At 44.7% G+C, this 142,773-nt stretch overlaps 4 protein-coding genes and 1 long non-coding RNA gene across 8 annotated transcripts in view; 2 read left to right on the forward strand and 3 right to left on the reverse strand.

The window, feature by feature from the left end:
• The first annotated feature begins 18,707 nt into the window (after nt 1–18,707).
• On the forward strand, nt 18,708–45,075 carry LOC113966465 (sodium/potassium-transporting ATPase subunit alpha-1). The gene is made up of 23 exons (XM_027681225.1): nt 18,708–18,938; nt 26,688–26,792; nt 28,016–28,075; nt 29,075–29,278; nt 29,634–29,747; nt 30,287–30,421; nt 30,627–30,744; nt 31,259–31,527; nt 32,556–32,754; nt 34,161–34,270; nt 35,678–35,812; nt 36,349–36,541; nt 37,035–37,210; nt 37,735–37,871; nt 39,140–39,290; nt 39,816–39,984; nt 40,597–40,751; nt 41,105–41,228; nt 42,017–42,162; nt 42,286–42,416; nt 42,977–43,078; nt 44,196–44,287; nt 44,734–45,075. Exons 1-23 carry the CDS (start codon nt 18,927–18,929, stop codon nt 44,760–44,762), a joined length of 3,066 nt encoding a protein of 1,021 aa, XP_027537026.1. The 5' UTR covers nt 18,708–18,926; the 3' UTR covers nt 44,763–45,075.
• Nucleotides 45,076–46,531: 1,456 nt separating this feature from the next.
• Nucleotides 46,532–71,304, reverse strand: LOC113966466. Of its 2 annotated transcripts, XR_003533837.1 has the most exons (4): nt 70,892–71,304; nt 70,187–70,352; nt 49,608–50,278; nt 46,532–49,500 (listed from the first exon to the last, which is right to left on the reverse strand). It is a non-coding gene; the product is annotated as an uncharacterized LOC113966466 (long non-coding RNA). The 2 variants fall into 2 exon arrangements; XR_003533836.1 differs by having other exon boundaries at nt 46,532–50,278; nt 70,892–71,289.
• Nucleotides 71,305–89,018: 17,714 nt separating this feature from the next.
• Nucleotides 89,019–118,729, reverse strand: LOC113966468 (SLAM family member 5-like). Its single transcript, XM_027681230.1, has 11 exons — nt 118,594–118,729; nt 107,179–107,475; nt 106,297–106,551; nt 104,120–104,224; nt 102,655–102,714; nt 102,410–102,466; nt 99,633–99,680; nt 97,928–97,999; nt 94,927–94,995; nt 94,279–94,341; nt 89,019–90,476 (listed from the first exon to the last, which is right to left on the reverse strand). Exons 1-11 carry the CDS (start codon nt 118,634–118,636, stop codon nt 90,463–90,465), a joined length of 1,083 nt encoding a protein of 360 aa, XP_027537031.1. The 5' UTR covers nt 118,637–118,729; the 3' UTR covers nt 89,019–90,462.
• A 5,183-nt stretch (nt 118,730–123,912) lies between these two features.
• On the forward strand, nt 123,913–140,569 carry PLA1A (phospholipase A1 member A). Of its 3 annotated transcripts, none has more exons than XM_027681227.1 (11): nt 123,914–124,078; nt 125,660–125,861; nt 127,139–127,316; nt 128,223–128,331; nt 131,668–131,769; nt 132,586–132,675; nt 133,476–133,655; nt 134,647–134,736; nt 135,195–135,303; nt 138,670–138,834; nt 140,129–140,564. In XM_027681227.1, the coding sequence occupies exons 1-11, from the start codon at nt 124,006–124,008 to the stop codon at nt 140,211–140,213; spliced, it is 1,383 nt and encodes a 460-aa protein (XP_027537028.1). In that variant the 5' UTR covers nt 123,914–124,005; the 3' UTR covers nt 140,214–140,564. The 3 variants fall into 3 exon arrangements, with proteins under 3 accessions (XP_027537030.1, XP_027537028.1, XP_027537029.1); XM_027681228.1 differs by having other exon boundaries at nt 133,488–133,655; XM_027681229.1 differs by lacking the exon at nt 138,670–138,834 and having other exon boundaries at nt 123,913–124,078; nt 140,129–140,569.
• Nucleotides 140,570–142,714: 2,145 nt separating this feature from the next.
• Nucleotides 142,715–142,773, reverse strand: part of POPDC2 (popeye domain containing 2) — an 11,383-nt gene continuing 11,324 nt past the window's right edge. Inside the window, exon 4 of the mRNA XM_027681231.1 lies at nt 142,715–142,773. This exon is cut by the window's right edge and continues 359 nt beyond it. The gene's annotated coding sequence lies outside the window, so the exon portion shown is untranslated.

Here is a 142,773-nt window from a genome sequence, read left to right on the forward strand (position 1 = left end):
AGAGATCTAGGCTAGTCAATCAGCTAGTCAGTCTAGCTGTTGTAGCCTCTCTGGCTTTGTCCCCTTTTTGTGACTGTACCTGCCCTGGAAATCTGTAGCAGAGAAGTCTCCCAGCAGTTGTGGACATGGCTTTCTCTGCATAGCTACCATAGTTATTCCTCTGTGCTATGAAAAACAACCAGTGAAGACTTAGTCTTCCCCAAAGTGGTTTGTCAGTAGCATGCTATTCCCAAAATTGCATATGGTCTCCTCCCCATTTTCCTTGCACAGCACACATTTTAGAGCTTAGACACACTGTCCAAGTATGGTAACAAACTACTAATAAATAATGATTGTACCTTGTTTGTCTATCTGCAATGCCTCTGCATGTGTTGGGAACTCAGATGTTCCATCCCAGGCAACTTGCAGCTGACGAGCAGGAGTTTGCCATGCCACAGTGATCTGGGTGCATATCCAGTCTCTTGTATACATACTTCTCCATACAAAACAGTTGTTGATGTTGTTTACAGGAACTTCCAAGTGAAATAAGCTTTTCTTGAAAAAGTGAAATAAGCTTTCCTGTTAAAAGCACTCCTTTGCAGTATAACTGTACCCATATTAGGGTTGTTACTGCTCTGACAGAGTGCTGTCTTCCCTCCCCTTCCCGGCCTCCTTCCAAAATGATTACACTGGTAACACTTGTAAGTACAGCCTTGTTTTCCTTGTCCTTATCCTCATGGGAACTCTCCTGTAACTGTTCCGTGTTGTACAACCAAAGCAGCAGAACAAGTTGGGTGACTACGGTGTGACTGATCACCACCCTACAGTGAGGAAGGCAAACAGTTGTGGCTGGAGCTGGGCAAAGTGGGCACTGCTTGCACCAAATGAAGGTGGTGTGGATCCACCTTTGTGGATCTCTGATCTGGTCCCAAAACTCTCCTCCAGCAGTGGCAGGTGAAGACGGTTGCTAACTGTGCACATCAGTGCTACCTCCAAGGTGTCCAAGGCATCTGCCTGGAGATATGAGTTCTGGGAAAGAAGCTCTGTGTGTGACCTGTCATCTTTTCCCACTTGCCAGGAAATGTATGCAACACCAGCTCCTACTGGCATGCCCTCCTCCATACTTCCACCTGTTTTTCTTTTGCAAGCATGTCTGTGTGCTCCTGTCCAGCTCCAGATTTTTCATTCCACCCCTTGCTGCAACCCTTCATTCCCCCTGCCTTCCTTCAACCTTGTCCTACCCCTCCATCACCATTCCTCTTTTTGTTTTCCCAGGTGAGAGGCTGCTCAGGTTGTCCACCTGCTGACCAAGGAGGAGGAACAGGGCCTAAGGAAAGACACGGTCCATGGGCAGCAGGACCTGGTGCAGCATAGCTGCTTTAGCCCCGAGCATTGATGGAGAGGGCTGTCAATGTTATTGTTGTGTTGGCATGGCAAAGGTAGAAGGAAGGAGGCAGGGGATGAGGGGGGAAGGGATTTGAAACTTCAACTGCCCCTTTGTCTTTTCACCTCCTCCAGTTTATCTGGTGCCCTGTGGAATTTATGATCCTCCCCCCTGCAAAGAGCTGTTGCATTTCAAGTCACAGAGTGCCTTCCAGCTGAGTGATAGACTAGCTACCCTGCTCTTTTAACAACTCCAAAGGGCATAATGAGCAAAACCAAACTTTCTCCCAGCAACAGTTTTGGGAAAATTAATTATGTCTCTTTTACAAGAGGGGAAACTGTGTCAATCCAGTTCGAATTTCTGAGGCAGAGCTGAGTGATGGATACAGCATATGATTTCTCATATGTTTTTCTATGGCTGCTGACAATCCCTTGTTCTTTCTCCCTCTCCGTGCTCAGCTGGATATTTGCCTAACTTAGGGAGAATAAGGATATTGACTCTTGTAATTTGAAGAGGCACAGAACAGGTAAAGCAGAGAAGAATGGGACCAAATGTAGAAGTCAGCCAGAAAAATCTCATCTCAGCAGCAGGAGTTGCCATCTAGGTATTGCTTTTCAGGTAACCCCCGTGAGGGACTTAAGGAACCTCAGCCTTATTTGTTTCTCATCTCAGTGCTATGGGGTGTTGCGAAGGGGATAAGAGGCATAGTTTGGAAGGATGCAGTCCGTGTGACATGCAATTGGAAAACCACAGCTCCCAGAGCAGCTCTGCCAGTGGTGGATTTTACAAACAGTGCAGCCCCTCAGTGAGACTCCAGTGCTAGCAAGCATGAGGGTCAGCCCCCCACTCCATCACCTCGTGTAGGTTCAGGGTCCACCTTCCCTTCTCCTCCAGACAAGATCCTATGTGGGATGGGCCCCAGCACAGGGCAGCCCAGCAGCAGAATCTTTCTGACTACTGTGGCCTTTTTGATTAAGGGACGTGCAGATGAGAAGCACAGGGAACCAGAGATACGCCCCAGCACCGGGAGCATATCTTCTGACAGCCCTGGTGGGAGAGACAGATGAGTGCAGAGATGTGGATTTCACAAGCCCTGTAGCAGGTTTGAGGCACACCCAGCTCTGGAGGCTGGAGGTGAGCTCTGAGCAGCTGGGCATACGGTAGGCTGACCAGAAGCCCTCTGAGGACATGGGTAGCGCTGATGCAGTCACCTGCATGCTGGATGAAGCACCAGGTGCCCCAGCTCTTGGAGCAGGTGCAGGGCTGCAAGGTATCACATGTGTCTGGTGGCTCCACACCCTTCCCCAGCTCAGCCAGGGATGGAAGGACAGAGAGACCTCAGAAAAGCAGGATGCCTGACAGATATTGCTTTCTTCAAACACTACCAGCCCAGTCTGCTTTGCCTGGGCACCTGGGGCAGCTTTACTGCAGTGGTACAAAATGCAGCTGCACCAGTGCTGCTGTGTGCTCCCTGAGAGCCCCTCCCAACCACAGAGCACATCAGACACCCTGTAACCCTCCCTTTCTCTACCTACACAGCAGCCTGAGGGACCATCAATCCATCCCTCCTCTCTGCCTAGGCATGTACTGTGCCTTCAGGCTGTAGTAGGTAGCTGCAAGACTGTTAACGCCCTCCTCTCTGTCCTAAGAGATAAATGCACAGATGCATTCAAGCCAGGCAAAGCTTCTGTGCAGCTGAGACCCAGACTGTCTGCCTGACAGGAGTGGCCTCCTCTGTGGAGGCATTCTAGATGTGTCAGTCTTCCTCCTGGATGCTAAACTTCAGAGGTCAAGCTGCTACCTGTGAGATTCAGCTCTTGCTGTTGCTTTGCTACACATGCTCTCTCAGGTTCTCAGTGACTGAGACAGGGACACAGAAGATGGAAACTTGGGTTTGAATTTATTTTTATATTTATATTTATAAAATGTGAAAGGCCTGTTTTCAATAATCTCTGATACAGTGGTACTGATGTCCTCTCAGTGGAATTTGCAACAGGATAGCTGATGGATTGCACATTTATTGGATCGATTTCAGCTTGCCTTCCTTATGGCTCTACCATGGCTTCTCTGGTTACCAAATGTAGATGTGCTGAAACCTAAATCAGTAATGCACACCATGCCTTCTGCTGTCCGTGCTGGTGGGACAGGGAGAAGGAATGCCACCTGCAAAGGCTCCTCCACCTCTGCTGCCACAGAGGTCATGCAAGCCTCAGTGCTGAGAACTGTAACTCAATCTGTGGACATGACCTTTTTGGTAAATCAAGCTGAGTGTCCCAAGTTTCTAATTCTCCTGCATTATTAATGTTTTGCCCAGGAATTAATATGGATTGGGTTCTGCTTATGGGCCCATGTGCGCATTTCAAGTGGAAGCTTAACCAGAGTTCAGAGATGGCTAAAGGTAGGATTTTGGTTCAATCTTTTTTTTTTTTTTACAAAAGACTCTGTGAAGTTATGACCCAGTCACAAGGATCCTGCGAGAGAAGTCCTGCGAAGGAGGATTTGGGGATTCTCATAGATGAAAAGCTGGATATGACCTGGCCATGTGTGCTTGCAACCCAGAAAACCATTTGCATTCTGGTCTGCTTCTGAAGAACCATGGCCAGCAGGTCGAGGGAAGATATTCTGCTCCTTTACTCCAGTCTGCTGACATCCCACCTGGAACTGCCTTCAGCTCTGGGTCCACCAACATAAGAAGGACATAGATCTGTTGAAACAAGTCCAGAGGAGGGCCACAAAGATGATCAAAGGTCTGGAGCACGTCTCCTATGAAGACAGGCTGAGAGAGTTGGGGCTATTTAGCCTTGAGCAGAGAAGGCCTTACAGGAGCCTTCCAGTACCTAAAGGGGCCTACAAAAAACCTAGGGAGGAACTTTTCACAAGGGCACATAATTATAGGACAAGGGAGAATGGCTTTAAACTGAAAGAGGGTAGGTTTAGATTAGATATTCAGAAGAAATTCTTCACTATGAGAGTGGTGAGGCACTGGAAAAGGTTACCTAGAGAAGTTGTGGGTGCCCCATCCCTGAAGGTGTTCAAGGCCAGGCTGGATGGGGGTCTGAGCAACCTGGCCTAGTGGAAGGTGTACCTGCCCATGGCAGAGGGGTTGGAACTGATTCATCTTTAAGGTCCCTTCCAACCCAAACCATTCTATGATAGACAGATAGGAACCCATGTTTGAGTTTTGTTTCTATTCCCTCAACAGGGAAATTATTCACTTAGGGTCACAGGGAATGTTATGTTGGGGTCAGAATTCAGACAAAGTCACCGCTATATCAGGTTAAAGGCTTGGAGAGCAGCTTGGAGAGCTGCTAAGAAAAAGCACCAAGCTGGGCAAAGGGCTCAGAAAACATGAGCTCTGAGGAAGATGTGATAGACTCCAGCGTATTTTCCTCTAGATGCAACAACTGGGAGATACCAAAAAACCTGCCCTTTTGTAACAATTGTGATGCATTTTTCTCCATGTCCACAGAGGCAAGGCAGGCCTGGCTTGATTTACAATCAGGATGATTTATGGTAGGCATAGGGACAATATTTTCTAGATTTTAGTCTTCCAGTAAGTACCCACAGACTGTGCTGCTGGGCTACCACCCATCAGTCCTTAACAGTCTGTCTCCAACAGTTTGGGCAGGGTGAGGTATCTTTGATCCTGTCTCAGAGCATCGAGTGTCTTAGATGACCATGAGCTAATCGGTGAGGCAATTGGGTATGGCCCATGACCTTTTTCCGAGGAAGATGTCTTTTGGAGAATGCATTCAGTCAGCATCCCCTTCATTCAGCTGGGTGGGACTGGGTGACAAGAACCAGAGATCTCCCAGCTAAGCCATAGGAGAACTATAGGAGAAAATGTGGAGGGCACCTTGTATATAAATGCATAGTGCAGTGGGGAAATTCAAGTTTCCATTTAGGATGTAGCTGGAGTTTCCTAAGCTCCATCATGAATCCTCACCAATTAGTACATGGTGTTTTAGACTTAAGTATGGCTAGAAGTGGGGTGATGTCTATGCAGTGAAGCTTACAGCTTTATCTCCTTCTTGGTTCAGCTCTAAACCCTACCCTTTGGATCAAACTTTTCTTTCTCTTTCAGATTTAAGAGTAGAAATCTAGTCTTGCAATCAAACTGGTGTAAAGGTCTAGTAAGAGTGAGTAACAGCTACATAGTGCTAAGCACAAAATTAGGTAGTTGGATTACCTTTTTTATTACACTTCAGTCTTCCTTCAAGGTATTCCTTTTTATAGTGGCAATAACCTAGTTGATACTCATTAACTTAGATGGACTGACAGTAAGGAGCTTGGCTTTCCTGCCCCAACCACATCAAACAAACAAAAACTAATCCTCCATCAACAGAGACACAAACACTACTTGCCAGCAGGAACCAGAGGTGTAACCTGCATCCACTTGCATGGTTTTTTCCACCCCAGCCTTCTCTGATCATTACATTTGCTAATGGCATTGCATCTGCATCTGCACTGTTCCTGAGCAGAGGAAATGAGGCTCCACATGGCACAACAGGAGAGTGGGAATTTAAAAAGTTAACAGCACGAGATGGAGTACCTTTTATGGCCTGGTCCCTCTGCAGGCCTGAAGACCTTCAGGTGAAGAAAGGGAGTGACATCTTTCCACTGTGCTCCAGCTTGCCACACCTGCCTCATGGCACCCTGCCTGGAGTTCCCATATCTGATCACACACCCATCATTGTGCTGTGATTTTTTTTTTTCCTTGCCATAATATAAGCTGATTTGAGGCTTGCTAGATGTCCACGGATCAAGAAGGCACCTGTGTTTTGCTATCAAGGACTCTGGAAGCATTGCTAAAATCTAGCTGACCCCTCCACTGCTGCCTCAGTTGGCAATATTGACAAAAAGGATTTCCAAAACTCAAACACAGAGCAGGCTCCCTCATTGGAAGAGCAAGAAATAAATCTCCCCTCCTCTTTTACCCAAACAACTTTTTTTTCTTTTTTCCCCCCTCCTACTTCTCAAGGGGTTATGCCTTTTTACCACCCTGCCTGTTCTCTTTCTCCTGGAAGAGGCAGAAACCCCAGCATGACAGATCCATCTTTCTTAGGGTGGAAGCTCTCCCAAAAACCTCAGCATACTGACGAAATCCAATACCCCAGAGAATCACCCACCCCCACTTCACTCATGCTAAAACCATTTCGTAAAAGATCACATAAAACAACCTGTTACGCAACTCTCAGAACATCAAATAACCCCCTTATTTATAGTATATACACTTGCAACAATAAACCTCCCTTTTGAACTGCATTGGTCAATATAGATTTAGAAGGCTTTTCCCCTTTCAATCAACATCTCAATTTGTTGTTTAAGCATTCAGTGCTTTGGCTTGAGAGCAGCTGATCTCGTGACTTCCTGTAGGACTAGGTGATCAGGTTTGCAAAAACTTGTTTCCTCCACCGTGGTTCTCTGAAAAAAGGTGGTACCGCTCCAATTTTGTAATGCCAGGTTCTTGCTCAGCTTACATCAGGAAGCCTGTGTTTTGCGTTTGGAAGAATACCTGGGAAATGTTGTCCCAAAAATTAAGGAAGAGGAAAAAGGATATTTCTTCAAGCTGTTAAGCAAGATTTAAAAATATCTGTAAAATTCAAGAGACCTTTTCTGCAATAGCTCAAGCCTGTTAAGCATCAACCACTTGTAAGGAGTCCCCTCCATGCCCACCACAGCTCCCTTGGTCAGTCAGCAGAAATAATGTCTTTCTGCCAGTGCCCTGGGCACTAAGCCAGCCCCCAGAAGTCACATATTTCTCTAGGCTCCCTCCACGATGGTAAAGAGAGCCAGACAAGCCCAAGCTCAGGCACAGCGCTTGAGCCACCCCAGTCCTGCCAGTCAGCAGCTGGTCACCAGCACCCTGAGCCCATCCAAGGGCCACCACAGCTGACCAGCTCGGGGTGCACTGAGCCAGGAGGGGAGCCCTCTACCCCATTCCTTGGTCCTGCTGGCCAGCATGGTGGTTTGGGCTTCTCCATCACTCAGCTTGTTTCAGCCTCCTGTTATTTCAGCTAGGGAAGAGCTGATCCCCTCCAATTCTTCCCCAGTCTTTTCCATCTCTTCTCTTCATTGCCAGTGACTTCCTCAGGGCAAGGAAATACTTTCTTTTACACGTTGGTACAATACTTAGGGAATTATTTGCATACTTTTATGGGCGGTTTGTGCCCTTGCCTGGAGATGCAGGAAAAGAGGATTGCATGGGTGTGACGTGCATTAGCTCTTCAGAACATACCTCAGGAAGGCTGTCTGGTGAGTTAGGCAATGCCCTTGGAGAGGTTTGTGTGCACACTGTAAAGGTAATAAGCTTCAAAGAATGAAGACAAGGCTGCTGGTGTTTGTTACTGTTGTCTTCCTACTCATCGGGGTGTAAGTAGGAGAGAGGAAGCTCCATCTGTTTATGCAGGAACTGGAAGCTTTCTCATCCGTCCATTGGGATAGACTGGAGATGACTCAGACTGTTTTCCTCATCACTTCTTTGCAATATATATATATTTCTATGTATTTACTTCAGTAATGTCTTAGTCTTAAAATTTCCAGGTGTAGATATTCCAAAAGAGCTATCCAAGCAAACCTTCCTTGTGACAGTACTGCTTTTGCTGTCACAAGAGAGTTCTGTTGGTTTAACTGATTTCAGTAAGTGAAAGAAAAATGACTATATATTGGCAAAACGACTTGGATTCAACTGCATTGCACTATGGTTCTTGTCATTATGGAAATTTCAACATCTCTGCCAAAAAAAAAAAGGTGGAAGAAAAAAAAAGATGTTCCTTAATAATATTGCTATTCTGGCACAAAAAAGACTTTCACAGACATGCCTTAAAATTGATTTTCCCAGGTATTCACTTAACTTATGATTAGCCTCTACCCACTAAATACTTTCAATTTAGCTAAAGACCGGGCTTGAAACAACTTAGTGCATCCAGCATCCTTCTGAACATTCGTATATATATATGGGAACAAGATCTGAACTCTGACACTGAGCCCTCAAACAAAAATAAAATCCTCAGACTCTTTAGAACTGAGAAAATTCAGCTTTGGAAATGCTGGCTTTGGGTTTTGGTTTTTTCTCCTCTTTTATCTGCAACAGAGGAATCTTCTGGATTTGAGCATTAGGTCAGAACATCTTGAGGCTTAAGGGTGGATCTCAATTATCCAGCCCAGGTCTATCACTAACCATAATGGGCTCTCTGAATCGTTTCTTGAGGACATGCCCATGCAGACAATAGCTATGTGCTGGCAAGCCAAGGTCTAAATGTATCTAAACACCATATAATTATTAAAAAACCCACACTAGGGGATAGGGAACTGGGCTGCTGTACTGCATGTACTTGGCTGATACCTGGGCACTGTACAGAGCAATGTCATTGCAGGAGAAAAGCATGTTCTCCTGGGACATGCTATTCCTCAGAGCTGCTCTCCTGGTCTGCCACAGTAATTGCCTCTTGGAGTGCTAGATGTAAACGTTATGGCCCCAGGGAATGCTGCTTTTCAGCAGCCTGTGGGAAAGAACAAAGAGGACAACAAGAGAGTGCCTGGAGCAAAGCACAGCACTAGACATCTCATTCTTCATCAGGGGAAAACCCAAGCTACAAGTCAGCAGATTTACCACAATTTTAGGTGCTGTTAACCCAGCCTTTAAAGTCCTGGTGCATGAAAGTAAATCTGCACTTGCCCAAAAGCAGCCTGTGCCAGAAGGACGTTGAAAAGAACCATCAACATTCTGGTGAAGAGCTGATAACCACCTTAAGAGAGGCTGGGCTTTCAGGTTTGCCTGGAACTGTGTGATCCCAAGCAGAATATGGGCAGATCTTTGCCATGAACTTTCCAAGGAGCTGTGGCAAGACTAGTTTTTGTGCAATTCACTGCCCCCAACTTTAGCTCATTGAAAAGTTTAGGTCTTTGAACAGGGCCAAAGTCAGTGGAAAAACATGGGGTCTTCTGACACCGCACTCTAGGATCAGTGGCAGATGTCAGTAGAATGAGTTGATCTTTGAAGAGGTGCTCTCTAGTGAGTGTGGAAACAGCACAAATCCCACCCTGGCTCCTTTGTGCTGATATTTTTGTCCCTCCAGATAATGAAACTATGAGGTTCTTAGTATGGGACTACAACTGGGAGAGTCAGTTTGCCAGCTGGGTAAATCCACAAGTGGCTAATGCATTGCAACAAAGCAGCTATGAGAGCACAAGTGAGCTCTCAAAAGGGTGTACACGTGCACCTCTTCCTACTCATGGCAAATGGACAGCATCCTGTCCTCAGCCCTGAGCAGCCATGGGAACTGTAGCTTTATAATTCACATGATCTTCCGCAGCATGATCTCCTTCCTGTGTGCATCGGATGTGCCTCTATCAGCTGCCAGCTCGTACTTTTGCTAATTTGATTAAACACGGGACCACTTTTTCTTAATCTGGGTGTAATCCCTCTGACAGAGCTATTACTGCCTCTGGTCGATGTGCAACTCTTATCTAGGGCAGCCAGAAGAGTGTGACAGTTGCATGATAGTCTGTCTGCCTAGTACAATGGGTGGTCCCTGATCAGGAAGAAAGGACCTGCCACCTTGTTCCCGTCAGCTGCACGGAGGGACTACTGAGGTGCCTTGGTGGTACAGGGGAGTGCCTGGGGCAGCCTGAAAGTTATAACTCACAGGCACATTTGGATAGATAACTTGGAGTGGCCTCCTGCACATCTTAGTGCAGGGCTGTACATCCCCCTGGCCTGCAAAGCCCCAAGGTCAGAGAGGGTGGAAGAAGAAATGGAGCAGCATCCTCCCCAGAGCTTGCCTTTGGAAGCTGGCTCTGTCCTGCCAGCAGGGACTATGTGACATGCACTCCAAGAGGAGATAATGCAGGTCCTTCCCTGGTTTTAGTCTGAGCCACCATTGCTCTGCACTAACTTTTGGGAAGGTGATGAGCTCCCTGCTGTTCTGCTCAGCACAAGGTCACGATGGGGTGCTAGGCTAGCAGTGTCCAGACATGCTCCTGTGAGTATGTCATACACCAGTGCCCATTGCCCATTCAAGCCCTTTCTTTGCAACACATGCTGAAGCTGATTAAAGTACAAGAACCTCCATGTCCTCTGGTCTTTACGCAGAGTAAGCAGCAATACAGTCAACACTTTGCTAGGACTTTGTTCTAATCTTCACGGATCCAGTGAACTTCATCCACAGTAAAGGTGAAACCGCAAGTTTATGCAGGTTCTTTCTGAAACTATAGGAGAAATACATCTTGTCCTTCCCATCGCAGTAAGCAACCATCCTGGTTTATTTAAAATATAAAGCAAACATATATGCATGCATTTGTGTGAAACTCTGCTGAAAAAACTCTGGGCTAGCACTTGTCCTTGTGGACACCAGAAATTCCAAGTAACACCAGTGACAGATAGGGGGTTAGGCAGAGCTCTTTAGCAAAGGACAGAATGGATTTCTAAGTATTTGCTCTTAAGTAGATACTATACCTCTCCACAACACAGAGGAATCCTTCTCAAGATCTCAGTTACTGCTAGTAGAGGTTGCTTTTTAAGATCTCTCATTTGGGTTCTAAACATACAGGCACAAAATTTTTAAAATTACATTTTTGTAAAAGCCAGCAACCTTGTCAGCCATGCCTGTCATCTGAGTTCTCTCTCATTCAGCAATTCTGTTCCTGTAATTAATTTTCTTACTTTTTCCATGGGATAATATTACAGAGTGTTGATTAAAAGCTCTTTTATTTTGCCCCAGAACAGTGATCAGTGCAAACAGGTAGGTTTTAAAATCCTTGAGGAGAAAGATGTTCTGCAAACAGGACTTGTTACTGAAGTAAAATTGTGTTGCAAGTAAGGAAGACTTGAAGCAAAAATCTATAGCTGGTCAGTACTTTGCTTGCTCGTGCCTATTTGAGTTTCTCTGGGCAGTAAACACTGGGTATATAACACATCCTTGGGCTATAGCCCATCCTCACAGAAAATTCTGCTGCTGAATATGCACTTCTTAATAAGGGTAACTGCTCATCTCAAGACTATAATGATACCGATGCACTCATGCCATGGACTGCAACCCACTGTTCTGGCAGTTCTCTTGTTTTATTTTCCCACCGCAAAAGCTGGAATGAATTGTATTTGTTGGTGAGGCTTATTTTTGCTGGCTTTCCATCTCAGGCAGTGGAAGATTTTATGGAGCTATCTTGTCTGTTTCAAAACCTTTTTTTAATCATCCTTTTTCCCGGTAGTTACATTGTCCTGAAATAGCCCTGTATATAAACATCAATCATGCATATGTGCTTCATGTTTCCCAGGGTACAAAACTCTCTCTGCAAAAACCGTTTAGGAAAACTACCGTGAGATGTACCTTCTGGCCACCAACTTGGCTGGCTTTGGCTAGTGTAGGTGACATTCTTGCTCTTTCCTAGACTTCTTGTGCATCTCAGCTAAGATGACAAGCAATTTATCTGCATGTAAACTCCAGAAGTCAGGAATACTTCTGAGCATCAGGGATTAGGACCATACTCAGACTGTCCCAAATCCAGACTGGGGTGAGGCTTGCATGTTTCATAGCCTCTTCCCCAGCTCTGTCACGTCTGCAGGACCGCAGGGGCATCCTACTTGAGGCCCTACCTCTATGCCTCAGGAATATATTTCCTTACTAATTCCAAGTGCTTTTCCTAACTGCTATGAAGCTCTTGGCCATTATAAGCTATAGAGGAACTACACTTGATTACCAGCAAATCAGGGGGCTCCTGTCTCCCATGGTGGGGTGGCAATGCCGGTTTATGGCAATGCTGCCTTGTGCTGGCACTGCTGTTACTGTGGATCTGGTGTGAGAGCAGATCTCCAAATAAAAGACTCCAAGAAAATAAAATGGGGGATGCTTTCTGCACATTTGTTTCAAGTGGGACCAGTTCTCCAACCTGTTTCACAGTGTTTGTCCATAGCACTTGAGCCCATATAGTTTCTGGGAGAGATGGGAAGTGCCAGGGCAGCTAAAAGAAAGGACAGAGGATTATGGTGGTAAGGCAAAGCTTTTGCCCTCCTAGAGCTGATGGATGTTTCAGGACACCCAGGCACAGTCTCAGCCCCCTGAATGATGAGATTACCCTCTCTTTTTCTTACTGAGATGTACCTGGGGGATATGCCTTTTCTCATTTTGGTTTCCACAGGCTGCTTTTTAAACAATTACATAGAGGCACTAATAAAATGTCTGCTCTGTAGTGTTTGCCTTATCACAATACCTGGCTTTGTAGCTTTTTGCAAAAGCCTTAATTGGGGCTGGATTATTCCAAAAGTGAACCTGCACAATGACTGTCTCCATTTCAGAGCCCACTACTTTTCTCTGTTATCCTCAGGCTGTATAGAAGAATTTTGCTGGTTCAGGTAAAAAAAACCCCACAAAAAATCAATTGTTCAACAACCAGTGCCTTCCCATAGCTCAAGCACTACCATGACAGTTTGATAACCAGCTGAAAAATGTGTCTGGTGGAAGATCCAGAGTGAGAGTCTGGGCCTTGAGAACAGGGTCCTAATCCATAATCTATTACTGTACACAGTACTTGCCAAGAGAGCCCACACAGTGAGGTAACGTTGCACCATGCTCTCTCTTTCCTTGATAAAAAGTGCCTGCTCTAATGAGAAGCAAGTCCCTGATTCAGCAAAGCACTTAAGTGTTTTGATGAACCAGGGCCAAACTGAACATCTTGTGCAGAACTCAGTTGTCTAGTGAACAATATCAAATATTTTATTGATGGATGCAGACTTAAATGAAAATTAAAGATGTGGCTATTTAAGGCCTTAGGTGCCCAAACTCATATTGTTCATTTTTTATTGTATTAAAGTAATCATTTGTACGGGAACAGAAGCAACCACCTCCAGAAAATCCATCCCTGTCATGCTGGGAAGAATATTCTCAGTCCTCCCCCAGAACCCTGTCAATTTGATGGCTTATATAGCTTGCTTAGAAATGGCCGCATTCAAGCTATTTCAGATCCACAAGTTCCAGCTATATCTTCTCTTTTCCTACCAGGAACACCTAAGCTGTAGTACCCCTGTTGGCTGTATTGGGAAGTGAGGCACAGCCTCTTGTAGGCCAGGTCAGATATTAGAAGGTATGATCGACACGGTGGAGCACCACTAGACAGGTCTTAATATTCTGCTGCCACCCTTACTTGGCTGTCAGTCAACAGGAAGGGCACTGAGCTTTTTGCTGACCTTGGTCTCTGAGGCTGCAGCCAGCAAGGGTCCCTGTCAGGCTGCTCTCCTCCCCCCAGCACCTCCGGCCGTCCTGCTAAACGGGTCTCTCCAATTCACAGAATATCAGTCTTGGAAAATGAAGCATTATGGCAAGTGAACACAAACCTCAGTCTGTTAAAGCTGGCTCCCTCTCATTCCTTGTGCAGCGTTTCACCTGAAATGCTGGATGCAGCACTGTGCTGTAACTGAAGGCTACACTGCAGTGTATGCAGACAGGTGGAGAGAGCAGAGGTTGGACTTTGCATATCCTGACTTCCCTCAGGGTGTTTCTCTTTGGAAACGTTGTCTTTTTCCAACGAAAATTTTTAGTGGAAAGTTATTGATGCCTTTTGTATGTTTGAAAATGTATCTGCAGCATAGTAATATGCCAAACAGAGCTATTTCTAATATGGCAACACGTACTTTATTTTTTTCTCCTTGTCCACCCTAGAGCAAAAATCTTCAACTCCCTTTTACTTATCAACAATACACCCACTTGTCCTCTCAGTTAGGTAGAAAACATCAAAGTATGGCTTAAAAAAATCTGTCACTTTTTCACCAGCTTGTATATACTTAGATGCAACCACCTCCCTGCCATGAAATACAGGCAAATGCAAATGGAAGGAAAATTTAGAAAAAAAAAAAAAGGAGTACATGGAGACATTTTTGGCTAAATCTTGTGCCCTCTTAGATTTATTCCCATACACCTACTAGTGCTCAAATGATTTCCAGAGCAAGCACAAGTTACATGGCACTCAGTTTATCTGCTCTGGAATGGCAAAGTGCACACATAGATATACACTGTGGTTCCAGGGAGTCTAGGGATTTCAAAGCTGCTTTATCTCCCAGATAACTCACTGGCAAAGAAGGGTGAATTAAAAACAGTGTTGGTATCTAAAAACGGAATGATAGGTTATTAGTATGGGCTTTAAAAAAGAAGTGTCATTTAAGGACATGTTACAGATTTGTTCAGAGCAAGAGCTTAATCCTCTATTTTTTGATTTGTGGATTCTTAAACATTTTTCCCAAAGAAGCACAAATATTTGAATTGTGTATTTCAATGTATTGGCTGTAGCTTTGCTTTTTGTGCTCTCACAGCATCCCCTCCCTCCAAGTAGTCTTTGGGGATCTGTGAACCAGTAGTAAAACCCCATGTCCTAGCAGTTGGACAGGAACCACGCTCTCCTAAATCCCACACATTGATCTGATTCACTGCATGATTCTAGTAAGCCTCCATCCACCTCCTCTCAGGTAAAACACAAAAAAATCCAGAGTTTGTAAGTTCTCGGGCTGAGGCACTTCAAGCTTACTAGAGAGAAAGGCTGAGCAGCCAAAGTTCCCACTTACGGAAGTGCCAAGTGCCCAGGAATTTTGTACAGGCATTGCACTGAGGCACTTGAAATCAAGGGAATGCTCTGTATTTGTGCCCTTTGCCTTTGCAGCCCGCAATGCCATTGCTCTAAAGGAAGGTGATACTACTTATAAGCAAAGGCAGAGGCCAGAACTCTCATTTACACAGAGCCTTTGAGAAGCCTTTGTCACGTTTGTGCAACAGTATTTTAATGACTTGGAGGGCTTCGGAAAAATGCAAAATACTGTCAAAAATGCAAAATGTTTGTATACCTCAGCCAGGGGGAGTAAAAGAAGCACTGGAAGAAGCTTAGCCAAGCCTGACGGGGTATAGTGGATCTTGATCTTTGCTCACACTGTAGTTAGATATTGTTCCCCATTTAATCGAGTCACTACCTTATCTCTTAAAGCGATCTCATTTAAAGGCTGGAGACAAGACAGAAGAGGGTGTGACATCTGTACTTACAAAATACAGTTTCATACACGTTGTTTTTGTGTTTTCTATCTGAAGGGGGATGGCCTTCAAAAAGCATGAATTCCTTTTGACCAGTTTTCTGAACCACACTGACAGAGACCTCATGGTGGAGCACATCTCGCTTTATCCACACTGCTGCTGCTTTTGTTGCCTGCTGTAGTTTGCTGTGGGTAACCATGTCCTCTGGAGACTCTTAAGATAAGGTACAAGTGGATGAGGGAAAATAGCTTATTTGGGCCCAACTCCCTTTTTTCGCTGAGTAAATAGGAGCTGCAGGAGCTTTTCTTCTCTGCTGGTAAGGGCACTGTAGTATCCATAGGCAAACTGTCCCAACATGTACGTTGCCACTGAAGAAGCTGCTGTGGTTTTCAAGGTGAAGGCTGAAGTGTGGATCTTGTTGCAACACATCCAAAAGGTTGATGAACATAGGAGAGGTCACAGAAAGAAAAAACAGGTGGGACATCACATTCTTTCCTATTCTGGGTTCTATCCACTGCTGGCATCTTAGTTTTCCCAGCCAATGCAACCCTAGGCAGTGGCAGTTGTAAAGGGATAAAGAAGATTTGCTTCTCTGTGTCGAGCTACATGTCGTCTGTTACTGGAAGTAGGAATATGCCTGAGTGGAAGCTGTCATATCTAGCAGCAAGAGCAAAGGGCTTTCAGACCCTTGGACTCTTAAGTGGAACTTGCTAAAGCATTTCTGCATGCGTGCTTCCCTCTCTGTTTTCCTGTTCCTAAAATGGCCATAATAAAACTCCCTGCTGTAAAACAATCCCAGCTTCTTGAAGTAAAAAATGTGGCAGACAGGCCTTGTGATGTCCACACATGCAGGCATTCACATAACACCCTGCACTGTTTTAGCTAAGGCCCAGCCTTCTCATTTCAACACATCCCATGCTACCTACTCCTGGAATTCAAATACCATTCAGCAGCCCACAACCACACCAGTGAGTGGTCTGAAGGGAAAAACAATGTATTGATGCAGATCTGCAAAATAACAATTCATGATTATTCCTGGGATGAAGTGAGAGGGACAAACAGCCAAAGAGGAGTTTTCAGGTATTAAAACCTGATTTGGATCTCACCCACTGGTGGGAGGTGAAGTTCCCTGTAGGTTATCTCTGTTTCTCTCAGTCACCCTGCCAAGGTATCAAAAAGAGTTCGTAATTGCTTGTAGATACTGAAAACAGAGCTCTCCTGATTTTTCTTAAGCTAATCTCAGTGATACCTATTACAGAGGGAAAACACAAGCATTTCTAATATGGAATATTACTCTATCCTCTGTGCCTGGTTTGATGGAACAAAATTTCCTTTGATCCGTATGGATTTGCTCTCTGTTAAAATCACTGCCAGTAACAGAACTGAGACATATTTGTCTCCTGAAAGAGACACTAATCTGAGTTTACAGCACCACAGTGGCATGCTACAGTTTCATATGATGAAGAAATGGCAACACATAGCTATCCCAAGGCAAAAGATGGATCAAACTGATAGTGTGCCAAATCAACTACACTGGTTAGGTGGAACTTCAAGGGGCAATATGATGCAGAAGTCATCTGAAGGTCTTCTTTCAGTGTCCTATTGGTGATACTTCATTGCCACACAGAAAGAGACCCAAGTTTGGTATGGTGAATTGAATGAATTCACTCTTAGGGAGTGAAATGCTTTTAAGGAGTGAAAATGGAATAAATAGGTGATTTAAGGTTCTGAAATTTCTACTCAGTTCCTAATGCCTATCCCCTTCTCCCCACCTGCTGGCAAGAGCCAAGCCTTTCCTGGGAAGTCTTAAAAGAAAATCTCAAGGTAATCAAGGAGAGCTATCTGAAAGCATTGCCTTGGAGTTAAATCAGTGCAGCTTGGTAGGGAGATGGCTGCCCAGGTGCCATGTTTTTGTAGGTGAACCAAAAGCTTCAGTCTCTCAGTCTGCCAGCACAGTGCCAGATCCCATAAAGACCATCAGAGGCACAAAATGGTGCTTATGCAGAAAACCAAAAAAGTGTCTGTGAAATGCTGGCCTGCTGTCTAAAATTGCATCTGATCTCACTGCTGGTTTTTATTTTCAAGTTCAGTGTGTTCTGTTGCAGAAGCACCTCAGAACTAAGCAGTCAAGCTGTTTGTAAGTCCAGCTGGAGTCACAAAGATGGAGCATCCTGCAAGTGGCAGATCCATCAGAAGCTAAAAGCCGGTCTAGGATGCAGTGATAGGATGAAGCTCCTCTGCCACTATGGTGCCTCCACACACAACTTTCTAAAAAAACATGATGGTTGTAGTGGCAAACATTCCCTTTACATACACAGGTCAAACACGTTGATGAGCAAGCTCTTGTGCAGCATGTTTAAGGCTTGAATTCAGTTCTCCTGTGGAGGGGAGTTTCAAGCCATGCTTAGCAGGGAAGTGCTCTAACCATGTTCCTTCTCTGCAAGAAAGTTCACAGCTAATTTTTTCAGCAGGCAAAGCCTCCTGAAACACTTGTTGATTTCCAAGTTCATACAAGGTTACTAAGCCATCAAAAGTGAAAATGAGCATCAGCTGATTTTCTTTGCCAGAGAAATCTACACAGAAGTAAAAGCTAAAGTGAACAAACTTTTGCAGGGAAAAAAAAAAAGCAAAACGAGCAAACACACATACAGAACTTCTGCATTCCTCTTTCCCAGAATGGAAGGATAGCCCTAACCAGGCTAGGTTCCCTGGCTAAGCTCCCTGAGCAGCGGAGGACACAGAAAGCTGCCCTGTAACTCCTCAATCACCAAGATCAGTTTCTGGCAAGTACACACACATTTCCCAGCGCACGGAGCGGGCTGTGGCTCCGGCAGGTTTGCAGCTTGGCAGGCGCCATGCCCCCCACAGCTCACCAGCGGGAAGCGTTTGGGTGGAAAGGGACCCCCGGGGGACTTGTGCCTGTCCATGCGGGGCGGCAGCGCCGGCAAGACCCGCGGGAAACGGACAGGCCGGGCCCTGGGGCGGCCACGGGGGACACAGGGCCGAGGCCCCGCAGGGGCAGCGGGGCGGGTGGCGGGCAGGGCGCCCGGCGCGCCCCGGCATGGCGGCGCCGAGGCCCGGGAGGAGCTCTCCCTGGCCGCCGCGGAAGGAGCCCTCGCTCCGGCGATGGACGGCCGGGGCAGCCGGGGTGAGCCCCAAGGTGAACCCCAAGATGCACCCGGGGCATTACTCCCGCCCACAGCCCCTCCCTCCTCCTCCCCCCGCTGCCCCGGCCCCTCCGCGCCCCCCCCTGCCGGGATGGGCGGGCGCGGCTCGGCGGGCTGGGGCGGGGCTGTTGGAGCGAGGCTTCTTTATGCGGCGGGAATCCGGCGGCGCTCGGAGCTTCGGGCGGTTGCGGCGACTGAGAGGAGCGACCCCGGCGGGGGTAGAGCGGGGCGAGGCGAAGGAGAGGAGCCGCGAAGGAGGAGGAAGAGGAAGGCGAGCGGCGGCCGGGGCGCTGCTATTGTTCCGCACCTGCCGCCGGCAGGGACACGTGGCGCCGCTGAGCCCCGCTCCTCGCCCCCCGCCGCTTGACCCGCACGCAGTCGCCCGGCACCATGGGCAAGGGGGTGAGCGGCGGGGACCGGGACGGGGCGGGAGGTGGGAAATCCAGGGAGGAACCGTGGTCGGTGCCCCTTTCCCTTCGACGGGGCTGTGCTTTGTCTGTGCCGGGCTGGGGCGGCCACGTCGGGTGCGAGGGCGGCAGCGGCCGTTCGAGGGCGGCGCCGGTGCCGCCTGTCCCGAGCAACGTGCCCTGGCGGCCGCCGCGGTCCCGCCGCCGCCCGAGGGAGGAAGAACCGGGTCGAGGGCGGGGCGGAGCCCGGGGCAAGAGGGGGGTGGCTCAAACCCCCTGGCTCCCCCTTAAGGCCGTGTCCCCCCGGCAAGGGGCCTCCCGCCTGCCCGCCCGCAGCCCCCGGGCTGGTGTTATCTGGTGGCCTTGTGGAGCTGGGGAGGGAGCGTGGCTGCTGCCTTGGCTCCTCAGAGTACTTTAGACTTCTTGAGACACGAGGGCCCCGGTGGGAGGGAAGACGGGGGAAGGGGAACCGTCAGGATTATTAGGCTAATTTGCCTGTTGGTAGCAGTAAGGATGTGATGGGAGATGGTAGCAGGAGGAAGGTGGGCGCCCCTGACGTTATCCTGTTCATTGGAGTGATAAATCGTCGCAGAAGGCTGTGCGGCAGTTTCTGCCCTGTATCAGCCCTTTATCTACCTTACAGCCCACGAGGAGAAGTCGTTAATTTAGTTTGTATGTTTTAACTAAATAAAGCATATGTGGAGGCTGTTGGAAACGGACAGTAGTGGAAGGCTGTTGGAAACGAACAGTAGTGGCTGTTGAAAGTGGACGGTAGTGGAAGGCTGTTGGAAACGAACACCACTTAAAGCTGGATGTCGTGATCAAGCACATACGTGTGTGAAGAAGAAACAACTCTTGACTTGCTCCTATTTCATTTTATGTTTAAAAACTAGAGGTTTAAAAACTAGTTTCTAGGTTGTATTGTTTGGATGTTTGTTTTTTCCTCTTTAAATACTTCCCTGTGTATCTTGTATAGTTGGAGGTGTGTGGACTTACGTTTACAGAATATTTCACAGAATATTCTGAGTTGGAAGGGACCTACAAGGATCAAGTCCAGCTCTTAAGTGAATGGCCCATACAGGGATCGAACCCACAACCTTGGTGTTCTGAGCACCATGCTCTAACCATCTGAGCTAATCTCAGGCTTTACTGAGGTTTAGACACATTCCTGTAAAATTCCCTAATTTCTCTGCTCCTCGAGGAGAGGGTGACCGTGTGGGGCCATAAGACAAAGCAGTGTTAGTGTGTTCCCTGCCTACAGGTGTTCTGTGCTTCCTAAGCGCTGTTCAAACATTGACTTGACTTTGTATTGTCCTCATCTGTGCAGTACAACAGTGGCAATGTTGACATAACCTCATGAATAGGAGGGGAGCTGCAAGAAAGAACACGACTGTTACTCGGAAAAGGGGGTTGAGGACAGTGTGGGGTGGGTTTTCAGCATGTGTGTGTGCATGTTTTTGTTGGGGTTTTTTTTAGTGATAATCTTTTGATGCTTAGCAGCCCAGCCTGATGTATGTCAGTCCAGTAGACAACAGGCAATGTGCACAATAAGAGTTCACTCAGGAGATAAAACACTGAGGGGGGATTTGGGGGTGTTGGCAGTATTATGAATCTTCTTTAAAGCATCAGAGAAGCCTTAGAGTGTTGTGTGTGTGTGTTTAGGACTGTAGTGCAAAAGGCTTCAGGGACTTAGTCTGCCTTGGCAGGACTAATAGGAGGTACAAATGCTTTCTCATGTAGAAAGTTGTTAGCTGTCTTGCTTCCATTTCAGATTTCGTAGGTTGCATGGATAATAAAGCAATTAGCCCAGAACTGAAGTACCAACACAAGGGATAATTCAGTAGGGATAATACGGCTGCCTCATGCTTTCTGGTAGCAAGTCACAAGATTTGTTCATTTAGCAGTGAGAATACATGCAGATAATTAGGGATCCCCTGAAAAATGGGGTTGTGAGAGAGCAAGGCTATGAAAAAGGTGGTGTGTGGATACAACACTGAACAGTATGTGCCTGCCCTGAGTTAAGGTGGCTTAAAAGGAAACTTCTTTCCCATGGGAGCATGGGATGGAAGAGAAAATAAGAGCATAAGTGTGACAGAACAACTTTCTTCTCTCTGTGGCTATGAGGAGAAACTGAGCAGAGCGTCTGTTTTACTTTAAATGGTAATGGGACAAGGGGAGGGCCGTCAGTTGCCTGGGTATGCTGTTCAGCCCAAAAAGCAGATTATCCAAGGGGGTGTGTGTAGTGAAGGAAAGCACTCAGGATTTAATTTCTGTTCAGAGCTGCCTGGAAGCTACATGTCTGTAGACAGCAGCATGTTTCACTCCATCTCTCTCACTGCACAGACAATAGCTCACAGTCATTGGTATATGCATTGGGTTAGTTCTGGAGATCCGTCCTACCTTATAGCCTACAAAGAGAAGTCCTTAATTCAGATCGTATCTTTTAACTAAAGAAAAGCGTATGTGAAGGCTTTTGGAAACAGTAGTGAAGACTTTTTGAAGCTGAATGTTGTGATCAAGCAGCCTATGTGGAGCAGAAACACCTCTTGGCTTGCTCTGATTTCCCTGAATCCCAGTTAAGGGTTTTTTCCCTGTCAGAAACTAGGAAGGCTTGTTGTATAATGGACCAACTGAGTGGCAATTATGGAAATCAAAGCAATCCTTATCTGGTGCAATTAAAAAATTTTAATATATTATTCTCCCCTCCCCTCATTTTTTCATTCCTTTATTACTATGGCTATTTTATTACATTGACTTTTTATTACAGTGGTTAGAGGATAGTCCTTTTGCCAAAGAAAACCCTGGGCCTAGTCAACGCACGTTTTTGCAAAAGCAGTGTAATAGGATGAGGGGTCTCTGGCAAGTGCTCTGTACAACCCACAACAATCCTGACCTGCTGAAAACTGCAGGTCATGCTTCACCCAGGCCTTTCCAAGGGGTAGCCTGTCACCGTGTCATCTAGGGTAAACTCAGTCCAGTCCACTCATCTTCATGTATTTGTCAACTACTAGAGATGTCTGGATTTACAGTAAAGATGCACTAATATTACAGGCAAAGAAGTGAGGGAGGTGACTTTCCATAACTGGCACAGCATGAAAAAACCAGGATGGGCTGCTCAGCTGCACAGCAGTGGCATTTGGAAAGCCCGCTCTGCACTTGGTTCAGCTCCCTGACAAGTAAAGATGTTTGTCATAATACCCAGAGAACACTTAAGATGTGTGGGTGGTCCTGTTTTTATCCTGGTGATGGAAACCCTCATAGGGTTTAGATCCTTTCTCGGGGAGGAGAACTTGTCCATCTGTGATTTGGGAAGCAGCAATCTTGCACAATAAGCAATTACTAGCTATGGAGTAAAAACTGCCTTGTACTGTCCTTGATGTTGAGAGTCTGTTCAATTGATGCAGTTGATTAAATTTTTGATTCAGGATAGGAAATTGAACACAGCTCTTGGGAGGGAGTAAGAAGGATCCAAAGAAGCCATTCGCATCCCTTGCTAAGATTACATAGGGTCATGGAGTGGAGTTTTCAGTCAATAGGCATAGTCCATTTTATGACACATCTGGTTAATATATTTACTGAAAACTGTCTCATGAGGCAGCAGGAGAGTAACTTTTCTGTTTTCTCTGCGCAATTGATTATAATGACATAAGTAGTAGAACAGACCAGGCCTCCAGGGATGGCATAATTTATTTTGGCTCTTACTTGACGTTTCTTGTTGGATTAAGTGATCATAGAATAGGGTACTTCTAAGCTTGTCTGCTGATTTGTACCCTTCCCGTTTCCTGGTCAATCATGGCTTGTGTTGAGAACATCAGGTATGAATGGCTCAATTAGTCCAGAGCGGAAAAGCATAAGCTGTATCTGAAAGACAATAGGATTTTCTGGAGGCTGTATAAAACTTCTTACACTGGTGTGTACAAATGTTTTGCTTAAGCCAGTGGAAAAAAAAATAAATCTTGCATGGAAAAAAAAAGAAGCTGCGCTGTTTTATTTCTCTGGCAGTTTTGATGAGTCACATGGGTTAAGTCAAGTAACAGGGGTGACATTTCTGATGAGACAGACCTTCCTTTGTGTTCAGGCTCTGTGATTAAGTAACGGTAAGATGTGATTCTGGAGTACCATAGGCCTTCTTCTCATTGTACAGCAGGAAAAGGAGGGGAAAGCAGGGAAATCCTACAGCGCTGAGGTGGGATGAAACTCTCTTTCTGGCAACCCAGCCAGCACAAGCCTTTGTTGAACAGATTGGGCTCATCTTGCTGGAAGAGAGGCAATGGCCCTGGAGGCACAGAACAGGGGCAGGACTTTTGACTCTGATTCGTGTGTCAAGTTCAGATTTGAATGATGGAGCAGGAAGTTCAGACTCTGCATGAAATGATCCAGTAGCAAGAGCTGAAACTGATTCTCCTTACTTTTCTGTAAAGCTGAGATGTGGTACTAAAGAAACAGAAGGGAAGATACTATGCTTTTCTCTCTCTCTTTTTTTTTTTTTTTTTTTTTAAGCTGAGGAATGCTGAGCTCCTCGGTAAGATGGACTCCATTAAGACCCAAATACTTGGGTGCTTAAAGAAACAAGTAATTCTGTCAGCTCTTTGTTCTGACTGCAGCTGATTGCTGGGTTTTTTTGTTCTTTTTTTTTTTTTTAAAGCAAATCATGCTTGAACAAGGGCAGTGAGCCTTCTCATGTTTACCCACTTGTAGATTGTTTCAGCTGCAACTGAAAAAGCTTAAACATTCCTGTATTCTTGGTTGTTCACCATTGTCCCAGATAAGCTGAGTGACTCCTTCTCACAGAAGTTTCAAAGAACCAGGAGGTTTTTATATTCACCTGCAAGAGCTTACCAAGCTTTTCTGGGGAGAAGGGTGAAGCTGAAGGTGACAGAACCCTAGTCAAGCAAGAAGGCACTAGCTCCTTTGCCTTCATTAAAAATCATTTCTCATCTCAAGCAGTAATCAGGAAGCATGTGTTTTGTGCAGGACTGTGTTTGGACTTGTCTGCCATAGCTCTAGAAGATGTCAAAAGTCATTTCCTTCAGAGACTGAAGGAGAGAGATGCTTCGTGGTGACTTTTTGTGAATTGCCCTGTGGCAAATTCTTGTGATGCTGGAATGTGAGGACCGTGCTCGTTTAAGTATGCTTTTTAAAGAAGGGAAATGGGAGTTTAGGTGCAGGGAAAAAAATGCAAGGAATGCTGTAGCTCTGTCCTTTTCCTATACCAGTGGAGGCAAATAGCTCGGCTCTGCTCCACTTATTAAAATCTGTTTCCATTGTGCAGTTCTGTAGTTGCATGCAAGGATATGGGACATGCAAAGCCTGCCTTTACTGAATAGGGTGAAAGAGAACTTCTGTGCATGACAAACGTGTGACTGGCTGCAGAGTGTTGCACACAGAGGTTTCTCAGAACAGTAAAAACCCGTGTCTAGATGTGACTGACAGGTTCTTTTAGACAAGTAACAATTTTTTTTTTCTTTTTTGTGTAGTTTCACTTTTGGTTTTGGTTTCTACTTCTCTCGGAGTTGATAATAAAAATTTCCTGTGCTTGCTGCTGAACAGGACAGTTCTTGGATCCTAACAATAGTTCCTGTGTCCAGATAGCTCTTAGGAATCCAGTTTGCGGTTTGAGATGCTCATGCAAATATGGAGCAAGGCAATGCCTTTGAAACCTTTTCTTAATCTTGTTAAAGGTTTGACTCTGGTGCCACTAACTGCTGTTTCATCTCAGAGTTCTTCTCGGGGATCTTATTTGGGTGAAAATCTCATCACTTAAAACTTGACAGGGTGTAGGGAAGTAGTAGGCTCTACACAGAAGGGAAGAGAGAGTTATCTTTTTAAGTGATGTTTATGTGCACTAAGTCATGATTTGTTTGTCCTTAGATGCTTGTTTACTCCATTATGACAAGATCTAAATCTTTACATCATTTCATGTAGAATTAACCATAATAAAAGTGAATGAAAGTCCTACTGAATAAAGGGGTTGTGAGCAAATCATTTGCTCTGTGAAGTGTGAGCGGGACTGAGCACAGATTGAATCTGCAAAAGTGTACTGCTGCTTTGTATACCATTCTTGCTGGTCAAACTGCCATAAATTGAAAGCAGATTTGTTGCATAACCAGCCAGCTAGTGTGCCAAACTGAGAATGAAAGTGTTGGAACTTAGCCCCCAGATTCGACCAGCCAGAGATACCACCTCGTACTTATCTTCAGTTGATTGGCTGCTCCTCCTCACCAGGGGATGTGGAGGACTCAGAGGGGGGAGGAGAAGTTAATGCCTTGGAGAAAACATACCTATGCACTCAGGAATTGGTTTCTTCTGCTCTTCATCACTTTTTCAGCTTGAGCTGGGGCTTGAGTGTCAAGACGGCCTGAATAGCTTGCTTTCCTCCTAGCTAGACTTGCACAATGTCTGGCTATAATCTGTGTATTGGGGATGATGTTGAACAGACTTGTCTGCTCACTAGCTCATTTTTTTAATTTACTGAAGTGGCATAACATTCATAGAATCATTTAGGCTGGAAAAGACCATTAGAATAATTGAGTCCAAGTGTTAACTCATCACTGCCAGGTCTACCACTAAACCATGTCTCTGAGTGCCACACCTACACATCTTTTAAATACTGCCAGGGGTGGTGACTCAACCACTTCCCTGGGCATAGTGTTCCAGGGTTTGACAGCCCTTTCTGTGAAGAAATTTTTCCCAATGTTCAGTCTAAACCTCTCCTGGCACAACTTGAGGCCATTTCCTCTTGGCCTGCCACTTCTTACTTGGGAGAAGAGACCAACCCTCAGCTGGCTACAACCTCCTTTCAGGTAGTTGTAGAGAGCAATAAGATCCACCCTGAGTCTCTCTTTCTCCAGACACCCCCAGCTCCCTCAGCTGCTCCTCATAGGACTTGTGCTCTGGAACCTTCACCAGCTTCATTGCCCTTCTCTGGACAGTCTCCAGCACCTCAATGTCTGTCTTGAAGTGAAGGGTCCAAAACTGAACACAGGATTGGAGGTGCAACCTCACCAGTGCCCAGTACAGAGGGACAATCACTTCCCTGGTCCTACTGGCCATACTTTTTCTGATACAGGCCAGGATGCCATTGGCCTTCTTGGCCACCTGGGCACACTGCTGGCTCATGTTCAGCCACTGTTGACCAGCACCCCCAGGTCCTTTTCCACTGGGCAGCTTTCCAACCACTTTCCCCTAAGCTTGTAGTGCTGCATGGGGTTGTTGTGACCCAAGTGCAGGACCCAGCACTTGGCCTTATTGAACCTAATACTGTTGGCCTTGGCCCATCAATCCAGCCTGTTCAGCCCTCTGCAGAGCTTCCTACTCTCCAGCAGATCAACACTCCTGCCCAACTTGGTGTGCCTGAATACTGGCTGAGGGTACACTCACTCCCCTTGTCCAGATCATAAATCAAGATATTTAACAGGACCAGCACCAATACTGAGCCTTGGGGAACACCACTTATGGCTGGCCAACAGCTGGATGTAACTCTCTTCACCATTGCTCTCTGGGTCCAACCATCCAGCTGGTTTTGTACCCAGAAAAGAATGCACCTATCCAAGCCACAAGCAGCCTGTTTTCCCAAGAGAATATTGTAGGAAACAGCTCAAAGGCTTTACTAAAGTTTAGGTAGGCAACTTTTATAAACTATAATAATTTTGTCTGTCTGGCAGTCTTGTGTGCATACTTCATGTCTACTGCTGTAGAATTTGACAGTGAGATGTTTCTAATGATGCTGTGTCTTCTCTTGCAGGCTGGAAGAGACAAGTATGAGCCCACTGCTACATCAGAGCATGGCGGAAAGAAGAAGGGGAAGAAGGAGAGGGACATGGATGAGCTTAAAAAGGAAGTTCAAATGGTAAGAGTGTAGGGCACAGAAAGAGCAGCCTAAAGAACATTTGCTTTGCCCAAAGCCTTGTGCCTTATGTGACTAAAAGAAAAGAGTTAGTGTGCTGACAGCATGGTGTAACTGAAGGCACTGATCCCCCTTTTCCTCCCCAAGCCCGACATGCTGCAAATGTTTGAGCATTAGGATGACCACACAGTAGACCCTGGAAACATCACTTCTCAAAAGGCACTTCACATAGAACCTACGTTTCTGCTTGCCTGTATTGACCGTAGCACAGTATAGTTGTATTTCCTCACCAGGCAAGCGCGCTCTGGGTAGCAGCATTACAAGCTTTATTGTGCTGTCATGTGAGTGGCACTGCTGTTTTCATTCCAACTGAGGAGTTGAGGCTGTACAGCTCCATTTACTGCTGGCCTCTGCTCAGAGTGACCTCAGTATTATTCCTTCTAATCATGTTTGAGGCTGTAAGGGGTGTCTCCCATCCTTATCTCTGAATGCTGGATGATGCTATACATCTGTCTGTGAGCATCTGGCTTAGATCTGCTCTCCTTGAAGGCGATGCGGGTTTTGTTTCTGTTCTGTGGATTTGAGACTGTGCTTTCACATTTTTGGCCCCTCAGGGAGAGGGGATACTAAAGATTGCTCCAAGATGAGATTTTGTGTTCAGTAGCCATATGAACTTAAAGCATCTGCTCCTCCAGTAAAACCTTCTGAGTGAGGCACTGCTCTGCACCAAGTCGATCCAACTGAAAAATAGCCTTTCTGTGAAAAGCAACCTCTCAGGGGGACAACACACTTCTCCCGAAGTAGTGCTTATCTGGCAGCACTACTTAAAAATGTGTGAAATTGCAGGCTTCATCTTCTGTACATTCCTACCTTCCTTCCCAACTCCTTTTCTTTCCCCTCCTCTCTCACCCCCCAAAAAAAACCCCACCCGCTGAGGCTTCACACAATCTGCTGGGGGTGTAAAGACTGCACTGAGATATACTAAGACATTTTTTAAAAAGCTGTCACTTTGTACGCAAATAGTCACAAGAACACTAAAGGTGAGACTGTGCTGAATTGTGGAATGCGCTTGAGATTCTCTTCACAGGGAAGATGAGCTGGAGTCTTGCTATCTCACCAAGTTGTTACAGATGGGAAACCTGGGGTGTGGGATGGAATTGCTGAGCTCTTGCTGATGAGCCTACAGGTACCGATCATTTCTCTCCCAACTATTTTTTGTCTTTCAGGATGACCACAAGCTGAGCCTTGATGAACTTCATCGTAAATATGGAACAGACTTGAGTCGGGTAAGTAGACATTGTTTTCCTGCCCCCCTTGCCCTCCTCTGAAAAGAAACATTCTTGACTCAGAGCATTTCACAAAAGGAGGTCTGAGTGGTCTGGTTTCAGTGTGGTGGTGTGGTTTTTTGGTTTTTTTTTTTCTGTTTAATCTCCCCTCCTCCAGTTAAGTTTCCCAGGCTTCCCAGAACTGTTGAATTCACAAATACTTCTCTTCATACTCCCACTGTACAACCTGACTGCAATACTGTTGTGACTTTGCTTCTAACAAAGTCACTGTTATCTGCCTCTGAATTGTTCAAGGTCAAGTTGATTCTTGAATTTATTTTTTTTTCCTGAGGAGCACGTAATGAAGACAAATGCTTGTTCTGTTGCAAATAGAGCCTAGTGAGCTAGCACATGCCCAGAGACTTAATGATGGCTAATAGCAGTTAAAATTTTGCCTTCCTGTAGTTAGAGGTATGCAAATGTCCAAGGCTACCTCCAAGCCCGGTGCAGAAGCACTGCAGTGGTTTTACACCTTTTGCTTTGCTTAATGCATTTTTTGCATGAGTGCTTATAGCATCAAGTTTGCTCTTTACAACAGCACAGAGATTTGCATTTTTGTGTCAAAGACCTTGGCTTCTGAAAGCCGAACTTCCTGGAAGATTGTTCCAAAGTGTCATCATGGTTATGACCCTCAGCTTTCACACTTGTTCCGTAATTTGATAGGATGGATTGCACTGTGCTGTTCCTCAGAGCTCAAAGTCTACTGCTGTAGCTTTCTTGTCCTGACCTTCTTCAGTGTTGTAGCCCCATGGCCTGCAGGCTCCTCAAATAGCATTCAGCATCCTGTAGCTCCTCTTTTGGCATTCAGGTTTCACACCCTGCGCTTGTGTTGTGGAACCCTGGCAGCTGTGGACATCTGTTAGCAGCTCCTTGTGACTGTGGTACACCTTGAGCAAATTCAGAGCTACCTTCTGTGGTCAGTCTTGCCACAATGCCTAAAAAAAGAAACCTCTCTTGTAGGGTTTGACTTCTGCACGTGCAGCTGAGATTTTGGCTCGTGATGGCCCAAATGCCCTCACCCCCCCACCCACCACTCCTGAATGGGTAAAGTTCTGTCGGCAGCTCTTTGGAGGATTCTCACTCCTGTTGTGGATTGGTGCTATTCTATGTTTTCTGGCTTACGGCATACAAAGTTTGATGGAGGAGGAGGCCAACAAAGATAATGTAAGTAAAAATGTTGTTTTTTACCTCAAAGGCAGGCTGAGCAGCCTGTTTAGCTCAAAGCAGATTAACTTCCTCTAAGCATTCCGTCCAGAAGCTTTTCCCATAAGCACGGGAAATTCAGTGTGAGAGCTTAACATGTCTTGGAGTGCTTCCACATAATGAAATGAACAGCCAACTTCCTTTGTGTTGTGTTAACAACACTAGCTTGTGGATGGCCTTTGTGTACAAAATGTACAGAGACTGCAAGTACCTTCGTGCTTGTAATGGGGCACTTAAATGCCAAGCAATTTATCTGGACAAGCTGGAAGCCTTTCAGGCAGATCGTCCTCTGACTCACTTTCTCTGCTCTTTGTAGCTGTACCTGGGTATTGTGTTGGCAGCTGTGGTTATCATTACTGGCTGTTTCTCTTATTACCAAGAAGCAAAAAGTTCCAAGATCATGGAGTCCTTCAAGAACTTGGTGCCTCAGGTATGGAATAACTCATTTCCCTGAGGTCTGCCAAGCCATAGTTTTCTCGAGGTTATTAACAGTTTTAAATATTGGCTTCAGATGCAAAAGGCCTGGCTGTTAGTGTGGGTTACTAGCTCTTAATTTCTATGGGTCTATGAGACTCCTTCCGCTTTATGCTCCAAGTAATTATGCTGATAGGCCAAAGTAGTTCCTGAAACCCTGTGAGTTCCACCAGCTTATTAATGATCATAGGACACTTTCTTAATAGTCTGGGGAGCTCAGTAACTGGTGTGATAAGCATTATAATTTGGATTCCTTCGTGGGCAGTCTATAACATACCTAACTATCAAACTGTCACCTGGGGAGCAAGGAGCTTTAATATCAAGAAAACAAAAAATAGCTATTTTTCTTAAATAACATACGTATCAGATAAAAACATCTTAGTCCAAGTAGAAACCTTGCGGAACCATATCACAACTATTTTAAGGTACTCAGATCTTCTGAACTCTTTCTTTTGACTTGCTTTTGACATAGATTGTTTCTTCACTGTCTTTCAGCAAGCACTTGTAATCAGAAATGGTGAGAAGATGAGCATAAATGCTGAAGGTGTTGTAGTTGGAGATCTAGTGGAGGTGAAAGGAGGAGACAGAATTCCAGCTGACCTTCGGATCATATCTGCACATGGTTGCAAGGTACAGCAATGACAGGGTGTCTGGAAACTTCATTCTGAAGGAGAATGAATTAGTCTGGCTTTGAAATGTCATAGAATGTCTTCTATGCAGTGAATGGGTGGGGGAGTGGAAGAGAAGGGTGGGGGATGTGCCTAGTGTTTCATCTACTTTTGTTGCTGAAAGCATCTGCCTGCTTGTATATGACAAAGTACTCTCTTTTATGTAGGTGGATAACTCCTCACTTACTGGTGAATCAGAGCCTCAAACCAGGTCTCCTGACTTCTCCCATGAGAACCCACTGGAGACCAGGAACATTGCCTTCTTTTCCACCAACTGTGTGGAAGGTATGTGACTCTCCTACTTCCCTGATGTATTAGCAGTGATTGAGATTGAACTGTATAGGTAAACAATGCGAATACACCATGAGTTCAGTGTATTAGTTGGTAGCCTACTCCTACCGTGCAAAAGCAGGCTTGAAGTTCCTAGCAAAGTCTGTGCCCGTTCCAACTGCACTACTGTAGAATGGGCAAAGACTCCACCGCACTACTGGGTTTTTTTTAAGTTTCTTGCTTCTCCTAGAGGGGCAGCTATGTGGTGTGTCTTTGAGCCTGCCTGCCTTATTACAGCTGTGTTAAAGTGCAGATAACGTAATGTAAACCAAAATGGTTAGGTAAAGCTATAAGAAATACTAAGCTACTGCAGAAAGCAGGAACATCAGTCATATCTGGCAGAACTTTGCAGCTCTGAGAATGGTGGTAGGCAGTCTTTGCACTGAAGCCCACCCAGCGCATCTCTTCACCACCCTCAGGGTGGTGAGCTGTGACTGGTTTTGTTTTCTAAAATCTGTCTCTCTTCCAGGCACTGCCCGTGGCATTGTCATTAGCACTGGGGATCGCACTGTGATGGGCCGTATTGCCAGTCTGGCTTCTGGACTGGAAGGGGGGAAAACTCCAATTGCCATGGAGATTGAGCACTTTATCCACCTCATCACTGGTGTGGCTGTGTTCCTGGGTGTTTCCTTCTTCATCCTTTCACTCATCCTTGAGTACACGTGGCTGGAAGCTGTCATCTTCCTCATTGGGATCATTGTTGCCAATGTTCCTGAAGGGCTGCTTGCAACGGTTACGGTGAGTGAAGTTGGAAAAAAAGATTGTATTTGTTACATATGTGGTTCTTAAAGAAGTGGAGTGCTTCATGCTCAGTGTGCATTCACAGAGGTAAACACTGTGAGTGTGTAGGGCTCAGCTTTGAGTTCAGCGTACTCAGACTAGTTGCTGAAATAAGTGTCGAGTTCTGCAGCAATTTACCCAATAAAGATGCTTCCCTAAGTCAGACCTGCACAGAGGCTTGGCAACGTAAAGCTGAAGTGAGCAAGACCAGAAGTTCTGGACTTGTCTTGCCTTTTTCTGTGGCAAGAAAGGGCCCTCCTGTTACAATTGTCAGGGTTTCTACACCCACATGCACACGAGCCCTTCCAACACTTAAGGCATGGCAAAGCATCCAGCAAGCTTCATTCTAGTCCCAGCTTTTGATCTGGGACCTGTCAGAGGTTCTTTACAAGTTTGCTTTCCTAAGGAGATGGTGAAAGTATCTAGGTGTGCTTAGGTGTACAGAGAGTGGTGGTGGACAAGGCTAGAGGCTTCCATGCAGCTTTAGGAAGCAGAGCAGCAACCGAGCCAGGCAATGGACGATTGGAAGCTGGAACTAGATAAGAGCTTCTGGCAAGAAAGGGGTAGCTGGAGCTGCTCACTTCCTACACCAGTAAGTTGCAGCCCTATCTCGAGAGCTATTTTGGGTCATCTCATATGTGGCCTGCCTTCACCTATTTTGAGAGTTCCTCTGATTAGGAGGTGGCAGCTTGAACTGAAATGTTAGTCTGGGGCTTGTAATTTCCTTCCTAATGCACTGAGAAGCAGGAGACTGAAGCCTTATGAGTCCTTTTCTGAAGGTTTTGTGATGAGGAAAGTGTGTTATTTAAACATACCACCTGAGCCCAAGTGTTGCTGTTTATTTTGCAGTGGCAGGGTGAGCAAGAGGTTAGGGAATCGCTGCAGGGCGTGTAAGCTGGTTGTAATTCCATGTGCACGCTAAATTGGATAGCAGTGTTATTACTGCACAAGTACATATAACCTGTCATCTTCTTTCTTGTCTCCAGGTGTGTCTGACACTAACAGCCAAGCGTATGGCTCGTAAGAACTGCTTGGTGAAGAACCTCGAAGCTGTGGAAACCCTGGGTTCCACATCCACCATCTGCTCTGACAAAACGGGCACTCTGACGCAGAATCGCATGACAGTTGCGCACATGTGGTTTGACAATCAGATTCATGAGGCTGATACTACAGAGAACCAGAGTGGTAAGACCATCTCTTTGCACTTAAAGCATTTCATTAAAAAATGGCTTCTTCTGGAGCTGCCTGCGCGCTGGTACTTCTAAGAACCTGCATTTATAACTCTCCAGCCCAAGTGAAGTTCACAGTGCAAGGACTTGTAACATATGATCTACAGTGAGCATAAAAACTCTTGAAATGACACATAGAAAGCTTTTCACAGTGCCACATTTCTGTTTAATCCTTTAATTCCATATAACCTGCTTTTTGCTCAAAACTACTCCATTGGAATTTGAACCTCTTGAATGTTCAACCCTATATGTTTGTTCTGTACGTAGAAATAATTGCAACGTACTTAACTATCTTTGCCAAAATGTATCTGATTAAATTGCTCAATCTGAAGTCTGCTGAAAGTGTGGACAGCAGAGGTGTTGACCCTGATAATAATTACGTGAGGCTGGACATAGATGAAAAGTTCCATGTGGAACTAGATGGCTGCCTTTGGACAAGGGTTTTCCTGAAACATCCAGGTGGTGTTTGCAGAGCAGTAGCATGAATGTGAGACTTTAACAGGAAGTGTCTCCTTGATATTGATAAAATTCTGAAATCTCAGTATGCTATGCAACTGGGAGAGTTACTTACCTCTCCAGAATTCGTCAACCAAACTCAGGAGTTTCCTAGCTGTCATCTACCTTGTGAAATGTTGTTCTTGCAACACATTGTTAGCATAAACATTTTTTCAGTGGTGCTGCTGCACCCTGTCCCAGACACTCCAAAACACTGTGCTTGTCTGAACTGCTTTAAAAAGCTGCTTTACTTAACACTAGTGCAAAGCAACAAGCTATAAATAGCTCTTCAGAAGCCCTCAGACTGGCAATGATTGAATAAACCTAGATTTCTCTTCATGGAAAGTACGTTAGCTTATCAGTTAACAGTCGGTTCAATTCATCTCCCTTGAAGCCAACTTAAGAGCTGGCATGGGAGAAGTAGTATCTTTATTGAGAAGTACTATCTTTATTTTAGCTTTGTTCCTTTGGGAACTATTTCATCCAGTTCCTGGGTTGGTGGATAAAGTGAGGCAAGCTGGAGGTAGAACCCAGCATTCCTTACTCAACCCTCTCTGGGTGAATGTTAACCTGTCCAAGATTCTGTAGCTTTATCAGCAAGTCTTCTGCTACTGCTGGATGCAGCCATTACTGGAATCTTGAAAGGAGAGTGTTCTCTTGCACTGTTGCTATTTCACCCTCTGGTCTTAAAATAATCAGCTGTTCATCAAGTACCTGGGAAGGGAGAAGGAATGAAAGAGATGTTTCCTGTTTCTGAAGTAAAGGCTTCTTGCCCATAAGTGTGTGAGATTTTGCACTTATGTGTTTGGTTGTTTGTTTTTTTTTTTTCAAGGGGGAGGCTTTTTGACGTTTTCCCTCTGCTTTCAGGTGCTTCCTTTGACAAGAGCTCAGCCACTTGGAGTGCTTTGTCCAGAATTGCAGGTCTCTGTAACCGTGCTGTGTTTCAGGCCAACCAGGAAAATGTACCAATTCTTAAGGTGAGTTTCTAAAAGAGGTTTTTGTCCTGTTCCTCACCACTGCTCTCTCATAATCATAGTGAGATTACATCCTGCGGGTCACAGGAACCTGCAAAGTAGAGGTATCTGCCACTTTTCATCTTTTCTGCAGTCTAGCACTCTTAGAGAAGGTATACTCCGAGCAGCGGAGATGAGACTGGGAAGACATTTCTCCTACAGCAGACTCCCTGCCATCCACTGGCATCTACACTCTCTTTGGGAGGTCAGATACTTCAGACAGTGCTAGGAAAGACCAGAAGGCTTTCCTAGGCGTTTCCCAATATCTGGCTGTTCCAAGAATTGCTATCTCTGCACTTAAAAGCTACAAGCACCTGGTCCTGGGATAAGTAGACATCAGAGCTGGGAGAGCAGCAGTTGTGGGAGAGTGTCTCTAGCTAGTCTGTTCTCACTGGCAAGTCTTTTTAAGCTTTTGCTGGTTCAGTACTGGTGCAAATACTGGCATAAGACCAGTTCACATTCCTGATTCTGAACTGTGACCCAGCCAGGGCTGAAATTAATTGTACAGTGCTTATAATCTGTCAAATATTAGTCATGTTGCTTAGTAAACTTCTTCCCGAGGGTGTTCTGATGCTGTGGTAATAGAGATGATGGAAGAAGCTATTTTTTCCCAGCACTCCTCTGATTGTATCTTAGGTCTACAAAACAGGACCTGAAGTTAGAGACCTGAAGTTCTTCCTGTCTGAGGAAGGCCTGGGGAGAGGAGGAGTTTTGAGAAGTCTTTAGATGCCAAAAAGCAGCACAGAAATGAAAAAAAAATTAAAATTCTCATATTCAAAGAGACCAGAAGGGCAAGAAATATTTGGTTTTAGTTGTGGCAAAGGAAACTCCAACAGGACATTGAGCACACACAGATCTCCCGGAGTGAGAACCCCCATCTCCAGTCTCTATTAGTGCTAACCTTATGGGGAAGGGAAGTACGGACAAATCAAATCCCTGCCAAAGGCTCAATAAGCTGATCTTTTACTGTAGCGGGAGAGCACGTACAAGTGTTTCTGCATTCATGTCATAAGTCTTCATCTTATATTTGCTGTTCTTCATAGCAAGCAACTTACATTAGTCCTTCTGAAAGTTTCCCTCTAGCCTCACTTAGGCTGACTGTACCTGATTATGTCACTTTCTCTGCCCTTTGAAAGGGCTTCTTGTGTTTGGCACCAGAAGACCACTGCTCTCTCAGGCTGGGAGGCCTCGTGTTCTGAAATGCAGTGTTTGCAGTACTTGATAATACAATTATTTATTATTTGCAGCCATATCATGTCATGTAGAAGCTGGGACTGGGCTGAGATGAATACACTTTTTTTTCTTTCAATGTCTGATCTTCTGTGGTGAGTCCACTGGGATGCGTGTTTTGATAGTTGTCTCTTTCCTTAGAGAGCAGTGGCAGGAGATGCCTCTGAGTCTGCACTTCTGAAATGCATTGAATTGTGCTGTGGTTCTGTCAAGGAGATGAGAGAAAGGAATCCCAAAGTGGTGGAAATACCATTTAACTCTACCAACAAGTACCAGGTAAGCATGTATCCTCTTGAAGGAGAGCTGCTGTGTGAAGCACTTGTGTAAATTTGCACACAGTGTAACTGAAAACTTGTTTTGGCACCAAAATCTTGTCTAGCTATTACTTGTTTGAACTATGCTCAAGACTATAAATTTAAGTTAACAGACCATGCTTTGTTATACTATGTAAGAGCTTCTGGAGCTGCACTGACACTGAGGTGTCAGCTGCTAACAAAAGACCAGACGTGCGTCTGACCTGTATACCAGTAGTGCATGGAGAGTGGAATAACTTAAATCTTGGAATAGGAAAGAACTGCTGGGAAATTACCTTAACAGGTGCAACTCGGATACGAAAAAGACCACTGTGGTTATACATTAGTGTTACAGAATACATGGATTCCTTAGTTTGTGAACCTCTTTAAGGTGTGGGTAAATGAAAACTAGAGCAGAATATCACAAAATGTCCTGAGCTACTGTAGTCACAAAACACTGAGTGCTTGTGACCTTCACAGCAGATGTCTATAGTACAGTTCCATTTCTTCCATCCATAGCTGTCTATCCACAAAAACGCAAATCCATCAGAATCCCGTTACTTGCTGGTGATGAAGGGAGCTCCAGAAAGGATCTTGGATCGCTGCAGCACCATTCTCATTCATGGCAAAGAACAACCACTGGATGAGGAAATGAAAGATGCTTTTCAGAATGCCTACCTTGAATTGGGAGGCCTCGGGGAGAGAGTGTTAGGTAAGGAAAAGCAGCCTTAATACATTGAAAAAGGTTTGTCCCTCATGTTCCTAAGCAGTCCCCACAGACAAAGTGCAGGGTTACTCTGTTCCTGCACTGTAACCATGGTGTTGAGTCAAGGTCACTTCAGCAAGTCATATAGGAACAGTCCTGCCTTTAATCTTTAATCCAAAAGGGAGCCTGCAGGGTCTTGTCATGCCCAGCATCTGGGTCACCAAGATGAAAATGCATCAAAGCATTTGGGACCTTCAGTCTCTGTGGACCACATGGTATTAGATTTGCTCCACTGCATGTGAACCAAGCTGTGTCTGGGCTCCTAGCAACAGCTATTAGTTATCAGAATACAAGCGTAACTCCTGCCTCGATAGCGCTGGCTAAACCTCTGATGCTGCCCTGTTATTCTTGTGTAGTTGTTTGCAGAAGCAGTAAGTGTTCACTCTCTCTGCCTCCTGATATGTAGGAACAGACTAAATGTGAGTTTTGTGTGTTACAGGATTCTGTCACTTGGCTCTGCCTGATGATCAGTTCCCTGAAGGCTTCCAGTTTGATACTGATGACCTGAACTTTCCTGTAGATAAACTCTGCTTTGTAGGACTCATGTCTATGATTGACCCTCCTCGTGCTGCTGTGCCAGATGCTGTTGGCAAATGCAGAAGTGCTGGGATCAAGGTAGTTTACTTCTGGATTGAAAATTGCCTCACTCTATTCCCAGGCATATAAAGGATTTCCCTTTACTCTCTGTATTGCTGTAATGTGGGTGGATGAAGCATCAATCAGGATTTAAGTAGTACTACTCCAGGCTTAATTTCTAACCTAAATAAAAATTATTGTATGTTAATGGACTGAAAAATGAGTTAAACTCCAAACTGCTAGGGCACTGACAGGTGCAGACAGCATGGTGTCCCAAAGCAAGTGATTTGGCTCAGGGTGTGTTCTGCATGTCCCACAGTACTAAGATAAGAATGAAGCACAGGCTGGAAAGGGAGCTGGCTCCGTTAACTCAGGATTAACAATTTTCCTTGTCTTCTATCCACCTTAATCCATTGCATACTGGTGGTAGGTTACTGCCAGTACCTCAGACTTGTTCTGTGCCAGTGCTCACATGGCCTTTTCAGTCTAAGAGACCCTACCTTTTGGGCAGTGTTGCTCTGCAGTACAGGCAAGGCTTTCATAGCAGTCTGTTTGCATTTCAGGTTATCATGGTTACTGGAGACCATCCGATCACAGCCAAAGCCATTGCCAAGGGTGTCGGCATCATCTCTGAGGGCAATGAAACAGTAGAAGATATTGCTGCTCGACTCAACATTCCTGTCAGCCAGGTCAACCCTAGGTAATGACTGGTGGGAAAAGCCAGAGCTGTTCAAAGAATTAAGCATTTGCCTCTCTCCTTGCCTTGGATAATCTCTCATCATCTTTCCCTGGACATGAAAAGCTTGGCATTTACTTAGCTCAGCATATTGTGGCTCTTTAATGATCATGAATTATGTGAAGAATGCGCTAGGCTGTCTTAAATGTGCATCTCCTGTGTGTGGGAAGTAGTCAAGAGTAAGATTGTAGGTGGGCAAAGGGAGCAGCACTTAGGCTACGTAGAGGAGTTGACGCTAATCCATAGCTACAAGCAGAATAAATGTAAAAATAGAACTCCTTCCTCTTAAGGGTTAATGTTTGCCTTCATAGCCTAGTGCAGAACTGAGGCATCCTCAGAAAATGTGCTTTGGCATAAGCAGGCTGTTTGCAGAATGGCTGGGCTGTCTACATTGCTTAGCTTGACCCAGCCTGTGTTTGGGCTGGAGGGTAGCCATGTAGCTTATGAACTGTGAATAGAGACACCCTGTGAAATGAAATTGCTTGGGGAAGACAAGTACTGTGACTGAATTCCTTTTTTTTTTTTTTTTGTAATTTTTTATTTGAGGATAACTTCACAACCCAGCAATGTAGGCTGGGAATTGCTGGGCTGTGTGACTGAGCAGCTCAGCAGCTGGCTCTAAGGGTGGGGAAGGAATTTCCCTGTCTAAACTGGATGATGTCAAGGGCTGTGTGGATAGCCTCCTAGACCTATAAGGGATGGTATGCTGGGTTAGAGAGATGGTATTTTGTTTTAGCATGCAGGGTACCAAACCAGTCTAAATATAACATTGCGTGCTTTTGTTGCCAAAGAGTGTAAATTAGTCTGAACTGGCATAGTGTGAGCACTCTCTGTGAAGGGCCACATGTAGATCATCAGTCTGTTACAGAAAGGATTGCCTGCAGAAGACTGCAGCACCTCTTGCAATGTTGGAAGCTAACCGCAGAGAGGCCAAGAGCTGTGGAAACAACTAGTCTTTGCCTTAATGCACTTTGGAAAGCTATAGAAAGAATTGGTTTGCTCATGAGGCATTTTGTCTGTTACTTGGCTCTGTTTGTCTTTTCTTTGTGTTCCCCATTTACCTTTTAAATTTTGAGCATCAAACTTCTGTGGAGAGGCTGGCTGGATTAGTATTTAGTCACATCAGGAGTTGGTCTTTCCCAAGAGCATGAAGAGCCATAGTTTTATAAGGCAAATACAGCTAATGAGAAACTTGTTGTGAAGTAAAACATATTATTGTATCTTGTTTGCAGGGATGCCAAAGCTTGTGTTGTTCATGGCTCAGATTTGAAGGACATGACTAGTGAGCAACTGGATGACATCCTGATTCATCATACAGAAATTGTCTTTGCCAGGACATCTCCTCAGCAGAAGCTTATAATTGTGGAAGGCTGTCAGCGACAGGTAAAGAGAGGGATGTAATATTGGAAAAATCCCCAGACATATATATAAACTATCAGCCAGTTCTGCTTCTGAAGAGGCAAGGCTCAAAACTAAGTGCCCTCATATAAAGGGCCAGACTAGATCTCAATCTGTGAACAGCCTTCAGGTGCTGATGTCAGGCTGCTTTACAGTACATAAATATAAGGGTTTGGCAGGAAAACAAGTTCAGTTTGTACTGAGGCTTTTTTATCCTAGGAAGTGTGTTAGCACACTTAATTCTTAAATGCTCTGGATGTGCTTGGGAGAGGAGGTTCAACATGTTTACATGTTGTCCAGCATCTCCTTTGGAGAGAGCAGCATGATTCTCTGATGAGCCTGATCAGAACAGGAAAAGGGTGAGGGGAGAACAAGGAGGAACTGAGGTCTCTTTATAGCAAAGTGAGATAGTTTTTTGTGCTTCATCTCCTGAAAGATAGGAGGAAGCTTTTCTGCTCAAAACCTCTTACATGATGATTTCAGTCTTGCTGTTCCTCTCTTTGTGACTAGGGTGCCATTGTAGCAGTCACAGGTGATGGTGTGAATGATTCCCCAGCCCTGAAGAAGGCTGACATTGGTGTCGCTATGGGTATTGCTGGCTCAGATGTCTCCAAGCAGGCAGCTGACATGATTCTGCTGGATGACAACTTTGCCTCCATTGTCACTGGGGTTGAAGAAGGTGAGTTTATAACTTGGGTGCAATGGTGATGAAATAACATGCTTCAGCAATATTACTTACTGATTCCCTCTGAAATAGTGGCATCTGGAGGACTCTCTTCTATTTGAGCTTGTCTCCGTGACAAGTGTTTTCAAGGAGAGCAGCACTTTCCTCCTCCCTTCAGAGTCTTGTTCCTTTCCATGGGTTCAGCATGACCCTTTGGGATGGATAACAGTAGGAAGCCACTGAGTAACAAAAGCTACTTTGTCCTTTTGCCTAACACGTGACCCTACAGTCATCTTTGCCAGCTGAGTCTGACACACTTTCTTCCCTGATGAAGCAATAACTCTCAAAGAGGAGCAGAACAGAGGGTGTCTCCAGGGGCTCTTGATCTCCAGGAACCAGGGCTTAATATCCTACTGCTGTATGCAGTGAACTCTGCTGTGACCAAAAATGTTGCTCTCTTTAGGTGGTGCTGTGCACGGAGCACACACTCTCACCCTTACATGCAAGAGAACTTCATTTGCTGCACTAGCATTTTGCTTTCCAGTGTTACCACTGAAGCTGTCTATGAGCTGCTTTGCTGCCTTGTGGTGATAAGTGAGTTACCTTGTTCTCTCTCCCTTGCCCCAGGGCGTCTGATCTTTGATAACCTGAAGAAGTCTATTGCTTACACCTTGACCAGTAACATTCCTGAAATCACACCGTTCCTGATCTTCATCATTGCAAACATACCCCTTCCACTGGGAACAGTAACCATCCTCTGCATTGACTTGGGCACTGATATGGTGAATGTCTTTTTTTTTTTTTGTCTCAAGAAGAAATGTGGGTGTTCTTAGGTACCCTAAAGAAAGGACAGATGGAAGGAAAATGCTTAATTACAGTTTTTTCTAGTGTTTGCATTTAAGCAACCATTTAATATTCCTTTAATCTACACTCTCCATCTCACGGCTCTCTTGAGTCTGAGGATCCTTGAGTTCCATATAAGGACAAACTGGGGATGGGGAGGGAGAGGTCCTTTCTGAATACTACAGTTAGGGCTTTTGGGCAGTGCTGTTTCTCAAGCTGAAAACGGGGCAGGGAAGACTCTATACAGTGGAAAATTGAAACGGTTCTAACAGCAGTCCTGCCACCTCCAAAGGTCCCTGCAATCTCCCTGGCCTATGAGCAAGCAGAGAGTGACATCATGAAGAGACAGCCCAGAAATCCCAAAACAGACAAGCTGGTGAATGAGCGGCTGATCAGCATGGCCTATGGGCAGATTGGTAAGCTGCTGTTTTCTCTGGCACCAATTTGAATTCAGTGGTAGCGGGGTTGTACACCATCCTGAGTCAGTGACTGCTCTGCTTATTTTGGTAGGGTTGAGGTTTGGGGTGTGTAAACCAGAACCTCAGGCTGTTAAGAACTTACCATGATTCTTCCCCTATGGCTTATAGTGGTGGCTTATGCAGCTTGGTCCATTGAATCGCTTTCACAGTAATTTTGTTTAATTACACAGTGCTGTAAAGGAACTGGCTGACAACCAGCTCTCCTCTGGTTCAGACTTGTTCAGCAAGAACATAGATCCCATTGTTAGTTTAATTAGAAGTAAAGGATTCTCTCCAGCATATCCCTAAACACACAGTATTAGGAGCCGTGATTAAAGGCAGCTACAGAGACGTGCCCAGTTCACAGGATGGGAACCCATGCTTAATTGCAGCAGACCTTGGGAACCTTCTTGACTGTATTTTGCAAAGGTTGGGGGTGGGCAAGGCTAATGATAATACAAAGGGAGTTTTATCTTGTGTCCTTGAGTACAGTGCCATCACAGCACAGGGCAGAACAGAAGTAACTCTGTACAAAGTTGGGAGCAGAAGCTGCTTAACAAAAAGGTTGCAGCTGAGTTTGATGTTAGTGTGAACTATTTCTATAACTGCTGCTTGGGACACTGAGCCCCATGAGGACTAATTTTTAAGGTGGTTGGGGTTTCCTGCAAACTGCTCTCTGTTATAATTGCTCTCTGCGGTAGCTTCAGTAGCTTCATTAGTTTTATCATTCTTCCTTGTCTGTTCAGGTATGATCCAGGCCCTTGGAGGTTTCTTCACCTACTTTGTAATCATGGCAGAGAATGGGTGGTGGCCTTCTGGCTTGTTAGGGATCAGAATTCAGTGGGATGACCGATGGGTTAACGATGTGGAAGACAGCTATGGGCAGCAGTGGGTAAGTTTTGAGGCACAGCTTAGAGGCTGGCAGTCAGAATACTAACGCCTGCTGAACTGGGTGTGAGCACCAGAGAGCCAAAGGCAATGTGTCTGAATGAATGCTCTCTGCTTTCCTTCCTAGACCTACGAACAGAGGAAAATAGTGGAGTTCACTTGCCATACAGCCTTCTTTGTCAGCATTGTGGTTGTGCAGTGGGCAGACTTGATTATTTGTAAGACCCGAAGAAACTCCGTCTTCCAGCAGGGGATGAAGTAAGTCAGGCTGTCCATGGAAGATGTAGAATTGGACTCTGTGTGTTCTCCAGCACCTAGCATTCTAGTTCTTCATCCCAGCAGTGTCTGAGCATCATAAGTCCTGAACAGACTGGTGCCTTAGTAATGGATAAAAAAGGTCTGGGCGCTCTTTTTCTTGTAGTACTTGCTACAGTCATAGGCCTGAGACAAAGAGAAATGCTGGCTTCTGTTGGCAATGTCTGTGGGAGCTAGCCCACCTCAAAGGACACTGACATACTCCAGCATACAGCCTTGATTTCCTGATCTCATACATCAAGAGATCTGGTGCCATGAACCCCAGCCTCCCTCTGAATTTGTGATGAAAGCAAGTGCTGGTTGACTTAGTCATGAACTGGTGTATCTCCATCTAGAGACATAAAAGACCCTCATGGCAACTGTGCCTGATAGTCCCCACCTGACAAACTTCTGGGCTAGACTGGAATGCCTGTTTCCATTCACTCCCATGTGGCAACTAGGTGTTTTTTAGGATCTCATCTCTGAAGGTACTTTGTCCCTGACTGCGTTCCTGTTTCTTCTAGGAACAAGATCTTGATATTTGGTCTCTTTGAGGAGACTGCTCTGGCTGCCTTCCTGTCCTACTGCCCTGGGATGGATGTTGCTCTAAGGATGTATCCTCTGAAGTAGGTTGCATTATGCTTTTTGTGCAGCAGACTGTACCACAGAACAATAGTGCTTAGGCGGGGAGATGGTTAAAAGTAGTTGGTGAGCTTGTGGAACATGAGACCTAGTCTTAACCCAGAAGAGTTCAGACTGGAGGGTGTGAATGATCCTTTGCTGAAGTGTGGCATACCAGGGTTTTCTTCACTGTATAGAGAATGTTTATGGGGAGCCTGCAGGTCAGTGCCCCACTAAAAATTATCAATACAACTTCAGTACCAGTGTGCTCTAGTACAGCTACCTCTTGTACTTACTTTCATGGAGTATTTTTATGGGTGGGGGGGACTGCACCTGCAAAGAAAGCCAGTTGAAATGCTCTAAATCATAGACCAGATCATTCTTCTGTACTAAAGAACTGCTGATGACATCTTGTGCCTTTTCCTGCCTTTCTCAGAAACAGCCCAAGTAGTAGTCTTTTGAAAGATGCTGTGTAGATGTAGATGACCAGTCAATGCATAATAACTTTCCTAACAGTTGGGGGGGTGCCAACATCTCAAGCTTGCTCAACAGCATTGCAACATTTCATGGCAGCGTTTAGTCTTAAACTTTGAACAGTTTGGAGTGTCATGAAATTTTCATGGCAAAAAAATCCTGGTACATCTTGTGTTCCATTCAGAAATGCTGTCTGGAGTTTGGTGCTGAAATGTGAGCATTTTCTAACAAGAAGGCTGGCCTCTGCCCAGTGCCTGGAGCAGCTGGATGTTAGCATGTGTAAATCATAAGGGTAACAATGCAGTTCCAGTGGGCAAGGCTGTGGGCACAAAGGTTATGTGTACTTAGAGGAAATACTGCTAGATTAATAGGTGGGGAGGGGTTGGTACAGAGGTGAGCAAAGGTGGTATGACACACCTTGTTTTGGAATTAATATACAAAAGTGGATTGACCTATTGCAGCAGAAAACCTGGTGGTAACTCTTGGCTTGGAGGGTTTTTGACTGAACTGCAGCCATGTGGGAGGTGTCACACTGGCAAGCTGAGACGTGCCAGCCTTCCTGCACTTGTATGTGCCATCAAGTCAGAGCTCTGCTAAGCAAAGAGCATCTCTTCAGCTTGTGTCTTCACTGTCTCCTCTCCCAAACAGGCCGACTTGGTGGTTCTGTGCTTTCCCATACTCCCTCCTCATATTCGTGTATGATGAAGTCAGGAAGCTCATTATCAGACACAACCCTGGTGGTAAGAATATGCTGCTCATCTGTGTTTCCTTCCCCACCTCTTCATGCTGCCGAGTTCTCTAGAAGCCTTGACAAAGCTTGAGGACCTCCAAGTACTGTGCAGGGGTGTATTTTGCTGTGTTTTCCCTTCCTCAACATTAATAGTGCAGTTAGTTCAAATTAAGGACTTCTTGCTGTTCCTGCATTCTCTCCCAGTATATGAAAGTACCAATGCACTGAAGTAGGTGGAAAAGACTGAGTAATGCCTGGGCAGTTCTAGAAAGCTGGAAGAGGTTCTATACTGGAAGCTGTAGAACATCAACAGTTTGTCAGGATTTTTTCATTGTGAAAGGTCACTCATTAGCTCAGGTGCTACAGTGCAAGTTTTCAGAGCCTGAAGACAACTGTCGTGAACATCATACTTGGTCTGCCTTAGGACTAACTGTTTTCTCCCTCCTTTTCCTTTAGGCTGGGTGGAAAGAGAGACCTACTACTAAAAAGCGCCTGTAAAACATTCCACGCACAGCCCATGCCACCTCTCCACCATCTCCCCTGTGTGCATACTTCCATCTTTGCAAGAGCAGAACTGTGCCTGGGCAGGAGTGAGCTGAAACTAAAGGAAACATGAAGAAACATGGACTGGAGGAGAAAGCAAGGGGGAGGTTGGGGTGGGGGGGAGTGTCCGACCGTCAGTCCAGGGGGATGAGCGTTTGAGTAGTTTTATGTGCCTTTATGTTTTTGTAAAAGGAAACCGAAGATTTTATATGTGGATTTTTACAAATAAAGATGGATTATAAGAGGATGCCCCCACATGGTCTTAGGTGGATGTTTTTCTCAAGGCAAAAACTGGTTCAGGGCAGCCTCCCCCCTGGCTTAGGGTGTGGTGGTAAGTGCAAGGATTAGTCCCTGGCTTCCCATTTTCGTAGTAGGGAAGCAGAGTTGCTTGATCTGCAGACAACAGCATGTGTGAAAGTGCATCTTACTCTATAGCTCAGTGCTTAATGTGACAAACTACTTGCAAAGACTTGCATTTCAAAGCCTAAAGCTCAGGAATGCTTCCTGGCTTCCACTGACTGGCACTGGGATCCAAGCAGACTTTTCTCAAAATTCTGAAACTGATTTTCCTGCTTGCTTTCCCAAGTGAGGGATAGTGTTTCCTAGTGTCCTCTGTGCATGCACATACTTGTTCCAACATGGCACTTGAATCCTGATATTGGCTTGTGCCTCCTGTGGAGTGAGGTTATAGGCTCATCATGGATTCTACATCCTCCACTTTTGAGAAAGGCAGTGCTGTTGTCTGGGGTCCAAGCTGTCTCTGGGCTGAAGTGAGTCATGCTGCTTCCCTCTGAATATCTAACCATTTTCTGTATGTTGTAATTTACTGTTAATGCCTGTATGGCTTGCTTCTGTGAGGACTTGGTGAGAGAGCTGGCCCTTTGCATGTGGACAGTCACCATGAAGTCCTAACTATTCATTGCTCCTAGTGCTGTTGTGCTAAAGGTATCTGGAGATGCTTGTTCAAGCCCTTGGTCCTATTCCTGAACTAATGGTCTGTGTCGCTCTTAGATATGTGTCTACCTCTGCAAAGGAACACTCTAAACCACAGCACTGAAAGGCTCTGCAATTAAAACTCCATCTTGTCATCCCTCCTTCCTCATTACCTTTTGTTTTTTTAAGGTGTTTGAAAGCCGGGTCACCTCATTCATGTACCTCATGTACTGAACAATATAAGCTCAAATAGCAAAGAGAGCACAAGGAAGGGAAAAAATGAGAGGCTGAAGCTGGCAACTGTTTTAATTTGTCTTGGATACTCTAATGTGGAACCCTCAGTTGGAGATAATTAAAAAATAAAGTCTTCCAAGTGTTGGAGTCTGCCCATGCTAACAGTTGACTTGATACAACTGGACTTGAGGTGATCCTAGTTGGGAAAGGGAGATGAGGAATTGTACTGAGGGAGGAAGGAAAATAGAAGTGGGATGCATTTTACTGCATCTGATGATGACTGAGGAGGAGTGATGCAGAAATGGCAGTCAGTCCACCCAGGCATGACCCTTAGTTGAACTTTTTGATTAGTGCCTGAGTCCCGCTGCAATGAAGTTGCAAAATCAGTATTGCTTTTCTGATACAGGAAGTAAAAAAAAAAAAAAAAAGGGTCCTGTCATTTCCCTGTCATTTCAGCTTTAAACAGCCTTAGCAGTGGGCTTCTTGCTAGGATAAAAGATGTAGGTGAGGAGAGAAGATCCTGGAGATCCAGCTACCTGCTCAGAATGCAGCCATTTTCAAAGCTTGGTCAGGTTGCTGATGGCCTGGTTGAGCTTAGATCTGAATATTGGCAGGGAGGACTGGGGTTCCATACCTCTGAGCATCTATGCCAGAGCTGAACCCATGCCCTGTGAGTTCACAGTGCTCCTCCCTGGGCTGTCCCTCTGCTGTAGTGTAGCTGAGGCTCCTTTGCAGCCAGGTCCAACCACATCTTGCAGGAATGCTTTTTGGCTGCAGTTGCTGCTCAGGAGTAACACCTCACCTGGACATCTCACACCAGACCAGGAGCATTTCTTGCATTTCATGCTGTGACTCATTAGTCCATCTTCCAAAAGAAAATACTCTGAAGCCATGACTGGAGCAAGCACTGACTAATGTTAAAGGAAAGTTTCACCCCACTGTGACAGCTTTAAGACCCTTGTCTGGATAAGGGACTGAGGGAGCTGTGACTGGGATCAATGAGGCTCTGATACTTGGGGAAGGGAGCAGGTAACCAGGGTGGTGAAAGCAACACAAGATGTTTTATATTGGCCCTAGATGTTTGATATTCACAGGCTAGGTAATATGCAGTAATTAGAGACAGCATTTACAGCAGCTTCTCCTTAGCGCAATGAGCTCTTGTCACATGGTTGAGCTCATCCTGACTTTTTTTCCACCCTCAAAGGGCAGGATGTGCTGGTGGCAACAGTGTCTCCTTTAACCTAAAATTACAAGGAAGTTTTTGCATGAGGGGCCCATGACTCACCTCCACGTGGCCAGCAAAGGGACCTGAAATAGCATCAGTCCCTGAGCAGATGGGCACAGAAGGGCTCCCAGAAGAGAAAGTTCACAGGGGATGGATGGACACCAGGCATGTGTGCCCAACTCATGCATATCCTTTGCTGGAGGTGGGGGCCTGAGTTAGAAGGATAAGGTCAGGACATAGGACCAGCTGGGGACGGTACCCACCAGGATTTGGGAGCCTCAGCAGACTTCTACAGAGCAGTTACCTCACTTAGTGCTAGGCTCTTGCAGAGGTGTTTTTTTTCCCCGGTAATCCTTCATTTTCATGAGACCCACCAATTAGCAAGAAGAAAGGCACTAGTCTCTCCTGGAGACCTGCTCTCCAGCACCATTCCTCAAGGGATAAAGTACTTTTACGCCAGATTTGACAGCAGGCAACTCTGAGCCCCTCCACAGTGCTCTCTTGCCCCTGACTTCATGGCCTGAAAACAGGAGGAGGGCAAAACATCCCCCTCCAACCTATTAGGCCTCTGAACCAGCTGATTAGCCAAAGCAGAAAGCAGATTAACCCCAATTAGGTGGAAATGTATAAACAAATATATTCAGTAAAGCCTTTTGGATAGGTTCCCCAGGAGACTGGCTTTGAACATACCTCCCAGGGACCTTCCATAGCTTACACTCACAGCTTCATACTCCATCAGCTCCTAAATTGTGCCAGTGCTTGGGGCCCCTTCTGTGCTCTCACACAGCTCCTGCTGCACTTGCTTCAGATATTGCTGTGCTCCTCTCCCTCATCCTCTGCCTCACCTCCAGCCTCTGCAGCCCTTCTCTCTCCCTGTCACTCCATGCACCATCCCAAGAGTCTCTGGACTCCTGGGCTTTGCTGATGAAAAGTATGGCAGAAGGTCTGTATCCACGGAAAGTTTTACTTCCTATATGGAATGACAGAAACCCCTCTCATCACACTCATCTTTGCTCCCATGAAGTCATTCATCTTCCTGCTTCTTTCATCTGGCTTCCCAAGCACAATAACATCTTCACTTATGTTAACCTTTGAGCTCTCTTGCTCTGCAGAAGTCTGGAAAATGGCTGGATTGCTCAGCTCTGGTAACAGCAGCCATAGGATCTTGCATTTCTATGCTCTCTTTCACTTCAGAAGGCCCCAAATTTCCCACATGGTACACAAAAAATTCTCTCTGCCTCTGGGAGGCCTGTGCTGCTGTCAGGCAAACAGCCAGTTCAAACAGCCCAGAGGGGAGATCTGATCAGGAAGGAGATACCGAAAACCTCTCCAGTGAAATGCCACTAGAACTTTCCTACTATAGCTTGAAAACAGCTGTGCTTCCTAAGCATGCCTGGGAAGGTTGGTGTCACCTCCCAGAGGTTTGCCCAGCCAGCACCCCTATGTCCTGTGCACTTGCTGAAATGGATCCCTGATGCACAGAAACAGCCAGAAAGTGAAGGATGGTTAGAAAATCTTCAGCCATGAGGAATGGCAAACCTCTCCACAGGCAGAGCAGCTCAGCTTCTCCCCTTACTGCTTCAGAGAGGAGGTTGAACAGCCAGCAGAAAAAAAACCTCACAGTAGTTTTTTTAAATGTTAAAGAAAAAAAAAAGGGATCCTTGACAGCATGTCACATGCATGGACTGGGACCCGCAGCTGACAGGAATGAGAGCTAAAAATAGATATCAGTGCTAATGGGCTCAGAACTGCCTTCGGTGAATGAGTCCCAAGGTGAATTATGAAATCTAACACGCGTTCTCTCCCTAACAAGTGTGTTTTCTATCAAGGCTTATTTACTTTGGTCTTCATTCCTGCCAGGCATAGGATACTACTCTCGGGTTTCACAACGAAGCAGATCTGGGCCTGATGGGGACACAGCCAAGAAGTCAACAGGAGCACTGTTATGGAGGATGCAGCTCCACACATCTCAGCAACAGCACTGGCCAAAGGAGCTTCTGGTTGTGACCCTTACCTAGACAAACTGACCCAGCTAAATTGTGATGCCCCTCGGTGACTTGGCTTTCAAATAACCTCCTGAAATCCTGCATTTGAACAACACCTGCCAGTCTACCCATGCTTATCTTGGTGATACATATTCGGGGGTGAGGATCTGATTGCTTTCATCCAACCGATGCCCATCTGCATCCCTATAAATCTGGTCTGGCTGAGGCATGGCAACAGAGCTCATTTCTGTTGAATGGTGCTTGTGATGGCTTTGTCCCATCTGTTGGGAGGATGGACAGCACCTGATCCAGAAGAAAAGACAGAGCAGCACAGGCATGAAGCCTGACTGTGCATGAATTGTTGTCTCAAAAATTCACTAAATATTTTGAAAGAACAAGTTTATACTTACTTACTCTGTGCATGGCATGGCCAGGGTGTGTTTGATCTGATGGCAGGAGCCCTACTGTGAGGTTTACCACATTATCCAGCTACAACCTGAAATGTCTGGGAATAGTCTCCCCATAGCTCAGTGCTGCCCCAGCAGACGAAGTTGGGCCTATGGGTAAAGGAGTGGGGGAAGGGGGTGCTTAATAGGCAGTTGGAGTTTTTTCTCTCCAGTTAGGATATTTTCTCCTGTTGTTTTCAGCTGTAACTACAGCTTGTTATCCAGGAACATTTTTTCTGTTCCTCCCCTCCCCGCCTCTTAAAAAATGCTTTCAAAAAGCAAATCTGTGCAACAGCCAGTCTGAAACACAGTTGTCCCCAGCCTACTCCTTATCACACGTGCTTGCCTGCATGCTGTTACTTCTCTGCTGTTCCAGGGTTTTTTTAGGAGGCAATTAATCCCCAGAGGGATTAAAATAGAAATGAAGAGTGTTTTTCCTTGGAGAGAACATTTCCGAATGACCTTCCTTCTCCTCTGCAGTGAAAATTGACCATCTTGGATGAATCGCTCCCAAAGCAACAGATTCCACTTGAAGGCTTCCGGCAAAGTCTTCTCATTACCATAGACCGGGGGTCAAGAACAGCTCAGCTGCACTGTTGGCATCCAGCATAAGTTAATGGAAACAGTGTGATCACCTGGAAATAATGAAGGTATGATAGGAAAGAAAACTTAATACTGGGATGAGCACCCTCAGGATCTGCTGGGGAAGGTCTATTTTTGTCACATACAGAGCAGTCAGGGTAGGATCCTCACTACCTCCTCTGGAAGCAATAAGATAGCTACAGTTTGCTCAATCCTTCCTCTTTTTTATTCTGGATTTCAATGTATTTTTGTAACCAGCTGTCTGAAGTCATCAACATCCGTAAACCCCTATGTACCATTACTGAAATCACGGAACTTGCACTGGTGTCAGCAGAGTCCCTTCTCATGCCTGCATGTGAAATTCCCAAATTACTACCAAATTTGGAAGAAGCACTAAGAACCTCTTCTTCCTCTCTATGCCTTATCTTTGAGTTACCCCCTTGTGTGAAGCTCTCCACTCACTGCTGTATGCACATGGTTGCTGGATCCTCAGCCAACATACGTGAATCCGTCTCCCCAACACACACACATGTGGTATGTAACAACCACATTAGGGCTCTTCTACCCATATTATCCTTAAGGATTATCCTGTCTTCACTCATATCAGTGAAATATTAACATCCGGACAATCAGGCAAGATCTAGTTGTTTAAATATATGACCACAGATATCTTACAGCTACAGCTGTATAAATACAGCTACATAAATACTCTCTTGCCTGACCACCTTTCAGGCTTGAATAGGCTTGTCCTGCTGTCTAAGGAGAGCTCAGCAATGCTATTGTTCCCAGGGTGTCTCTGGGGCTTGAGGCCTGATACCTCAACATCTCAGCTGTGCCCTAAAGAAGAGTAGGGAGCTGGCTCTGGATGCTCTCCAGCAGCAGACTGGGAAGGGTGCAGCAGCCCCCAGGGACAGGGCTTGGATGCTATGCTCAACAACACAGGGAGAGGCATGTATTTTGCCCAAGGTTTAATGGAAATTAACTGAATCGCCAGCAGATCTGGGGAGCAGTTTAGGACACGCCTTGTGGTGCCATAAGTATGTGATGGTTCAAAACGGATGAGAGAAGCAAAGCCTCCCAACCCAGCTTTGAGAAAGGCACCCTGCTAGAGTCAAACTTGAGGAAGGAGTGAGTAAAGAAAAGTCTTTTTTTCTTCACAGTTTCACTCCTAGAGCCTTGAGCAGGAAAAGGGAGGTCAGTCCCTCTCTGAATTTCGAGCTAACATCTGTGATCTCACTTTAACAAGGCCTACCCCACCTTACTGAGGAATAAAAGTGTCCTCAGATGCCATGTTTTGTGTTGCTGTTAAATAAACAGCTCTTCACAAGTCCGTGGGATGAATTTCTGCACCCACTGAGTACGGTGGTAACACAACTCTCCAGTCCCACAGAGGTGGGGTGGGAGTTGTACACTCCCAGGAGGGCACGGTCAGAGAGGTAGGTTTGATGGAACGAGATACGGCATGGGCAGGAGAAGAAAAGCCCTTGAGCCCTGTATGGCTGTGTCTCACCTCAGTCCATTGGTTTCCCTTGAAGCTGTTCCTCTTCCTGGTGCCTGTCCCTGACAGCTGGTGGGACATCGCCAGTGTATCTTGGACAGTTGCGGCATAGACTGAGACTGTTCAGCAACCCATAGCTCGCATCCCCTTTCTTGCCAGAATAAATGAAAGCACTTGGAGGCAGATAGATTTTGCTATAAATGGGAACTCTTTGATGCTCTGTGGTGCAAACTATGTCACCCTTGGAACAGGAGTGCAGAACTAGCCAAATCAGAGGTATTCCTCTGTACTCACATCATTCCCAGCTCCCTAAACTTCCTATCACCAGTCAAGGCCATGAGTTAGGGAACATAGGACGGGGGGTGAGAGGCAGGAGGAGAAGGGGTTCTTAGGAGAAGATCAAATCTCAAAACATCATATTTGCACTCGTTGGGAGGCAGTAAAGAAGCTAGGCAAGCAGGACAATTAGAGATAAGGGCAAGCAACACAGTGTTCCCAGCCTGATGTCCTGCCTTCTGGTAAAAGTGGGGGTGCAGCCCAATGCATTCTTGACATTTTGTTCTCCCAACTGATGCCAGCTCAGTTCTTATCAGATATCTCCACGGCCAATGATTTTTCACAGTGGATAACACCACTGCATAGGAAACAGTCATAAACCTCTGTCCAGGCAGCTGAGCAGAATGTTCCCTTCCTGGCCTTCATATGGGGATATTTGTGGCTTTACCTTTTCCCCTCTTCCTCACTTAGCCTCTGCCTTGCACATTCACAGCTCTGACCCACCCTGAGTTACACAAAGGCGGTGAACCTCAGACCAGATCTTTCCTCCACTCTTTGGATCCAGTATGACCTCCTCTTCCCCAAATAATGCAGACTTACCTTTAAGATTGAACATACTCTTTGGCTATTCCCTGTTGGCCAAACCGATCTTAAATTGCAGGGACAGTATGGCCAGGATGCAGACTCGGAGCTGGGGCACATCTGGAGCAAGGCTGCCATCAGGAACCAGCACGGCAGCAGGAGAGGCCATGCTTTGCTCCAGATTCCTCAACTCTCCACAGCAAGAGAATGCCCCTGTCCACCCTCCCCACTGAGGAAAGTAATTTCCATGTTCAAGGATGCTCTCAGCTTTATAGCTTCCATGAGGAAAAATTCCACAGTCTTTGCAGTGCCGGACAAGGTGGAGGTGCATCAGCTGACCGATACCACTTCAGGCTTAACATGGGAATCACCTTGCAGTCAACAGAGCCACCTCTGACAGAAATCTGACCTTGAGCATGCTGGCCTGACTTTGCAGCTGAAGTGGCACCTGAATTTCCGTCTCAAGCAGATTTTTGGCCAAATCTCAAGGATGCTTTTGCTGTTGTTCTTCTTTATGCTGAACTGTGTGCAACCAGGCTTGGTGCCACAGCACTGTGCAAGAGAGACACCCTCCTTGTTCTGTTCTATGTCCAACCCTCTGCTAAAGCAATATTTGGAGAGCTCAGTTATGTGTGCCAAAGCCAGGGGAGCTGAGGATGCAATCCAGCTGCTTCCCTTTAGATTTTGTAATCCAGGATAAGAAAGCTTTCCAGTAAGCACTCACACCATGGTGATAATGGTGACAAAAGCTCGCCCTTGCCTAGGTTAACACATGATGATACTGTTAACATGCGCACCACAGCTTGAGACTTTTTCAGGACTCTCTGGGATGAGTCCTCACAGATTAGGCAACAAGGAGTATGTTAATTTTGGCCGGCCGGCGTTAACTTTGATTTACCTTGGGCTGCTCTGCCCTTGGCTACGTGTGCCAAGGGGCTCCCCCTTTGCAGCACCCTCACTCTCAGGGCACAGAGCGTGTCCCTCTGGGGCTATCAGTAATCCTGGGGCTGTTCAGAGCCTCAGGCTCTTTGCAAGAGATTTCTGCAAGGCATACATACATATACAAATATACATATGTTAACACATATCTCTGTGCTATATGTCTGGTTTTACACACATGACACTATACTTGCACATCACTAGTGATTCTGCAGTGCTTTGCAATGGAAGGGTTCTTGAAACTGCGAGAGCAGGGTTTCTGGGAGATGAGCTCTGTGGCTAGTTCCTGAGCCAGTTTAGGCCCTTTTTGAGGTCTTTTTCAGAATAAGCAGGATAATTTTCCATTTTTTTCATTCCTCCATTTTACTGGCCATGATAGCCATCAGCAGCCATCAGTCTGAATCTCTTTTGTGCAGACTGCTCTACCACAGACCCACAGAACTGTAGTCAGTCTCATGCACTATCATATTATGGCATCAGCTGTATCCAGCCATGTTCAGATTTTCGTGGCTTGCGTGGCTTGTCTAGAGCCCACAGGTCTGCGTGCAGTAATCCTTTACCCACACACCTTGCTCTGACAGATCCTAGCTCCTTTTCTTCCAGTATTGTGAATTCCCAGCTCTGCAAACCATTTCAGGACACTATTCACCCAGCCATAGCCATGGTTTTGGAGGGGATGTGCTGTGTTGCTTGGCACAGGCAGAGTTAGTTCTGGCTCTCCAGCAGTCCTTGTTTTCAGTTCCAGCCATGGGCAGGTCTCCTCTAAGGGAGTTGGCTATGCTCCTCTTTTCCTTTCTCCTCTCCTAAAACTACCAAACCTATCAAGCACGTCAGAGCCAGCTGGTGTAAAAAGTAGGACTGTTTTTTAAGGTCTTCTTATTTGCTTACACCTTGTGGAGGCACTGAGTGAAACAGTCTTTGACTTTCCTCTGCTGCTTCCCATGGCCCCAGAGTTCCAGTGGAGCTTTAAGTGTTCCATCCTTCTGCTCTGAAGTCTTCTTGGTATGTCTGGCACTGCGTGACCATTAGAGATTACTCAACAATTCAGGTATTAATTTGCAGGACAGAGGCCTGCCTGTGGTCAATAAGGCGGTGCCCTTCTGTTTATTATATGAAAACTGTGCCCCTTCTCTGTCCCAGAAAATGCTTACCACCACCTATAACTGATGGGAACCTTTCCAAACAAAAGCCTGTTAGCACAGAACTGCCAGTTTCCAGCTCCTTGCAATAGCAAGACTATAATTGCCAGATGACATCCTGGAGGACCAAATCAGATGCCCACAATTCTTGCCTACCAGACCAGAAGAAAGATTTTTTTCCTAGCTTTGATCTGGACACTGGCTTACTTTTGAATTCATGAACAGGACACACCACAGAGATCCTTGAGAGGTTTCCCAGGTCAACCTGTACACATTCCAGCTGGTGCCTCTATCTGTGGCCAGTCTCTAGCACTTCAGAGAGTCAGCTAGAACTGTCCTAATGTTACAGGAATATGTAGGAATGGGGGGCAGTTAAGCAAGTAACTTGCAGACAGAGACAAAATCTGGCCAAACAGTATGCCTTCCTCCTGACCATGCAGACAGTAAGCACATCTGCGATGGGAAAGGAAACTTTAGAGAGTGCTCTTTGCACCTGGATCACAGCTCAAGAGAAAAGTGAAGCTGTAGCTCAGCACCTGCTTCGGGGCACCAAGCATGCACTGCTATAGGTGCCACAAGGTGTGAGGACACCAGCAGTCAGATGGTTCTGCAACCTGGCCCCTCTCCCTCACTCCGCCAGCTGCATGGGGCCCTGCGAGTGTAAGCCACGTGGTCAGGACTTCCTTTTTCAGCAGATAGGGGAAGGCAGCCTATTGCCAAGAATGGGTGGGTGGTGAGGGCAGGGACAGCTCACCTAGGCTAGCTGCTGCACACAGAGCTCCCAGCTGGCTCTTGTTCCAGGGGTTATCTAGTGACAACACAAGGTCATCAGCCAGCAGCCAAGCTACGTTGCTCCACAACCTTGCTTCCTTGTCTGTGTTCTCTGCTGAGACCAACCTCCAGCAGGGACTGGCTGTGGCCTCTCTCTCAATCTCAGATGAAACTTTCTGGAAGACCCTGATCCAGACCCAAGATCCTGGCAAAGGCAGCTTGAAAGAGTAAGGGGCACCGTCGCACTCTTTTGGATGGACGTGACACTGCTGGTGCACACCGATGCTGATTTCAGTGGTTAACACTGTTTGCTTCTCTGAGGGCTGTTTTGGCAAAAACATTTGATCTCCCTAGCGATATAAATACACAGCTGTTTCCTCCAAAATAGGAGGTAAATGGAAGTGTGAAGAGTGAAAGTGTATGCGGTGTTTGTGGTGCTTGTGCTACAGAGAAAAAAGGGAGAGGAAATGAGGCTTAGTGCAAAATACAGGAAGTGGGAGAAAAACAGCACAAAGCAAATGCTACATCCATTGAATGGGAATTGAATTGGTATCTTGGCTGCTGTTTGACTAACTTATGGTATCACTAAATCCCATTCTCCTCACAGGGAAAGAAACCCTGCAACTGTGCATTGTCAGTGTGACGGAAGAAACAACGGCAGCTGATGCTGGTTGGGTCGGTATTACTGTCGGTCTCACAGACCAGTCTTTGTTCTCAGAGTGGTGACAAAGGGCTCCCTTCTTTCCTTCACCTCCCTCATCTTGTTCATAGGCGTGTTGGAACAGTGCATGTTTTAAGACTATATCAGCTATGGGTGACATGCCTTGGCGAGCTCCCATCAGGACCTCTGCCACCCCTGCCCCCTGGGAGGTGTCCCTCTCGTGCACCGGTGCCCTCCATGGAGTGCACAGGAAAAGGCTCATTCCCTTATCGCCTGGTGGAGCTTGGAGCTGCATGCTGCTGGAGTCTGTTGGTAGTAAACATGACCACAAGCTCTGAGCCAGCAGGTCCACAGGATATCAGGAGCATGCACAGTGCTCCTATCACTTTCTTGTTCACCTCTGTAGTTACCCTCAGTGCCTCCTAAACTTGTCACTTGGGCACTCTGCTTCCTGTCTCTCTTGGAAGATGAGTGCAGGGGAAAGGGAGCTGGTGTCGGTGAGTCTTAGCTGGCATCATCAGGGTGACCTCTGTCTCCCTTTGCATGGAAAAAGAGACTTCAGAAGGTTTGACCAGTTCCTGAGAAGGGGCCAGTTACTGCTGCTGGTGTAATCCCAGCCTGTAGTGCATGCTTTTCCAAGATGAGGTAGCCTCTCAGCCAGTGACTTTTGACAAGTGGCTGTGCCCAATATCTGGCAGAAGGAGAGAGTTTGCAGGGCATTGTGGTGGGTGGCAGAGCTCTTCCAGACAAGGGACTCGATTGGAAGACACACTTCCCACATTCAGCCATCCTCTGACTGATGCTCTCTGCCACCCCACTGCCAGGCAGTGAAAGGCTCCTCTCCCAGCATCTGCATGTTGCGAGTGGAGACGGCGCATAGTGGGGCAATATCTGAAGACCTAAGAGTGCACCTTCAAGGCCCTTTGATATCATCCCAGTGTTCCCAGTCTGCGCACTCTGAACAGTTCTTGTCTGAGCTATCAGAGTGGCACAATTATTCCAGCCACTTTTCTAGTGCTCTTTATCTTGGCAGCCTAAGGACTTCATTACATTTCTCATGTTCTTGGTACAGAGGGTTGAACATGCACAGAGATATACAGAGTTACAAAATAGGGCCCATGCCTTGATGCACACAGGTCCTAACATAAAAAAGACACATTCAGAGGCATATACACAGACACCCACTTGCCAAATGAGCCTGTGACCTTGCACGGACAAGCAGAACAGTACATCGAGATCATGACAGTGCTCTACAAGAAATCCTAAGTGTTATTGTCCCCTATGGGAACCTGGAAAAAGCAGCATAGTACGCTAGGTTAGAATTGATGTTTCAGTGTTTCCCTTTCAGAAAACAGGGAAATAATTTTCAACCTCTGAGAGCATCAGATAGCAGTGTGTGGAAGAGTCAACATAGGAGCCACTGCCTCTGCCGTAGTTTTGATGCATGAAAGGACCTCAGCAGGAACATCACATGCTGGCCACCGTGTCTGCACACAGGTCATACCACTGGGAGATGCCTGCAGTCAAGCAATCCTAAGTCTGTCTTTGAAGCTGTGTCTCCAGGTCCAATTTTTACAGGCCAGCACAACTACAGGGAGTGATCTTCTTTGAACAAAAGACGAACATTTCTGAGTGGAAGTCAAACAGGTGGAGTTGACCAATCAGTCACAACAAAGGGTTCATGGCCAATGTTCTCCTCCTCTCTTCTTATGCTTCCTTGGAGCTAATTTTTCCCCTTAGGCCTGTTTCGGATGCCAGGCAACACAACTCTGTCATGAGGCCTCCACAGGCAGCCCAGGAACACAAGTGGAGTTTGGGTCCTGGATCGTTGTTTTTTTACAGTATTTTTTATAAGCCAGATGACTCCTTATATAGGTAGAGTAAGTTCAGGAGAAAACTTTGAAGGGAAGATAAAGATGCTTTGGGATGCAAGACATCTTATGCTGTGTTTATTTCCCTCACACCCCCCCACCTGTGTAATACAGTCCAGAGCAACATGAGGAGCTGTGGTAACATGGATGTGGTAACTTATATCAGAGGGTGCCCAACAGCAAAAACTGTGCAAATATGCACATTTTTGGGGAGGTCAGCATCAAAGCTTCTTTATGTTAATATCAGCCAACCATGCATCCAGATCTCAGGAGCAATGAGACCAGGGACTGTACTTCACAGCTCAAGTGAAGCTGGGCAAAAATCCATGACCTTGAGTCTATTGCGTTTGAGGAGAAGGGGGGATTGACCTGCAGCAGGAATTATGAGTTGCCTACGGCATGGCTTAGCTAACATTTCCCACAGCAGAGCAGGGGGAAGAGCATAAGCTTGTTTGAGATTGTTTGAGGAAGAGACAGAGTTTGTCTCCGGAGTTGTTTTTTATGGCATACATCTGAAAACAGTTTACATGTGGCTAGAAGGAAGCCTCTTTGTTATTGTGGTTAAAATGACCTCTCAGTACCTAGCCTCTATTTTAAGCAGGTGATGCATACATGTTCTCATGCCAGTACTCTTCAGTCTTTTAGCTGAAATAGCAGTTCTCTTTCACTGGGATTTACCCATCTGATGTATTAATAGGCAGCAATCATATGCCCTCTTAACATTCCTTTTGCTAGGCTAAAAAAAGCAAAGACCGTCTAGACTTCTACAATCACCTCTCTCTTTTTGTCCCGATCACTCTAGTGCCATTCTTTCCACTTGTTAGAATTTTCTCTTTTTCAACTCTTCTGGAAGGTTCTTTTCTCCTCTGTACTGGCAGTGCTTCCTTGTTTTGTCTCTTCAGTTAACATTTACATTTTTCCTCCAAGGTCATCAGTGAAGATATGAAATTAGTTGGTGCCAAAACCAGTCCCTAAAGAATTTCATTAGCAATTGCCTACTACTTTATGTTTCAGGGTCTTTTCATTAAGCAATTTGTTACCCACTTTTCAATTCAAGTGTGAATCCCTGCACTCCCCTGCTTTCACAACTTCTCAACCATCCTCTGTGAAAACCAAATATCTTTCATATACCACATAATCAATGTTTTAAAAAAAATTTATTCTCCTCCCCAAGCATAAAAATAATAAGAAATACTCTACCTTTCATACAGTCACACTGAATTTTGTCTAATTTTCTATGCACTTCCATATCTCTAATTATTTCCATTTTGTTCTAGGACAAAAAGAAAAGCTGTTCGAAACTCTTGGGCTGTAAATAACTACATCCCTTTTTTTGTTCCTTAATTAAATTTAGGTAAAATTGTTGATACTAGGCAACTCTCTGGTCCCCATCCCACCTCCATTTGCACAGGTTGATTGTATATCAATGCTATTGGATTTACCACTTGATCTGTCTCCAGGCACTTTCTGATCTAAATACCTTGTGAATTTTGCCTTGACCTCTGATGGGATTGTCTCAATTTCCAGACACTTTTAGCCATCAACTTGTAATCCCCTTCTTCTACACCATCTTTCCTGCAAAATGAGGCAAAACTTCTGGTTTATGGAGCATGCCTTGATCTTAGCTGCACTGTGCAGAGGTCTGATGTCTTGCCTTGTTCTTTTTACCTTTACAAAGAACTTTATTCAGCACCTCTGCCAGATCTATCTTACCTTGATTTCTGGTGACTGACATGTCTATTTTTCTAAACTTTGTGACCTCTGCCATGTAGACTTCTTTGCTGACCACTCCCATCTTTCCAGGAGGACTTTTTTTCACCAATAAGTCAATTTTCTATGTGTCCTCTGTTGCCATGCTGAGTCTGAATGCCTTCCACATACAAATACTTAAGACTTTTAAATCAAGTTGTTCATCATTTCAGTTCCATAACTTCTCTGACCATTAATGTTTTGAGGCTGAAAAATCTTAGCTGTGGCCCCATGGTATTTACTCTTCCATCTAATTTAAACAGAATCAGCCTGTGTACAGTCAAGGTTAAAAGTTCAGCCACATTACTCTGCAATGTCTCACTGGTTAACAAGACCAGGTCAAACACAATGGCACCTGTGGTTAGTTTGCTGCCTCTTTAGTGAAGAAATGTAAGCCAGTGCATCCCAGAATACCTGGGCCCAGCCTATGGTAGAAGCACTTTATTCTCCATGTAAGAAGTTAAAAGCTGTAGTAATGACAATCCCTGGTTCTGCATATCATTCTAAAACCATGAAAGAAAGTCATCAACATCCAGGCACAACCTTGGATAACCGCAGCAGAACTACAGCTGTCTTTCCTCAAGGTGATTTGAACAGAGACAGAATCTGCTTATCGCCTCTGTTCCTGCTTGTTTCTTCACACTCAACGATATCATGAACAGACAATACTACCACAGGCCCCACTTGTCTTTGCTCTTCTGAGTAGCATAAATCTTTCAGTCTCAGTGGTCCAGCCATGCCAGCTGTCCATCCTGACTCTGAAAGTCCTGGCATACACAGCCTGCATATTGCTCATGAGGTCCTTGCCTTAGCAATCAGGCTCTTCCATTGTTTTTCCCAGTTTCCCATATATACTGGCTATATAATCCTGGATGGAGTTTCAATTTTCTGCTCTAATAACTATTACGCTCCTGCTCTCTTATGTTCCTTTAGTCGTTGCTGTATTTTAATATCTATGCTATTCCTTCAACGACACATCAAAAGCCAGCATGGAAACCACACAAGTCCCTACTAAAAATTCCACACAAAATACCAAGTCCTCCACCCTATATCTTAGTCTAAAGCCTGTCTCAGGTGTCTCATTCCCAGCAGGCTGTGTTCTTCCACACCCATACTCAAGCTGCCAAGGAGAGTCCTCTTTCTTTGGATGCCTTCAAAGAGACAACACACTGCTGGCAGGAGTTCCCAAGGAATCTGTAATGTCTGGACCATGGATTTGCCCTTCTCTTAGGACATGTTTCACGGAGGTATGTTAAGTGCCTTGTGCAGTATCTGTAGTCATCCTTCCATTTCGGTGGGAATCTAGCTCCCTCATTTGTCTCAACATGAAGGGAATCAGTGGATTATTCTCTTTTCCTGTCAGACACATTTTCAATTCAGATCCCCTTTTGTAACAGGAATTGTCTTAAGTGTTTCCATTCACACAGACCTATCTTTCCTGGTACTTCTGGTAGTCTCTTCCCCTTGCCCTTTGCAGTACTTCCTGCAGCCTCTTCTCCTTTCCAGGTTCCTGGACTCATGTTTCCATGGCCTCTGACCTCAAGCCATCCCCATCTCTTCTTTTCATTCTCTACTGGGTTCACTTTTTCCTTTTTTGTTCTTGTTGCTTTTCCTTCCCATTCCCAGTCCACAAGCTTTTTCTCAAACTTCAAATGAAGGGAAGAACTTGCACATGCCTGATAAACTCTGCTCTGATGCTTGCTCAGAAGTTATGGTAGGGATGACCGGAGTGCATTCCTCTCTATGCTGAAAACCTGAACTCACAAAAAGAGCTGAGAGATTTCAGCAGCACAGAAACTGTAATCCTAATTTAAGTTTACCCAGATCCCACCTCTGAAGTGGTCTGATGATTCAAAGCAGCAAAGCAGACTGCAGCAGCATGAGGCCAGAACACACAACAGCCTTACCTCAAGACAGCAATTCCCATTACAAGTGTGAGTTGAGAATCTCATTTTCCCAGGAGGTAGGCAGCTACTACTCCTCGCATCATACATCATGGTGACAGACAGAGGTTAAGTAACCTGTTTGTTGCTATTGACTGTTAGAAGACAGCTCTAGACACTGCTGTTGCCTGCCCCTTGGCACTGGGTGAGAGCTGCCAGGGAGGTGGGGGACTCAGGCAATGTGCCTCTATGGTAGATATCTCCATCTGACTGTGTTGCCTAGAATCCATTAAACAGCACAGGTGGAGGCAGAAATTATGGACATATCTTCAGCACCCTACTCCAAGTGCCATTACCTCCTGCTACATTCTGTTAACATCTGAACCACAGTTTGAGTACTGCACTGTTCAGCACAGCACCACTGGGTAGCATTGCTTAGGTGGAAGATGTGTGTTTCCTCCATTAACTTTTCATCCCGGATAGAGAGAGTGGCGTTGTCTAAGGTGACTGACATGATGCTCCCTCTTGCTGGTTTGAGAAGCAAACTGTCACAGCACAGCAAAGGATGTTGTTGTCACAGAACCATCTCACCTCCCATTGGCCTTGCTCAAGGTCATTCTGTATGGCAGCAACAGGAATAGAGCGTGTGAATTCCACCTCCTTATCCCACTTGACCCAGGGCTAGGACCAGCTGGGAAAAAGCAATATCTGTCCAAGCACGGTAGCAGTGCTTGGGTGTTGTTGTGCAGCTTGAGAACAGGTTAACACTCGTGTTGAAACCCCTGCCACACACACAATAGGCATCAAGAGGTGCCAGCTCTGGAAGCTGGACGCCTGGGGACACGTTGTGCTGGAAACACTGGGGCCCCATCCAGCTGCACCAGCACTCCCTCGCCCGTGGGACTGCGAGTTCCTCCCTGGGAAAGCAGCAACGCCCAACTGACTGCACTCCAGCCCCGGCAGGAAAAGGCTAACTACAGACAATGCCCAGATAGGGTGATTAAGCCCCAGTGAGTGAAGCATGGTCCCACGCATGATCTGTGTGTGCCCCACAGAGCACACCTCCACTCCAGGCTGTATTTTGGGCTTCTTTTTTGGAACATTCTGCACGTTAGGGATGCTTTCTCCTACAAAGACAGGGGAGTAGCAAGATGTTTCGCCCTGCCTGCCAGGCAGTTTTAGCTCTGTCCCAGAGGCATCCTGAAAGAGGATGTGAGGTTGTTTACCCTCAATGAGGCAGCTATCAAATCTGATAGCATGGACCCTAGAGGTTAAAGGATTTGGGCACCCAGTCACTAGGGAGTAAAATGTGCTGCTCTGACTTTGTAAAATGTGCTGCTTTGACTTCGGTGGAAAAGGTCACACATCACAGGCTACTGCCAGCTAATGAGAAATGAGTCTGGACAATTAATCAATACATAATCTCCTCCGCTAATCATATTGATGGAAGATGAGCTCCATCCCCCAGGAAGGGCAAAGGCCATTGAGCTAAGCCATTTAGAGGCATTTATTTATATCCTTGGTGGCTCAATAATTTGAGTCTTTCCCCTGAGGGCGAGGCAATATTGTCCAGGTGAAAAAAAAATCCAACACAACAGGGTATTACTTAGCAGAAAAACAGCCTTTTAATAGAAATTAACACTTTCAAAGGAAAATGCATTCCTTTTCTCTGCATTTTCAACCACACACATGTGAGGACAAAAAACCTTCTGAAATATTCTATGTAAATGGTCATAAAAATGTCATTTTCTAAGGGAAATACTCAAAGAAATTGTCAAGGTCTCAGGGCGCATGCTACTCTCAGTTGCATCAGAATGCCTTTCTTCAGAAGCTTACCATGAAGCATTAAAAGAGAATTTGTCCTTCACTCACTCATCCTAAAACCATGCCTTTCCTCTGGCAGGCACAAACTGTTTTTTAAAAAATCTGGCCCTGTAGGTAAGGTGAGTTCATGCTTGTGTAATTAAAGCCTATGTTGAAACACATACACACCAAGGGACAAATATGATGTCATGGCACAGCTGTTTCTGCAACACAGCTGGTTTCCTGGCTCCCTGATACAAATCCTGCTCTTGCTGAGCTGCAGTAAAGCAGGTGGTAAAACTGTCAATTGGAAGTTGCAGGTCATCCCTGCCAGCTGTGTGTGGTGCTCAGACTGCCCCTGCAAAAGCTAACAGAGCCCTTCCGTTGCGCTACGTAAACTGTGGAGAAAGGCACTGGTGCTCACAAAGAAGCTGTTTACTTACACAGTTGCCTGCTGGGACTTATTTACAGAGTACTACTGACAGCCACCAAATCTGCTTGTATAGCTCTGGAGACAGTTCAAATCCTCTGTTCCCAGACAAGTGATTAATGCTGTATGGAGAGAAGTTAGGACTGAGGATAAAACTGAGCTTTCAAAACAAGAGCCTCTGATCTCAAACTGAACAAACATTTCCCCTTGCCTGTGTCAGCTAGTTTGATTTCCAACAAAAGAGCAGATTGCTTGGGAAACCACAGTCACACTGGTGAATTACTTTCCTACTAGCCAGAGAGAGCTCCCTCAAGCATCCTGTCCTGCTCTCTCAAATCAGGTTGAAGGCAGAACTTCCTCTACAAGCAGCTAGTGAAAATGAAGCTCAGAGGTGAGTCTCCCAGCTCAGACCTTGTAAGGAACAAGACTACACTCCTTAGAGCCCCAGCTCCTTATTAACCCTCATTTACAAGTAGCCATAGGGCCCATGTGTGCTCAGAAGATGTACCTGATCCTGCCAGCAGCAGATCCAAACACAAAGGCATCAGTGGAACAGCTAACCCACCCTTTGAAAGAACTGCGGAAGTGAGAGCAGGATTTTCTCTCAGTTTGAAAACATCTCTGAACAGGAAAGACTTAATGGCATTGACAAAGGTGTGCTCCATGCAAACAGATCTCTGGCAGCAACACACTGAGCGCTCTGATATCGACAGCTCAAGCCACAGTGTCTGGATAGTATGGTCCTCCATAAGACGAGACCAGCCCTCCCCCGTGCCCCATCCACAGGACACATAAAAAGTAGTGAATGATTGTTAACAGCTATTAGGGTCTATGGCTTTTAACCTACACATAACAGAATTTGCGTGCAATTATATATATGCATGCACACACCATCATGCATATATTTGTGCTGTGGAAAGGCCATTCAACGTGCAGTCATTGCCTCGGGCATTGCCAATAACTGATGAGTTCTTGCTGAAAAGTGCTCTAAGCCTGCCTGCACTCAGGTTTAACTTTGTGCAAGCCTCTCCCAGCTGCGCCCATGGAGAACGCTGCTATTGTGAGGGCCAGAGCCTTTCTGCCATGCCAGCACACGCAAAGGCTGACGTTTCATAAGCTGCCTGCCATCAGGAGGACAAAGTCCCGTTGAGTGGGCATTGGCTCTGCCTTCCCTTGCAGATAGCAAGGGATCAGCTGAACTCAAGTTTGGCAGCCTCCCAGGGTATGGCACAAGGCTAGCCAATCATGTGAGGCAGAGCCATTATCGGTGCCCTGTTCCTAACAAAGTGAAGACATTCTCTTTCATCTCAAACTAATATTTGTCCCTGCTCTTTCCAAGCAGAGGAAGACAGACATACACTGTGCCAGATCCCCTGCTGTGATATGTATCTACTAATCTCTAGCTTGTATGGTTACAGGGAGGCTGCAAGCATGGGAAAACACTTAAACATCCAAAGTCAGGATAACATCCTGAAGTCATGGTGTAAAGTAAAAACAATAAATAAAGGTTCTTTGGGAAGGAGGGAATACAAAATTACTTAATTTTATGTGTTTTCCCATCACAGTGGCTAAAGAAGCCAAGGTTTACAGAGGGCAAGTGAAAAAGGCCTGTCCAGTCCCCTTTAGAAGGAAGAAGGTGCTGGGTGCCCAGAGCCAGTATCCAGAGCCCTGCTATCTCCTCAATCACCTTTAACACCAGAGGCAGGGAAGATGAAGTTCTCAGACTTTTCTCGCCACTTTAGTCCTGATTTAGGGCACAGACAAGTCAGACTCATGAGTTAGCCAAGGTCCTGAGCACCTGAAAGCACTTCTTTCTGCAAAGAGTTATCCTAATTCAGAATGACATCTGTGTATTTTCTTTATAACTTACCCTATCCATGAACTACATTCACTTGCATTTCTAATTAAAAATTATCCATCTGTTAACAGTGACTTCTGGCTAAGCTTAACCTAAGTGATATGACATGTGATGTGACACCCTGCTCCTGCTGGGATGCTGAATATTTTACGCAGAGCTGCCCTGAGAAGCTGCTTGGCCATGACATAGTGGAGACGCTGAGAGTCCACAATGCATTGAGTTGTGAGATCCTGGTTCCAGGTAGTCAAGACAGGCTGTCTGGCTACAAAGGGGTGTCTGTCCCTCTGCAAGAGTTAGACCGAGACTCTGACAAGCAGGGAGGCAGGGGAGAGGCACAGCTCAGAGGGTCATTGGGAACCAGTCCAGAATGACCTGAGAGCAACCAGCTTGCTCTACTCAGCCGGCTAAACTTCCAAGAAATCCCAATGGGGAAGGCACTAGAGGGGATTTTCCTGTGTGTACTTGCACCTTTCTGGGTCAGCCGATTTTGGAAATAGAGGACTAACATTCATTTAACATATTTTGCAGTTAGGTCTTGTCCAGAACTGGTTGGTGACACACGACCTCTGTGTTGTTCAGAGGGAGACAGAGAGGAAAAAGAGACGAAAGCTCCTTTATGGCTCATGCTAACAGTAAACATAGGGAATCAGAAAGCAAGTGGACTACAGAAACCAAGAGGCAGGGTTCAGCTCAGTCACAGGTCTTTTGTACCTATGTCTCCCCTGAACTGGAACTATTTCACATCCAGCCAACTCAGAGCACAGGCAAGGAAGTGGGCTTTGCCCCTGCTTCCTGTGAAGGGATATGCCCTCGCTTGCTTCAGGGAGGAATGAAAGAGTGCAGTGACCCTGAAGTAGGCCAGACTTTCAGCTGTGCCTTTTATTCACGTCCAGGCTTTTCCCGGTCTTTGCAGATATGGGCCTCTTCATGCCATCTCCCTGTGATGCTGTCTGGAGAAGGAGGAGGGAGAGCAGAGTGAAGGAAAGTCAGTGATAAAATGGACCACACAGCCCTGGAGTTCCAGGTGTCAATTCCTTTTCTCACTAGCTTTCCTTTTCTCAGCAGCCCGCTGAACATTCTTTTCAGGTTACTACAGAGCTCTCACACAGCATCTGCATCCCTGAAGCAAAGGCAGTGTACGGCTGGGTGGCTCTGGAGGTGTGAGCTGTCAGTGAAGCAGGTGCCTCATCAGGCAGGCAGCAACAGCCAGCACCACACAGGGGATGAAGCCCAACATCACAGCTGAGAGGTTACTGAGCAAGCTGGGCCACCATGTGCAGCCCGTGGATCACAGATGAGGGAGTTGGACGCAGCACAGCACTGCTAAAGTGTGTGAGATGTGCAAGGAGTGGGACAGGACCTCACTGCATGCCTCACATCCAGTCATGGCTGGGCATCAGCAGGCCTGTGAGCACAGCTAGCCAGCTCTGGAGCATGCACATTTCTTGACTCCTCAGTCTACTCCAGGCACTCCTGCATCCAGGGGACAAGGGTCACTGCAGTCCTTTCACAGGGTGCCAGTGAAGCAGTAGGGAAAGAGCCAAGGTAAACTCTTGAAGAAAAGCAAGAGCCACCACAAACACAGCTGACTGAGCCCAGCAGGAGCAAGCGTGTGCTCTGTGTTGTCCCTTTAAACAACATTCAGAGAAGTAATATTGTAAGCCAGTGGCTGTTTCCCAAGAGGCAGGAGTCCTGGCTGCCATGGTCAGCCTTGCCAGTCCCTTTGCTTTTTGGCTTTGCCTAGGCCACAGGACCTCTATGTTTCTGTTTCCCTGCTATTACAGCATGTGGCAAAGGGGAGGGACTCCTTCCAAAGCATCTGCTGTTTTTGACTAGAGCAGCAAAGGACCAACTCATCTTGGCACTGGCCAGTGAAGAGAGGGACAGCATAATGCCTTGAGTCAAGTACAGAGACTGCCTGCAAAAGTGCTTGGAGCACAGATCCTCAGGAATTAAATTCCCAGGGAAACGGGCAGTGTTGCCTATGTGTTTCCTCCTAGCCACCCTGCCCAGCTCTGCCTCCACAGGGCCATTATGCCGAGTGGTGAAAGGCGGACACTCGGGCCTCTGTCTCCACACAGTACCCAAACACCACGTTATGGACACAAGCCAAACATCTGAGATAGACCTGTGTCCCTTGGCCTGACCCACCCCACTGTCAGCATCTCCACTCCTAACCCTCAGCCAGGGCCTTCCTGCAGCCTGTGGACACATCGGAGGTCTGCTGGAGACTCAGACCTTACACTCTTTTTACCACAGCACATGCCCTTCCTAGGTCTCCCAAGCCTGCCAGGCTTAGCAGCCACAGAGGAGAGACCCTTTCCCCACTGTGTAAGAGAAGAAGCTTCAGAGAGGCTTCACAGCAGAGAAACCAGAATGGCTCTCTACTATCCCCTTACAGAGCTGAGGTGACCAGCTATTTCAGATAAGAGGACTCCTTCCCTGGCTGTTGGCATCTGTGGATCTTACCTCTAAGTCTTCATTTTTTCTTTTGTGTCAGTCAAGTGAAACTAATCACAGATGGGTTTTAAAGTATTGGATGTTATCTCACCATCTGTGTCCCAGAGTCTGTCTCCTTAACTGTGCTACTGTTTGACAGCCTGCAGGGCCTCTGTACCTCGTCCAGGAGTTAATATTTTATCTAGACATTCAAGGGAAGCTTGGTGGAAATTGTGCTAGCCTTGAAATGCCAAAGGTAACTTTAAAATATTTCCTTCCAGACTCTGAAATGTTGCTAGTAGAAATGTATTCTCTAAAAGGAAATAGCTCCAAACCTAGGCTAACAGCTGGGGAGATCATTCATGGAAATCAGTGCCCTGAGGCTCTGTATCACTTTCATTTGTCTTTCCCAAACCCCCCACCTTTATGGAGGCCAAGTACATCACTCTTCTAGTTCCAGGGAGGTGAAGTGGGAGCAGCTCTCCTGCATAGGAAAATGTGTTCATCCTGAAAAGGTTTCTTTGTTCTCATTGCACAGGATCATTTGTCTACCATGCAGCAGATTTATGTGAGGAACAGCAGTGACACAGGGCATAATGACTCCATTTTGTTTAATAATTAACTCACATGTTCTCCTGGTGCCACACGTTCCAGCAGACACTGTAAGGCAGTCAGGATGTGCTGGTCGGAGAGCTAAGCAGCAGGTGGGCAGTAAGGAAAAACTGATTTCTCCTTCCGCTCACTGATGTTGTGCCCTAACTAGTGCTGGGGTCCTCTTACCTGAGGTGTGTTGTCCCAACAGCTCTTCAAACACTGCAGACTCTGCATGCTCTGAATATTTTACCAAAACAACAGGCACTGTGGTGTATTATTTCAACAGGGGTCATATAGGAACTATTTCAAAGAGCAAACCTGAACTATGTAGCAAGAATAAGAATGGAAGCCAAAATTCATCTGAGTTCTCCCGCTACCAACAAGAAGCTCCATCTTGCAACCCATCACTGTTTGGTTTGCAAATGGCCAGGAATTGTTTTATAGGTTTTAGGAGAATTTGCTGGAAACTTTTTGCCAAATTTTTCTCAAATTTTAATGCCTGTTCCTCACAATCAAATAATTTCTGGGGAAGAGGTGCTTTCAAAGAACTTGTCACCTTGAAATACTGCTGAGGGCATCCCTTTTCTAAGTATTTAGACTTTTTTTTTAAGAAAAAAATTTCACCACAGATTTACAATACTTAGTTGTTCAAATACAGAAGGCTAGATATATTGAAAAGGTTCTAAATAGATCATTTTAAAGTTACTGAAATAAAATATTTCAAAAATATTTCAGAAAGGGCTTTTTTTTCCACCAGCAAGATATCAATTCTTTGAAAAGTTAGAGACTAGCTTTTTCTCCAAATTCAAGATACATCTCTTTCCACAATATCTCAAACCTTTGGGAAAGGGGGAATCTATTACTCCCTTAGCTTGGTTTTTAGAGAAGTAGAAAACAATAAAGCAGAAAGAAATTTATCAGGAAAAAAATCTCAACTAGAATACTTTGCTTAAGTGAAAACAACCCTAGGTTTATCAGGGACACTTGTAGCCAAGGCTGACGCAGTTGCAGTTTTAGCAGCACTTCCCTTCCTGAACAAACGCCTGAGATGCCATCAAGTTCTCTCTGCCTAGGACCTGAACTCTGTTTCTATATCTCTGTCTATTTTAAGGCATATCCCATACACAGTCCTTTCAGTTCCTCACAGTCAGGAATGTGGCTCTTCCTGGAAACCATCTGCTCAGGGAGACAGCTGAGCTTTTACTGAGGACTGAATCTGTTCCCTGCACTGCAGCACCACCCGAATGGGTTAGGGTGTCCTCCTGGCAGCATGTTTCCGTGGTTTCAGGTGGGTTAGGGTGTCCTCTCCACAGCAGGTTTCCAGGGTTTCACAATTTCAGCACTCGGGGCAGACCAGCAAATGTGGGAGGGACTTTGGTTTGCGGGGATTACACCTTATTACCAGGTGTAATGCCCTCAGGCATCGAACTGTGATTTGGGTACAACCTGACAGCCACATTCTCCTTACTTGCCCCACATGAGTTTCCTTTCCAGCCCTCTTCCGCACTCATCAGGCCATGAGTCCTACTGATAGCTTGTGCCAGGTGACTGCTGCTCCATGTCCCGTGGAGGCTGCCAGGCAAGCCTTGCTGCCCTGCTAGTCCAATGGTCTCAAATGACCTTCAAGAGATTGGCTGCAAGGTGAAAGTACACAAGCAGGTTGAAGCTGGTTATTCAGCATCCAGGGATTAGAGCAAATGAGAGGGAACAAAGCTGATTTAATTGTCTTCTGCAAGACATCATTGTCTAAATCAGATCTGCAAGCCCCAAAGCAGAAGCTGAGAAGAGCCAAGGGGTCAAGGTAACCCAAATTCAGGGGACTGGAGGACTCCTGACTGGGCTACAGGGGGAGAGGATGAGAGCCAGTGAGAAGTGGGAGAATATTATTCCAGACCACATCTAACTGAGTACTGAAGTGTGGATCCCAATCAGTGCCCTATCTTCTCTCCTACAGTCAGTCCCAGTGAAATTCTGTATCATGGCATCATCTTTGATTCAAAGTGGGAGAGACAACAATCCAAACCACTTTGGTAATGGGCAAGTTCCAGAAGGGATCCTTGAAAATCTTCCCCCAGCTGAATGTCCTAGTAATGTTCTAGTAGTTCCTGAGAGCCCTAATACAGATTTTTATCTTCCCTGTCACTGCCAAATTGTATTATGTTCTTTTACTTACCCTCCGAGTGCTTCCAGAGCAGATGAGCTGGGGGGGATGCACAACAGCACATTTGCACCCTAAAATCATCAGGTGGTTGCTTAATTCCTTCAGAGGAGGGTTGAGTGATTTGGGAAGAGGAAGGTGGGGAGGATCTCAACAAACTTCAACTCCCTATTTTCTGGTTAACACCACCAGATGCCTCCTGCAATGCCTAGTCTGTAAAGGGGAGGCCTAAGCTCAGGGGGTAGTGAGGAATTATGGCTGAAGTTCTCCCTCTGCAGTCCTTGAACACACAAAGAGTGGCTCCACATTTCCTCCCAGGGCCATCCAGCTCAATGATGTGTGACTAACTCTTTCATTGACCAAAGACCAACCACTTTCCTCACATGACCTTACATAACTGCTCATCTATTTTGTTAATGAATGGAGCTTGAGAAAATTTCCATTGCCTAAGGCCCTTGGGGGAAAATGCATGAGCACCATCTCCACCTTTTGTGTGCTGATTTGGGATTTTCCTATGGATTAACTGAGTACAGTAGTATTATTTTTTGGTTGCTGTCATTGGTGACCGAAATGGTAAGCTAATAGCAGGGTGCCATGAGGGTGAAAAAAAAAAAGAAAAGGAGCCCCTGCCTGAGCCAGAGGAAGCAGGAGACTCCTTCTACCAGGAGGAGCAACAGGGACATCACTGCCATCAATACCCTAGTCAGGGACTACACCTATTCCCAGGAAAAAGCTGCTGTGTTTACTCAGCCTGGAATGGAGCCAAAACACCTCCTGGCTTCTCTTCACTCCCTGCCACAGATCCAGCAGTGCCAACCTGCTGGTGTCCCAGGGGCCAGACCCAGTGCTGGGGCTGGCAAACAGTTCTCTCTGGCCTGCCATGGTCAGGATGGAGCAGTCTGACACTGAGCAGCAGTGGAGAGGGGTGATATGTATCTGTTGGGTATATTAGCATGTCAGAGGTAGACACCCCAGCATTTACAGCAGGTAGGAACTGGTGGGAAGATAGGGATATCCCAGTATTTCTAAAAGCTCCTATCAGTGTTTCAGATTTTCTCATTTCAACCACTTCACTGTGGTGCTACCTAAGATAGAAATTACTTTTACCATAAAACTCCTTCTGCCAGTGGAAGACTGGGGAGGGAGGAGCTCGACTTCTCCCAAAGCAATGCCATGCAAAGGCATTTGTAAGTGCTAGAGACACATGATTTTCAGAAATGGGATTTATGCCATATCCTTTGGAACCGAGGAATCTGTTGGATGTGCAACGTGGGCTCCCCATGGTGTGGGCTACAAATCTCATGGTTTAGGAATGTTGCTGAAGTTAACAGGATAGCTAAGTTGAACAGGGCATGACTGGACTACCACCAAGGATGGAAGTGGCAGCACTAAAATACTAGAGGATGATCCTTTTAATTTCAATTGATGGGGAGAAAATGCAAATGCTGCCCAGGCTTCTGTAATTCCTGGTCTATGCACAGTGATGAGTAAATATTTAACTGCAGAAAGAACATTCCCTTCCAGAGATTGAAGGAACCAAGTTAATCAGTTCCAGACTATATTCAAGTCATGGGTGTCAAGAGGACAACACAAGTTCAAAACCTTGAGGATGTTCAAAGTCTGCTACTACACCTGGGCAGTTGCCATGTCTTCCCTGGGATGCTAAAAATGAGGATCTTTTCATCTGCTGAGAAAGCAGGATAGTTAACTGACTCGAAGACATGCTTCACAGGGAGGGGGAAGGGTTGGAGATGTGGCAAACAGAGTTTGAAAATCTTCCTGTTGCGTCCAGATGGTGCTTCAGAAACTCAGGAGATGAGGCTGCTGCAGCAACTAGGCTGGGCAAGTCCTCAGGCGGGTCTGGAGATGTTCCCTGCCCTGGCAGCCCACTGGGCATTCACTGGCAGGGCTGATGACAGAAGTCACCACTGATAGTAGCTCCCAGGCTTTAGAAAGTGCTCAATTTCTGTCAGATCCTCCTCTTACACAACAACATATTTCCAGTTGTTCTTTTACTCCAGTACAGTTAATTTGCTCTCAGTATGGTTAATTTGCCTTCATCTATCTCTCCCTTACAAAGCCAGTCTGTTCTCTTCAGAGATTATGGAGTGATGTTGTTAGAACTCATGTCTACAATAAAGCAAGTTTCTCCAGGCATGATATAGTTCATATTTTCATATAATGTCTGTAGGGCTTGCACTGCACTCCCTGAGCATTGGAAAGAGACTCAGGTATCAGCATAGTTTCCACCACGAGTAGAAGTGGCTGACCAGCTGATGAGCTGAGGTCTTGGCTGGTCGTGGCTGCTCATTCATCTCTGACTTTTCCTGGTGCTTTGGAGTAGAAATGTCTCTCTGTGGAGAAAAAAACACTCCAAGAATACACGTCTCTTTAGATCCAACTTCCTCTGATATCTCCCCCACAAAACCCCCAGAGGTTCAAGACAAATGTTTCCAGTCTCCTGCACTAGACACTATTCTTTCCTCTACAGTCCATTTTGCTTGAAAGGACCTCATTTAGAGCTCAGAGGAGAAAGGAGGGAAGTGATTCAGCATCCAAGTCCATTTGGATGACTGAGCATCTCTTACTATCTAGGGTGTTTTTTTGTTGAGTCAAAAGAGTCAAATATTTTACCATGCAATTGAAACTTTTGCCTGTTATTCAAAGCTCAACTCCTCCTAGAGAAATGACAAATCAGAATAATGGTAAACTGAGTTCTGACTACAAAATAAAAAAGCAAAAGTCTGTGTCGCTATTTCTCACTTTGGATTTAAATCCTCTGGACTGAACAGCCCTTACCAGGCACTGTGTAAAGTTTTCTCCTAAAATAAGATGACAGGGGTCAGGGGCCCAAGCTAAGCTGATTAGCACAACTAAAGCTGTATCACATTGCTACAGTAGGGTCATATGATTGATCACTGGGATAAATATTTAGGAAGCTTCCCAAGGGAAGTGGAATAGATGGGACTGACCATGGAAGTCAGGGAAAATGGACAACTGGGATGTGGCTAACAAAGGGTCTGATACCATTCACCTGTCATAATACAGATCAAAAAAGCAGGAGTTGTTTTGCAATGGAAGTTACATCTCTCATCAGCTTCCCCTCTGAGTATGTGTTCTGCTCCACAGGACTCTGGATCACCTTCACTGAAAGGCAGCATTTTTAGCAGGCAGACCATGTCACTCTGCAACCACATGCCACCATTCTGCCAGGCTTTGCTGGCACAGGTCAGTCCCGCTCCCCTCTCCCAGCAGCTAGGGACAACACAGTGCCCACTGCAGAAGGGCAGCATGCTCATCAGTGAATCAAATGGGCTTTCCATGGGCTTTGGCTTTCCCAGAGGCAGCATGGGATCCTCCCTTGAAGGGGCTCTGAGCAGCCAACAAACCCTGACAGTATGTGAGTGGTGTGTGTGGGAGTAGTACTCCGCTTGACTCAGACCCTGAGTTCTCCTCTATGGCCAGACCCCTCGTTCTGCTGGGGCTCTGTTAGCAGGGTGCTGACTGGCCTCAGGAGCTTTGTCCCCGTTCAGCAGGGATAGAGAGTCCTCTGGACCTCCTCTTCCTGCCACAAATGATGGGCGATATCCTGGGCTGGAGCCCAGCCTTCATAAGCAGGGCCAGAATGTGGCTCAGCCACCAACCCACTCACACTGAGGCACCCAGACCCATGACGTGAAGAGTTTCCTGAGCTCCCTCCAAAACTCACGGCAACCAAAGTGGTCACTGGGAGGGCTGAGGGGCAGGCAGGAGGGAGGCACTGCCCCAGTGACCACCCTGGGGTCCCACTGCAGCACCCAGGGAGGCTTCTTTGTCCTGCTGAGACCTGGGTGCCCGGGGAGCAAAGGCGAGGCCCAAGGATTTAAAAGGATAAGCATGAAGGCAAGGAGGCTGTGAGCGATGGAAAATGAGCGCACAGCCATTCTGGAGAACCTGTATTATTAAACAGGTTGCGAATGCCAGCTGCCACCTACCCTCGAGGGGGTGGAGGGAGTGTGCTTTCCACACATGCAGTGCCTATACAAAACCTTTCTCCCATCAAACTCAGTGGTGAAAAAAGAAGCCACCAGAAGTTAACCTTCTCCTCTAACCCTAGCTTTACCAGCTCTTGTTTCTTCACTGTTTGCCTTTCCTGCCTTGTTGCAGACTGAGGTTGTTTGCCAGAAAATAAGACAAAGGCTTGTTGGTGCCAGAATCTGCCCTTCCAACAACAAGGAATAGCAGTAAGTGAGCAAGTAGGGGCACACAGAGCTGTACAGAGAGCAGAAGAGAATAGCTCCTATTATTTTGGTAAGTTGCTGTTGACTTTGAGGCAGGACTATCAGGGAAAGGTAACAGCTGGTGTTAGACAAATGATACAGCTAGAAAAAAAAACAGAAGAGCTTTTAGACACACAAATCCTTTTGAGCTGAAGCAAAGGGCTATAAACGTCAGCCTAAGCACATATTGGAAAAGTTTCCTCTAAATCTCTCTCTTTGGTGAAAAATAAGGCTTCATGGGGAAAGAACTTGCCCCTCCTCAGGGAAAAAAATAGAGGCATGACTGGACCCCTATCCCAGCTCTTCTACAATGAGATGTTGTTTCCCTACCTGTAGAAGCCGTTGGTGTTGCTGAATCCACCCAACAAAGCCTGTTATGCTACTGCAATAGTACCCCAGTACTTGTGGGCACTGGCAGATGCTCTGCCCCACTACATTGCTGCACATGAGCAGTTTGCAAGTGCCACTCAGACACAACCTTGTGATGTTGAGCTCTGGTTTGTGATTTACACTGACCTCAGAGATTTCAGGTCAGTTTATGCAACTGCTCAACTCAGTCTTTGCTGCAAACATTCATTGTATTTTGGAAAAAAAAAAAGACCAGTGTGCAGGCCCTAGGGAGAGGCAGAGAGGCAGCAGGGTTGAGCAGAGCTCAGAAACTGCATTAGCACTAAAAGAAGTGGGTAAATTAGAAGAGACACAGCATGAAAACGCTGTTGAGCTGAGACACGGTGATCGTCAGCGAAGCAAACTACGCTCTGCTAAGTTGCAGAATCAAGCAGAAGTAGTATATTATTTCGTGATTTCAAAGACCAATCTCAGATACAGCAGACAGTTCACATGGCATTGCAGGTACTGTATGTCTACTTGATTTGAACAGCAGTGCCACTTGTCCTTGTACAGATGCCTTGGCTTTGGTATAGCACAACGAGGTTTGCACAAGAGACTGCATTCAAGTATAATCGCAGTAAGTGTCACAGGAAAACACAGCCTACGGGTGGCAAAGTCTGTTCCTGTGACTGGTTCTCAGCCACGCAATTTCCTATTGCATGGTGTGGAAGTTTTCCTACTTGCTGTCTCAGACCAGCCTCACCCTCTGCTTTCCCCCTGTTATGAAACTCTAGAGATGCTTCCTCAGCAACAACACTATTTTGTTCAGGAGGGAAAAACCTAGGCCTGATCTACCCTGCTATCAACAAGCAGGTGTCTCAGATAGCAACAAAAGAACCAGCATCAATAATGGAGAGGGGAGAGAGAGACAGAGATGCAATGAAGTGGAGAGAGGGAAGCCAATCAACTTAATGAAATAAGGCGCAAGGTTAGCAAAGGGCTATTTATAGACTCCAACTGGTTCAGCCCTGTGCACTTAGAGGCTGGTTCAAACTGGCTCCTTAACAGCAGTAATAATCATTACCGAAAAGAAAGAGAAAAAAAAGTGAAAGCTTGGAAAATTCACTGCCGGAGGTAAAGCTTTAGAGCTGGGTCTGGCTGGAGTCAGAAGTAACTGCATTACTGAGAGATTGAAAGGTTAATAGGAAACCAGCTGACACTGAAAGAGAACAATTAGAGAGGTTAAGGGGCTTAATATTAGATTAATGGTTGCCTGGAGGAGCAAAAGCAGAGATTTCAGGAAAATGGGAGAATGGTGAGCAGGAGGCTGGGTTTTTTCCTGGATGGAGAGCCCCAGGTCTGCTCCTGCCACTCCCTGGATAAACTGGAAGACGGCTCTGCCATTCCTTGCCTGTCTTGCTCAGTCTCCTGTTTCCATCTTTCTTCTTCTTCTCCCATCTGTTTGTCTCTTTGGGTTTGTACTCTCCACCTTAAGCACTGTCCATGTGGTTTTATCTGTAAAGGTCATAATAAAATGATGCTTAGTATTCCCGATGGCCCTTCATTCCTCTTCAGTGTGCTGCTCTCCAGAGACAGGGATGGTGGGAATGGACACTTTTATCTGCGTTAACCACAGCCAAGACTCAAAGCTTCAAAAAAAAGGGTTGTCAAAGATCAGATGACAGGTCTGTTTCCCAATGTATTCTCCCCAGCTAGATGGACAATATTGACACTGAGGTCCCTGACTATCAGCAGCCATTTAAAGGACTTTTTAGCAGGAAAATATTGGACATACTGCAAAGAGGACTGATTCAGCAATATACGAACTAGCATGGATCAGTGTCATCTCCTAACCTTAAAGGGGGGTTGAAAATACTAAAGAGGGGGCATTCAGCACCAGGAATGCATTCCTATCAGATGAAGAGCCTTCTATGTGGCTGAGAACTGAGCAGACAGAAGATTAGGTCATGCCTTTTACATGAAGACTACAAAACACTGGAGGATGTTCTGTAGAGGTGCTGGATGTTCTGAAACCTTGTACAGCAGAGAGGAGATATGCTACGCTCCCTTCCCCCACAGTAGCAAAGTATTTGGTATGAGTAGCAAAGGATTTGGGATGGACTCGCTGTATCTGTTCAGTTAAGACCCCTCAGCATAACATGTCCTCCATTTTCCTATGGCCACTGCAGTTGCTAACATAGTCAGTACCCTGACAGTCCCTGTACCTCAGTGCCGGGAGAGCCTTGTCACACAGCACCACCAGCTGCTGCTCTGGACAATGCTGGGAGCCTTGAACTGCTCCCTGCACCACTCCAAGGGCCTCCTGTGACCCAGAGAGAGATTCTTCCCTCCTGCACCATTTGTGGCTGGTGCACTCAAGGATCATTACAAATGCACGTGCTTCTTCCACGGGACAGGGAGAACTTTCCCCAAGTGCCTGGCCCTTGACGGCTGCTTGTGTAGTCAGACAAGTAAAAGCTGGCTGGATCCTTCTGTATCTTCACTGCTTCCCAGAGCACAGCCTCCGCTCTAAAAATCTCTGCAGCAAGATTAGAAAACAATACATTCAGCACTTCCTTCTAGAGCTGTAAAAGCCAGGCTGGGACTCCAACACTTTGCAGGCACCCGACAGAAAAGTTTCCTCACTCATGATAATGATAGCAAATGTCCCAGCCCAGAGAAGTTGAGGTCATTCGTGGCATATTAGCCCCAAAACACCTGAAATGCAGTGCTCTGGCTTAATGCAAATGGGGTCCTCAGGAGAAAAGTCTGAGGAAACTCTGGCTGGCATCAGAAGGCAGCTCAAACTGTTTTCTTCTTACATTTGTGACAGCTGAGCACTGACTTCTTACCAGCTGGGACACTGCTGATCAACAGAAAGACCAGAAAGATGGCTAGAGAAACATTCACGGGATGTATTATTCCTTGGGTCTCTCTTTCAAACATCCACATCTGCTTAAAAGCAGCGAGCCTGAAGGGACAGGCTCTCCACATCACCTTCCCATTCTACATAGGAGCATTTCTGAGGTCTAAACTAAGCCTCCCCCATGAGTCTGGACATCCACATTCCTGGAGCTGCATGTCTGCTTCAAAAGATCTGATATCCTCTGAGTGTTGACCTCTACCAGACCCTGGGGGTACCCATCACCTGCAGCCTGAAATGCCCCAGAGTTCAAAGCACATTTCAGCTAAGCATCTTGAAGTGCTGTACAAACAGCCATTAATCCTCAAACCTAGGAGCCAGGCTGTAATTATTTGGCTCACCATTTATCTCTGGAACTCACTGTACCCGTTCCCCGGCCTGGGGATGAAGGAAGGTAAAACAATACCTACCATTTCATAACAAATTGCAAATTAAATCGACTTCAGCTCAGCCGTTAAGGGAAATGTTACCTTTTCCATAATCACCTCCTGCAGGCAAGTGCAACAGCTATACTTTAACAGTTAGGTAAACTTTGACAAAAATATGTAAGTGACAAGCTCCGAGTGAGACAACCAACAAGTGGCAGAAGATTTTCAAGAGCAGAAATCAAGAATCCTACCTCTTGGTTTCTTGATTTATCAACTGAATTGTCTCTGCTCCCCCTCTCGCCACCCTTAAAGATGACCGTCAAAGGAAAAGAAATGCCATTTATGCCCTCTATGTGCCTTTGTAATAGATTAAGGAACCTGTAGGATTTCAATGGAAAAAGATTAAGCATTTTTCCACTTGTTTTCTTACATTAGAAATGCAGGTCTTCAGGAGCCTAAAAGTCTCCAGTCTGTCTAGATCATGACAAAACCAGGACCAAACAAAGACAAGAGGGCAAGAACGGGGCAGAGGAGAGGAGAGGGGAGGTGAAATAGAGCCAAACTCACAACGTGCTGTTTGCAAGCAACAACTGCATAAACACAGTAACAAAATGACGCACAAAATATCAGTAAGAAATTATGTGCTATTCAAGAGCTGATTTTCCCCCAGCTCCAGCCAGGGTGTGAGAATCCACAGAGGTCAAACTCTGAGTACCCCAGGAGATATGCACAGGAAGAAGAAAAGAAAAAAAAGATCCTCATACCTTTTTTTTCTTCTTCTCAAACAGAAGCCATAAGTGGCATGAGACTTGAAATAAGACAGACCCAACCTACAGGAATGGGGAGGACAAGGCAACAAAAGCAGAGGAATGGCTGTCCTTTCTGTGCCTCCTGAGTTGGCCAGATTCATGCAGAGGAATCCCTGGAGAGGAGATGCTGAAGGGAAGGAGCACGGGGAGGGGTGGAGTAAACCAACAAAACAAAAGGCAGTTACAAAGTGAAGCAGAGGTGAAGAAAGCAGCAGAAGGACAGGGCTGTAGCAAATGTCAGCACACAGAGGAAATGGTCCCACTTCAGTCCAAAAAGCAGAAAGGTCACTCAGTCAGTTTCTAGCTGACAAAGTTGTCCCTTCTCTGCCCTCTTCCTACAGCTCCCTCTCCTACCTGCTCCAGGGAGGCAGCAGGACCCCTGCTCTGGTCTGAGACCAGAAGGCAGTAAAGAAAAATTTCAGTAATTTCCAGCTGTACCTGTTTAAACTAATTCTGTGACTGAGAGGTTTAATTACAGCTAGACTGCAAAATGCAGGCTTTGCACTGCCTTAATAGCCTGGGATCAAAACCTGTATGATGAGAAGGTGGAGGGAAGGGTGAAGGGGAGTGGGAGGGGGGGACAGGGGCTCAGGGTGTTGTTGCAGCTGTATTGAAAGACATGTAATTGAACAGGTCATGTCTAGATGTGGCTGAGGGGTACACAAACCGTTTGCACAAGGGTTGCAAGTCGCTGGATACTTCAAGGGCTAAATCCAATTCACTAAGCAAAAGCCTTTCCTCAGGAAATCTGTTTTCCTAATTCTTAGGAGGTAGCTCCTCCAGAAATCTCCGAACACCAAGCTTGGAGATTAACTAATAATCTGTTAAGATTAAATTTTTTAAAGATTAAATAGTAATCTATTAAAACTACCTCCCTCCTGTCAAACTGTCTGCCAGCAATGCTTCATTGCCATATCTGGGTGTCCTGAAAACCAGCAGAAGTCCAAGAACTGCTTGCAGTAACCAAGCTTAAATCTTGTGGCAACCTCTTCCCTGTATCAGGAAGCAGGTAAATACACACACTGCCCAGCTCACAGCCCCCTGAGGCCTTGCCTGAACTTTCCAGCCCAAACTCGTGCCTTGAGGTTGCCTTGAGCTATCACACCATTCCCCTGTAAAAGGGAGTGGGAAGGGACTGCAAGGAGCTTTGTCAGATTCCACAGCAGCCAAGCAATTGCTGATCCTAGAGCGGTGCCTGCTGGCTGGTCATATCATAAGCACTTGGAAATATTTCCACAGGCATCAAAGTTCCAGTCAAGTTCAGGAAAACATTTCTAGGGAAGAGCTGCGTGTCCAGCTCTGCCATGTTTCTGCCAGGGAGCTGTCATCCAAGTTCCCTCCCACTGCGAACAAGCTGTCCTAATTTTGTGAATCAGTCTGCTATTTATTTCTATGAAATCTCCAGCCCCCTGCTGTTTCTCATCTTTCTTTACTCTTTGAGGTTTTATGATTTTTAAGCCAATCTCAAGGTAATTGATGACTTTATTACTTTGGTATAACTGATGCTGTCTTGATAATGCAATTCCCTGTGAAAGTTAAGCTTCTTTACAGTGTATTCCTATCAAGATCCTTAACATGTCTAATGTTGGATGCTGAGAACATAAGGCACCTCTAATCACTTAGACCTTTTGAAAAGTATGACATTTTACATACTTTTGACATACAGAATCATGCTTGAAATTCTAACAATGCCACTGTTGTGCAGGCTGGGGGAAATGACTGCTAAAACCACTGTTCTTTTACTTATGATGTGCTGGAGAAAGAAATGATGCTATGGATGAAACAGTTCTCATCACAGAGGCAGTGTCTTGCATGCTCACAAGCTGATGAATACAAAAAAGATGAAATCGCAAAGAAATTCTCTTCAGAGATATAATGTAGCACTCTTAGGCCATCGCTGCAGATGTATAACAAAGTATTATACTGGAATTCATCATCATCCTGAGGGTCTGGAGACAATTTAGATATGAACAATAGAAAATAGGTAGTGTATCTTGTATGCCTGAATTTCCAGAGTGAAAGAAAATAGAATTCTATCAGAAGATAGGAATTATGTCCCCTCAAGCCCACAGCTCTTCAAAGTAACAACACGCACTTATCTATATACAAACACATACACACAGCCCTGCTTCTAAGGCAGGAGTTTAAAATGACTAAGACTGGTAATGGCAAAGGGTTGCATCCATTGTCATGGGTCTTCCAGAGGCTGAAACAGTATAGCAAACTCTCTTTTGGACCCATATTTTCTCACTAGTGGAAGGTGGTGCCATGTTAGGCAGCCTCAGATAGAGATTTCCCATTATTCCCATTTTTTTGATATTTTGCCACACTTGAATTGTCAGGCTGACATTTTACTTCCTCAGCATAAACAAGGCAGATGTAGGTGGGAGGTGGGCAGGCAGACAGAAACAATGGTAAAGTTGTTAAATGCCTTTCTGAAAAACTGAATGTTATCTGTAAAGCTGTTTGAGCTCCCCCATGCTGTACATAAACCAAAACATTCAGTTGAATATGTATTTAAGGTAGACACCAGCCAAATGTCTGTGTTGAACCAGCAGCCACACAGATTTTAACCATCCTACAGTTTCAGCAGGTGAGAGGATCCCTCTCCCCACATCCACTCCAGCACAACTCAGTGGAGACTGCTACATCCAGGGAAAATAGACCCCAAGCAGTTCACAGCCCAGCACAAGGACAATTCTCCTGGCAAATATTGTAGTAACTTAAGCCATTTCTACTCTAAAAGCTCCTGCACACAAAGAGGCTAACAATCCCTTTCTTCAGTGTGCTTCCCTCCCCTGTATGAGCAGTGCATGATACAGAGATGCGCACACATATTCATGCACATACACAGAACATAAACATTGGCACACACACAAAGAACACGATTTCCAGACATCATTTGCCTTCATCTAACAAGTCAAAGCACCATCTTGTACTGCTCTTTTATAAGTTGCTTTTCTCCTGAATGCACTGTTTTTAGCAGAAGGGGAGAACAAGAGCACAGGGAACCTCATCTTCTGTGCTGTCTAAACACATGGAGTTTTCCCCAGACAGAATTCATACATGGAATGTCATACTGAAGCAGTTTGTGCATTCCCTGTTTCTCCATGTGTGCAATGAAAGATCTTGCTAGTAGCTTGTAGCTGCAACTGAAGGTGAACAAAGCTCTACCTCAGCCGTTTGAAGGCCCCGGGACTACACAAACATGCAGGAAAGCCAAGGCTCGGTCATGAATACTCCCTAATCAGTGAATACATCTGACAGACTTGGCCATAACCTCACTGTGCACCAGTCTGCCCATCTGTGAGAAGGGGATAGTACCACTGCCTGCCTTAGACCACAGAAAATTTGTTTGGGAAATGGTCAGATGCTATGGTGTGGACATTATAACATCTGAAAGAAAGTGAATTATTTAAAAGTGCATCTCGGGTTATACTCAAAAAAGAACGCCAGGGGGCTACACAAAGTTAATGTAAAAAAATAAAAAAAATGTTGAAGCAGGAACTATTTACTACCAGTTACAGGATCTGCTGGAAAGTCTTATTTTGAGACTGGGGAAATAAGGGAAGACTGTGCAGAAAGTATTGAATTCAGCACTCTCTAGTCTTTCATTGTTTGATTTTGCTGCTACAAAGAACTTCTGCCATAATTTATTTGGCTTCAGAAAGAAGGAATTGAAAAACAACCAGATAATAACCATAGTTACCACTGTGATACTATACTGATTAGAAGAAGCATATTAAATGAGTTCTGGTTAATATATGGCAGAGTTGACCAGAGAACTTTCTTATTTAACCAGTGCTGTTGAGCAAAACTTGTGATTCAGAGTCATGACGGAGCCTAAGAAGAGTAGTCAGGCTGCATTCCATGCACTGATTTATCTGGGGATCATATAACAGTGGTCCCAAATTAGGTATTATTTTCCATGACCTTCTTGCCTGCCAGGTTGGCCACAGGAACCAAACAGGTCCACACCACTGGAAGCCAGCAAAACTTTTCTCAGGATGCTAGCATGCTTCAGAGTAGATGTAATTTATCAACTGTGAAAGGACATTGAGCAATAAAGCGCTGCATGGAACCTGCTCAACTCCTCAGTGGCAAAATTGTGGTGCCCTGGTAAAGATTTTCTCTTCCTGCTCTTGGGGAGGAAAAGAAAAGCAGTAGAGATGGGTAATAGAAGAGTCCTCAGAGCGCAGCACACAAGCACAGGACACCATCAGTCCATGTGTAAAGGGAAATGTGATCCACAGCATCCCTGAGTCACAACATCTTTTTACAGGTAATGTACCCAACCCCACAGGCTGGCCCTCAGCCATGAAGGCCTTCAACCTCAAAGTCCCACTGCCACTTACTTATAGTTTTCTTATTAAATCCAAATTTTGGCCCATCCTGCCTGCTGGCTTTGCATTACCCTAATTCATAATGATTGCTGAGATCTTTTCCCCCAAGGGTCCAGGCTCCTGTTTATGATGTCCTAAAGATATGATAAAATGTTGCATGTCTTAGCCAATTTCTAATTTCTCTAGAAAAAAAAAATATTGGCCCTTGAAAGCATCTACAACAAACCATTCCACAGTGCAAGCCACCCCCACACTCCCCAAATGCCCTTTGTCTGAGTAAGTGGGCAGCAACCTGCCTCCGACAGCTCTTAATGCAAAAAATGCAAAACAGCTAATCCATAGGTGATTCATCTTCAGGAGCCTTTTTCTCTCCCTCCCCTTCCTTGGAAAACTTCCCACTCCACACAGCAGAAACAACCTGGGAGTAATTCCCTGCACTGCTGGATCTAAGTCCTGCCCCAGCAGAGCAATGACACCCGGACACACAGAGTTTCAGGCTGCCATTCGGACATCTAAAGCTCCTTGCCTATTTTAAGTATTGTCTCCCTGAGACAGTCCTCCAGCTTAAATGGCAGGTACCATCATCACCAAGGACTTCTTTTTTATTAGTTTAGTTAAATTAGTTATTTAGTTTAGCTTAACACTCACTTAAAACTAAGAACTTTCAACTGGAAGTGAAACCTCTGAAAATGTATTTCTCAACCAGACCTAGCAGGGAAATGCTGATATCAATGGAATGGCATGGCTCCTCTGTTGCCAGGACTGCAAGACACAACCTACTGCATAAGGCAAGCATTTCAAAAGATTGTTCTGGCATTAATTTATCCTTGTAGCCCTAAAATAGTCTGTTTTGCAGTACTCTGCACAGAATTTCTGCACCTTCTTTGCACTTATCCACCTACCATTCATCACTCAGTTCCCCTACATTCTGTCTTCGTGATCCAACTCTACAGTCTCTTTCCCCCACTTCCCCAGGAACCAAACAAGTATCCAAAATGCATATTCAAAGCATCCCGCTTCTCCCCATTGAAGAGGAATGGTAAACAAACACAACTGGACATGATAGAAGAGGAAAACACATTCAAAATGGGAAAGAAACTTACAATTTATAAGGCTAGGAATTATTTTTTCTAGGTAGCAAGGCACAGCTGCTAGAAAAAATTGACATGTTTTGGGATCACAGGCATATCCTCAGATACCCAAAAGGAATGAAGAAGAAGCTGCATTATACTCGAGTTTTCACCCAAGTTTTATACTTGACTGAGTAGAAACCTGGATGAATCCTTGGGCACAGGATGCACTGATTTCTCCCAAGGCTGCACTAGTTAAGCCACAGTGGTCAACACGGTGCCCCACAGTCAAGTCCACCCACCATCTTTTGAGGAGGAAAGTTCTCTTGAGGTCAACTCTATAGCCAAGTTCCTCCAAATTTTGTTCATATTCTCATTAGGGTGCAGAAATGTTTCATGTCCTTGTAACTACACCACAGTTCAAACTGCACCCAGAGGTAGTCGAGCAAACAAGTTCAAGTCCCCCATGCTGCTTTGGGTGTCAGCAAATTAACCTGCTACTGCTTGAAGAGCATTGCAAACTTAGGTTTCAGCAGCAGCATGACACATAGGGTGTGTGTCAGCTTCCTGCAGACTGCTAGGCGTAATCAATACCTTGTTTTAAGGCACAGCTAAGTCTGCTCAAAAGACAACATATTGCCTGCTGGTGTTCCTGCTGTCCCTAGCTTTCTGCTCCTGGAAGCCAGTCTTCACAACTCTGCCTGTGTAGCTCCATATGAAGTTAGCTCTTGGGTGCTGATGAAGGCTCTTTCAACTCACAGTACTGCTTTCACACTGTAATCTGTTAGAGATCATTCCCAACAATTGCACAGCCAATGATTAAGTGTGGAAAGTGCAACTTTTCAACCATCACTGCTAAATCCAGCGCAGGGTGCTTGCAAACAACTGAAAGCTAGCCTGAGCATGTCAGCACAACACAAAGCTGCCTGAACAACTGTGGTTTGAGTTTGACGCCCCAAATCCATACAATCAGTTCTACAGTATAATCGAGCTCTGATCTCACTTATCCTGGGATTAATGAAGAGCAACATCTCCTGCAGGCACTGCTTTCGTAGGTTAAATCTAGTATAGAGAAAAGAGATTCAGGACCAAGAAATTAATCAGGATGTGTCTTGTGAGCACAAGCACTTGTAATGGTCTAATAAAGCTATCACGATCCCAGCTATTGGGGTAAAAAATTGAATGATTTATTGAACACACGAATGCTATTTAAGGGTCTTGGGGGCTTAACGTGCTAATGAGAAGGCAGGGTTATTCCAAACAGGGGTTTCCACAATCTATTAGCATTTCCATTAATGGGGGTGACACAAGGGGAAACATGGATTTACATTTCTCGGATCCAGTATTTACATTTGGGGAAAAAGTAAGATTATACTGGGGAAGGGTGGTCAGCTTTTCCTGAAATAAGGATTTACACATGGAGGAAGAAAACAATGAGATATCTGATAGCATCATGCAAAGTCTCTCTACTTCCTGCTGGAGGAGATCAGGACAACCCACATGAAATGAATGTCAACGGATCTTGTCTGGTCTTCCAGATTACGGGTTTTTTTCCCAGCCCCTGGGGCCCAAGGTTTCCTGTTTAATCCTAGCAGTTCCTTTTCTGTTGGTATTCAAATTTTTGACTGCAACCAGCACTTAGCAACAGCTTCTACTCCCTGTGAGTTTCTCTTACTGGCAAAAATGTGGTCTCAACATCAGCATGTGCTGGGACTCAGGGATGTCAGGGGGCAGGCTCACTTAGAATCATAGAAGCAGCTGGGTTGGAAGGGACCTCTGAGATCATCAAGTCCAACCCTTACTTCCTGGAGTACAGTCAGCATTTCCTGGATTCAAGTTGAACACAGGCAGAAATAACTCTTTGCATCTTGAGTGAGCTTCTGCTATTGAAAATGGCCTATTTTTGCATTCACTGCAAGATAAGATTGGACACAAGCTTTTCACAGGAAAAAAAATGTTTATTCTGCTTCAGTTATTTATTGTTCAGGAGACATTTGGAGAGAGTAACACGGGGAATGGCACTGCAAATGCTATCACCAAAACCAACAGGAAGTCAGGTCAATTTACTCTCCCAAATGTCTGACTTCACATCCCTATAGAAAAAAACCCCAAATCTACCCCTAATAAAAACCAAAGGAACAACAATAACAGTAAAAAACCCCTTCACTGTTGCTTTGAAACCTGCAAAGTCTACACTTCTACGAGAAATTTCTCACGTACAGAAGACACTGCAAAGTGAATGGGTGCAAGCAGGCAGTGAGAGACTTGTAGAGCCTGTAGTCCTTGGCCTTATGTCAGCCTGATATAAAAGTGGGGTTTTCTACTTCTGATGAAGCTCCAAAATTCTGTGAACTATGCTGAAGACTTCCAGCAGCTGTGGTTAATTAACCACAACTGCTTACTATTTTTGAGGCCATTGTTTTTTGCTTTGGAAACAATGTCAATTGTATCAAGTGTCAAGGAATTTTTTAAACCACACTCTATGTGAGACTTTTGCTTGCTGTTTAACATTAAATTGCACAGGATGAATGGAGAGACCATTAAGTGAACCAGTATAGTTTCTGGGAGCAATTTCAGACTGTTCCTCCAGACAACCATTTTTTTACCATTATTTCTCACATTAATAACAGAAAAGAAGCCTTTGTCCAAACAGGAAAACAAGCTACAGGTTTACTCTTACCACAATACACATGACAAAGGACATCTTTCTCTGGAGACTTGTTAAAAAGTTACTAAGAAGCAGACAGCATTATCCTGATAAATTCATTGATAGAGCAATGGAGGACAGTTGGCTTAGGAACAGTGACTTCAAAATAATCTTAATCTGAATTGGTTTATATATATATATATATATATGTGGGATCAGATGTTGACTTCTAAGGTAAATAAAAAGTGCATGTATATATCACAAAAAGACAAGACAAAGTTTTTTACATCTTAAGTATTTTTTTAATAAATTACAAACAAATATTTACAGACAACAGTAGAGGTAAGGTATCTAGCCCGACCAAAAGATCATTTGAAACGCAGTGCAGTTCCTGTAAAATGCCTAAATGGTATGCGTACTAATAAGCAAAGAGTTCATTTTCTGTACAACCTTCCTACAATAGGACATGGTAAGGGCACAAGTTACATGTGATCCTTCTCATACTGTTAGTTAAGAAGTAGAGGATAGAGGTCCAAAGGGTACAGGGTCACAGAAACAACACAGACTTCAGAAAGAAAAAAATTGGCCGAAGGGGCCAGAAGATACATGCACAAATGCATGCAGTGTAGAAAGCAAGGAGGCAGAATTTTAGCCCTCCACGAGTTCACAGAACTACAACATTGTTGTAGTGACTGGCACACGGTGAGGCAGCTTGTGTGACTGGAGCACTGCAGTAGATGCATAGCAGTTCTACAGGAAAGGTATGGAGGAAGGAAAAGAAGCTGCCCTCTCTGTGAAAGAGTGGCTCAAATGTACAGAGCTCTGATACAGAACAAGTGACAGGCTGAGTGCTTGTGGATCCCCATCCCAGGAAAGCCCAGTAGCGATGACTGGTTGGAGCATGCTACAGCCCACCAGATCAGGGTAAGGAAGGAGGTAAAGGTTTCTCTAAACAGCTCAAGGAAGTCTCTGACTCGCAGACTCGGGCCTGTATGGGGGTACTTCAGGTATCTGCTGGAAAGGTAACATGACAATTTAAACAGTCAAGAAGATTTCTGGGCAGCATCAGGAACAACTTCTTCACACAGGATACTGCATGTGCCAGCAAGGGGGGGTACAGCTGTATCTGCTGCTCACTGACAGAGAAGGATTGGATGGGGATGTGGTCACAAAAGGCTGCCTTGGCTGTAGTGACCAAGAAAAAGCTCCAGATACTGAGAGGAGTGGAGAAAGTGAACATCAGAGTACAGCCCCTATGGTTACAGAGAGCAGATTTCCACTTATTCAGGAAGAGAGTAGGTAGGATCTTGTGGGAGACAGTTCTGAAGAGCAAAGGAGCTCAAGAAAGCCATCAAGCCTTTAAGGAGGACTTTCTCCAAGCATGAGCACAGGCCATGCTGATAGTCAGGAAAATACGCAGGCAAATCAGAAGATTCAGCTTGGCTAAGCAGTTGTGGATGCCCCATCACTGGCAGCGTTCACGGTGAAGTTGGGTGGGGTTTTCAGCAACCTGGTCTACTGAATGACATCCTTGTCCATGGCACTAGATAATATTTAAGTCAAGTTTGCAGATGACACCAAATTGTGGACAAACAGTCAACATACTAAAGGACTGCCCGACAGAGAGACCTAGACAAGTTAAAATTAAAAAAGGACAAACGTAAAGCTCTTGGAAAGAGGAACCACTTGCAATAATACAAGCCAGGATGTGGCTGGCATGGGAGCAGTTCTTTTGAAAAGAAGCAGAGAGACATCAATAAGCAGCAAGTAGAACATGAGCCAGCAGTGTTCCCTGGCAGCAAAGGCGGACAACAGCACCCTGGTCTGTATTAACAGGAGCTTAGCCAGTAGATTGAGAGTAGTGATTATCCCCCTCTACTCAGCACACATTGATTAGACTGCATTTAGAATACTGCATACAGTTTTAGACCCCTTCAAGAAGGCAGAGATCAATTAAATTGGAGCAAGTTCAGTGAAGGGCTACCAAGATGGTCAGAGCACTTGTCCTGCAAAGAAGGAGAAGCTGAAGTACAGCTTGAACAAGCTGTACTTGTTCAAGCCTGGAGAAGAGTAGGCTTTGGGAGGGTGCCTAGCAGCATCCTTCCCATACTTACTGATCATTAAACTGATCATCAAGAAGACGGAGACAGTAGTTCCAGTTGGGAGAATGGAAGATAATGGGCATAAGCTGAAACGAGGAGAAAAATGAAAGGTAACATCGTGCAAAAATTATAAAAAACTTTAGATAAAAAATAAACCACTGCTAATAGTAGTGCAACTTTTTTCCAGTGCAACATCAAACTGAAATGTAGTTTAATCACAAAGTGAACCACTGTCAGGAGATGATCAGTTTGCCAGGCTTCTGCCAACTCCAGGAGACAGCTTTGTCTGGAGCACTGAGTTCCTGTTGCATAACCAAGACCAGAAAATGCAATTTCCATCCATCTGGGTCTGCTGAAGGATGAGCTGTCTTTCTTATGACTATAAAACAGTACTGATCAAAAATTGCATAAAAAGCTGAGCAGTTAGGCCTTAGCTCTTTCATTCTGTGTTAGTAGAGTACTAAAAACTGCATACAAAACAATCCAAAAGACTTTTTCCATGATTCAGCCTATTTATCTTCACACATTTAACACTAGAAAAGGAGACTGTCCCTTCTGAGAAAAGAAAAATAGGCACTGGAAACTGCTCAACTAGTCTTCAAAGTGGTTCTTTATGAAGCTCTGATAACTTCATTGCATGTGGAAGACCTTCAAGGGAAGAGGTAGCAGCTTCTTCACCACTGAATTTTACAGCTTCTCTTCCATCTTTGTTTGGTCCAAAAAGCAATTATTTGCTTATGATTTAAGATCTGAAACAAAAGAATAAGAAAAGCACACAGGTAAATTACTGTCTTTTCTTCTAGAAATTTAAGGAATTATATGAGAATACTGCAAGCTTTAAATACTACTAAAGTGTGAAGATGAATTAAGACACTGTCACATGACTTACAATAATCCAGTTAGAGCAGCCACGTGACCCATGGTATCTGATAGCCACTACATGTTTTACCCAAATTATCTGTTTATGATTAGACGTGTTCCTCTGCAACGGGAACATGTTAAGAACATTTATTACTTACTGCCAGCCACCTGCTAAGATGGTAATCTGTGAAGCTGTTCTGATTCGGTGACTTTGGATCACACAACCAGGCAATTAAGACCACTTCTATGCAAAGGTTTTATGCCTGTAATCTCAGTATCAGTTATGCATCACACATGCAAGTGATGCTGCTGCTATTTCTTCCACACAGTATATGCCAAGTGCTTTTGGAGTTTTCTCTTTTGACAATTGCAAATACAGTTCTTATTTGACAAGGAGGAAACTGAAGGCAAAGGGAAGTTACAGTACAGGAAGTTAGCATCCAGCAAGTCCAATATTATGTGCCCAACCTAACTCACCACATGCAACATGCATCAACCTCTAACCAGGCTGATTTCCAAGGAAGCATACACAAGCCCGCTTACATCGGTGTTTCCACCTTGGTGCACACACAGCAATCACCTGGATGTGCAGTATAAGAGCAACCACCTGGATGTGCCAAGGCACTATGCCCTTCAGTCTTTGCTTCTATTTTGATAGCACTATCCGCCCCTTTCACTAATCTCTAGCTCAGCACCACTCCAACCTAGGATAAGATAATGGTAACATATGATACTCATCTCTGTAGACAATGAGGAAAAAAAAGACGTCCCTAATCTGCTCCTCACAATGTTCCTAGATCAGCCTGAAGTATTTTTGTGATTTCTGTGCTTAAAATCCAAGCAGGTTTACTGCTTTACCTTCAGCTGACTTATGCCAGCTTGATGACAAGACTAAAGAACACGATCAAAATGCCAGATGGGGCAGATGTGGGTGTGTGCGAAATACTTCCTTGTGTCTATGCAGTGATAGGGTCTAAACACGAAAAAGGGTTCTCTCATTTTATAGCTGTGGTCATAAGCATCAGGTTTCATACTCCCCACAAACCATGCAAAATGTTCTGTTCTCACATGGCTTGCGAACAGCACTAAAGCAGGCACAGCTACATCTGACATCTCGGCACGATGTAACAACAGAACCATTTCAGATGTTAAAGGTTTAAGCGTGACGTAGGAGCACAGTTCAGCCAAATACACAGACTGTGCAAAGCAGCACATCACATAGGCCAGGAATAATACACTGACTTACTTCATTTGGTCTTCAGTATAACTCCTTGGTAACTAACAGGATATGACTCAGTTATTAGGAGATGTCACAGCTTCCTCTACAGTTGTACAGCCCTGTTTCAAGTCTGCTTCCTTGTTTCAAGACAGTTTCATCAGCAGCTTTATCCGCATCACAGAGTCAGGTTTCTTATACTTAGTCCTAACTCCCACCCTTCCACTTATCCATGTTTCTTCACATTCAGAGATTTTTTTTTCCCTTTTCAGCATTGTTTTCAGCAAATATCAGAATGTGATTGCTCGGCTGGTAATTCAAGAGAAGTATGAAACCTGGCAGAACAAAAAACTCTGCAGCAGTAAGGTGCCACTTGCTTCCACAACACTGCACATTTTGAGAATCTTTAAATGGATTATCTCCATCAGCAGGCTCCAAAGTGGGTGTGTATACAAGGCAATCCCATTGTGGTGCAGAGAAAAATATTTTTGCACCATTAATAAAATTTAAAAATTAAAAACACTGCTTACTTCATCCCTATAATTTTTAATTTTTTTTGGTGCATGTTTTAGAATGCGTATAATAATTATGGTAGTAATCATATATCATTTATAAATAAATATGTATAAATTGTGTGTGTATATTCAAAGTATTTTACTGATGTGGTGCACCATCAAAAAACTTTGGGGATGCTGATCTACAACACAAAAAGCAGAAACCAGTATGAGATACTCGTAGTTACACCATTCAAATAACGACTATATGACAGACAAAACAACATCTTTCCTTTTCTTTCCAGGAAAGAAAAATCATTCACAGTCAATCTGCAAACTTAATTTCTTAACAAATAAAAATGCTTTGATACACACTAGCTTATAGTACACATTTTTTAAAAACTTCTTAAATTTTTTTTTTCAACATTTAAGTCAGATAAAAAAAATTCAAAAGAAGAAGTTTCTGGTGTCTCAGTTAATCAGTTTGGAGACAAAACCAATCTCAAGCTGGAAGGCATCCGTAAGGATTATGAAGTCCAACTCCCTGCTTCTCTTGGGACTACCTAAAACTAAACCATATGACTAAAAGAGCAATTACTACACTCTAATTTTGGCTTCCAAAGTACCTGGTAGTGTAGCAGAAAATCACACTGAAGACTTATCTGTAGAAAATCCAAAATTCCTATCTGTGAAACAGGAAGTTTCCAGACAGATTAGCTGAAGCTATAGCATGGTGCTAGATCTCAGTCTTTGATCCTTGTGACAGCCAGGTGGTAAACATAGAAGTAATTTCCCCAACCTGGCAGATTCAATGGTAGCATGGAGAAGTGAAATCATCTGCCATCAATAACTGTCAATGTCTCAATTTCCCAAGGGTATAGTTGAAGTGCATGATCTGCTTAGAATTAATTTCACTGGAGTTGTGTAAGATTTTTTCAGAAGTCCAAACCAAACCATTCTGTGATTCTAAGCAAAACTGTGCATAAATATGTAATAGAACTTTCTCATTGCTGGTGTGTCTGCAAAGCTTACATGGACTAAGATGGTACTAAGAATCATTGCTGGACTTTGAATCCATCTATTGAGGGCAATACACATACTGCCTTACTGACTCCTCAGACTATAAGCCTTTATCACTTGTTAAGGCATGGAATAAAGTCAAAGTGCAAGCATGAGCAAGAGGTGATTTATTAATGAATATCAGTAACAGTCAATCCTGCAGTTTTAAACTGTGTCCTGCTCTGGGCCCCCCAACACAAGAAAGAACCTGGACCTGTTGGAACAAGTCTAGAGGAGGGCCACAAAGACGATCAAAGGGCTCGAACACCTCTTCTATGAAGACAGGCTGAGGGAGTTGGGGTTGTTCCGCCTGGAGAAGGGAAGACTCTGGGGAGACCTTGCAGAAGCATTCCAGTACCTTCCAGCTTACAAGAAGGCTGGAGAATGACTTTTCACAAAGGTATGGAGTGATAGGACAAGGGGGAATGGCCTTAAGCTCAAAGAGGATAGGTTTAGATTCGATATTAGGAAGAAATTCTTTACTATGAGGGTGATGAGGCACTGGAACAGGTTGCCCAGAGAGGCTGTGGATGCCCCATTCCTGAAGGTGTCCAAGGTCAGGTTGGATGGGGCTCTGAGTAACCCATCTAGTGGAATGTTCCCTGCTCATGGCAGGGGGACTGGCACTAGATGATCTTAAAGGTCCCTTCCAAACCAAACCATTCTGTGATTCTAAACTGGCTAAATTGGCCAGTCTTCTGTACACTTCCATCACAAACATCTGATTCCCTATCACATATCACACAGGGACACGCCCACCACACACACACCACTTCCCTCCTACTAATTCTCACTCTTGTTTTCTACCTGAGTGTAAAGGGGTCAGAGAGTCATACACAACCTGGCCCAGCATTGCCACTCCCAACCTCTGTGCCAGTCAGAACACTCTTCCAAGACACAGGGAGCTTCACTGTCACATACCTTCTTCACTGAGAGAGTTGTTCAGGTGCTCCTCATTTCCACCTTCTGCAACCTGTGTCAGTTCTGCAAGCACAAAGGCAATACTCAGACAATCCTGGCCCTCACAACACTGTGCCTCTCTGGCCCAGATGGATCAAGGATAATCTGATTGATATCTGGGACATTCATTTGGCATGAATAATAACCCTGGTCAACATGCCCCATCCCCATGGGACCACTATTCAACACCTCCCCTCTCACCTCCATACTTGACTCTGCACTGTCTTCATGATCCTTTATGGATCCTGCGAAGGCCAAGCATGGGAGGCACTCAGCACCCATGATGCCACCCATAACTGCACATCAGGAAGCATTAGGCAAAAGTCACAATGAACAAAGACTGTTCCACAGTACAGAGACTTACCGTCTTCATTTATGCTATAGTCATCTGCATGGTAGGCCAGCATGCTAATGTTTTCATTAAAGATGTATGCACAGAGATCAGAAGACAACTACAGTCCCCTGCCTTGCTCAGCTTCAAGCTATGGCTCTATTGCCTAAGACTGAGTTGCTAGTTACAACTCAACATGTTGCCAACATCGTCAGCTAACACCAAAAACCAACACTTTTCCCCCCAGGACAGCTTCCCATCTTGGAACAGGCACTCACCTTCCTCAGTTACACCATCATCAACTGCACAGTTGGATCTCAGGGTGCTGCTCTGCATGGCAGACAGTTCTGAAAAAGAGATCACAGTAGAGCTACAGTTCTCAGGAGTATCTCACAGCTTAACTTCACAGTGGTGTCAGTCATTGCTTAGAGATGAGTCACCAGCTACAACTCATAAGATAAACAACTCATAGGACAAACAGGTCATCATTCAGTTCTAGACAGGCTGCTCAAGACCTTCTCCAATCAGGTCTTAAAAACCTTCAATGGTAGAAACTCCATGATGACCCTGTGTAGACTGTCCTAGTGATTAGTTATACTTAGAAGCAGAAATCTTTTTCATCATATTCACACAGAATCTCTACTGCTTCAATTTTGGACCATCACCTTGATACCCTGCTAATACACCTTAGTAAACACGGTGGCTCAGCCTTCTTATCAACATCCCCATAGGTATTGGCAGTGCTGTTAAGTAGCTGAAAGCCTGCTCTTCTCTGGGGTTGAACAAGCTCAATTTCTTCAGCCTCCCCTTAGAAGAGGAATTGTGCTCCAGCCTGGTGGCACTCTTCCAGCACTGGGTGGGCCACAAACTGGATGCAATACTTCACATGCCATCTAACAAGTGTCAAGTAAAAATAACCACTTTCTTCAATCCACTGGCACTCCTTAGAACAGCCTAGGATGCTCTCAGCCTTCTCTGCTTCCAGAGAGCACTGTCGACTCATGGTGTACTGTCCATTAGGACTCACAGGTACCTTTCAGCAGAGCTGCTCCTCAGCCTGCACAAGTGTAGGGTGTTGGTCCATCCAGGTGCAGGACTTTGCATGGCTCCTGCAGAATTTTGTAAGGTTTACACAGCCCTCTACTCTGCCCTTATACTGACTGACTGCACTGCACATTTTGCTGTCATCGACAAACTCCATGACACTGTTTTCTCTCCCTTGTCCAGATCACCAAAATATACAGACCTCTGCAGTATTCCACTTGCCACTGGCATCCATGTAGAGTACAAACCATTAACCATGACCTGCAGGCTTGAGAAGCTGGCAATTTTTCTACCCACGTAGATAGACATCACTTCAGACTAGGATATCCCAGCTTAGGACTCCAACAATGCTGGGTACACTGCATAAAAAGCCTTGCTGAAGTCAAGGTATATGACACCCATTGTTCTTCCCTCATCTGCAAATCTAGTAATTTCATCCATGAAAGGCTGACAACTTGGACATCTGCAATTTGCACTTACTCCCCAGTCTCCAGCTTTCTTCTCTGACCAGAAACACACTGCAAGAAGATTTGTCCCAGGATTCTGCCAGGGACGAAAGTGAGCCTGACTGACCTTCATCATTAATGAAGATGTTAAAGAGGACTGGACCCAGTATGGACCCCTGAAGTACACTACTATATACTGGCCTCCAACTAGACTTCATACCAGTGATCACATCCCTCTGAACTCAGCAACCCAGCCAGTTTTCAGTCCAACTCACTGTCTGCTCACCTAGCCTATACTTTGTCAGCATTAGAGAGCTCTAAATGAATCTCTTGTTCAGCAAAGGCTCACATTTTTGTTGTTTATTCTTTTAAAGACAACTTAGCAGCAGATGTTCTCATTATAATGGCCATTCCATAGTGGTTTCAAGCCTCCCTGAGCTTTGGTTTTCCTAATATCCTGCTTACCTACCTAGGTAGTGTTCCTAAATTCCTCCACTGTAGTCTGTCCCTGCCTTCACATCTAGCATAAGCAATTTTTGCACTGGAACCCTGTCAGGAGCTCCCTGATTAGCCAACATGATTTTCTGATTTTCCTGTTTTCCTGACCATCAGCATGGTCTGTGCTCATGCTTGGAGAAAGTCCTCCTTAAAGGCTTGATAGCTCTCTTGAGTTCCTTTGCTCTTCAGAACTGTCTCCCACAAGATCCTACCTACTCTCTTCCTGAATAAGTGGAAATCTGCTCTCCGTAAGCACAGGGCCTGTACTCTGATGTTCACCTTCCCCACTCCTCTCAGTATCTGGAGCTTTTTCTTGGTCACTACAGCCAAGGCAGCCATTTGTGACCAATCCCCATCCAATCCTTCTCTGTCAGTGAGCAGCAGATACAGCTGTACCCCACCCCTTGCTGGCACATGCAGTATCCTGTGTGAAGAAGTTGTTCCTGATGCTGCTCAGAAATCTTCCTGACAGCTTGAATTGTCGTGTTGCCTTTCCAGCAGATGTCAGGGAAGTTGAAGACAGACAGACACAGAGAGTACTGTCTTCCACCACAGACAGTGAAGGACAGCCTGACTACATTTCACAAAGCAATCTCTCCAAACCAAGCTTCCCCTTGGCAAACCTTCCTCTTGGTTACATCAATTCTTGTTCCTCACTTAAGTGCTTCATGTGCACACACTGGAGAAATGAGGGCCTCCTTGCAGAGAACTCCCAACAGGCAGCATTAAACAGAAGCCAGCCCTTAGCAGGGACTGTCACTTGATCTGTATTCTCATCTCACTCTGACTGAGACTATTTTTTTTAATTTCTTTTTTTAAATCTCAATCATCTCCCAAATATACATCCTTCAAGTCCTTATGCTCTGCTGGGGTTATTTCTAAAAGTGATAAAAATACAGGAGTCACTTTGCCCTTAACTACAGCCTGAAAGCTGGTTAACTCTTCTCCTGAAACTGCACAGTGTTCATGGCACAATCCCACCCAATACTTCCACTAGGAAGCATTATATAGAAGTCACTCTGAGCCTTCAACTCCAAGCTGACAACAAACACCAAACTGGGAGGAGTGGCCAACCCCCTCAAGGGCAGGGAGGGTTAGGGCTAGGGTTAAGGACAATGCTCTCAGGCACTTGGTGCGAGTCTTGGGGTGTCCTGTGCACGGCCAGGAGTTGAACTTGATGATCCTGATGGGTCCCTTCCAAATCAGCATACTCTGCGATTCTGTGATGGGATCCTGGCCTCTTTGCCTACTGGGTCAGTATCACTGACTGCTCCATGGAACAGGCACTTACCTTCCTTATTTACACCATTGTTAACTCTCTGCTCGTCTTTCAGGGCACTGTTCTCCTTGTTCAATTCTCCGTCTGAAAAGAGATCAGAGTATAGCTTCAGTCCCTCAGGAGCACACTCCATTGCTTTTCCCCCTCACCAGCACAGGTCACTGCTCTGTGCTGCCCAGGGCTCAGCAGCACACCTCCCCTGCAGTTGTTAAGTAATGCTGTGCTATCAGCAGAAGTCCTGTTTAAAATTTCTTTGTACACACACTTCAGAGAACATCGTAGCCTTGCCTACTATTTCCCATCAGTGGAGCAGTGACTGCCTGTTACTTAAGTGCTGCAGGGTGTACTGTGCAGACGCGCACTAACTCCCCTTCGTGATGTTCCCACTATATATTGCTACAAAATTAAGTATTTCATTTTCTTTAGTTCCTCTATTGTCCAAACTGACAACCTTTATCTATGGATCTGATTCTCTTTTGCCTGAACTGTATGTTTCCCTCCTTTCTACTTTAAGACAGGCATAAAATAAACCTCCTTCTCCTATATCCACATCTATGTATGCAGACATAGTCACACAAGTGATAAGACAATCCCACAGTGCACCACACCTTCACCATCAGCTACACAATCCCTGTTTCTTCATATGAAGAAAGGTGTTCTACACCCATTACAACTCATGCAGGGAGAATAAGGGTTCTGGGTTTCCTTTTCCTTACTGTCAGCATTAGGGATTTTTTCCTTAATAGGAAAAAGTTCTGCCTTCTCCAACCCCTTTCTTATCAGCTACTTGTGGAAAATGGTGGAAGAGTTAGTGAATGAATGAATCAGTAGTGCAACAGACTGTGAAAAAAAAAACCACTTTTTTTTTCTGACTTGAACAATAAGGATCGATTTCCCTAACCCTTTCGAGTAAAAAGAACTTCTAGAAAAAATACAGGTCCCCAGATTTCCTTGGAATTTACACTGACTGTATTAAGAAAATAAAACTGGAGCTTTGCTTAACTGCCAGATGAATGAAGTCAAAAGACTGTCCTAGAGCATAAAAAAGCAAGTGGAAGATACTGCATCTAAAAATGGTGCTTCTCTAAGGAAAGAAGCCTGCTGTATCTCCCAAATAAGAATTTTGCAAGTTTGTAAGCATCCCATCTCTAAATTGGTGTGCTGATCTATTTGCCATCAACACAAAGCTTCGAAGCCAGAGCATTTTATTGTCTCAGGTCCTGTTTGAGGGTTTCTTTCCATCAGAAAGCAAAGCCCATCTACTCATGATGATATCCTATGAAAATACCCTTGCACTCTTTTGCCTGTAAATAAAATGTGACATTAGACAAAAGGGTAATTTGCTTATTTACTATAAAAAGAGGTTCCTTCATATACGCTTAGTTCTTCCCACAGTGAAAGTGGTGAAGTGGTTTCCAAACACAGCATGCAGCATCAGTCTCATCATATCAAAAGGGAAGGTGAAGCCCCTTTTTTGTGGTAAACAGCTTTGTGCTGTTTACCAAACACAAGGTTCCAGGTCTTTTTGACTTCTCATCTAGTGACCTACCCATCTACATTTACTGTTCCTAAGACAACAGGTCCTTCTAGGCCAACAGGGGAATGGTAAACTCTATACTGAGAACATGCCAATATGTTTAGGACTGCAAAAGGCCATGTGCAAAATTATTTCCTCCCTCCAAGTTCTCCTGTTTTAGGGCATCATCTCACTTGTTACCTGCTTCAGGCCTTTCGTTCTCACAATGAACAGGTTGTGAAAATGTAGCTGCAAGGAAACAGAAGTCCTTTTTACAAATATGTATGGAGACAGCAGAGTAGTCTGCAAAATGTGCAACTCAGTCTTAAAGTGACAACTTCATTATAACACTTCTAGCAGATACTTCTGAGAACCAGTATGTTATGCCACTTAAAGGACTCACAATTAATTTCAACTTTCCTCCAGCAACCACTTAAGGTCCCAGACCATGACCAACATTGTCTATACTTATGCCTACAGCTTTACAAAATCTTTCTGAAGTAAGTTTACTTAAGGTGATAAAGCTGGAGATTTGCCATAAAAAGCCAAAGAGAAGAGAATACACATTTGCTTTTTTTACTTCATTTATGTGTTGCACTAACGCTGTGACTTTAAACTCTTTCTCTCTGTAGAACTTAAAGAATCTCTAATAGGAACATTCTAAAGCAAATTTAGGCGCAGTACCAAAATGAGGGGTTTTGGGAGGCTTGGTTTTTTTTTTCTACCCATCCTTCTTTTTTAACTTTCAGATTCACCCATAGTCTCTAGACTTTAGTGATCTCTGAACCATGGGCTAGAACCACAGCTTTAGCAAATGTTTGAGAATATCAAATGAAGTTTTTTACTTAAAATCCTGCTAAACAGCTCATAAGGGAGGTAGAAAGGGAGGAAAAAAAATCCCAAACAAACCCAACGACAAAAAAAATCCAAGCCCTTGCTTTCATAGTGCTACCTCTCTACCTCTCTACCTGTAGCAGGCTCATCACCATCACATTTTTTTTAAATCCCCAAACTATAAAAACATTAAGAAACTTTGGAAATTAAATTAAAGACCAACTCAAGAAATTAAATCAAATATAAAGAAAACCTCTACAAAGCGACACAGTAGTTTGCAGTTCAAGAAACATCCTGCTCCAGGATGCTGACTGCAGCAGCTCATGTGAGATACCAGACCGAGTATCCCACATGAAGACACTGTTAATTCAACACCAGAACACTCCAATAGGGCACTTGATCCTGTACCTGATGGTGGGAGCTTTGGCCATTCCCCACTGAAACAGTGTTTGGTCTCGTAATAAAGTGTTTTTCAATAGTCTTCCCCTATTCTCCCTAATCTGCTTAACTGTTTTGGGGTTTAATTTAGTTTAGTTTCTAAAAACAGACCACAGTGGTCCTGGCAACAAGAATCATACATGTTAAAGCTGGAACACGTTAGCCAAATTCACCCTTGTGAAAGGAGCACAGACTAAAGGAGTTGTCCCCTTCCTTCTCTGCTCACCATATGGAGCAATTTCCATACTCCAACACATAGACCCAGAAGCCAGAGAACAGAATAATACTGCAGCAAATAAAAAGAGAAATAAAAAACAAACAAGCAAACAAACAAACAAACAACAACCAAAACCACCCAAACAAAACACTAAGGAAAAAAACCAAAAAACCCCAATGCAGATGAGAATGGACAGCAGAAGCTCAAGTGAAGATCTGGGCAGGAAGACAGGAATGCAGACCACCCTGAGACTCTGTACTGCCTGCAGAAAAACATCACAGAAATAAACCATGGGTGGGGAACAGACTGGCAACTAACAGAGGTGAGAAATTCCTCCACTGTCTCCTTCCCTCATCCTGGCTGTTACAAGAAGAAGGCAGGCCTGCAAAATGGAGTAAGAGTCAATCAAACATACTGCTAACATTTTTTTTTCTGAAACAACTGCAAGGGGTTAGAGAAGGCAAAGGAGACAAATGCAGCTTGACCCAATGGGTGCAAGCACGCTCTAGAATCACACACCAAAAGCAAAGACCATAGTTCTGCACACCAGACTAACAACGTGCTGAGCTAAATTAACAGTAAACTCCTGCCAGTCTTATTTGATAAGAAATTTCCATGGGGAACACTGGGAATAAGCAATGTATTACATTCATATTCAGCCCTAAACACTTGATACGAACACTTAGAAAAGTTTAGAAAAATAATTAACCAAGTTTCTCAAAGAATTTTGTATCACAGAATATGCTGAGTTGGAAGGGACCCACAAAGCTCATTGAGTCCAACCCTTAGCCCTGCACAGGACCATCCCCAAAAGTCTGGGAGTATCATCCAAACACTTCTTGAACTCTGTCAGGCTTGGTGCTGTGACCACTTCCCCGGGGAACCTGTTCCAGTGCCCAAACACCCCCTGGGTGAAGAATCCTTTTTTAATATCCAACCTAAACCTCCCCTGACACAACCTCAGGCCATTCCCTCAGGCCCTGTCACTGGTCACCACAGAGAAGAGATCAGTGCTTGTCCCTCCTCTTCCCCTCACGGGGAACTTGTAGACTGCACAAGCATGTAAGAATAAAAGAGACAGATAATATTAACCTCATTTCAGCATGTAAATCAGTCCTAACCCAAGAGTAAGTTCTCCAAAAGGCAGATTGCTCTATAGAGTGCACTTTTCCAGTCCTCATCCTGAGGCCAGCCCCAGTTCTTCATTGTTTGAGAGGGAATTCATCTCCAAAGACAGCTGTTGACCAGTGAAATCTGAGGTGATTCACTGTCTGTAACTCTGCCAGCCCCACTAACACATTCACTAAGTGCAGGTCCCTATAATTAACCCATATTGGACCTCAGCTGACACTTTGAGTCTGCATATGCCCACACTGAAAATCAATTCAAAAGCTTAGATCCTGCAAAAAAGTAAAGAGCAAATCAGAGTCCCTGCTCCAACCAACAGCAGATGTCTAAAAACATTAATACAGCAATACAGGTTTCTTACCTCTGTCTGAGTCATGCTGTTCCTGGCTGTCCACAGAGAAAAGTTGGTCATGTTCTCCTATAATGAAATTTATTTATTTTAGAAAGTATGTACTAGTCACTTGAAAAAAATAAGTACACTCTAAGAATAAACTTACTCCTTTACCTCTCCAATGAAAGACTATACTGACACAGAATAAAAACTGACAAGCCTAGATCAAATGAAAGCAACCATCTGATTTTCAGACATTTGTGACACTGTCTTACCTGAGCCATGCACTGGACTGTTCTTCTGAGCAACTCTTCCTCTTTCAAATTTAGCTCTACCTGCACCCAAACAAACAGAACACCTGGAGAAATGACTCAGAAATAAAAGTTTCTTTGGAAACTCCTTGACAGCCTCCATTCATTCCATCCCCTCCCCTATCCCCAAAACAACAAAAAAAAATTCACTGAGAGCATGCAACTGAATACTTGACTTGGAGAAAGAACAAAGAATGAAATATTGTTTTGGGGCAAAGACAATTAGTGAAAGATAAAAAGAATGGGCCTCTTGCAACAAGTCAGAACACATCTAATCAAATCTAAGGTTGAGCTTAATTTATGATTCTGAGTCTTGTACTTAAATCAGCAAATCTCTTTTGCTGTTTGATTATACCTGTGCACTGCTTATCCTACCAAGGTATAACAAGTTTATTTTCTTGCATATTCAAGCCTTCATTGTTTCAAGGGAAGTAACGGAATTGTTTTGATTCTATCTGATGGTCAGTTACAAGCACTTAAACACATGCTGAAAGAGGCTGGGGAATTTCCATCCTTGGAACTATTCAAAGTTTGCCTGGACAAGGTAACCTGATCTAGCTTTGAAGTTAGTCGTGCTTTGAGCAGCAAGTTGGATGAAATTTCCAGATATATTTTCCAACCTAGTTTATGATTCCATGCCAACTAAATGGAGAATGAGCAGGAAAGCATAAGGTCCACATGCAATATATATATCTGTTTAAGTTCTGATCAGAGCCTTCCTCAAGAATATGATCAATTAGTCCTTCCCCATACTCTTCACCCTACAGCCACCCCATCTGGAAGCCAACAGGAATTTTCCATGCAGAGCACACATAGGATGAAGAAATGTATTCCTGTTTGGAACCCTCTCAAACACAAAGAGGTGTGCACCTCTTTTTCAAACCAGAAGACAATCTGACACATTAACCCAAAAAGGTGGCAGCAGGAGATATAGAACTCCAAGATGATGGCAACACAGGCTGACAGGAGGCACAGAAGTCCCCATTTATCAGTTGATCACACTGAGTTGTCAGATTAGACTCAGCATTCAACAGGCCGTGGTACAATCCTGTCCTAACAATAAATCTGATCTTGAGGGCAGCTTTATCATGCGCTCAAAAAGGGCTGTCAAAAGACACTCAGGTAGGAACAGGAGAGGCTACAAATACTTGGTAAGTAGAAACAAACAGTAAATGAAACACCCAGAATGAAGGAGAAATGTGCAAATGCAAACTGCAGTGTTTCCCAGCACTCAGAGCCCAGTGCCCAAATGCAAGAAAGTTCAGTACATCATTTCCTTCAAATCCACTAGCCTTTGCCTAAATTGTACTTGTTTCTATTACTGTTTTTGCAAAATATCCCATGGTTAGAAACTTTCATACATTCCACAGTTCCTTAGATGAGCATAATCTTGAAGCACATAAACTCAATTAGGAAATGCTCTACATACCTCTTGTGCGCAGGAATACTAGGAATACTAGGATTCCTAGAAGTAGTATAAAGAGGAAAAAAAGCACAATAAGAATATTTCTGTTTCTTTTGTGAGAGCCGTATCCTTTAAAAAAAAAAAAAAGATTGGTTAGTTATAAAGCAACAGTTCAGTAGAAACACAACCCTGAGTACATTTTATAGCCTATTTGTTTTTTAAAAAGTAGTCTCAATAAATTAATGCACAAGAGTCAGTTAGTAGCAAAACCCTAAGCCAACTCCAGCACAGTTATGTGTTAAGTACCTCAGTTCAGTGAAGGCACATCACTCCTTGAAAGGCAATGGCTATTCCATTTTTTGGCATATGAAAGTCAGAGCCAGATTTCAGTCAAATGAAATTTCAGCAAATATCTTGTATTTGGTTTGTGTGGCAAGGTTTTGACGGCTTCTGTGATTAGATGCCAGAAGCTGCCCCCACGCTGGATGGAGCCCATGCCAGTTGGCTCCAAGACGGATCTGTTGCTGGTCAAGGCAGAGCCCACCAGTGACCGTGGTAGCGTCTCTGGGATAACACATCTAAGCAAGGGGGAAAACTGCTAGACAATAGCAGCAGGGAAAGAGGACTCAGAATATGTGATAGAAACAGCCCTGCAGACATCAAGGTCAGTGGAGTAGGAGGGGTAGGAGGTGCTCCAGTCACCGGAGTAGAGATTCCCCTGTAGCCCATGATACCCCACAGTGAGGCAGGTTGTCCCCCTTTAGTCCTTGGAGGTCCACAGGGGAGCAGAGATCCACCTGCAGCCTGTGGAGGACCCCACACTGGAATGGGTGAATGCCTGAAGGATGCTGTGACCCCAGGGGAAGCCCACACTGGAGCAGGCTCCTGGCAGGACCTGTGGCCCCATGGAGAGAGGAGCCCACACTGGAGCATTTTTGCTGGCCGGACCTGTGACACTGTGGGAGATCCACAACAGGAGCAATTTGGGAAGAACTCTAGCCCTTGGGAAGAACTCACATTGGAAAAGTTCAGAGAGGACTGTCTCCTGTGAGAGGGATGCCATGCTGGAGCAGGGGAAGAGTGTGAGGAGTTCTTCCCCTGAGGAGGAAGGAGCAGCAGAGACAATGTGTGATGAGCTGACTGCAACTCCCACTCCCCATCCCCCTGCACTGCTCAGGGTGGGAAAGTAGAAATATCAGGAGCGAAAATGAGTCTGGGAATAAGGGAGGGGTTTGGGGGAAGTGTTTTAGACTTGTTCTTGTTTTTCATTATCCTACTCTGATTTTGATTGGCAATAAATAAAATTAATTTTCCCGAAGTTGAGTCTGTTTTGCCTGTGACAGTAATGGCTGAATGATCTCTCCCTGCCATGAGGCTTTTGTCCTACTTTTTCCCCCTGTCCCGCAGAGGAGGGGGAGTGACAGAGCAGCCTGAAGGGCACCTGGCAGCCAACCAAGGTCAACCCACCACATGCCTCATTTCTAACAAGTTTCTAACACATAACTCCAGTGAAGGAAGAAGAATTCTACACCAGTAAACCATGAAAATTACTTTTGCACAGAAATGAGAAACTTTGTCAGTTAGGGACTGCTTTACACACCCTACAAAAGAGATGGTTCCAAACATGTTCTAACTCTGTTTAAAAAAGAAAAAAAACGCAAGCCTCAAGCTGAAGGCTTTTCCAAAGCAATAAGCAACAGGAGGAAAACTCCTCCTTCTAATTTTGATATCTCTCTGTGAAGGGGGAAAGAAGTATGTTCATTGATTCATGCAGATGATGCTAGATGAGAAATTTATTTTATCTAATGCTGCTAGATAACTCACTTGAAATGACTGAACAGTTTCACTCCAATTCATGGAGAGTAGTACATAGAGCACAAGTCATTAGCATTAATTACGGGAGACCAGAAGGTTCAAAAGAGATCTTCTAAGTTGGTCTCCTTCTGTTATTACTCAGTCAAGTCATGGCTGAAGGATTTATTCTCTTGAGATCCTTGCAAAAAGTATCCATTGGTGGGGATCAAACTGTCAATCTCATACCTTCCATCAACCTTATACACACTTTTAGCAGACAAATCACTTCTGATGCCTTTTACTCTTTAAATCCAACTCCCCTAGAAGTCAGGAGAAATCTCACAAAGTTCATCTGCTTCCCAGCCAAGCCTCTCAGACCTGTGTTTGCAACCTGACACATTCATTACCTTTTTTATCTGAAATGCATTGAATCAAAGAGATTTCAGAGCTTCTTTTCGTTTGTGAGAATGTAATGAAACATGTAGCGTTCTTGGTAGCATCAATATTCTTTAAAGGGATGGAAAATTCCTGGCTCTGAGGACCGCCTTGATCATTACCAAGCTTCCAAGTGTAATTCACAGGCCTCTGGAAATCTGATGTACAGTATAACACAAGGTTATCACCCTTGGTGGTCCAATTTATTTTAGGTTCTGAAGGGGGATCTAAAAGGAGAGAAAACATTGAGTTTAGTTATAAACTGCCTTGAATTTTAGCACAGTACAAGGGCTGGAGCAAAAAAAGCAGAAGGAGAGTGCAGAGACAAAAGTGTTCATGTAAGGTTTGTGTGTGCACATGCACACATGAGCAAGAGAGAAATGTGTTTCTAAAAGTAACCTGTAAACCACCTCTTTGGGGTTCTTCCATGCCTAGTTCAAGCCTTCTCATGGCTCACTGTCAATGGGACTAATATACCCACTGGTCAAACATATTTGCCAAAGAGTGCTAGTGAAGATGAGTAGATGTGCACAGGATGATGCCACAGATATTCAAGCACATAATGCCTGGGATAACACGGTCAGCCTGCTCAAAGGGTTTGGTTGTCTACTTGGAAGTACAGTGTGCCATCTACGCACACTAAAAGTCATTCCATGGTGAGTAATGATGGGCACACAAATTAGATGTCACCTCTGGAAATATGTTCAAAGTGCCTAAGCAACTTAACAACAGAGCCAAAGAACAGCCCCCCATTGTTTCTATTTGCTTTGTTGAGAAATAAACAATCCCCTTTCTAGATTTTTTAAAGTGAATAAAGTGGTGCACATTCTTTATGCAGTTCTTCCTCTACTTACCTAATACCTCAAGAATGAATTCTAAATAACCATCTTTCCCAGAAGTCCGGAAGACTAACTCATATGTGCCAGCATCACTCTTCTCCAAGTTAAATATAGTCAAAATCCCATTCTCCTTAAGCACACTCCTGCCTTTGAGAAGAGTTAAATATGTTGGTGGGTTTTGCCCATCCCATTCAGCCACTATATCCTTGTTTTTCTTCCAAGTAATATCCTCTATTCTTTGCTTTATTTCTACTGGAAAAGTAAAATTTTCTCCCACGATGCCAGACAACACATCCTTAGAGTAGATGAGCGCTACAAGAGAAAAAAAAACAAGTTACTTTAACAATTGTTTTATAAAATACTGCTTGACTAACACTGTATGCAGTATAAGACACATTCAAATTTAGGTTAAAATCACATCACAATGTTGCAAACTAAGGCATGTGTTAGTTTAGAATTACCCAAACACAGGTTGTCAGCACAATCATGACAGGCAATACAAAGGGATCCAATTTCCACATTCTGGTCCCAGGTAGAATCATTGTCCTGATCTTCTTCCCTATCCTAAGACCCTCTATCCTCAGTACTTTCCCTCTGTTCACTTGAATTAGGTCTCCTGCCCATGGTCTGGTGAAAAGGATGAAACTGTCGCCAGCAATATCTGTTTTAGCATCTTGTTGCAGAACACCCAGACTGAAGTTCCCTATGAGTAAATAAACAAATTTTTCCAGCATGAATATTCACAGTTATCAAAAAGCACACTTCTGACATAAAATTGCTACTTAGTTCAATGCACCTGCTCTGAAATCATGGAGGTATTAGGGATTTCCCCTGAAAAATGTCACTCAAACAAGTTTATTTCACAGACAACATATGTGAAATAACATCCAAACCTCTGAGATCTAGCAGAGCTGTCAGTAAGAAACGGAGCTGTCCAGAAACCTGAACTGCTAAAAAGGCCCAGATATTCAATGTAATTAAACACATAAGAAAAGAAGAGGAATAAGAGATTTTCCCTAATTTTTATTAAAAACAGGTACATTTATAAGAAAAAAAAAATCTACTGATGTAACAGATAAAATTTTGCTGTGGGGAGGGGATACTGTAAACCATTAGCATCTCTGTGTCTCTGCTTCTGTCTTCAGGAATCAACTTTCAAATAGCTCTAAAACAATCACAAGATTACTGCCACGGCAGACATTTATGTGGACATAGACAAAAACATGTTGATACCGAGTTCAAGTTACACTTGCATTAAAGACTCTATTCCAGAGACTACAGCTGGTAGCTCGTAACTTTTTACTACTAAGTTGAAGGAAGGGCATGATTAAGTTATAAATGAGGTCTCATATTAAGGCAAGATTCCCAATACGCACCATGTAAAACTTCCCTTTAAACAGTAACTGTGCATGATGAAACAGAAATACTTCTACTCCTCAAGCCAACTGTTTGCAAGTGACAGCTACTATTTTGAGTTTGTTTTGGTTTTGATTTTTTTATTTATTTGTTCGTCAAAGGCATCAAGTTAAGAACCCACCAATTCCTGTATCATTCCGGGCTTCCCTTGCTTCTGGTGTCATCATTGTTACATCAATGTTACATCATTACTACTGTTCACAAATCAGTGTGGATACTACAGCTTTATCACACCAAGTCACTTCCTCTCATTGTATACAAGTCCAGAAAACAAACTATAACCCATTTTGCTCCACGTCCTATCTCCTTTCCATATGAAAGCAGACAGAAGGTCCTTTCCCATCGGCAAAGAACAGTGCTAGCCAGTGTACAGTGTCAGCAGCTCTTCTGCTTGCTGCCAGACCATGGAACCAAGGACTTTCTCAGACAGGATACTGAAGCAATGAGAAACACACTTCTGTGTGCTTGGGCAGAGAACTGCACACACAGGTCTTCTCCATGCCCTACTTTTTATGGAACATCCAATTTGTTTGCAGTTTACCCACAAAAGTACTCTTCTTGTGCCATTATAGTTGCTACTTCTTGATGTCTGCACTTACATGGAGGCCTTTTCCAGGCACAGGAAATGTAAAAGCAAACAGGGTAAGCTCTCACTCCCACATCTTTTCAACACAACCTATGTGCTTTCTTTGTCTTCTATCCTGTTCAGGCAGATTTAAACATCTCACTTGCTCCCACTGCCGCAGTATGAGCATCTCTTTCTACCCATTCTCAATTAACAATTTCCAGAAAAGAAAAGAACACAGGGGAGCTCCAATACTTGTGTGAAGACCACAGGAAAACAAGATGCTGGGCAGGGTGGAACACTGTTTTGATCTGATGAAACTTGGAGTCTTGTTAGAGACTTGTTTCATAAAGACAATTTCTAGGAGCGTATATTTCTCAACACGTCATCTCTCACTGCCTAAGAACCTATAGTATTCCTGGCATGGAGGAAAACTCCCTGCTCTATGCACTGTGAAATTCTACCTCTCGGTATCTTTGGCTCACAGACACAAACAAGCTGTGGTGGCTTAATATCAGCATGCATAAGCCAAGCCGTGGTGGCTGCTGACAAGAGCAAGGTGACATGACTTCCTGAAGGAAAGGAAGCAGCCATTTGCTGGGGACTAAGAACACAAGCAAGGACAGCCACCACTGCTCAGCCAACTGCTAATAACTTCCTAAGCTTGGGGGTCAATCCAGGTAAACTCTCCACGTCTTTACTCCCTTTAAGTTAGTCATAAGAGCTAGGTTGAAGCTATAAGTGAAAATCTGTTGCTCCTTCAAGCCCAGAAATGAGACAGAAGGAAAGCAGAGTTGAAAAGAAAACACATTTTCTCTCCACAGGTTCTGCTTGGCACGTAGGAGCGCTGCTCTCTTCAGTGCACTCTCCTCTTGCTTGCTAATGAAACAAAGGTTTCACAGCAAGGAGTTGAAGAGTTCCTGCCTAAGGAAACTCGAGGCTTCCAGCAGCAGAACAACGAAAAGTTTACTCTTCGGATAACCGTCATCTCCTGCCATCTAAAAATGCCCAAATTTTATTGGACATTTTGGTTTTATTTATATTGGTTTTATTTCCCTGCTTCATTGGTCTAGTGAAAATGTGAAGAAATCTCCCACTCAATCTGTCAGCTTCCTTTTTTTTCAAGGAAATCATACAGAAATGTTGCATAAGGTCACAACCACGTATGTTTGAGCTTCTGAAGAAAGCATGTGTCATGACATTTTTCTAAATTTCCAAGGAACCCTTCCCCCTCTTTTCTACGTAATTTTATATGGAAATAGATTTCACAGCAGTTTGCTTCTCTGGTGTGAGCAAAGAGGGAGAAATGACAGCCAAACACTCTCACACAATCTTTTTGGAAGGCTAGAAATAAGAATGATGTTTCTCTGCTTTCTCCCTCTCTCCTTATCGTAGCCTATTATTCCAAGATAAAGTTTACACAACAAAGTAGTAGGGTGCTAAGGCCTTCAGTCATCATCATGGCTAGGCTTCACGAACAAAGATTTGGGAAAGGCCTTCAGTAGCCTCTACAGAAACCATCAGATCACCTGCTCCTGTATCTCCTAAAACCCACTCCAAATTCCTTATGCCAAGCCTTTTTGTTATTCCCTTCCAAACAAATCACATGATGAAAGTGTCACAGATAAAGAGAAGGTAACATTGTGTGGGCAAAGCCTCTTCTGCAAACCCACCACCTCATCTTGTCTCCATCATCTTCTGCTCCCATTTCTCCAGCACCCAGATCCATGCAACCCAGTGTGCTGTACTTGAGTCTTAATATTCACCTGACTAATTCTGACTCTGAGCATTTAAGCAGGCTAAAGGTATCTGTGCTGTGTTCAGACTGAGTAAGTAGAATTTAGTACTCCATTTATCAGCAATAAATACTTCATTACTATATTTGTCTACCTGGTTTGACTTTCTTCACTAGTTTTCTTGGAGCTGATGTAAGGCTTAGTTATTCTGGAGGAACGTCCGTAAGCTAATTCCCTTTTTATTTTTAATACTATCATTATTTTTGGGGTTTCAAGTACCTATTTGAAATGCATATATGTATATATTAAGTCTATAAAAGCAGCAGTTAGACTCTCCTATTACCATTAAGACACTAACATTCCACCTGCTAAAGCAGGGTGGAAAAGTCCTTACTGGTTAACTTATAGCAAGGAACTGTTTGCCTTAGGAGATGAGCTTTTTAAATAGTGGATATTTGTTTTATTTTTTTGTAACTTCCCAACTATCCCTTTTCTAGGCTTTTTTAAAATTGTGAATTCCCCCACCAACTGTAAGCAGCAGACAGTTAGGTTCCCTCCTAACCCTCAAAACCACCAGGTGCAGAAAAACCTGAAATAAATGTTCAGCCCAGAAGGACTATCAGAATATTCACCAATAAGAGGACCAACAGTCCTTCTAATTCTCCCACAGGCCACAAACACAACCCACTTCCCAAACTCCAGTAAGAATGCACTTAGACCCATGGTATAAAAGCGCAGGCAAAAGCTACAGCCAGGAGGGAGAGAACACAGATGGAAAAAAGCTGTAGCAGCAACCCAGGCTGTTGCAAGATAAAATCAGATTCGTGCAGAAATGACTGCAAATCCTACTTGTAACATCAAAAGCACAGCTTTTCACTCGCATACTGAAGCATATTCACAGAGATGTGTGTTGCTATCCCTGGACAATACAGGGCCACCTGCATCTACAGAGCTCTACACATCAGCAAAGGCAGGACCCAGTGGTAGCAACCACCAACAGGTCTGGGTCCCTCCCCAGCACAAAATGCATACCTTTGGTCATAACCCTCAGCAGGGGACTAACAACAGGTAGCATTCCCATGCAAAAGTTACCCAGTAATTTTAAAACTATGCTGCTGCCCAAAAGCATGGGGATGTCTTTTACCCATTCTTCCCTCTCTTTTGTCTTTGCCTACCTGTTTCTGCAATGAAATAGTCATGCAGAAAGTGTAATCTGCTGAAACTTGACACACACCCTGACTCCAGTGGGAGTCCCCAGTGCTCATGCATGGGATGGAGCAGAAGTGAGTGAACTCAGGAAGAGCATTCCCTTGGCCAGCAGCACTGGCCTGGTTCAGAGCACAGTGACTGCACACACACCACGGAGCAGGCTTCTTAAAATAGCTACCAGGAAATAACAAGGACTGAGCTGCATCTTAAGGACTGTTTACTTCCATGTTTACCCACTTCACTGAGGGTACTTGCCTCTCTCCACTCAGCATTCACAGTCCTAAACCTTCCTAGGATAGAGGTAAAGCCTTTTAAAACACTATCAGAGATGGAGATGCTGCCTCCTGTGTCTCCTTAACTCACTGGTCAAACTGCATGGTCAAGACATTTTCCTGTATTAAAGAGATAAAATTTACAGTCAACTGAAGAGCCTAAAAACTTCTCAGTAGTATTTTGACCAGACTGGGCCAGACCCTCTTGGTCACAGTTGTGTTATAACTCCCTCTACACTGTACACTGGCACAGCCTGAAGAGAATGTTCCACTGCACAGCTCAGGGAAGCCTGAGCTACGATATCAAAGATATGCTACGATTATCAAAGTCTCACTCTGTGACTCTCAGAAGGACTCAGTGGATCCCAGCAGAACTTAGATAGTACCAAGGTGCAGAAAAGCTTGGCTATGACAAGGATTAGGCAAACCTAGGTACTTCAGGAAATGAAGTTGAGAATGGGGAAAACACAGGACCAAAACACCAGCTATGCAGGAATAAAGGTGCCACCAGGGTCAGACACCAGCTGACTTTGACACCAAAATTGAGAGGAAGGTGCAAGTCTCCAACAACTTTTTTAAGTTTCATTCCAAAAATATTTAGTTTTATAATTGCCAGAATTTTCAGTTCCTGCTCCCACTTATATCTTTCTTCCATTTGCTGAACCTTGCAGATCTCCCTAGCTCCCTCTACCCCGGTTCCTGCTCAAGCCTTTTCTGCTCCCCTTTGTCCTCTGATCATGTGCCCAGTTTTATTCTTGCTGCTACTTGCAATGCTCACTGCTACCATGGCCTTGTGTACTAGGTCTGCTTGGGATGGAGTTAATTTTCTTCATAGCAACCCACATGGTACTGCATTTTAGATCTGTGACCAAAACAGTGCTGATATCACACCAATATTTTAGCTATTGCTGAACAATGCTTGCCCAGCATCAAGACCTTCTCTCTTTCTCACTCTGCCCAATCCTAGGAGTAGGCTGGGGATGTGCAAAAGGGTGGGAGAGGACAGAGCCAGGACAACTGACCCCAATTGACCAAAGAGATATTTCATACCATATGTCATGCTCAGGAATAAAAATGAAGGGGTGAGGTTTTCCAAAGTAGCCATTGCTCAAAGTAGTCCATGGGTAGGAAGGGATGAGTGATGCCTTTGCATCACTTGGTTCCCTCCTAATTTGCTTTCCACCCCCCTTCACTTATTAAATTGTCTTTATCTCAACCTGGGAGTTTTTCATAGTTTTGCCCTACTGATTCTCTGCCCCATCCTGCTGAGGGTGGGAATAAGTGAGTGAGTGCCTGGGTCTGGCTTCACAACTTGTTTCCAGGAATCTAGCCACCTCTGACTTTCCCATGAGTAGGAGGATCTGGTTCACAACAGCACACCTGGAAATCCTGGTGTCTTTGCCTTTGAATTAAGGACAGAATCTGTCCAATCCAAAATTTTGCAGCTCAGGCCTGTTTCTTCAAATATCCAAAACTGAAGCTAAGAGTACAGTGCACGTCTCAACATGGATACTGATTGTGCAGCTGTGGCTTCTTAACCTTTAAAACTTTGACTCTTGATACAAAAGCAACTCTGAGGAGATGCCTCTAAATAAACTTAATGTTAGAAGTACCCACTGGGCTGTATTTCCAAGCTGGAAAGAATATTCCTTTCTCTGAATGTAAATATGTGGGCTCTTATTTTTGTGGCACCTTCTTGATTTGTTTTCCTTTTTCCAAAGCATTGCTTTAGGTTAGTTTTAGGTAAGTCTATTCATCCCATAGTAACCAAATATTGACAAAAATATTCCATCTCTATCAAGTCTGCCTGTTCATACGCCAGGATAAAGGTGTGTGTACAGTGTCACAAGGGCCACACTAAAGGTAGCAGCAAGAGAAAAAGCTTCACAAAATTACTCCTCCATTAGCAGCAAGGGGAAGTTTCTGATGTAACGGTCTAGACACACACAACATTATTAGCAAATATCACCTACTCACAGCTCTCATCATCATCCTGGTTGAAGCAGAGTTTTCACTTTTGCTAAGCAAACCACATGCAGTTTGTTAGGCCGCTTCTTACTACCCACGTAGCACAAATTTGAACTTCCATCACTCCTATCACTCACATATCAATGCAGCCTTAAAATCCAAGTACTTTAGCTTTGTATATTCCTTCTACTGCCTGAGTCCCCAGAAATTACCTCTGAGCAGCATTATGACTTTATTAATAATTATTCAGTCACAAATTATTCTGATCATTGATTTAACTGGTCTTATTATAAAAGAAAGACTGATCTCTGCCTTACAAGAGTCTTTCTTACTTGGTTCTACAGTGGGGAAACTTCATATATTCTGTGGCAGTCTGAGTCTACCAGGGCAGTACAACAGGGAATTCACCACACAGAGGGGGAGTTACTGCAGGACCATGGTATCCAAATCTTCTTTTGCTGTGGAGGCACTATATGGGGCATTGATGGAAAGAGAACATGTAAAAACATACCTGTATGTTTCATAACACAGACAAATTTAGGATAACCTTTACACTTCAGCTTCAGAAGGGTTTACGTACTAAACTATTATTGCCTGTACTTTGAGGTAACCTAGATTTATCTAGTTCTCTTGTCAAGAACTTAAACAACAAAACCTTCCCTTCAGGAGAGAGCTGCAATATGAGAACTCCTATTCTAAGAATCTTGTGCCCCCTGCCCCAGACAACTGATTAGCTCAGGGCAATTAAGCAAACACCAGATCCCACACATGGGTAGGTGTGCATGGACATCCCACTTTCCCTCCCCTCCACCTGCTTTTGCCCTCCTTTTGCAGTCTCAGGGTCCTGCTCTGTTGGACTGAGCCAACACTGTTCATTAAATTTATACGGTTGGAGGTTTTTGACAACTAATGCAATTAGCTAAATCCAGTGAATGCCTGGGCCAACACATGGCCTCCCAGCATAAGGTGAGGGAGGGATGGGGAGGACTGGAAATCACCACTTTTAGCAGTGGTGAACTATTAGGGAGGGCCAGTGTGTGCTGCAGAATATTGATGATCCTGGCTTTCTAAGGTCTAAGACCATTAATTACATTAAGCCAAGAAACTATTAGTGACATTTTTCACTCTGTGTTCATACTTCCATCCTGTAGTATTAAATAGTAATGGCAAAAAAATTTTTATTTCTTTTTGGTTTTAATATGATATAACAGCGTCAGCTCCTATCAAGAGTTTTTAAGCAGGGGGCAGATATTTGGTTTGATTTTTTTTTTTCCTTTGTGAGGCATGCCTACCTTCCTCTGTTTATTCAGAAAGATTCAAGAGTAAGGCTACAGGACAACAAAAGCAGGTGTCAGCTTCATAAAGCTGATGACTGATTTTTCCATTCGTACCATTAAACACTGTTTAATATTTCTATTAGCAACCTATGAACTAACCACATTCTACAAGCAACCTGAATTTCTCAGGAGTACAGATTTTCCGCCATTCATCCCAATGCCTTGTAATGTAGTTCTCATAACATTTCCCATGGAGTGGAGAAACACAGGAGAAAACACTGAGCAATATCAGTGGTTTTGTGATCAACAGAAATGTAGAAAGGAGCATATATTTCTGTGTGTAGAGAAAAGAAGACAGAAAATTTAAAAATAAAAGCAAAAGCCAGCCCAAACCTGTCAAATGGCCTAATGAGAAAGTAACAAAAAGCCACACTGAGGTATGTTTAGTTTCTATGCAGGAGATTCAGAAGAAGTTTGAAAGAAAATCTGAGAGATCCTAAAAATTATTTGTCAGTCTATGCTCAATACTGTACATGACAACCTCTGCTTTTAGATCAAATAAGTCTTCTCCGCTTAACTCAATTTTTATAAATAAGCTGAGTTGGTAAATGAAGCATTAAGGAACCCAGAAGGCCGAAATACTGCATAAAATTGATTTGATGCTCAGAAAATTGAAAGAGTTGCCTGGCTTTCATATGAGCTGCACTATGGATGCAGAATGCTTCTAGGTGTTCTACTTCACATATTCAGCCTAATTCCCATATCCTCTCTGCTTTTGGGGTGAAGTCCTGGCTCTGCTAAAGTTACTAGAAGTTTGGCTGCTGTCTGCAGTGGAGCAGAACATCCCTACTGGTGTGGCTTGCACTGTGACCTCCTGCTGGTGTGGTATTATTTATTCATCTCATCCAGGGAGGATGCAAAGACCTCTCTGTGGGTTCCCTCAATAAACTTGGCCACAGATAACACAATGACTATTTTTTTCCACCCACATACAATCTCCAGGATCCCAAATCTGAGCACAGTTTTGCCTTGAATTTCCAAGGACTGAAAGAACATGCTCTTGGTATGTCTCAAAGTCCTTCCATAGTCTCACGGTGAGACTTTGCATTCTAATTTGCAAGTTTGAGGTTTTATCAGACAAAAACCTGACCCGGCAGAGCATTGTGAAGAGCAGGAATCCCTATTTATGGAGTAGGAATTCTGAAGATGCCAAAGCTACACTGTAGCCTCTGTGTGTCACAGGCTCCCACAAGAGAACGGAGAAGCACATCTCCCACCCCATTCCAGACGTTCAGCAACACAACTGGGATAAGTGCAGTGCTTTGAATTTGGATGGAGAAGGCGGGGATTCAGAACGGGAAGACTGAAGGAGGATGAGAATCTACCAACAGCATCCTGGTGTTTACAACAGGTATTTGCAAGGCTAGAAACTTGCATGCCAAGTCAAACTCGTACTGGTCTACTTTATGCACTTGGGCAGATCAGTCTGACTTTCAGGGTCTTGATTTTCCTCATACAGAAATGACTTTACCTTGTTAAAATTAACATGAAACATTTACGCATAGTCAACACACATAATAGCAATAATGCAAGCATACAAACAAAAACATGGTGTGAAAGCTTGCCTATTTAGTTTAGTGAACAACAGTAAAGAGTTTGCAATCCTTATGTCCTGGCCTAATCAACCACTTCAGAATCAAAGACCCTCAATGCTCTCTTAGAGAACAGTATCTCTCAATCTTAATTAAACAAAACAAGCTGAAGACTTCTAGAATAGTATGAGGAGGAAATGCGAGGGAGTTGCTCTGAACACTCAGTAGCAGAACCAGCTGCTTAAAGCCTTCAGGAAAAGCAAGAGGAGACTGTTAATTTTTTAAACGGGATACAATAGCTCCTTTTTCAGGCATATCCAGGAAACGCCCAAAGCAAACAAACAAAAAAAAGTCATCAAGAAATCCCTTAGACTAGAGGAATGATAAGAAGATCTTCATAGATTAAATCATGCTTCTTGTCCCATTGGCCCATCTAGCAATAGCAGCTATCTCTGATGACAACAATATGGTTTGTACATACATCTTCAATTTCAAAAAATGAGCGAGTTTTTTTTCACGTTCACAGCCCAGAGCAAGGGTTATGGGTGTGAGGGTTATGCTCCTCAGACACACAGGTGGAACTTGGACTAAGAAGGCCTTTGATTAGTATTTCACCAGAAGTTAATAGCAATAATTTACTTCTACGGGGAAAAAAAAAAAAAAAAGAAAAAAAGCGCCACAATAATTAAAAAAAAAAACCAACACAAAACCTTTGACAACTTTGATGGTTTTTCCTTGAGCAAGAGGGAACACAGAACACAATATAAACAGCACTTTCATATACAGGGGTGACAAGAATATTTCTATAATAAAAGCTTGCTTCCTGAGCTCCTTAACACCTCAGGAACAGGGGGAATTAACTCACCGTAGGCGGGCGCCATAATATCACACCCACTTCCTACCATAACCTTCCTTTACACAAGTTTGAGAGAAACGGGACAGAAGAACAGGGTGGGGAGTTCCTAAAAGTGCTGACCGCTGGCATGAAATTGTAGAGTTAGATGCGGGAGGCAGGTAGCTGTCTGGTTCTGCCCGCTACCCCTCGGAAGGACAGGGAGCAGGCGGCAGGACCGCTCCCACCCAGCCCCGCGCAGGGACCCGCTGCCGCAGCGCTGTCGCGAGGGCCGGGCCAGGAGTCAAGGGCGGTCGCGGCGCCCTGGAGAAGCAGCTGCCCCCCTGGAGAAGCAGCTGCCCAGGCCGCAACCCACCGCCAGAGCCCGCCAAAATTCCAGCGGCCACGCCGCTCCCCGGGGCGGCACAAGCCCGCCCGGCCGCATGGGGAGCAGAGGGCAAGGATGCCCCTCTCCCGCCGCCCACGATATCCTGGACGGCAAGGAGTGAGGGAGAAAGGCGAAGGGCTCGGGAAGGGTCCCCACCGTGCTCCTCACGGCTTACCCAAGAGGGACGCGAAGCACAGGAGCCATGCCACCAGCCTCATCGCTGCCCGCCCGATCGGAAGTCAAAGGGAAAGGAGCTCACGCCCGCCTTGCTACAGGCGGCTCGTCCCGCCCTGCGCCCCGCTCCTCCCTCAGCGGGAGGAGGTTCTCTGCGAGTCTGACTAACCGGCTTCCTCTGGAAACTCCAGGCCCCTGTTAGGAAAGGGGATTTTAGACGTGGTGGCCGCCTCCGCTGTGCTCTGGTGGGTCGCGGCTGCCAGAGAGGGGCTTGGGGTGCTGGGTGATGCTGCGAAGGGGGTTTCTGGTTCATGGGGCACAAGTCCAGGAGAGAGTTTCTGTTATATTTCTGTCGACAGAAACTGTCTTGTTGCTCTTACAGAAGGGAGGAATCAGCTCTACTAATTGAAAAACTTAAATTAAATCAATTTAATGTGGAGTGAAAGCCCCACAGGTTAGGGGAAGAAGGAATTTCAGCAGGTAGCACGCAGCTCGCTGCCTCAGAAAATGATCACGGAATGGTGTGGGTCAGAAGGGACCTTAAAGATCATCCAGTTTCAACCCTTCTGCCATGGGCAGGGACACCTTCCACTCCTAGTATTCCCTGGAGTCTGGTGTTTGACACCTATGTTCCCAAAAACGTCCACTTCTCTCTTTGAGTGACACCTGCCAACATCTCGTTTTGAGGAGTGGGCTTGAGGCTAAGCCTGGCCATGCTCACCTCTTCCCCCCAAGGCAAGGTTGGTCTCTGTGGAGCTGCCCCTTCTGCCTGAGTGAAGCAAGAGAAATGTAATAGAAACTAACTGACTTCTAGGAGTTTCCTTTGACACCAGCTGCTCAGAAGCCCATTCACAAAACTAAAACACATTTAGATTCTGTTTCATGAGGATGACTGGCCTCTTGAGACTATGAAGTGTTTTTGAGGAAGAAAGGGAAAATATGCAACAGTTCGGGAAACATAAGTACTCAGCAGCTGCTGAAAAAATGCTACTCTGCAAAATACTCCAGTGGCAGCTGGAAGTTAGCTTTCCTCCCATGGCAGTGAGCTGCTGCAAGTGAATACTGCAACCTCCTTTGCCTGCATCCTGCTCACAATGCATTACCCTGGCTGAGGAGAGTCCAGCTGCAGACCTTACAGCCCCAAAGCATGCTCAGCTCCCAGGAGCTTGACTGCCTGTCTGGGAGGCACCAGCACAGCACTAGTGTCATCTAGGGATGCTCTCGCTGCAGGTTTTTCCCTCACTTGGCTCTCCCCAGTGCATGTGGCCCACACACTCACTGATGAGCAGCTGTGTTGGGCTATTCACCCCCACTTTGAGTGACCTCAGCTTTTTTCTTTACACAACAGATTCAGAAAAAAAAAATTGGCAGCCATGGAAATCTCTAACCAGAGGACCTTCCAAAATGAACACTGAATATGTTCCAACGCCAAGTGATTTTTTTTCCCCCTCGTTCTAGGAATCACTGTAAGCTCCCTTAACTCATCACTGAAGGCTGCAGCATGAGCTAGAATGACACTGCATCTGGGCTGAGCAATGCTGTCTCATTCAGTTCTTACAAAAATAGAATAATACTGACCCATTTTCCATAGCTATGTTAGAATGTCATGACACATAACTCACCAGTGGAGTCAGGCCCATCCTATAAATTCCTTTTGCTCAGTGATAGAAACCCACACCAAGCTTTTCTGTCTCTCTGTTCCCTTTACCCCTCTGTTCTCAATCTCTGTCAAGTGTTAAAGGGAACTCCCTACCCTGTAAAGTCACAGCATTTACATGTTACAGAAATGTAACATGGCCATCTTTCTGCAGTATCCTCATGGCAGGAGCACATGTTCTCTGTTGCTGACTAGTCCTCTTGTAAGGTAAAATGTCCTCCCAAAATGTCAGAGACTTTGGATTGAATCTTGTTGCTGGGAGGATGCTTGCACACTGCAGCTTGCCTGTAGGTTATGAAATCTTTGGGGTTAGGAGAGAAAAATCTGAAGCAGACAGGTGCTTTCACTTTGAAACAGGTTATTTTAGGGTGGAAGGAACCACGGGAGGTTCCTCACATGCACTTAAGGCAGGCCTAAGTTTTTCCTACTGAACTGCTCTGTGTTGTAGAGGATGATTAGGGCTTCACAGGGCAGAGAAGGTGAGAGAAACTTGAACCTGGTGGCTGGTGCCCTCATCTAGGCTCCTCTACCTTTGGGAAGCTACAGAAATACGTGGCAAGGATGTATTCTCCCTTCTTTTGCCAATTTATACAGTCATACCAGATAAAAGATCCATAAAGTACTCTAGAAAAGACACAGGAAAATGACTGGTTTTCCTCCTTTCCTGATTGAGTACCCTCAACTGAGTTTCCCTTCCTCAGTTGCCAAGATTATCTTTAATGTTTTCTTCCTGCTCTGTCATAGTTATAGTTATAACACTCTTCTGAAAGTCAGAAGTTTGAATTTCTTTTTGTTGAGGTGAGAACTAGACACAATTCCTCTCTCAATCCTGGGAACAATACACAGGAGCCTACACGCTTAACATAGAGCCATGATTCCTACTCCATGGAGAAAGGACAGAAAATACAGGAGATGTAAGACCAAGTATTCCAGCAGTAAAGGTGGATCCAGGCCTTAATGGATAGTGAGCTAAGCTCTGTGTGTATTTCACGCCCTCCCTCAAACGCAATGGCCCCAGGGAGAGGTTTTAAATAGTCATCATTTGTTTAACTCACACTTGGCTTCCCCCAAGGTTCCACACTGCTACCCCAACTGCATTGTTTCCAGTATCAAAAACCAGTTTTCCAGTCTAAGTGAATTTTCCTGCGATCAGATTTCTGCTTGACTACTGGGTATTTGCAGTGCTTATGTTCCTCTGCCAGTTGTTGTCTTGTGGGTGGGGAGACAACATTTTCAGCTGAGTTGGGCACTTTCAGCATTTGCTTGAATGTGCAGACAGCACAATTTTAATTTTTTTTAATTAAAAGAATTCGTGCATAGAATCATATTTGTTTGTTTTCATTATCCCTCATTCATTCTCAAGAGAATCACACTGTGCTTCATGATTGTACACTGTAATGGACTGTTAAAAGAAATCTAGAGTGGTTTGAAAGTCTTTGCAACAATGATCCTATTGCCATTATAATCACTCCCATTGGGAAGCAAAATAAGTGGCATTAAATTTCTGAATTAATATAACTGTAATTACTCAGTAATTAGGTTCACAAGCAATAAAAAGAAAACCCTTCATACCAAAAGAGTTTTCCTGGTAAGAGCATTTTAAGCACAGAGAAACTGAATGGCTTTTGCTGTTTGCATAAGGAACCACCACAGTGTGCCGATATAATTAAAAAAAATCCTGGAATTACTAAATCTGAGATCACAGAAAAAAACCTGCTTAGGAAACAGAATTTTCAATTTCATGAAGACATTTCCTTTTTAAAAACCACCAGTTTTGTGTATTTGTAGAGTTGTTAAATACCAGAATATTGTTTAACAGCTCTGTAAATACACAAAACTAAGCCAGAACTGCACATCTTGGCCACAGTTTTGTTTTACTCTAGGGCTGTAATACTGGTGCCTGCCTTTTATTATAAGGTATTTCAAAATTTCCATAGGACTTGGCAAAGAGTAATATTTGCATCCTGCTACAAAGAGTAGTGCTTATTGCCATAATTTTAAATTTAAAAAAAAATGGAAAGAAGGATTTGCTTGTTTTCTTTAGGTGCTCCAATTTGTTTTATTTTAAGAAATTTGTCATTTTCACAATTACACTGTTGCTCTGAAGGCCTGTATGGACATGTCGCTGCCTAATGGTATGATTTCACAAATTTCTTTCCTTCTTTCTTTAGAAAAATGGAATCAGATCAGTAGAATTTCTGGGTGTACTGAAAAAGGAGTGGGCCCATTGCAGTCCACATGCTTTTATCTTACAATCTGTGAATCAACTTGAGTCTAGTGCTGGGGATGGAGAGATGAAGAGTGGGCTGGAAGCCAGGCATTGGCTATTCGTATTGCAGCTTTCAATCCTGGAAAATTGATTGGGCTGGCAAACTCAATCACATAATTGTGATTGACAAAGGACACTTAGAACCTACTTCTCTGACAATAAGCCAGCTTGATCCTGGGGGCAAGTATTTCAGGATCAGAATGTACCTGTATATGTATCTCTAGGAGGATGCAGATAGGACAGGGCTTCAATATTCCTCCAGGCCAGGCAGCTGATGCTGCCTAACTTCACAGCGAACACTGAAGAAATTTATCTCAGGAGACTTGGAAATAACATTATCTTCTACTTAAAACAGTCCCAAAGCCTTCAGCTGGAGCAAACTGGGGTAAGGAAATTACTGCTATCACTAATAACTGTAAAGAAAAGTCATGTCAGATGCTTTTTGAAATGTCTTTGGCCATTCTTCTGATCAGACTGAAGCAATTTCTTCATTTTGTTGTTCAAATAAAGCCGTTGTAGAATAGTGCCTGGACAGGGAATGTTCCTTCGCTCATTACCCCTCCTGCCATTTAACACAATCAGGGGCAAAACTGCCTTGTTCAGCAAGATGGACCAACACACACTGATGAGACTTAAGAAACAGGTGTGTCCTTACCTGAAAATCCTTCACAGCCAGGGAGATGGTAACACCATATCATGAGTGTCATGTGACGGACTCCTGGTTACATGTTTGGTTGTGAACTTATGCTTCTCCATCTGTATACATCAAAGCAGTAAAGTTTATTATTCAAAGGTCTTTTTAAAGTGTGCACGTTTATGATACTGGTGCATTACTGAGGTCATCTTTTTATTTCCTTTAGTACCTGAAACGCAAACCAAAGGAAAAGTGAAGGTTGTCCCTGCCCTAAGAAATGTACAGTCTGGGCTTATTATGGCAATATGGCCACCAGTGACATTTTAGACCATCTTCCCCCTCACTTTTCAGAAGTAGTCCACTGCTTTGCCTTCTTTTGACTGTTATGGGTATGTGACCAAAAGTAGAAATACAGCAGAGAGACAGCAATGCAAAAGGAAAAAACACAGATGCAAGGCTAGTATGAATCTTCCTGGCATGGACTGACCGCAAAGCCGTCTGAAAAACCAGCGTCCCTAGTCAGAATTTGGCAGAAAAGTCTGACAAAGCACTGTAACTCTATCACTTGCTCGGACTGGTTTCACTAGCTAATTCCTGAAGGAGGAATTTTGCCTCAAGGAAGGAGATGTAAGAAGGAAAGGAGTGTCAGCATCCTTTTTAACCAAATGTCAGCGAAACCTCTGCTTCACACTTTGGCTTATGGTCAAGTAAGGGCAGAGGTAGTTGTCCCTTTGCTTTTTTCCCAAAAGATCACAGGCTGGTTGATCATTAACAGAGTCAAGCTGATCAAGCAACCCACCATAGCTGTTTTTCCCCTGTACAATCCTTGTACTTGTTGTGAATTACCAGGAAGATGGTTGAGGATCTGAAGAGGCTACTGCTTGTTGTTCTTGCTGTCCTCTGGCTGCTCAGCTCAGCACAAGCAGGTAAGAAAAACATGACTCTCTGGCAAGGGATTGAAGGTTTTACATAGAAGGATCTGAATCAATTCTCCCTAAACAACCTGTGTGTCAAGAGGCACTTGAAATAACCTTGTTAGGTGCCAGGGAACAGGCAATGCAAGAATGGTCCTTTCTTCTCCTATGCTTTGAATCAATCAGTCTCAGTGATTTAATTCCAGTAACCTGATTTACAAGAATGATCCAGGTTTACCTGAAGTATAAGGAAGCAGAAAAGGGACCATTTGACCTATAGCACTGGCATCTCCTGCTTTGAAAGCTTAGCAAGTGTAATCTGCAGTAGCTGGGAGGAAATAAAGAAACACCAGGCTTCCATTTCTTTCTTTAATTGTACTGTCAATTAAACTGCTTTTGTGATCACCACTACAGTCCCACATCACCTGCAGCTTCACTGCAATACACCCCCTACCTTACCTTTGCTCATGATCCCCCTCATCCTACACTGTTCTGACACACCTTGTGCTTGCACTAAACCTGCCTTTGCTACTTAAACTGGCTCATGACTTTCATCTTTTCCAAGCTGGTTTCTAAGAATGCCTCTTTCTCCCTTGCCTTCAGTACACAGGAAGACCAAAGTAAACAATAGTAAGGAATAGACCTGTCCCACAGTGGGGAATCCAAATGTTGAATCTCACCCCTTTGTGCTGCACCTTAGGCCATGTTCTGCCTAGTTGGTGTAAAGTATCTTCTAAGAGAAATTAGGAAGACCTGGTTGTTTGATTTAAAAAAAAATAAAATGCTTTATTGTATGTGCTGATTCAAGGCTGTTTCACTTCCTCCAGTCCAGAAAAGGGAAGGTGCATGCATTGTACTGCAGAAGGATGTAACTAGGCCACTTCATAAAGTAATACACATACTGCTAGTCATACATACTGCTAAACTTCCATGTTTGCTTTCTAGCCTAAATTTGCTCAGATTTTTACTAGCTACAGGTTTGAGATTTTTTTCCATCTAGAACAAAGTGTCTTCCAGCAGCTGCCTTCTCCTTCTCATAAAGCATTTTAATCCAGTAAATTAATCAATCTGGAAATTATCATTGACACAATTTTTTTGTCAGCATTTTCATATTTATTTCTGGATTTTTGAAACAACTGTCAGTTAGACTTGTACCTTCTACTAAGCCTACCAGAATTTGAATAGAAATATCCCCATTCAGTGGTGCCTACCTGTTGGCAACCATTTTTTTAAGATCTAATAGCCACCTCAAAAATGTAATTAGTAGCTGGTCTGTGTGGCCAATTTGGTAAAAAAACTCAACAGGACATTATTCACCTTTTGGTAAAACAAGTCTCAGAAGTCAAAGCTACTATGAGATCCATGGTTATCTTCTCCAGCCAGTGCCAGAATTCCATTAAGGGACAAAGAAACAACTTGTCAGTCAGGTAAAATTTCCAAAATAGGCTCATTTTAATTTATGTTCTAACTTTTTAATCTTTATCAATAGAGGTGAAATTGTTACCTTCATTTTCCTAATTAATTAGAATGAGGGTTTTTTTTTCATTACACAGAACACAGACTAAATGTTCTACTCACTCCCTCTTGTTGCAGGGAATACAGACAGACTCTCAGGGCATCACTGCACTGACTTCCAGACAGCAAATTTCCTACGGGGCAGTAAACTTAAGGTCCAGTTTCTTCTGTTCACCTCCTCAAGCCCCAGCTGTGGAGAGCTGATTTTAGCTGATGATGGCATCAAGAACGGCAGCTTCAATAGCAGCTTGGAAACCAAGATCATAATCCATGGCTTCAGGTGAGAGAAAGAAGAGCACTCTGACTAAGTTTTTACTGGAAAATTAAACACTGCTGGGGGGTTCCCAAGCACTGGGTGGGGCCGGCATGGAACTCTCCTGTTTGTATCACCTTCTTTGTTTTCCCAACAGAGTGGGCTGCATGCGAAACACCTGCTAAGAACAGAGGCTGGGGTGCTCAGCCCCAAATTGGACTTGGGAATTGTCTGGGAGTCTGTTGGTGGGCTGGGGCCAAAGGCATGGAACATGCTGCTGGCACCCCTCATTACAACACCACTTAAAGTCCTTTAGTTTGTGATCAGTTGCCTATTTTGTGTGTGCTTCACATTTTTGGAGCCTAAAAAAAGTTAGAAATTAGAATCAATCTCTTTCTTATTTTCTCCCACTGTCTCACTCTCATTCTCTCACTCTCTTTTTCTTTACCTTTTCCTACTTATTTCCTTTTTTCAACCTTTTTAATTAAAAAATCTTTTATTCAAGATTCTTGTCCCTTTAAATTGTGTTCTTGGAGTTCATGTCCAACAGCTTGGATTAATGAGCCACTTAGAAGCCCCGGCAGATACATTATACTTCTATTCTTGAAACTGCCATCATTCTGCAAGCTTATTTTACTGTGCCATTTTTCACTCACATGTGACCATATAACATTATTTGTTTTGAAATGCAAATGCCTGAATAGAAAGTGCATAAAAGACCAGGATGAAACCACAGCAGATGTTGCAGGGTCTTCTCAGAAAACCAGCTGTTGCCTCCATGTGACATACCACACACTTCACCAGATGGTATTAGGAAAAGTGGGTAGAACATAGCCTCCTCAGTTGGCCTTGAATTCTTGAATATAGATTATTTTTTTTAACTGTCTAGAGATGAGGAAACATAGCAGTGAAAGACTAAGTGATTTGGCCAAGGACTTCCTGCGAGTTGGTATCAGAGAAGAATCCAGGTGTTTCTGGTCAGCTCACTTACTCCAGGTGGGCTCTGTGGTGGCTGAATTAAGCACCACAGCAAGACTGAGATCTCAGCCTGAGCCCTGCAAATGTTATATCATTCATTAAAATATCTGGTTACCTCCTGAATCAGTGCATTCTGGAAAGTGTTATTACACCACCACAAAAAGAAAAAAAAATCCAGGTGTGGGTGTCTAACACCAGAAATAACTTTCAGCAACTGTCTGGCAGCCTTCTCTGAGACATGTGAAGCTCCAGCACCAGTGAACAACATACTGGCACGTGCCCTTCTTTGGAAACACCTAACATCCTTGTTTCTGATGTTTCCACAGGGCTTTGGGTACCAAGCCCTCCTGGATTGAAGGGCTTGTCCAAGCCATACTGCACACAAGCCGGGTGAACGTGATCGCAGTAGACTGGGTTTATGGGTCTACGGGAGCCTATCCCTCTGCAGTGGAAAATGTCACACAGCTGGCTCTCTCCATCTCACAATTCATCAGCAAGCTCCTGGTAAGGCTACTACGCATTTCCAGTGTGGGGGTTCATGGCCGGAGGACATAATTCATGCCAACAATCCAGAGAACTGCTCCCAGTCTGCTGTCTCCAGGAGCTGGCCAAGTGGGCTTTTTATTCTAGAGTCTTCTTTTTTCCCCCTCTCTTAGTCCAGGCTTGAGCATAACACCCTTTTTCTTCTTTCTCTTGAGTTTTGACATTTGCTGGAAAAAATCCCAGTTGTCAGCTGCCTCTCCAGCCCAAGACAAACCTAAAGCATGCCTTGGGTTTTCTCAGATCCAGACTTCACTAGGCAGTCTTCTGCTCAGAAATTTTGTCCAGAAAGCTGGAGGGAATGAGATTTGAGGCTGTATTATATTTGCTTTGGGCTTCAGATATACCCCCCAGTAGCTGGAAATACCCAGATGTGCCCCACCCGGTTTGTTCCTGCACAGCACGGCTGAACAACAGTTCTGCAGTGAGGGTGATAAATCTTTGTGTTAACCAGCTATGCATAAACTCTCCATGAAACGTTTGCACTGCTAACCCAGACTGCATAGCACAGGAGTCCTGGTTATGCACCACGTTGTGCACAGTCTGAAGGAAACTGTGGGAAGAGAAGCTACAGGCTGTGTACTTATGAATGGGAGATTCTGACCAACCTGGTTAGGGCTAGGTTTGCATCTGTGGACCTAAAGAAAGACTCTGAAAAACAGAAAGGGCAATACTTATCATTCCCTTACCTATTTGGTTTTCCATTCTCAAATCTTCATTCGCGAAGCCTAGCTATGATGATGGTTTTCCATTGTACAGCTCAAAAGTAATTCTACATTAGAAGAATTACAGAGCTGCTGTGTGGGGCGGGACACGGTATTTCACCTTTCTGCTACAGAAACATTACTTTGTATTATTGTAAATCTGCAGGCCCTGGGGGTCTCAAGGACATCTATCCACATCATTGGGGTAAGCCTTGGTGCGCACGTTGGGGGCCTGGTGGGGCACTTCCATGGCGGTCAGCTGGGACGGATAACAGGTATCATAAAACTGAGTCTTGGATCCTCACACGTTCTTCAAGAGGGAGAATGAAAGAGCGAGGAAGGGGGGTCATTCAGAGTGGTCTTTTAATTACATAAGGGCTCATTAGATTCGAGCTTATGGGCTTCTTCCCAGCTCCAGAAGAGTCTGCCAGTGACTTTCCAGTCATCAGTCCCCTCCACGCTGCCAGAAGAATGCATGTATTTGCAAAAGGGTCCTTCCAACTCTGCTCCACTCTTCAAATTGATGCCAGCTTAGAAGAATATGAGGTCTCATGACCAGTGAAAACCCACAGCACCCACATGCCTTGCTTCCAAATTATAGCATGTATACCTGTATGATTCTTAAAATTAAAGCCCACACTGCAATTCATTGTGGGGGAAGCAGCAAGAGTGAGCCGTTCTGCAGGCAAATGTGAGCTGAGAGCCAAGGGGACAGCAAGGTAGGCAGTGGCAGTGGCCTCACTGCTAAGGGACACAGTCCTACCCTGTCCAGGCAAGAAGAGCCGAGCAGGTCCAGTGACAGAAGCCAGGGCCATCCACAGTCCAGTGATCACTAGGCAAGTTTGTAGTGATAAGACAAGCCCAAGGTCAAGCTGGGAAGTCAAGTCAGCAGGATAAAAGCAGGACCAGCAGGACACAGGGCTGGGCATGGCATCTCTACAACACAGCTCAGCCAAGGAACACAGTCAAGAGCCTGAGCCAATGTTGGGAGGACTCAGATGAGGCCTCTTGCTGTTCTCTCCCACAAGTCAGCTGTTTTTACAGTAGGCTGGTCTAAGGCCACACAGCTGTACCAAGTCAGAGCTGACCTTAAACACAGAGAGCCAGACTCCTGGGTGTGAGGAAGAGGTTGAAGTGGGGAAATTACAGAGCAAGATGGTTATAGGCCGATCCTGCCATTTAGTGTTTTTGATCCACTCAGGGCCTTGTCAGCCTTTAGTTATAGAGCATGAATAGACTCACAGAATTATTTAGGTAAGAAGTGACCTTGAAAGGTCTCTAGTCCACACACCATCACCACCACCCCTCCCTCCTTCTCAAAGCGTGGCTGCCTTGTAAGTCATATCGGGTTACCTAGGGTTTTGTTAAATTCTGGGAATCCCCAAGGACAGAGATTCATTTGTATAGGAGGGAAAATGCCACCAAGAAGGAGAAGACATAAAGTCTGCAGTAGTGTGACCACGGCTCCCAGTCTGCCTCAGCCCTTGCTAGTCTGTCTCACAGAGGTATCCTCAAGAAGGATCTCACTGCACACTTGGCAGGGCAGTCCAAGGAAATGTTGGCTCAGCCTTTACGTGTCATAACTACCCACACTGTATGAAATACAGGCATTTCTTAAGAGGAATTGAGTTTCGTGTTGGGCCCTTTTTTAAGCTGTGAATCAAAGTTTACATTAGGAGGAAATTGGAGTAGCCACTGTCCTGCATCAGGATTTTATGATCAGCAACATCTTCAGATGAGCAGAAGCAGACACATTCCCACGAAACCACGGTAATTAACTTCAAAGTTAAGGACTTTTTCCCTTTATGTTGTCTAATGTAATAAAAGCTCTGTAAATTTATTTATTCCTTTAAATTTTTAACTCTACTAGAATACAATCCCTTTTCCTCATTTCTGTTTGTGCTATGATTTCACAGGCACACTGAGCATTGCAGATTCCAATTCAGATTTAAGAGCCTGAAGATAGGTGGGATTAGATCCAAGATATGTGTGATCTCATCTCCTGCCTCTTCATACACATGCATACACTCACAGAGGAATGTGATCCCAGAGCCACAATTTGCTGATGTGTTTTCAGTCACGTAAGAAATGCTGTGTGGAGCAAAACCAGAGCAAGTCTTGGGGATTAGAGCACACACTTTATTTTTGTGAAGTGAGTTTCCTTAACCCATGCCTGTTCTAGTGGATATCTCTGTGTGCAAGAAAGCAAATGGTGTAGGAGCTGGAATGAACAGCCCTTATCCAAAAGCAAGCACTCAGAAAAGAGCAATTTGTTTCAATACTTGCAGAGGAAATGAAAAAGCCTGAAGGAATTTGTTTGCATACTCTTTAGCTTCAGTGAATAGTTTTCTTAGCTGCTGAGGATGTACATCTCAATGGAGTTCGTGCATGTGCTTGGAGGAGGTAGGGATGGAGAATAGAGAATAGAAAGGTGCTTACCCCGAAGCTCTGTTGGAATTGACTGGTGCTCATATTAGGCATTTCTACCTCTTTGGGAAGAAATTTAGGCTATACCAAATAACATTTTTCAGTATCTTTGAAAGCTTTTAAGTGCAACTTGTTCTGTAGAAATGGGTGGGGAACCTCTCAGCTTATCAAGATTAAAGAACATTAAAGATCCATTGTTAGCTATTATTATAGAAAGAACAGGAAATAATCTTTTTTCCTTCTTTTCCTTTTCCTCCTTCCCTCTGCCTTCAAAAACAGAGACGTCAGTTTGGGTATTGTTGATATTGCCTTCTCCATAGAGAATTAAGGGGACTGAGTCAAAGCAGTGAAACCAACCAGTTCTGAGGCTAAGTGGCATGTGGAGCAGAGCTGCTTCTTGAACTGTTGTTGCCTGGGGAGGCAAAAAAAAATCTTGTGAGGTTACTTTTCCATAAAAAGTGAATAGGATAAACTTTAGAAAAAATTACCTTTAACCTGTTCCTTGGTATTGCCAAGGATAATTTTAACTGTATTCCTTTGAATCCCTAGAAGTTGCTCTAGGAGCAAGTTTTAGGCTAAAATGTAGATGATTGCTAAAGACTCAATTTTATTTGTGGGGAGAGGGCTCAGAAGCCTCTGTTTTAAAATTCTTTGATAGTATGAAACTTTGGTAGTGCTTAGGTTGGCTAATGCCTGGGGTGCTGAATTCATCACCTAACTGCTGATCTTCAGTGACATTTCTCAGACTGTAGTGCTAATACAGATGACATTACAATTAGGAAGGTATTAAAAGTTTGATTCTCTTTCACCAAAAATCAAAAAGACACCATGCACTCACTCTGACAGAGGTATTTGAAGCTCAGTCCTGGCTTTACAGCTTAGAAACTTTTGGTACAACACTGCTAAAGGGGTGTGGAATACTGCATGACAAGGCAATGAAGCTGCAATGGAAGTTAGAGATGGCAGATACTATTTTGGAGCATGGGGGAGTTGGGATTAAATGATCTTTTAAGGGCCATTCCAACCCCTTAATAGTATATGATTCGGTAATTAGTGTGACCTGGGAATAATTTATTACTGCTGCCTAGCAACATCTTTAACATTTTGGATAAAATAACTGGTCCAGAAATAAGAAAGAGGGGGCTGAAGAGTACTTGTTGTTGAGATGTTTGATTTTGTTACAGCCCTGGATCCTGCAGGCCCTAAGTACACCAGAGCCAGCCCCGAGGAACGCCTGGATCCTGGGGATGCCCTCTTTGTGGAAGCCATTCATACCGATGCTGACAGTAAGCTGGCTTCCATCTTCTTCGGCCTGGGCTTCTGTTCCTCCTGACATCATTAGTGCTAAGGAGTCTGTAGGTCATTGTCCCTTTTTTGCCAGACTACCATGAGTTCAGGTTCACTATGAGGAAGTTTCTTGTTTAGATAGGCTTAAGATGAATTTATACCCCAGAGCACTTCAAGCAACAGACAAGCGGATATTGCTACAGCAGAGTCAGTTTATGCAGAACTGGTTTGGCATGACTTCTACCCCCTGAAGGAATTTATATGTCTAGTCTTACTCTGCCTTTTCCCACCTGATGTAAAAGAGGTGCCATGGAGAGTGCTTATCAGAAAGTAACAGAGCCAAACCAGCAGCTGGTGCAACAGCAAAGTAACTCCTCTAAAGCACTTAAGGTCTTCGTAGGCAGAACCTGTGCTGAAGAATAATGTGGTGTCTTTTAGTTGCACCTTTTGTCTGGGGATCAGGGAAACCTTTATCAACATAACTCTCAATTATGCTTCATAATCCCACATTAAGGCTGTGGTCAGCTTTGTTCTCCTTTATGTAGAATCAAGAACCAGAGTTGCTGAGGTGGTGGTTAAGCCACTGTTCCCAGTCACTTTAATGGCAGGGGCTGGAGCACTCTCTGCTCCATGCAGCAAACCTGCGCAATGTAGGAATGCAGAAGCAGGAAATCTGGCCTTGATGTCTCCAGCACTGGAGCTGGCTCCAGCACTACTAATGTTCAACCAGTTATTGGGACCTGTCATAAACATGTAGGGTAAAGCCTACAGAAGAGCCAAGTCTGAGAATGAAGTGGCATTTCACCTCCTTTCAGATTTCGGGATCCGGATTCCTGTAGGCCACATCGATTATTTTGTCAATGGAGGCAAAGATCAGCCAGGATGCCCCCGATTCATCTCTGCAGGTGAGAACGTTCTCTGGCCAAGCAAAAGGCCATTTAGCACACTGTGAAAATGCTGTTTGGCAAGCAGCTCCTGCTACAGCCACGGCAGACAGCAAAGCGAGAGAAACGTATTCATGGCCCACATCTCTTCTCAGCAGTACAAGAAGCAGCTGAAATTAAAATCACATACAGATCAAGCATCTTGGCAGCACCCCTGTAAAGAGATGTGATTTTAGTGACACCTCTCTAAGCCAAAACCCTGGCATCAGTAGAGATGACACTTTTGTTAGAAAGGCTGTTAGGTACCACTAGAAAAAGCTTCTTTTTGTTTTCATGCTGCAAGCTGTGTCAATTCTTAGACAGCTTGTACAATTACTGCCCTCTCCTTCTAGAGAATAGGACATTACGTAGTAAATGGTGTGGATTCATTCAACATTCAAATATGTTCTGTATGAGTCAGCTGCATTGAGGGTCAGGTTACATGGGACATTTATGGTACCTCACTTCCCATAGCTGGGGTTCCAGTGCAGGTGGGAATCAAAGCTACTTTACTGCTTTGCAGAGAGCTTGGGACCTCATCGATGGTACACTGATGGAGACATGGCAGCCCTGTGGTCCTCCTCTTTGGAGGGACTCTGTTAATCTGGGAGATGCATTTCTAACTTCCTGCATAACTTCTCTTGTAGTGGGATCTGGGCTTGTAGTCACAGAGATGCTCTGCAAAATTTTATTAATGGAAAGGGATCACTACAGTTCCTTGGGAATGTGCAAAAAGACTGAAGCCATCAGAAAGGCTCATGGCTGCTTCTCTCTGATTGAAGTTTTCCTTGCAGGCTATAACTACCTGATCTGTGATCACATGCGGGCTGTACATCTCTATATCAGCGCTTTGAAACATTCCTGTCCAATCGTGGGGTTTCCCTGTGCAAGTCATCAAGAGTTTTTAAATGGTCATTGCCTGGACTGTGCAGAACGCTTCCTGTCCTCCTGTCCCAGAATAGGTACAGTAATAGCATGAGACTTTCTTGGAGCAGATGACAATGCATTCCTGATGGGTATCAGTGCAGAGCACAGTATGCAGTTCAGATTCTCTGAGCACGATTTGCTTTAGATCTCTTTGGAAAGAGTGAGAAGCTGTTTCATTTTCAGGCTTCTATAGAGACATTATAAAAGTTCATATTTCATAGGCCCCACAGATGAGTTGAAAAAGAGTTTCCAGAATCACCTGCCTAATAAGTGGGCAATTACCTCAAAAAAATGTCTTGTTTAGAGAAGCAACTGGAAATTTTAGCTCAAGCCTGAAGTCTCATTCTTCTGCACCACTTGTTGCTGAGTCACCTCCTTTTCATAAATTTCTGCCACGGTTACCCCAAAGATGAGCTCCCTGGACTGGGAGAAGGTAATAGATGCCTCTTTTAGGCTTCTGAAACTGGACTGTGGAATGAGGGCAGAAAGTGTCCTCTGGTGCTATTTGCAGCATGGTACCAGAGGAACACAAAGAGAGGCCTCTTTTGGCATAAATTCCCTCATATCAGCCACCCCTTCCCCACCTCACCAAGCGATACTGCCGGCTAACCAGTGGTGCAGGCCTCAAGTTATGGTGGTCTTCTCACTTGACCAAGAAATTAAATTTCCCCACACCTTGTGTTTGCACTGTCATTTACATCTGCACTAAGTTTCCTGGCTTGGTAGTCTTTAGTCCTGCTAATTTTGCACAGATGCAACTGATAGCACAGTTTGTTAGCAGAAGAATGAAAAAAAGCCACCAAGAGATTCTCCGGTGCTGATTACAGGGGTAGACAGAATAGGTTTTCTGCGGAAATCTGTCAAACAGACACCACAATCTTGTACTTGCTCTGATTTACACTGGTATGAAAAAGGGATCCGTTCCCCAAGACAGGGGAGTTGGGCAGGGTGAGTGGATTTATAGATTATATTTCTGTCCTGTGTCATTCATGGCTTTTCCTGCACTGGCTTTAATTCTTCCTACAGGCCTGCTGGAGCAGGCAGGTGTCAACATGAGTAAGCTGCCCAAGGAAGTGAAAGTTTATTTAATGACCAGTCCTTCAGCCCCATTCTGCGGTAAGTAGAAGGAGAAAAAAATTAGTCGGAAGAGTGTTGACCAAATAAGGCAGATCCTCTGGGGAGCCCAGGTAGTTACAACACACTATCTCCATCAGAATCAGCTGCTGTGGCCCAGAGAGTCTGAGAGACACAGCTGAAGAGCAATAACCCTGCACATCTCCCCCATAAAGCCCTTCAACAGATTTATTAGAGTGGGCACAGCCCTGGGCTAACACAGCCACATGGCTTCAGGAGTAAAGTAAAGGGGATTGAAAATACCTGTCTGTTCACACTGGACTGTACAGACATGCCCCCTGTGCCTCACATAGCACAGAGACTAGATTCCTTCTTATGTCTGTTTAACTTTCTTTCTGCTGGTGGGGCCAGGGAATGAGTGCTAGAGCCCCTCTTTTGGCATGGGTAGGTCTGAGTGATAGTACCTGCCCTCACTCCCACTCACTTTGCTTTTTGCTCAGTCTATCACAGCCTGGTTGAGTTCCACTTGCAGAAGAAAAGAAGCACAGTCACTAGCATTGAGATCACTTTCTTCAGCAACAGCACCAAGGACACAGCAAAGATCACCATGTGAGTGACAGTGCATGCTTTTCTGGCCTGTTTTCTCCCGGCTCCATGTGTAAGGATATTCATCCTGGTCCAGGAAAGGCACAGTAACAGCATATTTCCCTGAGTGATGAACCACAACCTTTCTTCTTGAGACCCTCCTCATTTACCTTAAAGGCCCTCAAGAATCAGGCATGTGCTACTGTTACCCAGTAACCTTGACTAGGTCCACGCCTTCCCTGACTGCACAAAGCAGTAGGAATACTCTGGGATCCCCAGATTTGTATACTTCTGTGTGGCTATGCAGGTTCCTTTTCTACACCATACCCTTACCTGGTGCCAATTTTAACCCCAGTCACTGTCAGATAGTTATTAACCCTATTCTGCCTGACAGAGAGGACTACAGCAAGACCCATCCACCAGAGCATCCAGGTTGATGAACTTGGTGGCTTAGACATTTCTCTTGACACCCGATAGGACAGAAGTTGCAAAGTGGAAACTGCATTTCTGCAGAAATGTCTTCAGTAGCTTGTTGCCTCTGCAGTGATGCAGCGATGCTCTCAGGCTCCTCTTGCAGGGAAAAGTCCAGGGGCAGGGGACCTGCGTAGGCAGAAAAATCTCTCTTGAAAGCACCATCCTTCTCCAAACTGTATCTGAATTAAAGGACCAGACTCCTGTTCCGCAGCTCTTACCACAAGGGGTTCTCCCCACCACAGAGAAACTCCCTAGAAGTCGTCTTCACTTCTTCCTACACCTTCTAGCCCACTACTGTGGACTGGGAACCACAATGCAGCTGACACTTGCTGCTGGCTGCCTCAGGAAGCAGGAAAGCAGCCTGTTAAAGAGCCCCAGCCATCTCTCCTGGGATAAGAGGGGTTCCAATGCTGGACTCCCACACAGTCCTTACTGCTAGCCAAAACATCGTGACCTGAAGCTAATTGCCCCAGCATCAGTCCTGGAGCACCAGGAGGGAGGGATGAGAAACGGGGAAGGAGAAGCAACGCTCTAGGGTACTCTCCAGTGTGAGCTTAGTCACACATTTCCATTCAGGCACTGCAATATGGAGTTTGTACTCCACCTTGGTGGAGCTCAGTCTGTTCAACTCCTCCCTGCTTGGAAGCCAAATCTGCCTTTTCCACAGATGCAGGAGGGAGGAAATAGTAACACCTAGGTTAGGTCAGGATCCGTACAGCACTTCTGCAGTTATCAGACACAGGGTTTGGTATGTGTGTCCAGCAGGAGGCATGGGAGCGCTGGAGGGAAAGGCTGCCCGAGGAAGTGAGCCAGGCAGGCAATCCCGAGGCTTTGCTGTACCCTCCGGTTTTAATGAGGCAGCAGAGTTATAGGAGGGTATCCTATCCAGAGAAACCCTGGGGGAAGAGTAGCTGTGGTTCATTTAAATGCCTTCCAAAGCAGCACATGGCTAAACTGAAAAATTTGCTTACATCAATAAACCTGCCGATTTGAGAGTATAAAATTGAAGATATCCCTTTTAATTCCCACTAGTAGCAAAGGGCAAACTTCCCCACTCTAGGCAAAGCTCAGCCTTCCAGTGCAGTCAAGCTCAGAGTATCAAATGGGCATCTAAACATAGATCCTCACACTGCAGTTCAGACGCTGATCGATCACTGACTTATTTGAGATAATCTGACATGTGTATCATCCTGCTGTTTCCTAGAAGTGCAGAGAGACTTACAGCTCGTCTCAAATCTTCAACAACTCCCATGGTTGTGACTTTCCTCACATTGCTCTTCTCCTCTCCCAAATATCAATTCCAATCTCACTCCTCAGGATGCTATTACCCCACACATTGCTCAAAGTGCCCCAAGAGACATGTCCTCAAGCTTCAATAGCTGACACAGGGCTGATGAGTAAGGAGCTTGTAACACAGAACACTTCCCAACTGCATTTGCTATTTTCTTACACATCATATGACATTATCCCCTATATCCAAGAAAACATACCTCTGAAGCCAGCCAGACTCCTACATCCATCCAAAGGTTTTGCAGGGTTGGACCAAGTGTCAGTCCTGAGAGTGACTTCTTCAACTTGCTCAGCTGTACTGTGTTCTTCTGTCCTAGGGCAGGGCTGGGTCCTGCCCATGGATAGTACGCAGTAGAGAGATGGCCTCCTTTTGCTATCCATTTGCTATCCATTTTTCACTTTTATAACCACAATTTTGTGATGCTTCCTATTTTAAGCAGCTTCAAGGCAGACACAGTCAGACACACAAAACCTGCAGCAACTACTACTGCAGTCTAAGGGAGGGAGTGGATAAACTGGTGTGGGTTGGCTGGAGGATGCTGTGAGTGCAGCTGTCAGCCCGCTCCCGGGAGCTACTTTGAGTAGCAGAATTGTAGGCTCTTCCTGACCCTTTCGTCATCTCTCCCCTTTCTCTACCATCAGGCAGTCACCCAGGTGCTTCTGGGATCGCGCCAAGTCAGCTACACACATATTCTTCATGAGCACAGGGAAATCAGTTATCTCCAGGCTCTCAGAGGTCCCATTGGATGGACTCCACAGAAGGACTTAAAATGTCTGGGCAGCACACTTCTGTAACACATGACCAACTGGGGTCTGATCATTGCCTGTTCACCAAGCCTCTGTCACTGCTCAGTTCACATTACCTCGGTAAGAGCATAGGGACAGACAATGGTCCCTCTACCTAGCATCCCACCTTCAACATGATCAAAAGCAAATACCTAGAGAAGAGTATAAAAAATGTCAGTGTAAGCAGGTGGCAATACTTCCCCAAAGTTTCCTGTTGTCTAGCTACATCTCAGGGACTTTCAGAGCAAAAGGTGAGATCTTTATCGTTACTAGCTTTTGTCTTCCACAAACTTGTCCAGTCCCCCTCCCATGACTTGTACAGCCACGTAAACTTTCTGGCATTCATAACATCCTACAGCAAGGATTTCAACAGCTGAAATTGTACTCTGCTGTGTGCAATCTTTTTGAGCCTGCCACTTCTTAGCTTTCTTTGATGACCCTTAGTTCGTGTATTGGAAGAAATGGTGAATAACTGGCCACTATCCATGCCATTCACAATTTCATGGATGTTGATCTATGTAGCACTTACCTCTCTGTAGCAAGCTGAGCAATGTTTCAATCTACATGCAACAGCTAGAAGAGTGGTTGTAATTGTGTGATGTAAGGAAGGATATTTATACAGAAATATTCCTGGCTACAAAGATAAAACATGGAGAGACAGCCAGTAAGATGCTCATGCAATGCCCTGTTTTGACAGATGAGTCTTCTCACTCCATTTTATTATGTCAGTGCTTCACAATAATACTGCAGGTTCCTCCAGTGTTTCCATGGATCTGCACATGGCTTGCATCTGCAGGTTGATTGAACATTCTCCCTCACATCTCTCACCCTGCCTTGCAGACCTACGCACCAGGACATGGGCAAACGGCTGCTAGCCCACCAAGTTCCCCTCTGCCAAATAAACAGCGTGACACTGAAGTATATCCCAAAAAACCGGATTTGGAGAAGGGATGAGCCATCCATTGTTGGCAAGTTCTGTGTGGCGCCGCTGCCTCTCAATAGTAGGTGAGTCAGAGGAATATCTTACGGGGATACACTAAGCCTATGGATTCAGCTTGTGGTTTGAAACAATGCATTCTTTCTCCCTTTTGGATAAACAAGTAAAGAGGTTTCTCACCTCTGTGTCCCTATGTAACTCGTTTTCTGTCTGTGAAAGAGAAAAGCTACCAAGCTAGTTTTCTAGTTTTCTAAAATTCTTCCCCCAGGATAAAAGCATTGTGCCATGGAAGGAAAATGGCTGCAACTCACATCACCTTGAAGCTACTTAAGTCACAAACCATGGCAAAAGCTGGTACTAACTAGAATTTATTCCTTTTGTCCTTCCTTGCCCTCTCCATCTTCCTCTGTCTAAAATGGGCCCCCATCTGAAACATGACAGGTGAACATTTTTCAGGATGAGACAACAGAAGACCAGTAATATATTTCTGCTTCTTATACAGGAAGGTTTAAAAGCCCTAAGGCTATAGACAACTGTTTTGGCATCTTCTATGCCAGACATTGTAGAGTATATGCCTTCAGCTACAGTTACCTTTTCTGGAGTAAATGCAGCCAAGTCCTTCTCCATAATACAATATTCTTGCCAGGCATTTTGCAGGTCCAAAGTTCTTGCAGGCAGGACAAAATAGCTGGGTCTATACTGACAAATTAAACTCTGTGCACATTGCTTCTGAGATGCTGACTCCAGGCTGAAGCAAGGTAGTGGGTACTTCAAAGCATGGAAAACCAGAAGGCAAACTGGGCTCACATTCAAATTCTGTTTTGATGGGCAGTAAGGAGCCTCAAGCTCTCAACAGTAAAAATACATCCAGTAGGGCCAGGGGAAAAAAAGCATTCCTATGTAAATACCAGGCACTTCCTTTAGTATAAGGACTATTCCTTACTAGCATGTTTTGCACCCCAAAGTTGGGATGGATGTGCAGATACATGGCTTTTATCACTTATGAATGGGACAGCAAGGCATATTGCCTTAAAGATGTGCTAACCTGCACCCCTGGGAGCACTGCACTTGGCTCTGACAGAGGTAGAAAGCTGTAGAGTTGCTTTAAACTGTGCTCCCATCACTAAACTGGAAGCACTCAGAGCAACAATGGTTGCTGCTAGGAGGGGGCGGTGGAAAGGTGAAGGACACAACCACATATGTACCCTTCCAGCCAATTTATCCCAGCCAGGGCACAGCACCCTGTTCACTGTACCCTTGCAAAGCAGAACCAGGTCCACCAGCACCTTGCTTGGTTCTGTGTTAGGATAGCAACCTCCACCTGCTGATGTCCAGCCTGACTTCTTTGTGCTCTTCCCACAGCCGGACAATGTCATGCCTGCCCTGGAACCTCACTCTCCCCAGCAAAACAGACATCTCCTATGACCTACCCACTGCTTGTGCCTAGCACCGCCTTTGGGATACACAAAACCAGAAAGGAGTCCTAAACCTATTGCTGCTCTCTGCTCACAGGTGATACTTTCACCATAAATCTGGATGGGTTTCTTGCTCCCTGCATGGGGACAGGATATCAAGAAAAAGAAGTGTGTGAAATATCAGCAAGTACAAGGTTAACTGGTTACAGCAAAACCTCTCAGTTAAAAGACTGGATTGAACTTTTATCTCACAGGTTCTGTAGCCAGCTCTGAAAGGGAGACAGGCAAGTCATTTATCTCAATGTTTGTATCTGTGTGAAAGAAGGAGGAGATAATATACTCTTTGTACAGTGGGAGTATTGGTATGATTAATTTGTGTTTTATAAGAAAGCGTCCTGAAATCCTCATACTAAAGGTGAGAGGTACTACTATTTTTCCTCAGCAAGGGAAAAAAGGTGGGGTTTAAGTTTGGCACAGGAAGGAGTCATTCTTACCCAGCACTCCAATGGGAAACTCAGTAGTCCCATCTATGAGACCCTTTCAGAGTGAGACCCTATTGATTTCGTGTTAGTGCTTCAGGAAGTAATCAGAATGCATTTCCTTACCTGACAAGCCTGGAGTAACTTTTCTGGTGGTTGGCTTGTTCTCCCTGAAGCTCACATGAAGTGAAGCAGACACCAGGAGCACCACAGTGCTCTCACATCCAATTTTGCACTGCTTTGACCATCTCCCCAGAATAGAAGGTAATAGGAGAATGGAGTAGCTGTGGGGCCACCTAACACAAATTAGTCCCAGGAACTCAGCACAGCCTTTCAGACCTGCAAAAGTAGTTAAGGTCTGGAAATAATTGGTGAAAGATTACAATCAGATGCATGACCATAGGAAGAGCCCTCACCCACCCACACCTTTTCCACCATCATGATATGTATGCAAATTAAAGAGGTGACAAGTCTTTCATCACTTCTGCTAACAAATCACACCTTCTATTAACCATTTTCTCTGGTTCCCTGTACTGGCTTCACCGGGTGATAGAAAAGTGCACCAGGAACTCCATGATCAGGAGAGAGGGTCATGCTAAAGGCATTTCTGCCATGAAGAAGCCTCAAGTCATTTGTCATGAGCTGTCACTACTGCTTCACTAGACAGTGTCACAGCAGGGTTAGCTCCTGCTTTCAGCTCACGTCCAAGTTTTTTGGCCCTGGCATGTGGCTGTTTGGAAGGCCAGCTAGCAAACACCATCTCCAACACACACTCAGGAGAGGGATAGAGCTGGGCTCTGCCAACCTGATAGAGATCCATGTTAGATGGTTCCATGATTGAAGAGTTTCCAGGGAGCTTCTTGTTGAAGGCTGGAATATAAGCTCAGCAGGCAGCTGTGAAGGGCAGTGTCTAATTCCGGTCCACTGCTTCAGGCAAGTGTATAAAGCACCACGACAGGTGGCCCCAGTTTCATTGTGCATTTCAGTTCCTTTGCAGAAGAGTCCCCAGCAGCTCTCATGTCAATCTCCCAGAGACACTTCCTAGCTGTGAAGGGCAGTGGGGTCAGGCTGAACACAAATGTATCAACAGAGCATGGGGACAACCATCAGCAGGATGATTCCCTGGCCTGGGGCAGCCCCATTCCTCTGCCCTGGTGTGACAGCAAAGGTGTACACAGTGCAAGGAGCTGTGTACACCATAGATCCCACACACCTGTGGCCTCTGGGCCACAGCCCCTGTGTGAGCAGGGCAAGGCAGGTGGGGCTGCCTCCACCAGCCCAGGGCTAACACAAAGCCAGCCCCACAGGCAGAATGGCTGTGTCCCTGCGTGTCTGTGCCAAGAGGCACTGAAGAATGCCCTGCCCTGTGCTGAGGGAGGGACGGATGCTCCTTGCTCTTTCCCCAGATATCTGCCCTGGAGAGGCTCCTCACTGCACAGCTTGGTTGCACCTCGGTCCTCCACCCGTACTTCCATCTCCAATTCCCTGACTGAGGAAATGGCTGGGGAAGCTCATCATACAAATCCTGTTGCAGCTGAACTTGGAAGAGGCCTTCCATCTCCACACTATTTTCATTAAGACATTGTACTTCCTACCAGTGGTTGTTCTCTCCACAGATATTTTGTATTCATTTGTTTCTTCACTTGGTATGTGTGCAACCAGAGGTGATTCCCCTCTGAGCACAAAAAAAAAGGGGTTCCTGCTCTCCTTCTTGCCTACACCTGTTCCTAGTCCCAATTCCTCCCCTTTCTTATTCCAAATGATTTAAAGCAAACAAACAACCTTTCCTTTTTTCACCAACTTCTTTAAGAACTGGTGCTTTTCATAAATGATAAATCCTAACTCCTGGAAAAGTAATTTCTAGTCTTACAAGAGTGGATTGCCAGTGAGATGCATATCATCAAACTCTCCATTGCAAGCACATTAACAAAGCCACCAGGCAGCCAATTTCCCCTTGCCCTTTCCACTCAGTGCCTTGAGATCACCTCAAGGGATCTTTCTCTTCAAATCCTCCCTCCCATTGTTACCTCTCTCTTCAAATCTTCAAACACCAGTAGTTTCATATCTGACTTTAATGGGAATCGTTAATCAAAGGGAACACAGATTCTGCACC

The sequence above is a fragment of the Neopelma chrysocephalum genome, unplaced genomic scaffold (genome assembly GCF_003984885.1).
Source record: "Neopelma chrysocephalum unplaced genomic scaffold, ASM398488v2 Primary Assembly neopelma1_60, whole genome shotgun sequence".
In the NCBI taxonomy this organism is placed as follows: domain Eukaryota; kingdom Metazoa; phylum Chordata; class Aves; order Passeriformes; family Pipridae; genus Neopelma; species Neopelma chrysocephalum.

Excerpts from the sequence above, each read along its gene's own strand:
- LOC113966465 (XM_027681225.1), top strand. Across the intron at positions 29,279-29,633 it reads AGGAGGCCAACAAAGATAAT|CTGTACCTGGGTATTGTGTT; the intron begins GTAAGTAAAAAT and ends TGCTCTTTGTAG. Across the intron at positions 41,229-42,016 it reads CATGGCCTATGGGCAGATTG|GTATGATCCAGGCCCTTGGA; the intron begins GTAAGCTGCTGT and ends TTGTCTGTTCAG.
- LOC113966468 (XM_027681230.1), bottom strand. The coding sequence starts at position 118,636 with ATGAGGCTGGTGGCATGGCTCCTGTGCTTCGCGTCCCTCTTGG. Across the intron at positions 107,476-118,593 it reads GTGCTTCGCGTCCCTCTTGG|CGCTCATCTACTCTAAGGAT; the intron begins GTAAGCCGTGAG and ends TTTCTCTTGTAG. Across the intron at positions 102,467-102,654 it reads CAGTCCAGTGCATGGCTCAG|GAGAACATGACCAACTTTTC; the intron begins GTAAGACAGTGT and ends ATTTCATTATAG.
- PLA1A (XM_027681227.1), top strand. The coding sequence starts at position 124,006 with ATGGTTGAGGATCTGAAGAGGCTACTGCTTGTTGTTCTTGCTGTCCTC. Across the intron at positions 125,862-127,138 it reads ATCATAATCCATGGCTTCAG|GGCTTTGGGTACCAAGCCCT; the intron begins GTGAGAGAAAGA and ends ATGTTTCCACAG. Across the intron at positions 133,656-134,646 it reads GTCCTCCTGTCCCAGAATAG|GCCTGCTGGAGCAGGCAGGT; the intron begins GTACAGTAATAG and ends TTCTTCCTACAG.